Below are 143,532 nucleotides of genomic sequence, written 5' to 3'. Positions count from 1 at the left end.
GTGCCAGAGGCTCAGGAGCAGATGTGAATCTGTGAGTCTAGAAGCTGTGCGACTCCCTGGAGATGAAGACATGGAGGAGGCTTGGGGCTGATCTCAGTGTCCCTCTCACTCCCAGAGGTGGGGGGAGGAGGAATCACCACAGAGGAGGAGCCTGGGGGCAGGGAGTGGTGGGTAGGAGAGGAGGAGGAGAGCTCCAGGTCAGCCCAAGTGGAGGACTATTATTGGCTTTGCCACGTGGACTTCATGGGATGTTGAGCAGAGTGATTTTCCAGTGGTGGACAAGGGTTATGTGGATGCGGGGTGGGGTTAGGCAGAAAGGGTTGGGCAGATGGCTGGCAAATGACTCTCATCACAGTTAGGATTAGAATGAGTGAATGTAGCCTGACTTGTGTAAATTATATGTTCATGGTAGTAGCTCTCCATGAGCTTATATTTGTTGTACAAATTATTTTGTTATTCTATGTGTGTGTGTGTGTGTGTGTGTGCGCGCGCATGCACGCATGTGTATGCTGGTACTGGTGCTTGAACTCAGGCCTGAGTGCTGCTCCTAAGCTTTTTCACTTTACCACTTGAACTACAGCCCAACTTCTGGCTTTTTGCTGGTTAATTGGAGATAAGAGTCTCATGGGCTTTTTCTGCCCAGGCTGGCTTTGAACTGCGATCCTCAGGTCCCTGCTTCTTGAGCAGCTGGGATGACATATATGAGCCACCAGCGCTTGAGTTTGTAGGAATTATTCTTGATGTTTGTCCTGCCTTTTTATTTTTCTGATGTTGTTCTTGACTCCACGAAGTGAATGCTTTCTCCTGCACCTGTCTGTCAGAGTGTGCTCTGTCTCTCGAATTCAGTAGAACAGCAGAAGCCCCCTGGAACCAGAGATGGTTTCCAGGCACCTTGTCAATTTCCTTCTTGACTGGAGTTCAGGTCAGATGACAGGGGTCACGGGTCACGGTCAGTGCTGGATTTCAGGGTGAGGTGCCTAGACCTCCAGGTGTGGATGTTGTCAGGGCCTGGCTGAGGGTGCAGATCCTGTTCAGCAGGTCAGGGCTGTGCTCGGGACTCCTCGGGGACCCCAGGAGCTTCCTATGTTGCTGATTTTATAGCAGGCTGTGAAAGATTTTATATCTTACTCTGAATCCATTTGAGAAACCCTCTGAGGTTTTTGTGATGAAGAACATTCTGGTGCTGCCCTTCAACAGAGGGTTTGCAGGCATCCAACTGCGTACATGTCTCTAGGCTGGCTGCTTGGATTCTGGTATCCAGATGCTGAGATCCATCCCCAAATAGGATTTGTATTTATCAGAGAATCTCTCTCCTTTCTTCTTTTCCTTCCCTCCTCCTTCCTTTCCCTCCATCTTTCCCTTCCCTCTTTCCCTCCTTCTTTTCCTCCCTCCCACCCTCTTTTCCTCCATCCCTCCCTCTCTTCCTCTCTCCCTCACTGTTTTATTTCCCTTAGTCCTTCCTTCCTTCCTTCCTTCTTTCCTTCCTTCCTTCCTTCTTTCCTTCCTTCCTTCCTTCCTTCCTTCCTTCCTTCCTTCCTTCCTTCCTTCCTTCCTTCCTTCCTTCCTTCCTTCCTTCCTTCTTCCCTTCCTCCCCCTGCTCTGATTCTTTTTTTAAAATTAAAGACCAAATTGCAGGGTTACATGAAATTCTAGTTTTGTTTTTTCCTAACTGAGAATACATGTTATTTCAAAAAATAAATCAATGTAACTGAAATACAGCTATGAAGTTTTTAGTGACTCTTTGTGGATTTTTCTGGAAAGTGCTGTTTATTTGTATTAAACATTAACTCTACCCTGTCATTGTACTGCTGTTAGCAATATCCCAACATAAACAATGGCACCAGTTTATGTGGACCTTTAAAATTAGTCTCATAAAATTTTATGATAACGGTACTGTTGAGCTACGTTTGAAACCAACAAAACATGTAACTTTAACCAAGTGATTCTTACGTGGTTTGTTTACATCCCAAGTTGAAAATATATGTTATATTTTGTCACTAATTGAAAGTATATGTGTAAAGGAACAGTCAAAAACTAACCCATGTTTTTCATAATTTGTGTTGTTTGAAAAGCACCTGATTCAAATGGTGCCATTCCATTATTGCATGAAAGGGGGTGGTATGAATTCTGTTTTGTCATACATTTTGAAGCAGTTCTAGGGCCCCAGGTGGAACAAGGCTAGCAAGGGAAGATGATGTAGAAAATTACTTATAAAATAGACAGATGAGGGAGAGTAGACTTCATCCAAGATGCTCAGTTCCTGACGTATGAGAAACATTGTTCTTTATTTTGGAATACTTGCATGAACTAAATGAACTGTCTTGGGCCCAAGACCGGACATTAAACTCTAGATTTGTCATGTATCATAGGCATCTGGACACAGCCTGAGGACAAACCGATGTGGGATTCTTAGTGCGCATAAGTGTTCTCAGTGATCCGTTGCAAGAGGTCAGGGGAAGTAGCTGCCACTTGTGCAGTCATGCATCCAATCAAAATGTTTGTGATTTTGGAGCAGTATGGATTTCAGATTTTTGGATCAGGCAGTGCTCAACTCATACTAGCAATGAGCAAAGACACTGGGAAAGAAAGGGCAGCCAACGAGAGAAGAGCTTGCTCCGTGAATAATTCTTTTAAAGTGTGCTGCTGTCCTTTCTCTGTAGTCTTCTGTGGCAGTGATAATTTTACATATATCAAAAAAACCAGGACTTATTCCCCAAATATGACGTTAAAAGCAGACCAACAAACAGAAGCTCTTGTGCCACAGAAGACACGCCTTTGGAGAACAATGATCTGAACTCATTTTGGAGTGTTAAAAAGTATGTTCTGGAAAACTTGTTAACTTGCATTAATGCAGACCATCCGAAGGGTGGAGCATCCGAGATCAGTTTTGTCACTGATGTAAGGTCATCTCAAAGGTGCGTGCATTCCATTCATCAACGCTGATGGAGAGCGGCCGTGAGCATGGCAACGGCTCTGTCATCAGCTCCCTCCCCGAGAAGTAAAGTCAGAGGTGCTCACGGTGGAAATGTCCATGTGACTCGATGGGTATCTGGCGTGCTAAAATTTTATTTTCTGCGAAGTGGACCTCATGGTCCTTCCCTACTAGCAGACATTTCTGGAGCCCTGTACTCACAGGGGTCCCTGGTCCCTGAGGTCTTGGTATCTAGGGTCCCTTGTAATCTTATGCTGAGCACAGATAGAATTAGGAATTTGAGGCAGTTCGCACAGGGGAGGATGGTTATGAAGGGTACAGGGAGGATGGTGATATGGATTAGATGCTTCTGTCAGCCAATCATGAGGTCAGAAGCAGAGCTCACCTTTGGAGGAGCCACTACTGGGCAGATGTTACTGGGCTCCAGCACCCCTGCGGTGAGGGCTACAGGATGCAAAGGGAAGGAGAGGCTCACAGCAGTCCCCGATTCTGTTTGGGAGGGAGATCTGGTCCTCACTTAACCTTGCATTCTTCCTCCTTCCCTTCCCCTTCCTTCCTTTTCCTTCCCTTCCCTCCTCTCCCCCTCCTTCCCTTACCCTTCTCTTTCCTTCTGCTTTCATTCCCTTCCCTCTTCTCTCTTTTTTCCTTTCTCCTCCCCTCCTTTTCTTTCCCTTCTCTCCCCTTCCTTCCCCTGCCCTTCTTCCTTCCTTCCTTTTTCTTTCTCTTCCCTTCCCTCCCCTCTTCTCCTGTCCTCTTCTCTTTTCCTTTCTTCTCCCCCCTCCTCCTCCTCTCCCCTTTCCTCCCCTCTCTCCTCCCCTCCTGTCTCATTTCTTGCTAATGCACTCCATGTGTGCTAAGTGTATGTGGGATGTTTTTTCTCACTTAAAAATTAATTCTTGAAGTACACACTCTATACATTTGGCTTTGAAGCTTTCACATGCCCTTGGGGAAACAGAGGAGTCAATTGAAGTAAGGATTATGATTTACCCCCTCTTTTATGAAGCATAACACCATTATCAGTGTGGATTTTATTCTCAGTGGTATGCATCTCATTGTTTATGAGAGCATCAGGATGCATAATGTAACCCGTTTACTGCATCAGTCAGACTCAGAAAGGTTCACTGCCCACTGTGTCCCTTCCTACCTGCTTCCAGAAAATGTTCTCTTTTTTTTTTCTCAGGTGACACTTCAGGTCTATCCACAGAATGATTTTCCTGGTCACCTGTAACTCCAAAGGTGTGATTTGGTTTTCAGGTATTGCAGAGTGCAGTTCATTCTCCACCTGGATCTCTTAATCTTTGTCAAGTGTCTTGCTTCTCCTTGTTTTTGGCCTATTCTGCAAGAGAAGCCTTGGTGTGGAAGGAGGTGGTGGTTGTTTCTTTTCTCCTCTTTCTTATGCACTTCTACCCACACCTGCTTACTGGACCCCGGAGCAGTGCTGAGCTGCGTCTCCGAAGCTCAGGTGTGGGCATCCTCACACGTACTGTCTCCCTCTCTGCTGCTTTTCTTTAGAATTGGGACCTCCACTGAAACTGGGGCATGATGTCCTGCTGTGGATAAGGGAAAAAGAATGAAGACGGTACAATTAAACCCGAGATGCAGTTAGTTTATATTATACAGTGAAACAGTTCCAAATCCTGTGTAACTTTTCAGTCCCGTTCACTTGCTGATGCTACACCTCTCCAACCTCAGCTAATTCTGTATCCTGAGAAACAAAGACAAAAGATGAATACACAGGCAGAACTGGGTCAGGGACGTCTGTGAAATTAGCACCCCCACAGGGACAGCCAGAATGTCTAGGGCTCTTCTAAGGAATCCAGGGTATGGTGTAAAGAGCACATCTGCTCAGCATTTGAACTTTACCTGTAGGAGGTTTTTATTTTGTTTATTTATTTAGTTTGGGTCCGGTTGTGGGCCTAAACTCTGGGCCTGGGCGCTGTCCCTCAGCTCTTCAGCTCAAGGCTAGCGCTCTACCACTTGAGCCACAGCGCCACTTCCGGCTTTTTTCTTTTTGCTTATGTGGTGCTGAGGAATCGAACCCAGGGCCTCTTGCATGCAAGGCAAGTGCTCTACCACTGAGCCACCTTCCCAGCCCACCTGTAGGAGGTTTTTCGTGGGAATTGTCACTCTCCTGTTCTCATGAGAGACTAATGAAACAACTTCTAAATGACACATTTTTGTGTTTTTTTTTTAAAAGAAAACAAGTATGTTTTCTCCCAAATGAACATGTTTGATTATTGATCCTCACAGAACTCCCCAGGCCCTAGTTGACACCCCCAAGAATGTGCAGAATGTTTTCTGATGGCAGGTAAGATGGGCTGGAGAACCAGCCTGTAACCTGCATCTAGAAGAGTAGCCATTGTGTCAAGCCAGTGACTGATAACTAGATAGCTCACTACGTGACCGCACCACTCGATGACTTTCCAGCTCCTTTAGGTACCAGATCGCTTCATTTCATTATGAAACCGCCTGTTGCACTGTTGAAATTCAATATGGCAAGACTTCCTTTTGGCTTTAAGCCAAGTTTCCAGGTATGCCCATGTGAGTAGCTGAACATAGCGGCATCTCCGGCGTCTCACGTTTCCCTAGTGATGGGACGCTCCTGTCGGTCTAGATACCAGAAACCATGGCACCATGGCACCAGGGGTCCTAGGGTCAGAAACACTTTAGAACTTTCTCCTCGTGAATACAGATGTGCTCCGTGGGTGTGCAATGGAGTGCCCTGGAGAGTACCAGGCAGGGGCTCGGGTATCAGGAGCGAGAGGACTCAGTCATGGTGTTGTTTCTCTGGCAGCACTGAGTTCTCTGGTACTAGGGTAAGACGGGACAACACGAGGGTGGCCAGCCTCCTGATTGGTGACAGGGTTAGTGGTGAGAGCCCACGGCTTACCTTGGAGAGGTCAGTGCGCTGGTAAACGCCTGGGCAGAGGGGAACTTCCTGAGGCCCAGCAGACTTCAGAAGGAGGGGGAGAGGAGGGAAGCAGGGAAGGAGAGAAGGCTGTGGTTAGCCAGAGGAATGTTAGCTGGTGTTGTACCCTCCTGGATCCTCTTCCCGCCCGGCCTCTGCATCTTACTTATTTTCATCACGTTGGCTGGCTCTTCTTTAGGGCCTTGCTGTGTTTGTTAGAATTAGATACCCTGGGAAAGGAAATGTAAAATCATGTCTCTTGTCTGCCACAGTAAGGCTACAGGAGGAGGCGCGGGTTGGGTTGCAGGCATTTCTTGTAACTCTGAGCCCTTCACACATCCCACCAGCTTGCTTGGAGATGTAAAACCCAGGCAGTTCTTCTACCTCTGTGGCTGCCCTGGTCCTCATGTGGAGCCTGGGTCTACTCGGCCAGCCCTGCTCCCTTCTCTCTCATGTCTAGCCACGAGTCAGATCAGCTCAGGTCTTCGTGGTGGCCGTGAGCAGGTGACAGTGCTGCCGTCCAGCTGCCCGTGGGTCAGCCTTCCATTCTCCATTCAGTCTGCAGAGGTGTTCTGCACAGCTCTGCATTTGCTGGCCCCTCAGTGTGGACTGTTCTGCCCCATATTTCTGTGGCTTATTCCTTCCCTTCCCTGAGGTTTATCTCCCCTCCAAAACAAGACCTTCCCTCACTGTCCACGCCACTTAATAGTACTCTGCACGCATCAGCCCTCCCCTCCCTGGTTTTACATTGTCTTCTCCTGTGCCGTGCTCTTCACTCATTCACCAATTTCCTGCACGTCCTCTCCTCTCCAACAAGATAAATCCGGAAGGACAGGCCACTTCCTTGCATGTTTGTGGGTACCGAATGAATGAATACTGAAGTAAGGAGCTGTAAACATCACATGCATCCACTGTAGAAAATTGGGAAGGAAGAAATAGGAAGAAGGAACCAAAGCATCACCCACCTATGATTATATAGAGAAATACCCTTCACTAATAGTCCAGCGTCATCTGTAATGCTAGCATGTGCACGTCGAGTTGACACATCAAGAGGGCTGTTGGCCCTTGGAAGGTGACTCTTAGGACATGGCCAGAATGGGGGTGGCTATGGGAGATGGTGTCTGAGGGGCGTTTTGGGAGATATTTGACCTGGAGGAAGCATGGTATTTTAGATGTTTAGAAAATTGTGGCGTCTGAGGCAAATCAAGCATTCTACATACATGTGGAGTGGGTCAAACCCACAGAAGCTACAGAAGTTGATCTCAGCCTCCTAAGAAAATCATTTTTTGCTACTTGTCTACCTACCAGAGGGGCTAAATTTTGGAGCTCAGATCCCAGAGGTTCAAATAGAAACTCTGCGGCCCTGGGTGAGCTGCAGTCTTCTACTCGAGATCTTTCACGTCCTATTTCAAAGTAGCACCTCAAATCATTGGCAGGTTTAGTCAGAAGTTTTTCTAATGGTAATGGGAAATTTCTTCCACTCCTGTGCATTGTTTCCCCCTCTACTACAAAATAGCCTCCAGTTCGCCTAGAGTCGGACTTGCATGGAACACATTTCTTCATTTTTCCATTCATACTCACAATTGAAGTGTCATTCTCTTGGAGGAGTGTGAAAGTGTATTTCATTGGCCATACTCAAGAGCGATCAAACAATTCGCTTTCTGTTCACCACTCCGTGTCTCTATTTTTAGAACTGTGTTACCCCAGGAACATCAGGAAGGCATTACGCGGTGTAATAACTGAGATGTTAGAGCGATGTCTTCAAGACGCTCTCAATTCAGTCCATGTAAACACAGTGAGGCCTGTCATGGTCATGATGTCATTTGTCCCGTAAACAACTTTTAATCTTTGGAGAGATCGTAGCAGACGTAGCAGCAGAAATCATAAACAAGCCATTGGAGAATACACACAAGGAAAAGTCTGTAATTGGAGTAAATTACGTTGAGCGATCGCAGGGCATCTTGATGCTTTATAAAGTGAAGCCGTGGAATTAACCGCGTGTCGCGCCTTCACTTTGAAGCTACCCCTATTTTCAGAGTATCTGTTTTTAAGAAGAGTCACATGAACATATTTGAATTGCAGAAATTCTGTTAAGTGTGCTGAAGTTTCTGTAATTCCTGTCTATATTTCTGAGGCAGTTGGAAGTATAACTTTATTTTAGGAATCAATAGCATAGCATTTTAATTTCAATTATAAGTATATTTTAAATGTAAGTTCTATTTAAGTCTGACATAGATTGTCTTTAAAGCTCATCTGATGATCGCTTTTCTAGATAAATTTAGGGATATGTCAATCATATATAGGGCTTATTTCTTACTCCAGACAGTAGCAATATATACCACAAAACAGTTCTCCTTGTCCTGGATAAAAGGTAATGGGTGTTTATAATAAGGAACAGGAAGATGGGGGGGAAAAGTGATTTTTAGCCAGCACAACCCACGCACCCCACCTTCGTGCCCGGGATTGATTTGGATTACCAAGGTGATCAAGAGGATTTTTACTCAGGTAATTGTGGTGGGATAGTCTGGATTTTCCTTCAGATTTGATCTGAATGTGGCATCTTGAACAGAAACACATGGGCATGTAACAGTGTGCACCGGGGTGTTCAAAGGTCTGTAAAAGAGTAACAGGCATTTGTAATTGGCCGGCATCTTTCCTGCAGATGGGGTTGGCAGCTTTTGGAAGTCCTGTGAAGAAAGGCAGAACTCCAGCCAGGGGACTTGGTCCATGTCACATTCGTGGTCGTGTTCAGTGACATTGTATGTACCCTGATTCTCTCCATGTCCCCCTTCAGCGAGCTTGGAGGCACAGCTACAGAAAGGGTCTCTTGCCACAAAGTAAGGAGCTCAGATTTCCAGTGGGTTTCATTGCATTGTGAGGAGAGCTAGGCCATGTGGCATCCCCTCAACCTCCTCCAGCCCCTTCCTAAGCCAGGCTGGTGTGGACCACCGTCGTGGCCTTCCGGTTCTCTCTCTGTCCTAGCCCTGAAGCTCACCAGTAACAAACACTTTCTGAGGCTGGCTGCAAAGTTTTACAGACCAAAGCAGGGACCAATTCCTAGCAAAGAGCCAAGGGAGATGACCAGGGCCAGGAGAAAGCCCTGGCAGGCAGGGCCTCACCCTTGCATGTCGATCCGTGTCTGACGCGTGTCTGTTGGTGTCCAAGGGGCCACTGAGCCTGAGGGAGGGTGAGTGCTTTCCGCTCCGCCTCCTGGGGTGGGGTGGGGGCGGGGCTTCATTTCTCAAGAGCTCAGAGCTGGAGACCCGGCGCCTGTCACTCAGCAGCTCCTGCTCACTTCTAGGCGCATCACGTGGGTCATTATTTCTTTTCTGCTTTCTTCTTTCCGTTTTTTGTTTTTAAGAAGTACTCAGAGCCTCACGCTTTCTAGGCTGGTCCCATACCATTGACCCACACCTCCAGCCCTGTTTTTCATTGGTTAATTTTAGGATGGTGTCTCCCTTCCACTCCTTTTCTTTCTTGCACAGGAGCTGTGATCCGCCTACTCTAGCGGTTCCTTCCATCACGGTTGGGATCACGACTGTGATCACTGCCCCTTCTTTTTAATTTAATTTTTGTCTTTCTGTTGTTACCATAAAGACAACAGATAAAGAGATCAGACGGATTACTGTTTTGGGACAGTGAAGCCTGAGTTTCCCTCATCTCTCCCATGCCTCTTCCTTCAAGTTGTATGGTTCATCTTCCACAGAGTCTGGTGAGGACCACTGCTGCCTCTGTCCACCCTGGTCCCCCCATTTCTCTTAGCTCTGCTGGCGTGTGCCAGCTCTATCCGTGGAGATGGAATTGCATGGATCTTCTGTCCAGGCTGGCCTGCAACTCTGACCTTCCCAATCTCAGTCTCTCAGGGTTTTGAGAGCTATTAAATAATTGGCTAGAAATTTGCCTTGTTAGTAATTTTATTTAAATTTTAGCTGGGAGCTGCACGATTTGGTCAACTGTTTGCAAAATACAGGAATGGAAAGAGAGGGGTTTAGCTGTGTGCCAGGAGAGGCTCCTCTGAGCATGAAGGAAACGGGTCACGCCATACGGAGAATGGGCTTAATGCCACTGAATTGTGTTCACATAAAACAAACGATCCATCACAGGAAATGATGGGCAGCTGAGGTGATGGCTCCACCCAGAGCTAATTGTTACACGGGTGGAAATGCTTCCCTGCCACCTGCACATCTGTACAGTTACCACCATCGACAACATATATTCATAGAGACGCTGTACAGAGAAAGCAGTCAATGTCGTGTCATGTGAATTTCACCTCAGGAAAAACATGCCATGGAAAACCAAGATGGCACCATAGGAAACAAAGGTGGTCTTGTGAGGAGCTGTCATCCATCTGTCACAGAGGCAGCATTGCACCCGCAAACCTGGAGTCCCCCAGGAGCTGGAGCACGTGTGCCCTCCCAGACACCAGCGTGAGATCGGTGCACGCCCGGTGTGGGCGCTGGGCGCCGGGCTGGGAGTCCTGAGGAAGCTCGCTGCTGTGAGGCTCGGCAGGCGGCTCATGAGCAAGAGCAAAGGGAGAGGGGTGGGGCCTGTGTGGTTTACAGGGTGAGGACGGGGATGGGTCAGTACTCAGGAAAGGTCCTGCCAGAGAGTCACGGATGGTTTCTAAGAATCGTTCTTTTTGCTTTCTTCCTTTCCTTTCCTGTCCTTTCTGTTCCTCCCTTTCCCTCTCTCCTCCTCTCCCCTCCTCTCTCCCCTCCTCTCCTTTCTCCTGTCTTAGCATTTGGGTTTGAATTTGGGGCGTAGTGATTGCTGGGTAGGCATTCTATCACCTAAGCCACACCCCTGGAGCTGTTTGCTGTCACCATTTTTCCAGCAAGGCCTCCAGTTTTTGCCTGAGGTCAGCCTGAACCCAGATCCTCCTTCCTATGCTGCCTGCTTAGCTGGGATTGCACTTGGGGCAGGATTAAAAAATACAGGGTAGCCAGGTACCAGTGGCTCATACCTGAAATCCTGGCTACTCAGGGAGCTGAGATCTGAGATTCATGGTCTGAAGCCAGCCCAGGCAGGAAAAGTCTTGAGATACTTCTCTTTAACCACAAAAAGCCAGAAGTGGAGCTGTGGCTCAAGTGGTAGAGTGCTAGCCTTGATAAAAACTCAGGTACAGCTACCAGGCCCCAAGTTCAAGCCCCAGTACCACCCCCCCCTCCCCCAAAAGGGCTGAATATAGTGACTCAAACCTGCCTGTAATCCTACCTATGTGGGAAGCATCATCAGGAGGTCACAGCACAGGCTGGCTCCAGGAGAAAATATGAGATCCATTCTGCAAAATAACTAAAGCAAAAGCAAAAGAGAGTGTCTGTCTGTCTGTCTGTCTGCCTATCTCTTATCTCTATGGCTCCATTATAATACATATGCATTATGTATTATACATTACTATACGTTATATAGTATACATTGTATTATACTATATATAGTAGTATATTATAATAGATCACGTATAGCTATATACATACACATGAGGTAAAGTTTACAGACATAATCATTTTTTGCTCAGTAGTGTTAGTTACAGATACATCTAACATAAAGCTCATCATCTGACCTCCATGTGTCCCAGCAGTGTTGAGTATACCCCTGTCCACCCTGACACTCTGAACTCCCAGTCTTCCAGCTCCTGGAGTGCACCATTCTGAGACTCTGTCTCTTCTAGGGACCACTTGGTTGTGTAAATCTCTTTATAGGACCTGGTTTTAATTCCATGGAATTTCTTCCTCCAGTGGAATTGCTGGATCATTCTGGGTCATTTCATTTTTAATGTTTTGGGGAGCATGCACATTTTTAATGTGCTTGCGTGCGCATGCCCATACTGGACTTCGAATTCAGGGCCTTGCTCTCTTGCTTGGCTTTTTTGCTCAAGGATGGAACTTTACCACTTGAGCCACAACTCTGTTTCTGCCTTTTTGATTGTTAATTGGAGATTAGAGACTACTTTGATTTATATGCCCAGGCTGGCTTCAAAGTTAGATCCTCAGATCTCAGCCTTCTGTGCAGCTAGGATTATAGGTGTGAGTCACCAGCACCAAGTAGTTGTAATTGAAAAAAAAAATACTATTCATTCTTGTGGCCGTGAGGTGTGAAAACACTCTGGTAAGATCAGCAACAAGTGACACCCCTGAGTGCCATCTGCTCATCTTCAGCCCTTCGGGGCCAGTCAGGAAATCACTGTACAAAGGAGACTGGATTTTTTAGGTCAAAGGCTTGTTATTATGACTTCAGGAATTCTTTGAATTGAGTATTCTTCTGGCAAACTCTGAAGAAAACTTCTCCTAACTTAAAAGAATAATAGAAAAAAATGTAGCACAATTTATTCTTTTGTTTTCTGGGACTTTCTGGATTGTGGAGGGTTATTATGGACAGGTTATAACAGCAGGACCGGTGGCTGGTAGTGTCTAGCTGTGGAGGAAGCACATAGCCGAGAAGGAACTGTCCAGCAGGAAGGAGGAAGTACTGAGGGCTTGGTTTGCACAAAGGTGTTGTAGTCTCATGATGCTGAAGACATCTCCGAGCTCAGTGTGTGCCTCTATAGGTGCGTGTATGCGTGCACACACATGCATGTGTCATGGGGTGAGGAGCATTTCTCGGGTAGGGAGAAATAGCTCTCTTTACATGGCAACTGTCTGGTTTAATGCAGGGGAGAACGTACATAGTTTCCGAAGGCAGGCCGTTTTAAGAGCTTGGGCTCTATGACATCAGCAGAGTTAAATATCAGTCACGCAGCTGGTCTGAGAGCGCTTTGCAATGAGTTACGAGGCTCTGAGACTCTCTCGGTCGGTCTACGCCCTTTGTGGCATGATATGAAGACTTTCGTTGAGCCCGAGTGTTTGTTTTAATGAGGTATTGCTGCATAACCCGCTCAAATGGAAAACACATGCTATACCCCAGGCAAGAGAGAAGCAATAACGGCACAGATTTTTCTGAAGAAGACTAGTCATACCACAGGCTACCATTATAACAGGAAAAAAAAATAACAAGGATTTTAATACAGTTGTCTGGCCAAATATATTAATTTAAACTGAATGCCTTTAAAAATATTTTAGCCTCAAGGCACAACGTTCCATTGGCAAACATCTTCAAAACCCTCCTTCTTCGAGGATGCACAGGAAAACATTGAACGCAGCCACCATTGCTGGGGTGGGTGTTTGAACCACTAAAAAAAAAGTCTTTGATCATTTGCTGTCAGAATTCCTTAAAAGTGGCACAAAGAAGGTAAAATAACAAAAGATGCATTTCCTAGCCAGCTGCCCTCTGCATTCTTGCTGGGGAAGGGCAGATCTATGCACCGAAGTGACACACATTCTAGAGCTCTCAAGCGGGAAAACCTAGCTGCACCTAGGTGAATGTGTCTGTTGGCCTGAAGATTTGAGTTCAAATCCCAGAGACAGATTTCTGCACATCTTGCCTAGAAAAGTTTATAAAAAAAGAGGCTCTGAGTGCCCCCCACCCCGCACTGAGGCATTTACATCATTAGGTTCTAGCAAAACAGGTCTAATAAACATATTTTGTGTAATCTTTGATCTAAAAATCTGAAATCTCAAAATGTCTTACTTCATTTTGTTTTTTGGCTTGAACTCAGGGCCTCAACACTCTTACTTAGCTTTTTCACTCAAGGCTGGCACTCTACTGCTTGAGTTGCACTCGACTTCTGACTTTGTGGTGATTGATTGGAGATAAGAGCCTCGTGGACTTCCCTGCCCAGGCTGACTTTGAGACAGGATCCTCAGATCTCAGCCTCCTGAGTAGCTAGGATTACAGACATGAGCCACTGGTGCTCAGCATGCACTCCTTCATTTTAATGCAGCAAGGTCTTTGCTGATTTCCAGGTTCAGAGGACACAGAGAGAACAAGGCTGCCGTCCCTGGGTGTCCTGAAAGTCATTGATTTTTGCTCTACAGCCCACCGAGATCTGCAAGAGTCCTGTCAGCTTGTTGGGCCAATGGATGCAATGCTACTTTCCAGTTTCTTTATATTTCTTTTCATCTAGCTCACACGAAAGCTCTGGGAGAAATGGGAGTGGAGGTCACTGAAGGGCAGGCATGTGGGGTAGGAAGGAAGCCGCAAGAATGTGCTGAAGACCAAGGTCGTCATTTTCTTCAACTCTGTTCTCACGTGGAATGGCATGGGATTAGAGTCAGAAAGCTCTGCTGTCCCTTGTTTTCCTCACTGTGGTACCCCAGAGCCCCCCTCCAGCCCCCCATCCTGAGTCCCTCACCTGGGATCCCCTCGCTGGGACTGCCCCATGTGCAGTCCCCTTTTTAGGATCCTCTACAAAAACCACCTGTTTCCAAACCAGAATTATTTCCCACCATGCAAAATGACAAGGCACATTTGGTTTGATGACATAACGTTTCATTTCAACTTCAGAAATTATTTTCTGTAGGTAGAAATGGAAGCCAGGATATGCTTCCCCAGATTGTATTTCCCAAGTCTAGCTATTGTACACTATCACGGGGATGGGGGACTGGTGGATGTTTTTCTTGCAGCTCCAGTGAAACCACAAATTAGCAGCTGAGACTTTCCTCAAAACCTCCACGTGCTTGTCTGTCTGCCCCTAGGCCTGATGGGAAGCGGATCTCCCAACCTTTGTTGTGTGTCTCCTTAGAGACCTGAGCTCTCTTTGGCTCTTAGTCTCCCCTCTCTTTAGGACCTACAAGAAGATACTAACTGTGGGTTCCTCCACCCACACTTTGCCTGTGTTTGAGGAGGCAAGAACGAAATCACATCGTAACGATCGTTTTCCTTTCTCACAGAAGTTGCTCACTGCTTGACATGCACTGAGTTTTCCACAGGGTTGTTTCCACGACAGCTCTGTGCATGTTCTTCTGTGCATGCTCCTCTGGCTGGTGTTGGCCGCAGCACTGCACTGCTCTTTCTGGAAGTATCTCCTGGACTCCACCGCACCAAGGTGCAGATATTTGCCCCCTCCTTGTTCACTCTCGCTTTGTCCCTGTGCCATGGGTTTGAAAATTGAATTCAAATTTGCAGCTTTTCAAGGGAAACCACAAGAACATGGGTTTTAATCTCGTGTAATTTGTTTGCCCCTGTTCAACATAGGAAATAGCCATTCCCTTCATCAGCCAAGCCAGATTTGTAAAACAATTAAAAAAATCGCATCCCCAGAGTGATTGCACTCTTCTTTCCAAAGTCTTTTCTCCAGCTGTGGATGGGCGCATCCTGCCAAAAAAGGGAAGAGAGGACTTGCTTTGGGCAAGATTGGAAGTGGGGGAGCTGTTTACGCCGACCCTTCCACAGAGTGTCAGGGATGGGCCAGTCTCTGTTTTAAGTGGTAATATTAACCTTTCTCCGGGTTCCAGTCTTGGGAATAAAAACCAGCCCTGGCAAAAGCCGGTGTCCACATGTGAGCTAACGCAGTCCAGCCGGCAGCAGTGGAGCGGACCTCGAGAAGATGAAGAATCTTGCGGCTTATTTTATTCACGAACTGCTTCTGATTATCCCCGTCGAGGGGGCAGTTGCTTTGAATAACGACGCCTTGACATCCCTTCCGTGGGGGCCCATGCTGCTGGCCGCCAGATGTGTGAGCGCTAGAGCTCCAGGCTTGCGGAGGCCGAAGTCCTGGGTGCTACACGTGTGTGCCTTTCCTGGAGAGACCAGAATGGAAGCTCTGCATTCTTGATCTGCATCCTGAGGAAGGAAAGCACTGGGGGGGCCTGTGCTCCCAGCACCTGGGAGGCTGAGGCAGGCTGCAATAGTGAGTTCAAGACCAGCCAGAGCTATGTAGTGAGATCTTGTCTCCAGTTAGAATGTCCTGGGTTTTAAGACCTACAGTTCGTTCATTCATTCATTCATTCTTGTCCATGACCCCGTCTGTGGTAGGCAGTACTGACGGCAGCACAGGAAGCACTCTTGTTTGGTTAAGCCACCGGCCTATGGGTTTGATCTGCGTAGACGTCTACTCCGTGGGCCCATGACAGAGCTAAGTACTAAATGCTACGAGAATTTTCTGAGACGGAGACGTTCGTGTTTAGAAATAAAGTTGCTGCAGGGGTGGAAGTTCGGGCCTCACCTCCTCTCACTGGGGAAATTTGGAGACAGAAGCACACAGGACAGCGCTACCTGAACACAAGGGCACAGAGCCGGACAGTGCTTCCGGCAGCCTGAACCCCTCCTCCTCCCCCTCCCGCTCTCCCTCCCCCTCCCCCTCTTCCTCTCCCTCCCCCTCCTCCTCCTCCTCCTGAGGCAGTGTGGGTCTGCCGTTGAGCCATGCAGTGGATGGGGCTGTGCTATGGGGAAGACACACACAAGCCACCGAGTCCAGAGGCCTGGAGACCTGGGCAGGGCCTAGGTCACTGCGCCCGGCAGGCGGGCTGCCAAACGCCGACGCGGCCTGTGGATGCCACTCAAGCCCTGGCCAGGGCGGCGGTTCAGTCACTTCAGAGCTCTCCAGGAAGAGACCATTAGATGGTTTTGGAGTCACCCTTCCGTCTCTGACTGGCCCTACCCTTTGTGGGAAATTCCAGCTCTCCGTCTGCCCTGTCCTCTAGGAGAGGTGGGGACAGCTCCATGGAGCAGCTGGATTGGATTTCAGCCAACTGGGATCCAAATGAACGCCCTCCCCCATGGTGATCGCAGTGGTGGTGGCTGCCAGTGGCCTGGCGGGGAAGTGATACTGTAGCTCAGAAGCCACCCCTCCACCCTCACTACGTGTTAGCCACGTGTTAAGGCAGCCGGAGTCACCAGCATGGAGGCTCCATCAGACGTCACGGTGAACCCCTCATTCTGGGTCCAGCTCAGAAGCGCTGTTTCCACAGGGTGGGGGAGAGGCCACTACTGTCCGTCTAGCAGATCCCTGGGACTGCTGCCATCGCCGCTCAGAGGCCAGTGTGTCCTCCGTCCTCTGTGGCTATGTCTTAATGGCGTTGGTTTACTCTCTCATGCCCTTGAATTCACCAAAGACCTGTGGCCCTCCCATAGCGGAGGCCTGAAGACTTCGCTCTGGGAAGAGCTCCATCTCTCCTGGAAAGGTACTCTCAGATCCCGGATGGAGATGAGCTCTGCCTCCTAGAAGTAGTTGCTGGACTTCTAGCAAATGGGGAAAATTCTCTGAGCCACCTTCTCTTCCCCCTGACATCCAGAACTAGGGTCTTCCAAATGCCTAACGTACATTTTTTCCCCCCAATTCTTTCTTTGGAGACCACTTTTCTTTCCTTCAATAAACATGTTCATGTTGACCTGTTCCTACCTTTCGATAATAGTTTCGGTCATCCTGCTGTTGAAATCTCTTTGTATTGGCGCATGTTAAACGTCTATCGTGGGGGCTTTCAGTGTGCTGCTTTCACACAGATAGGGCGTGTCCTTTGGTCCTGTTACTTTCCTACTACCTTTCCCCCCATGCTATTCGATTTTATATTCTCCCATGTTTGAAGGAAATTTTACATCTGTGCTTTTCATTCTTTTTTTCTACTTCTAAAAGTAACATTTTATAGGCAGACTAGTACACAATCGATACATTAGCAAATACGTTTGTATTTAACTATATCATGTGCATCATATAAATGTTTAAAATGACTAGAAAAGTTGGAATGAAGGTTACAGATGACCAGAAATGTTACGTGTTTTGCTTTCTGTTTTGTTCAATATCTTATTCTTTATCGATGTAATCCTGGGTTTACACTGATGGCAGTCAGACTCTCCTCTGACACAGTAAAGACTCATATGTTCCCATAGGCCTCTTCCGCCTCTTCTGATTGTTTATAGATATAGCTGATTGACGTAGAGAAAATTCTAGAGATAGACTTTCTGAGGATCACACGGGGAGAAAAACACAGAGTTGTGCAGAACAGAATTTTTTTTGCTAATGACCTCTAGCTCTGAATTCCTGTTTCCATGGGATTTAGTTCATTAGGGAGTGTTTGCTCCTTCGTATGGGATTCCTCTCTTTCATCCATTTGCCAGGGGACAGGGCAGCCTGCTCCTGTGAGTGGCCCCCACACTGCCATCACACAGACCACAATGGGACACCCCAAATCCCCTCTTCTGCAAACCTCGGCAGTTTATACCTTCAAATCTTATGCCTGCCCCCACAACTGCCCTTTGAACCATGCCTCCAACTCTGCTTTTTGTTGGCTAGTTTGGAAATGGAATCTAGAAAACTTGTTTGCCCAAAACAGGCTTTGGAACACAGTCCTCTCTGTCTCGACCTCCTGAGTAGCTGGGATTACAGGCATGAGCCACCAGTGCTTTGCTGATCCTGTGGTGGTTCCTGGATCCTTGGGGGCTTGCCGGAGCCCTTTCAGTCCCTGGTGCTCAAGTTAAGTTGGGAACTCTTCTTCTAGAGCTTTAAATGTTTCTAAAATGAAGGGCAATGTTTCTGCCTCTGAAAATGGGTGCTATTCTTTATGGAACAGCCAGCGGTTCCTGTCTTTTCTATCTGTGTGAAGAAATCCTAAGCTTTGATTGCTTGTCCCGCCGTGGGAGCTTTACTCAGAGCCTGGTGACTGAAGGCCCTTTGGCTTAGCAGACTTCATGTCACCCCTGGGAGGATGGCGGATGGGTGCCGGAGGAGATCACCACGCCTTTCCTAGCCACAGTCGTTGTCTTACTACTGCCAGCCTAGGAGTCCAGGGCTTTCCGTCACTTGGTGTCATGGTTGAATTTATTCTCTGTTTAGAGACATCGGAGCCCGAGAGACTCCTGGTGTTGGCAGCTGATTTAAGCATCGTAAGTTTGATTTTTGACACTCTGATTACCTACGAGTGGAGGTCAAACATCGCATTCCATCTTCCTTCCAGACTGGGGCGTGGCGAGGGGCTGGCAGTGGCACTGTCTCGCTCGGCTTCGCTCTCTAGACTCCAGAGAAAGCTTTGATGGGTAAATGATAGGGTTGGATGCTGCCTTCCAAAATATGGCTCCTAGAGGTATGAACTAACAAAATAAATGAAAGAAAATTGGATTAATTTTCTAATTCTGCTGCTTTGATTTCAAGTCCTGGAACACCTACACAAACAAAATGTCCTTTAAAGCCCAGCCTAGACTTTGGACACCAGAGCCGTGTGTGTGGGAGAGCAGGAGGGGCAGACTTGTGTTTTGAGATGGGGTAGAGGCTCCTCAGAGGCCCTCCAGGTCCTGGCGGGCTATCCCTGCACTCCTCCGGCTTGCCCACTGAATTCCTGGCAGATGGCGCTTTTGGAACCCTATGGATGGACTTCTGTCCTTTCCTCTGTTGATCGTTTGCACATGAAATAACCTTGGAACCCAGGGGCAAATGGGTTGGAAGAGGGGGTAAGCAGCTGAATGGAAGACTAGGAATGGAGCAGAAATTACAATGGGGAAAGGGATGGGCATCTGATCCAGAACGTTCTTCCCAGGATGGCAGCTCAGAGAGGTGGTTCAAGTCCAGATCAGAGGGGCCGGGTGCCCCCTAGGCTCCACGTCTCCCTCTCTGGCACTGAGCGTAGGCTGGGGCCTGTGTAAGCTGTGCTGGCCTCGTCTGGGAAATGGAACAGAAGGCGGTGAACAGAAGGAACCCTGAATGGCTGATGGACAGGAAGCCTTCCTAGCGGTTCTGACTCATGGGTGACGTGCGCATCATCATTACAATAACCAATGGCTCTCGCTGCTACGTGGAACAGAAAACAGCAGATCTCAGGTTTTCTTTCCTGAGTATTTCCCGAGAGAGGCTAGTGAGGGATGTTCATGAGGGTGTCATTGGCAGTGGAGACTTGGGGTCCTGTGAAACCCATCACCCCAGCTGCTCCCTTCTGTGTGCTGTGGCAAGCCGTGGCGATGTCACACGGAATCGTTGATTTGCCACAGACAATCAATTATGGGGGGTAATGTAAAATACCCGATGCCCAGGCAGGGCTTGCTTAGAAAACATTGTCTCGTTTTTGTTTGTTTGTTTGTTTTTAGCATGCCCTCCTGGCCACCTCTCTGTGGTTTTTAAGAACTATAGGTCAGGGCAGACAATGGGTCTCAGTAATAGAGGACCAGCCTAGCACCAGTGAGGACCTGAGTTCCATCCTCAGGACAAAAAAAAAAAAGAAAGAAAAAGAAAGAGGCACAATTTAGTCTTTGGGGAGGGATCTGGGGGTGGGTCATGCAATGTCACTTCATAAAATGAATTTTTTTTGAGTGGAAAAGTGGCCTTTCCCAGACATAGAGCCTCCTTTGATAAATCACCTTTTCAGAGCCAGATTTCTCCCTCCCACACAAGGCCTGACTGCCCTGCTCTGTGTGGAGCAACTGAAAGCAACCAAGTGGACGCCCAGAGGCTGCGTTTCATAGAGCAAATGCTTGTTCCTCTGTGTTGAGTTTCCACTACGAGTGTCCGAACGGCTTGTCAGAGCCAGATAGCTCTGGTTCCCCCCCTCCAAGAGTCACATAGAGGCAGCAGCCTGCTCTGGGAAATCTGGGAAAGGAGCAGAAACTCGCTCTCCCCCCTGGGCCACGTCTGGAATTAAGTCATGAGACCCTTTTACTGGACCTTGGGAAATACATTGGCCAAATTTGGAATCAAACTTTCGTATTGTAATAGGAAGCTACATGGTAGGTAATTGCTCAATTAAAATGAAATATTTTCATATGCCTGATTCATGCTGTAAACTGATCATTTAAAATAATTGGAGTATTTTAACTTGGCCAGTACAGCAGTTATGGAAAAAAAATCCATTTTATAGCTTTCAAGTAGCTTTAATTGATTGTAATTTTATACAATCATTTGTCATATTGCAAAACAGGAGAATCTGATCATGTGTGGATATTTAATTTATGATAGCCTCATCTTACAATACCAATGTAATTCATCTTTCCAATTGTTTATGAATTATGACAAAACCTTTTATTAGTAAATGTATAGGTATGGTAAGAAAACAGAACCCAAAATGCATATTTTGTGAAGACACTTACCTCAGAAATCAATCCTCACATATGTTTTGAAAAAAAGTACAAATCTTAATTTATATCTTTTAATTAACTAGATTTTACCAAAATGTATGTATGTGCCAGTCCTGGGGCTTGAACTCAGAGTGACTTGCATTTTCCCTTAGCTTTTTCTGCTTCAGGCTGGTGTTTTACCACTTGAGCCACACCTCCACTACTGGCTTTATGTTGATTTGAGATAAGAGTTTTTGGGATTTGTCTGCGCAGGCTGGCTTTGAATGCTGACCCTCAGATCTTAGCCCATTGAGTAGTGAGGATGACAGGCCTGGACCATCAGTGCCTGTCTTGTGACTGTTTTGAAAAGATGAATTTCTAGAATAAGAATGTTCCAGGATGGGAATGTGGCTTAGTGGTAGAGTGCTTGCCTAGCATGCATGAAGCCTTGGGTTTGATGTTTCAGTACCACCTACACTGAAAAAGCCAGATGTGGCGCTGTGGCTCAAGTGGTAGAATGCTAGCCTTGAGCAAAAAAAGCTCAGGGACAGTGTCCAGGTCCTGAGTTCAAACCACAGGACTGGCAAAAAAAAGAATGTTCCTGTTCATGCTGCAAAATATTGAACTTCTTCATTTTTGCTATCTGGATAGGCCCAATGTGTCAGGTATAATACCCCGATTTTCATGCCCATGCTTTAAATGTGCATTTAATAGGGGATTTGTAGATAGCAAAATCTGGTGAAGTGTACTCATTCTGATTTTTCTCTTCCCCCCTGTTGGTCAGGAAGCTTAGTTTGCAAGCCCTGTTTGTTTATGTAGTGGTTTGGCATACCTCACCCAGAAATACATTATGCAGTAATACACCATGTAGCAAAACACTATGCAGCAAAACACCAAGCAGCAATACCACTATACAGCAAAGCACTATGCAGCAAAACATGGTATGACAACACACTATGAGATGGCAGATAGTCTTTCATTATGTGTGTGATAAATATGATAATATCTATTTTACTACATATGATATTTAGAGACTATGCAACATATGTGCAATATGTATATTATATTACTTACATAATACCTATATATATACACTTCACACATATGTAGTGTGAGACTGTGTATGTATATATATATATATATATATATATATATATGACACTGTTATATTCATTAGTTTTCAACTGGAGCAATTTGTCCTCCCCTCAGGCAATGCATACACACGGTGTTGGTTGTTGGTATTGGTCCATAGGAGATGGAGATAGGATACAGCAAACTGCCTGTGATGTTTCACCTCAGCCTACACAACAAAGAAAGTTTCAGGCAATAGTGCCCAGGGATAGGTCTTACACCTGGTTGGTAACTTTGATGGTCTTTCTAAGCAGTCTGTTAATGGTGTTCTACCCTACATGTACACACCATCCGCAGGCTGACAGTGAAACAGAACAACTGGCCAGTCTCATTTGTTCCCAGATAGAGACATGAGTGCATGTAAATCTGTCAGCCTAGAATCAGCAAGTCCCAAGGGCGGCCTGGATGTGCCAATGCTGTGTTTGTGGATATTAAAAGCCAGCTGGTGGGGCTGGGAATGTAGCTCAGTGGTAGAGTGCTTGCCTTGTAGGCATGAGGCCCTGGGTTCAATTCCTCAGCATCGTATACAAAGAAAAAGCTGGACGTGGCCCTGTGGCTCAAGTGGTAGAGCGCTAGCCTTGAGCTGAAGAACTGAGGGACAGCGCCCAGGCCCAGAGTTCAGGCCCCACGACGACCACCACCACCACCACCACCACCACCACCACCACCACCACCACCACCACCACCACCACCACCACACACACACACACACACACACGAACCAGCTAGTGTTCATCTCTGTACCTTCATGCATCTACCTGTATCTTAAGGAAAAATATGTATCTAGTGTATGAAACAACCTTATGTTTGATTTTATATTAAAGTGGTTCTCTTGGATTTTGTAAAAATATAACTTTGAATTTAGTGTTGAAGGATTAATATTTTTTGTTTTGGAATTCTAGAATAATTTCTATATCAAGGGTTTTCCTCTTTTATTTATATTCATTCTACTTAAAATTGAGAAAATATTCATAAATGAAAATGGTTTCACCCAGGCACTGGTGGCTCACATCTATAATCGTAGCCACTTAGGATGCTGAGATCTAGAGGATCATGATTTTTCTTTCTGTGAGACTCCACCACTAATTAATCAGCAAAAAGCAAAAAGTCATGGCTAGAAGTGTGGCTCAAGTGGTAGAGGGTCAGCCAGGAAAGCAAGTTAAGTACAAGGTTCTGAGTTTAAACCCTAGTACAGGAGAGGTAGAGAGAGAAAGAGAGGCAGAGAGAGAGGCAAAGAGAGAGAGAGAGAAGGAGGAGAGGGAGAGAAGGAGGAGAAGGAGAGGAAGGGAAGAAGGAAAGGGAGGGGAGACAGGCAGGCAGGCAGACAGACAGACAGACAAAGGCAGAGATATAGCATAGGGGAATATTTTTGGGTTGCTAGGGGCAAGCATTCTGGTACAGCAAGGAATGCTGCTCTTGCTTAGTTGGAAGAAGAGCTTGTGATAAGGAATATCTCATTTTCAGTATAACTTCTTCCCTTCCAAGTTTTGGTTGGTTGAAGCAACGATGGTGCAGTGCGGGCAGAGCTCCGCCTCCTGGCTCTTCTCTCAGAGAGTCGGTTTGCAGTCAGAGGCAAATGGACCCATGGTGCTGTCAATTCTTTTTCTTTTCCTTCATAATTGAGAAGATGAGCCTGGGCCCAGTGGTGCCCCTGTCTTCCCACGCAAGACCCTGGCTCCAAAAAGCTCAGCTCCAGCCAGGGGCGGGAGGCTCAGACAGGGAGCCACGGGCTTCCGGGAGAAAGGGGAGGAGGTGGCAGAGAAGCTGCTCTCCCTCCCTCTCTCATCTGTTTTTTAAAAAAGTCGATTGTGTGTGTGTGTGTGTGTGTGTGTGTGTGTGTGTACAGAGATTGAAAGAGAGATTTGATGCACAAGTGACACATGACTTTAGATGTCCTCTTGTGTTCCAGACTTGGTGGCAGTCTGTGGCGAAAGAGCCAGGCCGTCTGCTCCAGGCTCCTGAGTCCACAGCTGGGAAGCAAATGGCCCAGACGCCAGGCACATTCTGTCTATAATGGAGCTAGGGAACGGGGGCGTGGCTTCAGCTGGCTCTGGCCCCCACGTCAGCTGACCACAGCTGCCCAGATGGGACATGGCTGGCCTGTCACAAGCCTTCTGGCTGTCTAGAGCACCTCACCCCTTCAGGGGAGCCCCCAGTTCACATCAGACTCTGGGACACTGAAGGGCTCTGGGACTAGCCACCGATGCAGCCTTCCCTGGCATCCTGGGCTGTGCCTGTGCTCATTCCCTCATTCATTCATTCACCCATTCCTTCACTCATTCATTCACTCCCTCATTCCCCTACTCATTCATCTGTTCCTGGATTCTCTCATTCATTCACCCCCTCATTCATTCATCCATTCTTTCATTCTCTCATTTATTCATTCACTCATTCATGTGACTCTGAGCCATCCGGGTGGGGTGAGCTGTCCATGGACACATACCAGTGACACTGCACTTGAAGAGATGCAGCCCGCCCATGGACACTGCCCGACTTAGCTTGCTGTGGAGATGGGTGAGGAGACTGTCCTGCTGGCACATGTGCTGGAGACGCAGGGTGACTGACTCCCAGCTCACCCTGCCTGAGTGCCCGCTCCCGCGCTCTGCGCACGGCCCTGATCTGGTGGTGTGGACGCAAACAAACCCTCACCCACTGACCCGGCAGCCAGAGCTGGGGGAAACAGGAAACAGGGCCAAGCGAGGGGGAGGAGCAGGAGAGGGCGCAGGAATTGTCTGGGTTCTTGCCAAGGACTGCGTCTAGCTATGTGTTTGGCATTTTGATGCCGTAAAGGTGAGTGCAACTGTATAATAGAGCTACTCTCAAAGCTTTAAAGCTCTTAGGTCACAGAGCTCATACATAGGTATACAGACATTCATATAATATGTAAATACATACACATACATACACAAATGCATATACAGGTACATGAACTAAATATATGTATATATGTATGTGTGTATATAGGCACACTTTGTAAGTTGCTGACTATAAGCATAATCCGATACACTCTACCCCTTTTTACAAAAACAGTGAAGGTAGCTGGGTGCTGATGGCTGGAGCCTGGACTAAACTCTGAGGATCACAGCCCTAACAGAACAATCCACGAGACTCCTCTCACAGATGGAGAGGCAGGGAGGGGGCGGAGAGTAATTATACAATGTCCACGGCCCAGGGTCACCCTGGCTGTGGTCTTGTGGGCAGACGTGTATGACTTGTCCTTGCTCCCCATTTCCTTTCTTGTCCATTTCCTTTCTTTTTGTGAGGATGCGCAATTTGGACTTTCTAAAAATGACGTCCCTGTTAGGAGGGTTGGGTTTTGTGGGTAGTAGCATCCCTTGGCCCTGGGAGTCCCGCTCTTTGTGGCCTCGAAGAGGGACTTCCAGCGCCCTCTTGTGGCAAGGCTCCCTGCATCACAGTGGTTAGTCCCGCCAAAGGTCTGGCTTCTGGCTGGCGAATAAATGGATTTGGGCCACAGGTAGTTGATGCCTAAAATTCTCCAGGCAGGGATATTTTTGTCATTGTAAATAGAGGACGAGAATAGCATCAACCAGGCACAACAGGAAAACCATGATCTGTCCCCTAGACCATCGCTGGCAGGACACTGGGGAAGAAGCAAGCCTCTGTAAGAGAGGCTGACCCCTCAGCCCCCCTCTCCAGCCCCCCTCTCCATGGCCCAGCCCACACCCACGGAGTGCAGAAGACAACTCAGGAGCCCAGCACTCAGCCTCCATCCAGCTCCGGCCTTTATCCAAACAGGATGGAGCAGCGCTGATGTGGGTGAACTGGAGAAGGACAGCTCTCCCTGGACGTCGGCCCAGGGACCCCTGGGTCCTGCCTGTGGGCGGGGGGGCTGGAGAGCAGGGGGGGGGGTTCACTGGGCACCTGCCGGGGCCTCGAGGGCCTAGCATGGGGATAATCCTGACAGCGACACATGAATTTAGGGGTAATGTTTTTTTTCTGACTTGGCTTCATCCTTCCTTCCTTGGTGGTACTGAGGTTCGTACTCAAGCCTCTGCTTGGAGTACTCTGCACCTTGACCCGCACCTCCAGCTTTACTGATATGTCAGATGAGGTCTTGTCTACAGGTGGCCTGGATCCTGATGCTCCTATTTATAGCTTCTCAAGTGGTTGGGACCTCAGGTGCATGCTAGCATTTATTTGTTGAGCTGACAGAGGGAGGGTGTCTTGTGAGCGTTCTATGCATGGTGACCTCAAATTGCCATCCTGACTTCTGACTCCCAAGTAGCTGGGATGCTGGGCATCTCGTGAGGAAGATGTGCTGTTTTCTTATTTTAGCCTCCCCATTAGCATGCAGTCATGCAAATAATGGATTTCCTTGGGACATTTTTCATCTGTGGATAGAAAGTGCTTTGGCATGCCCCTCTCTTGTTCCCTCCCCCACACTGGATGCCATCTTCCTCCCAAAAAAGTACCGATTCTCCTGTCATGCCTGTTTTAAAATCTAGTTTCAAGATAAGAGAAAAAAAATGCATATTTGACTTTCTAAGTCTGACTTATTTTTCTTAAGATGATGATTTGATCTACAGTTGGCATCCTTTTTCCTGCACCTGACGTTATTTCCTCCCTTTTGATGGCTGAATAATACTCCATTTTCTTATTAATTTCTCTTATGCTTGGCACCTAGGTTGATTCCATTACTTGCCTATTGGCGCCTGTCGCCGCCACAAACGTGGGTGTATGCTGGCTGCTGTATGCTGGCTGTTAAAAAACATAGTAGCATCTATTAATTGTACTTGGGGGATTTATTGCAATATTTCCACACATGTGTACACTGGACCCTCTTTCCTTCTAAAAGCGAATTCAAGAGGTTTCATTTTGTTCTCAGGCGTGGATATAAAGTGCTCAGACCACAGTCTGCCTCACTCACCCTCCTCTTCCTGCTATAGCTGGTACCCACCGCGCTCTACGCACCTGCCATTCATTTCGTTTTAAATGTACATGTGCAAATTTTAATTAGGTTACTTTATTATTATTTTTTCTCTCTCTTTCTCTTCTCTTCCCCCTGCCCCTTTCTTCTTGTGCTGGTCCTGGGGCTTGAACTCGGGATCTGAGTGCTGTCCCTGAGCTTTTTCATTCAAGGTTAACGCTGTACTCCTCCAGCCTCGGCCTTCTGGGTAGCTGGGATTATGGGCGTGAGCAGCAGGCACTCTGCTCTCTTTTTCCCCATCTCCCCACACCCTGCTGCTCAGTGGCTCTCAGTGAAATTCCTCACCCACAGACGCCATGCATCTCCATGTGCTCCCCCATTCTTCTCTTTCCCGCTTCGTCCCTCCAAACAGTCCCCCAGTTACAATCATGCTCCATATTAATACACTTTCAAAATGCTATTAAACTTCTGATGACTGGTAAAGACTGAAGTTAATTCCATCAGCCCCAGATAACGTCTTCAAGGTGCCTGTAGGTACGGGCCCTCAAATTTGGTGCCTTTCGGGCAGACCAGGTCTTGAGCAAGCCAGCAATGGAAGGACGACTCTAGATCGCGCCTGCGCTCTCACGCCCTGTGACACCGTTAATGACCTGGAGATGCGCGTTGTGTCCACAGATCGCAACCACGGGCGTGATCACTGAATCAGGAAATTTACAAGTTGTTTTAATGTTTTAAGGTAAACTTGTGTCAGAGTAATTCCTCTCCTCTCTGCTGGGGGACCCCGATGTTGGCTTAGTCTCCCCCATGCTGAGGGGTTTTGCTGGTCAGGGAGGAGCCAGGTTGGCCTGTGCTGGAGCGTGTGTGGGCTGTTTGTGCAATTGGGCTTCTTGAAACCGTTGCTTCACTGCAGTCCACATAGAACTGAACCGGAATGAAGGAAGTTGCAACGGGGGTGTTGAGAAGTTGAGGATTTAGTAATGTGATAACAATTTCCTTGGGTTAGATTAGTTCAAATCAACCCCAAAGCTGAAGAACAAATGAACCACTCAGAGAAAGTGTTGAAGCAATAGCTATTTAAGTTGTAATTGGACTGTTTCTTAATAAGCAGCTGGAGATTGTCACACACACACACACACACACACACACACACACACACACACACACACACACACACACACACACACACACACACACACACACACACACACACACTCTCTCTCTCTCTTACCCAGTGGCATGAAACCAGTCCTTAGCCAGAGTGGAGCCGGAGACCTTGAGCCCTGAGCATGCTGGGAGCCACACGTGCTCTCCAGCAAGTTCTCCATTGACAGAGGCGGAATGAAGTTCCTCTGCCAGCAAGCTGTAGTTTTCCATTGTGGGGCAGCTGCAGATGCGTGATTCTTATCTCCAGGCCCAGGCACGTCCCTGGCAGAAATCCCTGGGCCATCCTTCTTGTGACGCTCTCGTGAACACCCTGAACACCCTGCATTTTTAACATCCGTGTGTCATCTTAGGGACAATGTACAGCATTTTTCTCCTATTGTTTTGCCCTCAAGAAGCCTGGATTATGTCACGGGTCGGCTCCGGGCTCTGAGTTTCTCGAGTGTGGAATTTGGGTGGACTGACGTGGCATCTCTGTGGCTGGGATGAGGGCGGTGGGTGAGGGGAGGTCTGCCCCCTCCTCAGTGAACGTTGTGTCGCTGGCACGGGCAGGGCAGGCTGTGGTGTCCAGAGCATGGATTGATGTCAGTTGGGCTGATGGCCGCCTCAAAACCCAGGAGTGCCTTCTAGCCCGTGTGTGCTTTGATGAGCAATTCTGTCTCACTGCTGACAGATGTGTGCACGTTTTCAAGTGTGCAAATGAAGGCCATGGGGACTGAGGGGTGCACGTGCCATGTGTTCCGTAGAACATGCCTACGTTTTTCAGATTTTCACAAAAAACAAGCCAGGCCACTTGAACTCTATATCGATTACATTAAAATAGAGTTTATGCTTCTTACAAGTTGTTTTGAAAGTACAAGTGAAAGAATGGAGGAGGGAAAAGCAAGGGAGAAAACTTTACCTGGTGTAGAACCGGCTAGTGTTTTTATTTCACTTTTCCTTTGTAACTAAATAGGTCTGTGAGAATTTCTCCTTTGGAAGGGGATATGTGTGTGTGTGTATGTGTGTGTACATGTGCACATGCACTTGTGTACAAGTGTACATGTACCAGTGCTAGGGCCTGATCTCAGGGCCTGGGCATTATTTATGAGCTTTTGTGCTCAAAGTTGGCACTTTCCCATTTGAGCCACAGCTCCAATTTCAACTTTTTGGAAATTTATTGGAGATAAGCATCTCACGATCTTTCTTAGTGGGCTGGCTTTGAACTGTGATCTTCAGGTCTCAGCCTCTTGAGTAGTTAGGATTACAGGTATGAGCCACCAGCGCCAGCCTTTTCTTTGATTTTAAATTCACCAGGCAGAGCAGTTTTCCGTGTCCCTGAGCAATCCATCTTCTGCGGTGCTGTCCGTGGCAGCACGTGCCTGTAACGGCGGTGGGGGGAGGAGTTAGGTCACGGTTCTCCCGTTGAGACGTCCCATCTTTTCGCCGTGACCATGTACATCATTTCCTAAAGCCGCATCACCAGTGAGCCCCAGTCCATCCCTTCCCCCCATTCTCCACAGGCAAGGGCAGGAGGAGGCAGCCAGGAACTCCGGCTGAGTCTTCAGGAAACACAAACGCATGGCTCTCCAACAAATTCCTGGTTGGGCTACTTTCATTGTTCAGTCTGCCGATGGTCTTTGTGTTGACCCTTCTTTCCCTTTCTGTGTGGAGTACACTACGAACAGACTTGGGAAAGGTTTTGGTGAATTCCTGGTGATCTTGTGATACATGTCGGCCAGCGAGAATCTATTCACCATGCCATCCACAGGCCACCCCCCCACCATGTGGGCCACTTCGGTCCAGCTCGCTGCCCTGTATGTCAAAGGCAGCAAACAGGACCCTGTCCTCTAGGATCCGGTTGGAACGGTCCCAGAGTGGAGGCCATCTGCTCCATTGTCCCCATATCAGTCCTGCTGGGCTGAGGGGCAGCTCCGGTGGACAGACACTCCACCCTGGTCGCCGGGGCGCAGACTCTGGGTGACAGTCTAGGAAGGATGGAGTGACTGGCCTTCAGCTAGGTCTCCCTAGGGACTAATTATCAGCGGTACCTCAGGCTACCAGGGGCCAATTGTGTTGTTTTTCTTTTATTAAAAAAAACCTTTATCATTAAATATTCAGCGATTACCCAACTCGAGCCCTGATATGATAGTGTCGACATTAGAAATTATTCTTTGAAGATGAAAGAAGTCCTGGAAGTGTTTGTCCTTAGAAATCAGGGAGATTAAAACAGACAAACCAAAAAACCAAAATAAGGAAGGCTTCTGTTCTTAAAGTTTTTTTAGCTGGGTACCAGTGGCTCACGCCTGTCATCTTAGCTACTCAGGAGGCTGAGATCTGAGGATCACGGTTCAAAGCCAGCAGGCAGGAAAGTTTGTGAGAGACTTATCTCCAATAAACCACTAGACAACTGGAAGTGGCGCTGTGGCTCAAGTGGTAGAGCTCCCGTCTTGTGCTGAAGAGCTGAGGGACAGCACCCAGGCCCAGAGTTCAAGCCCCAGGACCGACCAAAAAAAAAAGTTAAAAAATTTAATATGGTTTATATCATGATCCCAACATTACCATTCCATCTGATCATGCTGTATATTTTCAAAGATATTGTGTATAGATAAAATCATTAGGGAAGAGACCAAAGGATAGCATAGTTTCTTTTTATGAGCACCCAAGCCTGGAAGTTAGCGTCTAATAAAACAGTATTTTATTAGCTGAAGGATAAAGATGCACATATGATACGTAAATATGGGAGTAAGAAAACACCTAGATTTGAGAGATATAAAGCAAAAAATTATATATATGTAACAGGGTAACCAGCAAAAGGGCTGCAAGGCTATGTTGCCTTGTCACTACTAAGTTTGTGAGCTTGTCACTGTGAGTTTGGAATTATTTTGAGAATGAAACTGCTGTCAGTGTGTCTCTATCAACTGTTGGATTTGGGTTGGGCAAGAACCAGGAAGTCAAGGGCAGATTGTCAACCATGCTGAAGCCCTTGTACTGGGCACAGGTCGGGGCTGGGTCAAGGAGCACAGGTCAGGCTAGGTCAGAACCAGGACATAGCAGAGAGGCTGCACCGTGCACAGCTTCTGCCTGGCTGTTTGCTTACTAGGGGGCTCATCTTGTTTAAAGCCAGGCTCTGGCCACAGTGCGCAAGAGGCCTTTTTTTTTTTTTTTTTTTTTTTTGGTTGTGGGTCTTGAACTCGGCCTGGGCGCTGTCCCTCAGCTCTTCAGCTCAAGGCTAGCACCCTACCACTTGAACCAAAACATCACTTCCGTTTTTGTGTTTTTTGTTTTGCTTATGTGGAGCTGAAGAATCGAACCCAGAGCCTCATGCATGCGAGGCAAGCACTCTACCACTAAGCCAACCTCCCAGCCCCTCAAGAGGTCTTTTAAGTTTTTTTTTTTTTTAATTCTTCTTAGCACTCCTGAATTCTGGTGGAAACTGCCCAGATAAAACAACTCAAGACTTTGAAATTCTAGGGAAAGCACAGTTTTAATCAGCTGGCCATCTTATTCATTGTTCAGAGATGAAAAGAGCGGAAATCAACACATGTAGGTGCTGAGAACTTACCAGGTTCAGATCTTTAGACAGAGTGAGAGTTCTTACAGTATAGTTTTTCTTTCTTCTTCTTTTTTAACTAAAAGTAAAAGTTGCAGTTAATGAGTTAATTAATTGTTATTTCTTGTTTCGGTGGTACTGGGGTTTGAACTCAGATCACTGCTTTTGCTTGGCACGAGACTGACCACTGGGCCACACAGCCTGCTCTTTTCTTCTTTGGTGCCCTTTTGCTTTCTTCCTTTTTTACCTTCTCCTTCTTTCTCTTCTTGCTGCTACCACCTCTTCCTCCTCTCTCTCTTCCTTTTCCTAAACCATCTGTCCCAACACAAAGGAATGTGACAGGGGGCGATAAAGACAGAGAAAGAGCCCTGACACAGGCCCAAAGTCTGAACAAACACTAACCCGTCACTAACACCCACCTCTGTCACCCTTCCCCGCTGAGACCGCACCTCTGTACAGGTCCAGTGCTCTTGTGGCTGCATTCACATGGTATTTCTTCCAGAGAACGAGTAATTTCCTGCCAATGAGTAATAAAAGGCCTACAGTCCTCTGAGGATGGCTGGGCCTGCACTGGCTCCACTTCCTTGAAGAAGGCACAGCCCCCTGGCCTTGACCTTGCAGCTGGTGCACTTACTGAGTGTGGCTCGAACTTCCACTCTGGCTGGCCAGACGGCTCTGGGATCCGTCCCATCTCTATTTTGTCCGAGTGGGATCCGCTCGCTCACTGGCATTCTAAAATAGTTGTATTTTTTGGTCCTACAGAGAAATACTCAAAAGCAAGATGTTGACAGGTTTGTTAATTTAAAAAAAAATGTTTTTTAGGTTACTTTGATTCTAGATTCTGAGTTCTCAACTCATTAAAAAAAAAATTCATGGAGCAAGCATGCCTTTGGAAGGACAAGATGGAGTGCTTCTAGAATGTTCAGTTAAGAGGTCCAATGATGAAGACTCCTCAGAAGTAGCCAGCAAATGGCCTTATTGCTCATGACCGCAATGTGGTCACCTGAAAGGAGGGCTGAGTGTCCCTCGAGGGGAAGGTAACTGGGGGCTTCTGTCCTGGCCCGGCGGCATTTCTGGGGAGAAGTGGGTTGAAAGGGCTGGCGCCCAGGCTGCGGTGGTGCTGAGCAGAGTCCTTCCCATCTGTGTCCTCTGTGTCTGCTGTAGCGTGTCAACCCCCCCCCCCCCCACCTGCTGTGACAGCCCACTTCCAGGCAATTGGTACCTTTTAAAAAAAAAATGAAAAAAAATCTCTTGGCCACATATCATCAAGAAAAACAACATTGTTTTCAGAGGCTCTTATCTCTCCACTCCCAAATATCCTGTTTCTTCGGGCTGGGCAGCCAGGACCAATAGAAACCTCTTCCTGCCATTGGCTGACTTCATTTCCCAGACTTAGCACAATCTCATCCGCTCTAAACAACCTCATCAAAACTACTTTCTGGTCAGAGAGAAGCAATAATTATTATTAACATTTATTAACGATCAATAAACTTGATTGCATTATGGCCAGCACTATTAAGGTAAGAGGAGGGTTTCTTTACATTTGACCAAATCTTGTTCTTCTTGCGCTTTCTTTGGCTTCCTTTATCAAGGCAGATAAGTTAGGGTTGGGCAACACCCCCTACCACAATAGAGGACAACAAGATTTCCTTTGCACTGCCTAGTAAATTTCCTTTTTCCTACTCCAACCATCCGCAAGGCTTAAAAACTTCAAACTCAGAAAAAAATGGGGGTTTCTAAATTCACTGTTGAGGGTTGTGGATTATTTCTCAAAGGCTTGATGGAGCGCTTCTGAGTTTTCAGATTCTTTTCTTCTCCTTACTGGTACCAAGACACGGTTCTGATCCAAAGCCACAGCGTTCAGAGGCTGGAGGGCAGGGGCCTGGGAACAGACGGGCCGGCCAGTGTTGAACGTTCCGATGCTCTTCAGAGAATCCCTAGGCCAGGAAGCCCAGCCGGTCCCCATGGATGGGAAGAGACACTCCGCATATAGCCATTGCCGCTGGGACATGGCAAACGCTGGCTTGATTTGTGGGACCGCCATGCTGAGAACGGAGCTTTCTCATAACTCAAAACGGTGGTAACTTGGTGTGTTGGCGTGCTGTTGATCTGTTAATAAAAATACCTACTCCTCTTCGAGCTGTAAGATCTTTTTCCTGGAGATGTCGGGTTTGGGAAGCAGGAGCCAGTGGGTTCTCTGTGCTCTGGTGAGTTTGCTTGTGGATGGTTGTAGTGCATGTTACAGGGAGTTTAGCACAGAGGTAAATCCTTCTAGGGCTAATTGTTGGAAATGAAGCCACAGTAAAAATAAAAAACCTAGGCAACAGCTCAGACGGTGAGGGGGTGGCTCTGTCACTGTAACACCTTCCAGGCCACCAGGCCTCGGCAATATTGACAGAAATGAGAAAAATGAAGCAGATCTTCAGAGGAGGAAAAGGAAGGTGGTATTTGTTGTGTGTCTTTAGTTTTTGTGTTGTTTTGTTTTACTTGGTCAAAGTAAGAGGCATGTCAAGGATTCCGTTAATTTGAAAAGCTCAGGAAAATTCAACTTTACCCAGACGTGGGCCCTTGTGTTTTAAAAGCTCTTCTTTGAGTGGGTATTTTTGTTATTTGAAATGTTTGTAATGGAGACTAGAAGAGACCCGCCGTGTTTTAGAAGTTCTGCTGAGTTTCTATCCCGCTGTGTGTGTTTGGACATCTATTACAAAATTCATGTGGGGATTTACCTTTCATTGGCTTCAAGGCTTGGAGTCTATTAAAATATAGTTATTGTACAACTACAATGATTAATTATAACTACAACTACTAATAAAATACAATTATGATAGTAGGAGACTTTAAAATTGCAAATTTGTAAGATGCTGCTTTCAGCTAAAAGAGTAGACATTATTTGAGTTTATGACCCCAAATGCAGTCCCCTTTGTTCTTAGTTTTGGTCTTAATTATACACGTATTTCATGACAATTAGATCCAATATTCTTTGTCAATCTGGAAAGCTCATTTGGGTACCCCAAACGAATCAGTGCATGGCAGGACACCGGCATTATAGAGTGTTCCTTTAGCAGGGTGGGGGGCAGTGTGTGAAACTCTGTTTAATTTGAAACATATATCCATGAAGACATGTTTGTGTTTTTTTTTTTTTTTTTGAAGTTTGAGTGTGGTATGGTTCTCCCAATCCGTTTTGGAGAAAGAGTTGAAACTTGTGAAGTTGAAACTTGTGAAGTCTGCTGGCCTTGATTTCATGGTTTATGACAGTGCGTTGCATGTGGATGGCACGTCTCCCGAGTGAACATTTAAGTGACTTCAAGTGAATTCTTTAAGAACTTTCTGTAAAAATAGCCTCTCTTTATACGCGACTTCCTTGAAGACATGTTTCGGTGCGGTTTCCTGAGCAAAGTAATGAGGTGATTTTACAGCCTTGTTGAGAGAGTGGAAAAAGGAGACCCTGGATCAGTTGACTACAGTTTTAATTATGTTCATGAGAAGCTCAAATTAGCATGAGGAAAATTACAGCTGTCTGGGGGAATTAGGGAGCATCCCTCCCTCCCCACCTCCCCCAAGTTCACATCTGAAATGCACTCTGTGTTTTGGACTTTTCCAGTAAATAAAGCCATTAGTCCATTAGGCATCAGATCCTCTAGATTTGTGAGGTGGGTGCTCTGTGTCTGTGTGGGATAGGTTTTTTTTTTTCCCTTTCTTGTATTAGTGTTTGTAAGACCCTGTGAAGCACTTGACAAGTGAGCTGTTCCTATTCAGGCTTTGTGACGCTTCCCGCCAGTTACCCTCGCTCAGGTTGGAATGAGGAACACCGTGTTTTCACTTTGAACACGTAAAAGCAATTTGAGGAGTTTTAGGTTTATCGGTAAACATGGACGAATTTTAGGATCTGATGAAGGATTCTAGTAACGGCTTGGAAAGACGCAGGCCCAGGTCCCTGGCAGAGGGCACTCACAGAGTGTTTGCTCCTTGCTGTGTGCCCCGTGCTCTGTTGACCCTGCGACCTTGACCTTGCTGGGCTTCCCCGCAGAACAGCAGGGGGCTAGCCTGCAGACCCTGCCTCTGCTTCCAGGCCTGTGTGAGCCCTCTCTCCCCCGGCTTCAGTTAGGAAGCCGCTCTCAGGCATTCCTGACCCGGCTTGTAATGCTCACCATTTGGAAATGTAATGAAGCCAGGGATCATCTGCAGACTATGACCTTTAAATGCATCAAAGGACGTGTAGTGGAAATGCTGCTCTATCCTCGGACCCTGTGATGGAAGCACCATGGCTTAGGCCTGACGCCTGGGGCCTAGAGCTTAGAACGTCGTTAAGTTGGAGTGCAGCAGTGATTTTTCCCTGGCCACAGACACCCTGATAGGAAGGACAGGAGGGAAGGCTTCTCAGACAGCAGGCTGGGTGGAAGGGACAGGGGAGGCTCTCCATGTTACTGCTTCAACACCTCGCTTAACACAGTTACTTTCCTAGAGTGCACAGGTTGGGGAGTTTGATAATTGAAGCATTGGAGTGACACGGGAGTTGGGTTTGATGAATTTAAAAACACAAAGCTTGTTTTTTCCACGTCCTGCTGAGCACACAGTGGACCCAAGGAATAGTAACGATCCTTCTAAGGGTGATGGGGGAAAAGCGAACCTCCTCCTCAGAGGATGTGATTTGGGAAATTACTACGTTGTGTTATATATATATAATGCAGATTATATAATATATATATAGCTATGTAAAATATATATAAAAATCTACCACATCAGCCTTCTGGATGTTGGGCAGTGTGAGTGGTTTCCTTCTCGTTGCTTTGGGCAATCTGGAGACAGGGGAAGGAATGACTCCAGTGTTGCTGTCCTGCTGTGTAAACCAGCAGACTCAGAGCTTTGCCTTTGTCTCAGACGGCTTGCTGCCTGCACCATTCCTTAGGAACCTAGAGGCTAAGCCTCAGGCTCACTCTGCACGCACGCACACCTGTATATCCCTGCACTGCACGCATGCACACCTGTATACCCCTGCACCACCCCTGCACCCTGGAGAGCACTGGGGGTGAAGGAATCTGTGCCTTCCCACCGCCCCTCCCCCCAGGCACTGCAGGACCCCCACGCTCTGAGAATGTTTAGAAACAGAACCTTCTCTCCATGATCAATGGTGAAATCAAGACCTGGAAGGTGATTGTGCCACTCTGTGTTTTTTGTTCTTTTTTTTAAAAAAGCTCTCTCTTTCTCGCTCTCTTGCTCTCTCATCCTCTCTCTCTAAGCTTACAAATTAGACCCTCAAACCTAACCATGCGTGGTAGATTCAGGAGCCCCCCTGCTGGAGTGGAGTCGCAGGGCGACGGTGACACCCAGTGACTCGGCAGACAGTGACCGAGGGGCTTGCGCATGGGAGGCCCCAGGGCAGCGTGGCCGGTGGAGGCGTCGTGGCAGGTTCAGTGGCGGGATTGCTGGCACGCTCTCCGTCCACAGCCATGCGGCGGCACACGCCAGGCCCACCTTGTCCGTAGAGCTAGGGAACATCCCCCAACTCAGGGGCAGGATGGAGGAGGCCGTGTGCACCGCCGCCCCGGGAAGCTGTGGTCACCCCCTCCTCCTCTGGCTTTGTGTGACCTCACAGGCACCTGCAGCCCAGGGCTTGTGACCTGAGGCAAAGGACTGACGGCCCACACGCGGGCAGGGCTCACCTGGCAGGTCAGGAGGCGGGGCGGGCACAGTCCTGGCACAGGGGTGCCGCAGGGGATGGGTTGGCCGGGGGAATCTCATCTAGCTCCCAGGCCTGGCATGGGTTGCAGCGTGGCTGCGGGAGGCCCTGTCATTGCATTGTGCTCCTGCTTCAGGCAGCAAGAGGGCTTCTGGAATTCCTCCACCGCCCTGCTTTCCTGTGACTTCTGAAAAATGCGTCTTGTTGCTTTGCATACATTATAAATTGCAAAACTTTCTCATTGTAGAGAAAATGAAGGCAAATTATGATGTCCACATACATTGTCCCAAATTCCTGTGAGCCACAGGAAGTGGCTACTGGTGTTTGGTGTGGGTCTTTCTGGTTCTATGCACCTGTTTGTTCCTCGGTATACCCAGCTGTTTTGTTTTTTCCTGTTTTTAATTTCTCTGTGTTTTGCATGGAGAATAATAAGCAGAATTTTCTTTGCATCCCATGATTTTTATTATTACTCAGGTATAACATCAATGCTAAGCAGGACTTTATGTTTCACTGCCCATCTTTCTAAAATAAATGCCAACAATTTTATAACTTGGTATTTTCTTACAGAAAAAAAATCCTCTTCTATTTTTCTCTTGTTACATTGCAATGAACGCTCTGCTTGATTTTTTTTTTAAATTTTACTTTGTTGGTATGGCTTCTTGGCAAGCGGACTATTGGGCCAATAAGTATATATACTCATTTTTGAAGTCTTTGCCAAATTTAATTATTTCCCATGTCACATTTTGTCATTTGTCTTCAAGGATTGACCCTGTGGCTGGAGGATCGGGAGCTCACATTGAATAGGAAAGAACACAAACTCATTTTGATTTGTATTTGCATTCATGTTTAGCACTTCATTACTTTTGAATGCGAAACTCTGTAATTTTTACTTCATTTTTATATTTTACTTTATTTTACATATATTACATCATCTTAGTTTACTTTCAGTCTCTGTTGGTTTCAACTTGTTTTCTGCATATTTTCCCTCTCGAACTTTGCTGAGATGCTATTCCAGAAACTGCAGGTTCGTCTCAAGTCTCTCAGTCTTCAGTGTCTTTCTTGTCTCTCCTTTGCCCCGTGTGTGTCTATGTGTGAGAGTGAGCACTTGGGTGTACACCAAAGTCAGAGACAGCCTGCCTTTCTCTGGACTCTCAGCAGAACTGGCTCATCATAGGGATACAGAATATATTGGTTGGAAAAATAAATTTTAATGAAAAAAAATTCAGCAGTCATAAAGAGAAAGTCATAGAATCAGAATAATACAAACATCATCAATTCCAAATTGATATTTCTCCTGGTAAAAGGAAATGAATACTTTGGAGATGATAGGAGAACACTTTTGAACGGTAGCTCCTGGGCTGGTGCCTAGCAATTGCAACGTCCTGGGTTCAATCCCCAGTACCAAAATATAAAAGACAAAAAATAAAATAAAAGTTAGCACCACTGTCATGGCTACAAGCTACTTAGCTATGCTGTGTAAACTCTGCTCTCAATACTGCTTCAGATTCACAGAAAAGGTCAGAGGATGGCAGCGATCAAGAAACCGTTCAAGTCATACCAACCTATTAATCTCCACCCTTTAACATCACCTGACCGCTTTTCTTCCTGCCATTTCTGTTGGCCCCAAATATTGTTACTCCCCAGACAAACATGATTTATTGAATGATGCTGAAAACATTGCATTCCTGGATAGTTACACTTAGTTCTACGTGGCTATTTGACATGGTCTAGTTTCGGGTGAAAAATCCAACAAGCCACATCAGTTTTCCTCTACAACTAATCAAGATGAAGTACTGAAAAAGTCCCAAGTGAAAAGTCTTTTGTTTAAGTGATAATTGTGTCATCTGTAAGTAGCTGTACAAAGGAGTTTCCATTCCACAGGTCAGTTTATCCGCCCAGTACGTTTTGATCGGTGATCATTCCCCCCATCTCTCCCAACTCCACCTGTCCCCTCCATTTTCCTAGTTCCATTTTGACGTATGTACATTGAATATTGGTGACTGCATTTTCCTCCTCCCATTCCTCTCTCCATTTGTCTCCCCCCCCAACTTGGCCTCCCCCCAAATGAAAAGTTTTAGTGCCAACTCAGCCTTTCCTCAGGGACAAGGATTCTTCCCATATATGGTGTTTGTCAAGGGCACTGGTTTTGGTTCTCAGGTCAGCTGGCCATCTTGGTGTCCCCTCCCTCCCCAGTGTGTACCAACTTTCTCGCTCTGCCGTGGTGTCTCTGATGAACATTCAGGTCAGAGTTTTCCACAGGCTCCGAAGGTCCTCACAGAGTTCAGCCTGGGAGGACCTGGGCGGTCAGCTGGTATGGGCAGATAAGTGCTCAGACGTTTCAAGAAGAAATGTAAAGAAGGCCAAGCAAAATTATTTATTTGTTAGAGTGCCAGGTGAAAATCCAAGCATAACATTAACCTTAGGGCTGTTCCTTCAAACCCTTACTGAAAACAATGCATGGAAAGTTCTGGAAAGTATGATAAAGACCATCATGCAACTATCCCACACGCTTGGATTTAACAATGCATTTGTCACTCATTCCACATCGGTGACACAAATGGCTCTCACTCACTCTCCAGCCTGAGTGACAGGACAGCCTAGCCAACTGTGCGTGGAGCTGTGGCCTGTCTGTTCCTTTGTGGATCTGTTTAACAAAGATTGAGCTCAGGATTCTCTCTAAAGAGAGGCCCTGCCCGCTGACATTAACATTCTCCCTCCTCAGGGCTGGTACTTCAGCTCACCTGCAAACAGCAACTTGTGAACTTGCATATTCCTGCGTCCCAATGAGTGATTTTTTTTTCTGTTGTTGTTAAATGTTGGTATGCACACAAGGCTCACCTGTGATGAAGAAAAGTCTGTTGAAATTGTATATCACAGTTTGTCAACACAATTAGTTCATGTCTCAATTTGAGGTAGATTTCTCAAGACATTGCTCCAAGATTTTTATTTTTTTGAAGTCTGTGGTTTCTCATTGCGCAGTGCACTTTGGATCGGTGGTGGTGGTGGTGGTGTGTGTGTGTGTGTGTGTGTGTGTGTGTGTGTGTGTGTGTGTGTGTGTGTGTGTGTGACCTGAACTTCCAGGGAGTGCCACACCAGGCAGACTCCAGGCAGAAACGTTTATCTTTGCACAGAGAGGCACTTGATAAACCATTTCTTCCGTGGCATCCTTAAAAATAGCATGTGTGGGAAAGGACCATCTTATCATCATGGCAGGGCCCGGAGGCCCAGAAGGCAGCTGGCGAGAGCCAGGGGGAGAGGCAGGCCCAGGAGGTGGTGCTGTGGCTGCAGGACCTCAGTGGGAAAGGACCACCTCTGCTGGTCCTTGCTCCTGGAGCACAGGGATTGGGGAATCTGGGTTGAACAAATGCTTCTGTGTGTGTGTGTGTGTGTGTGTGTGTGTGTGTGTGTGTGTGTGTGTGTGTGTGCATGCCAGTACTGGGACTTGAACTCAGGGCTTCATGTTCTTGCTTAGTTTTTTGACTCAAGGCTAGAGCTCTACCACTTGAGTCACAATTCTACTTCTGGTTTGTATGTTGGTTAGTTGGAAAGAAGAGTTTCTCAGATTTTTCTTGCTGGTTTCAACTTTGATCCTCAGATCTCAGCCTCCTGAGTAGCTAGGATTACCAGTGTGAGCAGCTCTTTGTACTTCTTCCTCTCCTCTTTTCTCCTTCTTTGCAATTGCTAGCATCCCACAGTAAGCCGTAAGAACCATCGACAGCGGAATAAGAGGACTCTTCTCTTCCCCAGCATCTGAACACCCACACATCTGGGGGGGGGTCTGGTTTTTCACTCCCCACAGTGCAGCCCTTGGGCATGTCTGTCATCCCAGGACACCTGGGGTGCAGTTCACAGTGTTTTAATCTAGGAAAGAGGAATAAAGGGGGACAGGCCAGTGCCAAGTAAGCCATCAGCACACTCACCTTGGGCCTGGCCATCGCCCTTCATTCTGTGCAAGCTTCCCCAGCTGGAAGCCTGTCTATCACCTAAAAACTAAAAAAATAAAAATAAATACAAAAGACGATCCTGGGTTAAACAGAAGTCATGTTCTGATTTATTCATTCCACCTGTTTGAGTTCATCTGAATTGTTCTCTTGGCTTTCCCACTTTGTTAGAGCCAAAGAATGGAGCTGAAAAGAATACTCGGCTAAGCCTGGGTTAAACATAGAAAAAGGGGAAAAAATGCCCTTAGCTTGATGGCTCTCCCTGAAGGTAACCTCCTTCCCAGCTTTGTTCCTTGACCATCCCAGAGAGGGCACCCAGGCCCGCCCTAGGGACCATTCTGCTGGGATGAGGCTCTGCCAGGCCTCAGCCACAGTGCCTACTTTTGACAAGAAGCTCATCATGAAGTAAGCAAACGCTCAAGTGTTTGAAGTCTTGATCTCTGGAGATGGAAAACCTCCCTTCCCCCCTCTCATGTTTACTGATTTGGTAAACAGTTAAATGCTGCTCCAGCAGTTACCTTGAGTGTAAAGCGTTTGTAGACAGATACTTCCTGCCTGTACTTCCTACACAGATAGCATAGCAGCCCAGCCAGAGGGGCAGAGGGGCCAGGAAGGGCAGAAAGGACTCTGCATGGCCCTTCCTCTGCCAGTGGGCGGGGGGAGGAGGGTGTGGGGGGGATGGGTATGGGGTCGCTGTGTTTATTAGCCCTGTCCTGTCCAGCAGGATTAGCTCCAGATTCCCCAGGGACAGTTCCTTGTCTTGAAGCAGGTGAAGAAGTGAAGTTGCGAAGCAATGATTTTAGCCCCTGGTTCTGGGCTGGGGTGGGGGGTGTCTCTTGCATATGGAGCAGCCCTAAGCCCTATCTGTGAGTAATGCTGTCATTTAAAGACTGTGCTATTATTGGGCTCTTGAGAGTCAGGAAAAAGTGATGCACGATCTATAATGTTTTTCTCTGTGATTTGGGTTGTTGTAGATGGGGCTTTTTTTTTTTTGTCAAGCCAAGATCACCAGATTTGAATAAAACAATTTCAGCTCACAGTTTGTTCTCTTTGCCGAGTTTACAGCAGTTATTAAATTCCAAGGAATGCATTGTTTAGACCCTTTGAACCCAAGCAAAGCAAAGCACAAGGCACAACGCCCAGAACAATGGAGAGCCATCAATACCCATCCACCATCCACCGGATGAGTCCCTGACCAGAGGCCCCTTTGTGTGGGGGAAGAAAAAACACTATCAACTCAGCAAACAATAACAGGGAACGATAAAGTAAACCAAATAAATAGCACCTGAGAGCCCCTCACCCAGCCCTGGCAAAGGCCCAGGAAATGCTGTTTGTTAGCCTGCTCTGGACATGGAAATCTGAGCTCCGCCCAGCCTTACCTCGGGGAGGCCTGGATTGCTTGCAGCCACTTACTGCCGCACCAGGACTGGACATGCAGGTCCTTGCTTTGCAGAAAATGCCCCATGCACCCAGGCACCCATGCTCCAATGCAGCACATGGGAGAGGAGGGTAGGGGGAGGGAATCTCTGCCCAGCAAGCATGCCCGAGACATGGTGCTTGCCCAGGGGAAGCAGAGACTAGAGTTGGTCCTAAGAAACTGTCATGACTGGGGAAGGTTTGGTGGAGGGTCTCACAAGGATGCCAGGATATAAAATACTCTCCTCTGATCATATCCATGTCCTTTAGATACTTATTTGGCACTTGAGGTAAAAGAGAATTGAAATAAAATTGCGCAGAGAGGTTTCTTTTAGAGATTCATCCCTGCTCCCAACTTTTTGTTGTTGTTGTTCTGCTTTTGTGCCTGCACCGAGGCTTGAACTCAGGGCCCGGGCACTGCCGCTGAGCATCTTCATTCAACTTCCGTCACAGTTTCACTTCTGACTTTTTGGTAGTTATTTAGAGATAAGAGTCTCTTGAACTTTCCTTGGAGCTGTGATCCTCCGATCTCAGACTCCAGAATAGCCAGGATTACAGGCAGGAGCCGCTAGTACCCACCTGACAGATTCACTTCCTTTCTCAAGTGTGCTTACCTGAAGGAAGGTGCCATGTTTGGAATGTGAGCACATCCTGGTGTCAGTACCTCCTGGCTTCATGAGTGAGAGTCCAGTCCCTGCGTGTCCACGATGTCCACCTGCTGCCTCCTCCCCGTCCACTCCTTCCCTTGTCCCCGGTCCTGCCTCAGTTAAGGCTGTGTAAGCTGAACTGTGTGATGTCATCAAGGCCAGACCACAGACAGGCTCCTATCTGATGGCCCAAGGTGTGGTAGTCCCGTGGCCTTCTCTCTGAAACCTCAGTCCTGTGATCTCCTCTCGGAAGCCCAATCCCATGGCCTCCTCCCTGAAACTCTCTCTCTTTTTTGGTATTTATTTACTTATAAATTTTATTTTTATCATTAAGCAGTTGTACAAAGGAGTTGTCATTTAACAAACCTATTTATGAATACAATGTATCATGTTTGTTTGTTTTTCTTTGACCTTAGATCCATCAAATAATATACTGTTGAAACAACAGTATCTCAATCCCATCTCAGAAACAATTAGTCTAGGAGACAACAAAATAATGATGTAGAAAAAGAAATTAAAATAGTTGATATTAACGCCATCAAGGATCTGTTAGTACTTCTTTCCTTATTTATTTATTTATTTTTCTTTCCCCTTGTATGCAGATATATTCTTTGGAAACAATAATAAAATTTGAGAAATGAAACTCATTTTTAGCACTGATTTCTTACTCACTTCCTTTTTTATAAGCTATTAAATAAGAGAATTCATTTCCTTTAGCGATTAAGGCTTTGTGTCCTATCTCGTCTTCTTGTTCTTTTCTTCTTCTTGTTCTTGGCTTTAACGAGACTTGACCTCAGGGCCTTGTGTTTGTTAAGCAGGGGCTCTATCACATGAGCTATATTCCCAGCACTTACTGTAATCTTTTTTTTTTTTTTTTGTACTGATTGTGCCTAGGTGTGAGTCAGGTTCTCACTAAATATCTATACAAAGAAAGAATAAATGTTTATCCTGTGTGATAAAAATGTGAGTGAGTCCAGTAATTGCGGAGGTTGCTACCAATGTCTCTGTGAGAGGTCACAGAGAATTTGTTTCTTATATTAAAAAAGCTGGAGTATTTTTTTTTCCAGATGGAGACACAACTGTATTGCACATTTTTACAAAGCATACCTTTCCCCAAGGTAGCTTGAACTGTGACTTTTGCCATTTATTTTAAATTTAAGGTCCGTGACCTGTTTTGGTAAACGTATAGATATGATAGAGTGATTATACTCAAGCAAGTTAACATGCCCATCATGTGGGGGGATGGGGCAAGAGCACCCCAAATCTACGCTTGGAACAAATTCCCCAGGTACAGAGCAGAGTGCAGCTCCATCTTGCACACTAGAGCTCTAGACTTGTCTATCCTGCCTGCCTGAGCCTTTGTCTCTTTGACCTGTATCTTACCACTTCCTTCTCCATCTGTGACCACCGTCTTAGTTTCTATTTCTATCTATTCAACATTTTTTAACTGAGATCATCCAGTATTTTTCCTTCTGTGGCCAATCTCTTTCTCCCAGGATAACTGTTTCTCCCAGGACAGTATCCTCAAGAAGTATCCACTTTTTTGGCAAGTAGAAACTCCTTTCTCTTTTGAATGAAGTGATCCTCCATCATGGACACACCTACACGTCATGTACACAGCAGGTACACGGTCCTGTGTGTACTAATGCCTTTGTCTCTGTCCCTGGGCACTGCCATCTCTTTATCCACCCATCCACGGAGGTTGATTCCATACCTTGGCTAAGGTAACTAGTGTCGCAGTGGAAGGGACACACGGAGCTCTTCCCGCTGTGCTGGTTGCCCTTTCTTGTGTTTTTGCCCAGGACAGAGTGATGTTGGTAGATGGATTCTAATTTCCCTAGGAATCTCCACCCTGCTTCCTCTACAGTGCCCGCCTCCTGCAACCCCCTCCTGCACCTACTCGCTGTGGGAAGGGGCTCCCTTTGTGTGCACTGACCTCTGTCTTTTGGGTGCTAGCAGATAGAAGGTGATTTTTGATGTGCAGTTTCCTGAAGGCTCCTGAGTTGAATGCCTTTTTGTGTACCTGATGTGTGGGCCATTTTTATATCTTCTTTAGAAAAGGAAAAAAAAAAAAAATCTTTCTTCATATCTTTTGCCCAGGTGTGGGACGGTGGCATGAATATGGAGCTGCTCAGACTTGGATTGGGTTTTGGACATTGGGGGACACAAGCCAATTCGAAGCAGAAGTGCAGTTTGCAGACACTTGGGGTCTGTGTTTTGTTCCCCAAGTCCCGTCTTGCTGAGTCACCCCCGGGCAGCGTATCGCTGCTCACTCACAGCGTTTCCCCAGGGTTTGCGCTGGTCACTTAGTGTGACGATCCAATCTACGAAGCCTTTCCGGGTGTGGACTAGCAAAGAGTCATAGTTGGTGGGTGATGATGGAGGCTATTTTTCTTCTTTTGTTGCTGCAGTCACTCCTTTAAAATTTTAATGGAACTGTCATCTAATCCCCTAAACACATCTGCTAATCTCCATGGACTGGTTCACACTAAGCATTTCCATATGCACAGGAACCTGGCAGGTTACAGTTTTTACTTGTTATAAAAATGACAGCTAAGCCAGGCTCCGGTGGCTCACTCCTGTCATCCTAGCTACTCAGGAGGCTGAGATCTGAGGATCGTGGTTCAAAGCCAGCCCGGGCAGGAAAGTCCATGAGACTCTTATCTCCAATAAACCACTAGGAAACCGGAAGTGGCACTGTGGCTCAAGCAGTAGAGCGCTCGCCTTGAGCTGAAGAGCGCAGGGACAGCGCCCAAGCCCAGAGTTCAAGCCCCATGACCGACAAAAAAAAAAAAAAAAAAGACAGCTACTAGGTGCTGGTGGCTCACGCCTGTAATCTATGCTACTCAGGAGGCTGAGATATGAGGATCACGGTTCGAAACCAGCTGGAGTAGGAAAGTGTGCAAGACTCTTATTTCTAATTAAATGTCAGAAAGCTGGAAGTGGTGGTGTAACTCAAGTAGTAAAGCGTGAGCCCTGAGCAAAAAAAAAAATAAATAAATAAATCAAGGACAGCACCCAGACCCTGAGTTTAAGCCTCAGGACTGACACAAAGAAAAAAAGAGGGGGGGGGGAAGAAAATGACATATTCAGCTTACCAGTATTGGGTTGCAAAATGTTTTGCTTTGTACTAAAGGTTAATTTCAATAGCAATTAATCTAATTTATCCAGGATAGGTTTTATAATTGGATTCCCTTCGGTAATTTTTAAATTTGCAAACACATTGTTTAGTCAGTTTAACTGATTAAAATATTATAGAAAATAGTGAAATAGAAATATTATAAAAATAATGAAAATAATGTTGCAGGAAAGAATGGTCATCTTTCACTAATCCCAAAATATGCTTTTATCCTGCTAAGTTGAACATATTTTAGTTGAATCCTTTAAAGAATCATGTCATCCTTGCCCTGTCAGTAGCTCTCCATAAATATTTATTGAATACATGAATTACTGAGTGCACGAATAGACAATCAAATGCATATTAAATCTTTCTTGGAGTGGAACAAGTGCTTTTTAGTGTATGTGAGTAAAAGAAATCTGCAGAGATGGTCTCTCTCTGAGCACAAACTCTCAGCTTTTAAGGCACCAAAGAAAAGGAAATGTTTATTTGGGAATCAAAATGTTGGGAGAAACTTGATTGGTTGTCTGAGATTCCATTGTGTTTGGACCTAATTGTGCTTTGGACCAGTGAACTCTTAATTGTTGTAGGATAATTCCAGGAGAATTAGGATTTTGTTGGAGTTAGTGAGTACACACGAAACAATCACCATTGACCAGTTTGTTCACAGTTGTTGGTTGGAAAACAAACTAAGGAAATCAGGTTTTAATTTCCTCCAGCTGATTATTTTTAACTTCTAACACTGTTTTCAAACCAATAAAACGTTAAGACATCTAGAGAAGTTTGTTCCAACAAAGCCTCACAGAGTCACAATTCCGTTAGGATGCACACTGGACCCTTTCCCCTAGTGGTATAGGAGCCAGAGTTTCCTAACCAGAAAAATCAGGCCAATGGGCAGGTATAGAGATCACATGGAAGTTTGCAAAACTAATAATGTCTTTGCAAAATTCAGGGAATCTGATTGCAATAACAAGGGATTAACTTAATTTTTGAAAGCTGTCTTCATTCTATAAAGCACTATGGGAGTTATACAATGGCCTAAATGGAAAAAAAAAAAAAACCCAAAACCAGAACCTACAGGAAGTGTAGACTAGACTCCCTAGGCCACAGTAACAAATTGCCACAACCAGATCATTCCAATGCAAGAATTGGCTCCTGACAGTCATGGAGGCCAGAACTCCAGAACCAAGGCATAGGCCGGGCTGGTTCTTCCCAGGGGTTTGCGGGGGAGAGGCCACCCCACACTGCTCACCTCTGAAGGTGCTCATGGTCCCGGGATCCATCTCCTAAGGATGCTCTTGCGGAATCCAGGACCTCTTTCTTCCACCCCACTATGATCTCACTGCAGTTATTCATTACGACAGGCAAATGCTTCACTTCTAACTTTGGGGGTTTCAGGTAGACATGAATTTAGGGGAAAGCCATTCCCCTACTGCAGGCAGGAAGAGGTCAAAAGTCTCAAGGGCATGGCTTTTCCTCTGCTTCCATCACAAAAACAAGAACCCAGCCCCCAAAGTCCCTGGCGGATGAGGGGGCTGATCGAAGGCGTCCCCCATTAAGGATTCCATGTAAATTAGGGGCTAACAGAAATAGGGTCTTTTTTTTTTTACTGAAGCTTCATGGCCCTGGCTCATAATACATTGTGAATGTCTGTGTGATCATCAGAATGGAATCACTGCAGGCTAGAGCGTGCACCCCATGACCCCCTCAGCTTCATGAGATACTGAGGGTGATGCTGTGGTTTCCCTCATCCCGTCTCTGTCCCGGGCTTAGGGCGGCTCCTCATAGCCACGTGAGGAACTTCTGTTTTCCCACCCACACAGGTGGATGAGTGTGTTTCTGTTGACATCTCACTATGATCAGACTCATAACATGGTACCATGTACTGCTATTATGGACAAGCTTTTGACTCCTGTCCTTTTTCTTTGATATCTGATGGTTTACAATCCACAGAGGACTGAAATATAAAGGCTCTGAAATATGAAAGGGATTGGATTCCAAATGAAAAAAAAATCATACTTGATCTTGAATTCTTCAAGGTCACCTTGAGAAAGGAGCACAACTTTAAATTAAGAAGCAGGTCGGGGATGCTCTGGTCATGTGTACGCTTGCCTACTTCAACTACAGACAATGGGTCACTTGAGGATGACATATTGACCAGATCAAATGTGCATTGCTTGTCTTGCTAAAATCATATCATGGAACCCTTGGTGAGTATCTAGCTCGGGTGCCCATATGGAGATGCTGCAAATTGTGTTGTGGGTGTGAATGTCACTTGCTCAGCCTTCAGTGATCCTTGATGGTCAGGATTTCTCATCCTTCCTCTACAAGGCCGGAGGGCATTGGTAGAAATGCAACCACAAAAGCTAGGCTCTGTTGCCAGGCTCTCCAGTTAAAGCTTACTTCTCTGTGTGATCCATACCCTCGCTCTGTTGTTGGCCTGGCCTGGAGACCAGCATGCATGAAATAACATGTAAACACCTGTCTGTGCACGAACACATTCGCCAGGCCTTGGTCCAGGCCTTACTCCCCGGTTCAAGAGGGAGAGATAAGAGCTAATGTTCACAAGGGCTATTTTGAGCGCTGTTTTTGGCTCTTGTGATGACTAGATTACAACCTTGGGTGGAGAGAGATAAATTTGCTAAGGACACCCTGAATGAATGCTTTCATTTTTCTTTCTTTTTTCAATGTGAGATGAAATCGCATGTCACAAGCTAGTTGTCTGGAGCACCTGTCCTGTGCGGATTTGCATGCATACCTTGCTGTTTTGCTGGCTTCATGTATTGTGCACTCTGTATGAGCTCATAGCCACCGCTAAGCTGTTGGCGCTATGTATATACATATATGAATCTATGTTATATATAATAGAAGTGACGGTAAAAATTGCTGTCACCTAGGTGATAAGGCAAATGACCTCTAATATGGCTCTTCAGGGTTGGATTATTTTCACTATAGATTTCCTAACTTCTAGGTATCTCACTAGTCACTTGGGTAAGCTTAAACATTCCAGCACATACTGATACAGGCAAAAGTTCAGAGGTTTGAACTTTGTGAAGCCAATAACGTCTCAGAGATAGATAAAAGAAAAAACAACCACTCCTCTGTGTCCATAAATAATATCCCCTCTCCCATGTAAATAGCTGCATGGTAGAAGAGCAATTGGAGCACCAGTGAATCCCAAGAAATACTTTGAAAGATGGAAGGAAAAGAAAACTCTTCTAGTACACATGGGATTCTACAGCAAAGTAACTGTTCCTAACTCCCCCAAAGCTAGTGGTTTTATTTAAGAAAGAGAAACAGAGTTGGGTTTTTTTTTGTTTTGTTTTGTTTTGTTTTGTTTTTCTATCCCTGAGAGTTACCTCAGCTCATTCACATCAGGGCTGGAATTTACCTGCACGATGGACAGCCGCATTGCCCACCTCTCCCCCGAGCCGGGTGGTTGGTGCACATCTGCAGAACAAGGCCGTTTATGTGGAATTCAAATCTGGTTGTTTAGTCTACAAGGAAGGAGGAAAGATTCTGTCTCTTTAATGTTTATAACGGTTGGACAGAGCTGGTCGGGGAAAGGTTAATTGCTCTCTCCCGTTTAAGCAGTTCTGTGCCCAGATGGGTTATCAGGGCTGAACACTCGTTACAAGATTAATCTCATTTCCGACAAGACTTCCCCTTCCTTCAACTGATTTCTGCCCAGCCAATGGAGCTGTCATCAGCCGTTAATGGAGGGTGGATTGCGCTGGGATAGGAGCGCTGGTATGTGGAGAAACAATGCAAAGCGGTGTCCTATCTCAGGGAACATCTTTAGGAGAACGCATTTCAGTGATGTTATGAAGGCCAAGGCTCATAAACAGCTGGGACAATTGCAGTGTTTGAGCCACACACTTGCTGAGGAGGCTCAGAGGTGATGGTGGCCGCCTTCCTCCCTCTGGTGGGAGAGCCATGCTTGGATCTTGATGACTTTTGTGGTTATTCCAGCACTAGACCTTGAACTCAGGGCCTTTTGCTTTTATGCTTGAGGCTGGCGCTGGACCACTTGAGCCACAACTCTACTTCCAGGTATTTGCTGATTACTTGGAGATAAGAGTCTCTCAGATTTGTTTGACTGGGCTGGCTTCGATCCACGATCCTCAGATCTCAGCCTCCTGAGTAGCTAGGATTACAGACCCAAGCCAAGGGCGCCCAGCAGCTCTTGATGATTTTTGTTAGCAGCCATTATGTAACCAGTTTCACTCCTGAGGACCCCACTGGGCCGAGGGTCTGCGTGGGGCTTTGTGCTGTGTGGACACCGGCATGCATGGTGTGTGTCACGGCTCAGAGGCAACATGTCCAGGGGATGGGAGCTGGCGGTGCCTAGCAGTGATCGGAGTCTGTGTCTGGAACCGAGCTCTGGATTCTTATATAACCAGCCCTTCACCGATTTCCTGTGAATACTTCCGGCTTCGGTTTAATCTTTAGCCATAGCATCCAGACATATTTGCCTACGAAATAGCAGGTTTGAGAGGCCTCTCTAGTTGAGAATAAGCAGCCCCATTTCTTTAATCTGTCTGTAGAAATTCTTCTGAGAACATGGCAAAGAAGCCATCATTAATTCAAGTTGTATAGATCGACTCATCCATCCATCTGTCCATCCGTCCATCCATCCATTCGTCCATCCGTCCACCCATTCACTGATGCTGTATTGAACTCCCCAGAGCCATGTAACAGGACAGGACAGCCAGGATTATTGGGTGCTTCAGTGGGAACAGAGTTAAGGGAAAACTGGCAAAGAGAACACAGGCAAACCAGGAAGGACTGTATGCAGGGTGTGGTGGAAGGTGCAGGTCCCAAGGGCTGATTAGGGGGGATCAAAGATGGCTCCCAAGCAGAGACCAGAAGGAAATGTGAGAACCAAATTTGCCTATCAAGGGAGGAGTGTTGGTGGCCAGTGGAACAGCCACGGCCGAAACCCTGAGGCCGGACCAGTCAGGGGTGTCTGAGAATAGCACGTCCTCTTGTCACTTGCAGGTCACTCCGCTGAGGGAGGGGTTTGGGTGTGATCTTAGACACTAGGTCCCCCCTCCAACAGGTGTAAAAGGGTCTGGAAAGGAGTCTGTGTGTGAAGTCTACCTTTCCCAAGAGAATAAAGGGACAGAGGGAAATTACAACTTAGGTTGCCTTCTTTGGTCTTTTTGTGTAATCTCTGACACTTGACCTCTCCTAGCGGCTGCACTAGCTCCCACGTTCGTCCACTGTCCCTGGTTGTAGTGTGGGTTCAGGGCCCTGTAGTCCAGTGTTCTGTGGGTCCCATGGCCTCACAAGCCTTTAGTCCTGTCTTCTGGGGGCTCGTGACCCTTTGGTTCTGGAACTGGCTCTGCGGCCAGTGATTCGGCACATGCGTTTTGGCACTAACTGGGCAGACAGTAATAGCTGCATTGGGTAACCTACCTAATCTGCAGACCCTCAGTCTCTTGGCCAGACAAGTAGATTCTACTCTAAAAGACTGGTGTGCAGGTGCAGGTGTGCATTCATTCACCCAGACACTTCTCAGAGAGCCCGCTGTGTTGTGACGTGCTCACTGAGCGGGGCCGTCTGTAGTGCTTCCTTTCCTTAGATCCCTTCTCTGAGAGAAACGAGACGGGTTGTTGCTAAACCCAGGGACACTTGGGTTGGTTAGGAACTTCTTAGCCCAGTGTGATTCTCTTTTTTCTAAACACCAGCACAGGGAAATCTGACACTTCCCCATGTTTCTTTATGCTGAAAACAAAGGAGGCATACAAGCTGCCTTCCCACAGGTGGGAATCCCATTATTTTCCAGTGACCTTGTTAGAGAAGGGCTTTTGTCTGTTCCCTAGCTGTCACATGGCTTAAAGAGAAGTAAGCCCAGAGCAGAGAGGGAGGTGGGAGTCTGAGTCTGAGTCCTGGGCACTGGGCCAGGATTGGAGGACAGAGCCCCTTCCAGAACCCCCCTGAGACCCTGCTACCCAAATGGCGGTGAGAAGGCCTTAGATCACAGTGCTGCTCCATCAGTGTGCGGAGCGCATTCCGGTCTCCAACCTGGTTCTCATGTCTTCTCCATTGAGAAATCTGCCATTTCCCATGGAGCGTTCCCCTAGAGACGCACAGCCGGAAGTGCTTTGGTTCAGGTGGGGGCCTGCCAGGCAGCAAGGTCTTGGACATGACCATTTTTGTCAGTGGAGTCAAGGATCAACAATGGGCCTTACACCTCACAGTCATTCTGTGGGTGACTCATAAACTGGTAAGAATTGCCCCTCCTGGATTTTATTGCTGTTTCTGAGAAGCATATGCTCCTTAAGTTTAATAGTGAATAAAGTTTTAGACCATCTTAAGTCTCTTCCATGCTCTCTGAGGAAAAAATAACTCTTGTCTCATTCTTTCCATCTCTGTCTTTTGATTGGATAGGTAGATAGACACAGATAATAGATAAATAATTGATGTTAAGAAGATAGTTGGTAGACTGATGATTGACAGAGATAGGTGATAGAGATAAATGATAAATAAACAGTAAATAGGCAATAGATGATTAGTAGATGATAGATGATGGGTAGGTGATAGATAGTACAGATCAAATATGTATATACTTCTCTTTAGTTCCAAACTTGCCTATTTGAGGTAGGTAGCACTTCAGTGAACTTAAAGAGGTACCTAAGCTGTACATTTAAATAAAATCTTACTTCACAAAATTAGTGTCCCTCAACTATGTCTTCCAAAACCATTTTTCCTTCTCATGATTCATTTTCTGTGACCACTAAGGCCATCTCCCCCTCCCCCGCCCCATCCCGTGTGTGAGTGTTTCATAGGGCTTGGTTGCTCCTAAGCCAATTTCCTGTCCATCAAGGTGGGATGAAGGTTGAATCATCGCCATCCCAGCACTGATGTCAGAAAACAGCTTTATAAAGGGAATCGAATGGGATCGTGGCAATAGAGGGAAACGTGTAAGAGTACTGTGGCTCCTGTCTGTAATCCTAGCTACTCAGGAGGCTAAAACCTGGAAGCTCACAGTGCAAAGCCAGCCCAGGAAGAAAAACCAGAGAGACTCCTATCCCAAAATAACCAGCCCCCCCCCCCCCAAACACCCAGATCTGGAGGTGTGGCTCAAATGGTAGAGAGTACCAACAGTGAGCTAGCAAACTAATCAAGGCCCCAAGTTCTAACGCTTGTACCAGAAAACAGAGCAACACAGAGAGGGGGACCTAGGCTCGGTGGAAGGTGGAAGATAACAGCACTGGACGGCATGCGCAACAGCCAGGAGGCCGAGTTCTTCATGTCTCTTAGCACAGCTTGGTCAACCGGTTCTTGTCCTGGAAAACATGAGAGTGGCAATCGTCCCCTTCTTGCCTAGCTAGACAGCTGAGGGACCCAAGAGGAGGATGTGGTACCAGGGTCAGGCCTCATCCAAAGACATGCATTATCCTGCGTGGTTTGTGGAGGTGGCTGTGGCTGTGGGGCATCTGCCACGACCTTGGCCTTTGCCACCAGGAAGGTTCAAGTCCTTCTGGCTCTGCTCTACCCGCTCCTCAGCGTGTGGCTGAGATTGGTCTATAGGGAAGAAGAGAATGGCTTTGCCCTGGCGGGGAGCCTCAGGCTCTGTGAGCACACAGGACCTGCCTGCTCTTCCTCTTCCTCTTCCCTCCCTCCCCCTTCCCTCCCCCCTCCCCCCTTCCCCCCGTCTTCCCCCCCCTCCCCGTTTCCACTTCGCTTCAGGTGGCTGGCCTTCCAGTGTTGTCATCCGCTGCTCCTGGCCTTTCCTGGCCTTCTGTGTGTGGCCGTCACTAAGAGCACACTGCCTGGAGCTGCAGACAGGTTCCATGTGTCTCAGTCTAGGGGCGCTCTGCATCCTGTACCCCAAGCCTTCTGCCAACCTTGAAGGGAATTCCAGCATCTGCTTCACTGGTGCTAGCAAACTCCTACTCAGCCCGGAGATGCAGCCCCTTCCCCTATATCCCCGCACCGTCAGGCGACTTGCTTTATATACTCAACTCCTGCACGGAAATGCACGTGGAGGTAGAGTTCTCTGCTTTAGAATGGCTGCAGTCCCATTGCCGTTGAAGGATGAGTTTCCAAGACAGTTATTCCAGGCTTGGTTCATTCTACACATTGGCCATGACAAGCGGCTCTCCTGCTGAAATAGAAGGTGAGGAGCATGCTGGGTCATGCTTTTCCTGGGGTTCCTGGAAGTGGGGGTTCGAGACCAAGGTTCTCGTGGGATCTCTCCAGCCATGTTTATGAACCAAGGCCCACAAGGAAATGCTGTCCAAAACGTGCTTGTCTCTGTCTGTTCCCATGGGAGAGCCACTGGGGAGCTGTAGCCTGACGTTTCTGTGATATCCTGAGAAGCTGTTCTGTGCGCGTGGAGCTGACTGATGGGTTTGGTCTGAGTCTGTAGATCTAGTCACCTGGAGGAAGAGGGAATGCTGCAGGTGCTAGCCTCACACAGACACCAGCTTATTCCTCCTTCATTCTCCACTCATGGTTTAGAAATCATTTCAAATGTATAGACGTGTTGTGAAGATTAGACCGAGTTCCTGTAACCCCTCATCCAGCTCCATCTTAGGTTGACATCTTCTTAGCCATGGGCCCTATGATCCAAACCAAGAAATGGCGCTGGTACAACCTTATGAACCAGGAGTCAGGAAACTTGGCTTCCCCACTCCCACCCCTCAATCCAGCCCACGTCTGTAAAAACAGAAGGCCTTACTGAATAGGGCCACGCCCCCTGACTGCGTCTGTACTTCCAGCTACCGCCTTCAGCCAAATTTCCCCCACTTTCTACTGCCGTCCTTTTTCTGATCCAGGGGACCACCTTACAAATGAGTTGTTCTGCCATCCTGCAACAGCTCTCCATTCTCTCCCTCTCTATGACCCTGACGTTGGAGAGTAGTCACAGACATTCTGTGGACTGTCACTCGTTTGGTCTCGCCATTCTTGGACAGTGGTGAGAAGGACTTGAGATTGGTCTGTATGATCGCCAGCTGTGTAGGCCTGGATTTCTTGGTGTAGGGGACGTCTGCAGGTTTTATCCACTAGGAAATCGTGTCTGTCCCCCCTACGGTGTTTGCTTCTTTAGAAGCAAGAGCTCCATCTCCTGGAGGTGTGAACTACATAGTCTCTGGACCTATATTAACATACCAGTAGTAATTAATATTAGAAGGAAGTTTGAAGGCTTGTAAATATCCTGTGTTTTCTCTGCTACAAGTGTCAGGGTGTGTCTGTAGGACTGGGGTGTTCTAGCAAGTTCTGTTTCTCTCCGGTCATCTTGTTGATAGTGTGGCTTTCTTCTCTAAAGAAAGAGTTGCCTCTTCTTCTCTTCTCCACTTATGTGTTTCATTCCTTCATTAATTTATATCAGAATAAGCATTTGGACATTTGTTTCAGTCTTGGGTTAATTATCCTATACTCTCTCAAGTTATTTTGTTTATCTCTAGCCTTTGGGGGACTCCTATCTTGTTTTGATAAATCTCTTAGCCCTTTTTTCCCCCTTTCATTTATAAGCATTTGTTTGATTCATTTTGAAGGCTGGGATCCTTTGATTTATGGTCTGGCAGTGTCCCAATAAATCCCTCATAATTTGAACATACCAATGGGGAAAGCACCGCCTCCTCTCAGCCTTTCTCCTCCCGGCTCAGCAGCTCAGCGCAGCGCAGCTTGCTGGGTGTTTTCCCTGGTGATCTGGTGTGTGGCTGACTTAGGGGTGCGTGTTGCTAGTCCAAGAAAAGATCAGAATTCCAAGTTCCAAGGGTGGCTTCTACTGAGTCTGCGCCGATTTCACACCAGGGTAAAGTAACCACTGTATTTGGGACCACCTGAACATTTGTGTTGGCTGTTTTATGTCCTGGAAACAACATAGGTGTACAGGTTCCCGGCTGGTGCTGTCCCTCTGTGCCCACACGGGGCTGGCTGCACAGAGCCGAGATCGGCCGAGGAACCAAGAGCAGGTGTGCAGGAGCCCAGGGCAAGCTGAACATGGGCTGCCAGATTCATTTCCTTCAGGCCACACTGGGAAAAACAGCACAGGTGGACAAGGGGCCGCCAGCACAGGCCAGCCGTCCTGAGCATGTGGATCGGTCGGAGCTCAGACCAGAGATGGCCCCAGTGCAACCATTTCTTCCTGTCGAGATCATGGAAAAAGAAAAGCTAGCTTCGTGGCAGTGACACCTTTCTCTCCCCTCTCACTGTGATCTGGGATGCTGTCTTCAAAACACTGCTTCTCTTTCCTTTCCCTCCTGAGCCTTCGGGCTCTGGCTCCCCCTCCCAGAACTGGGGCTGTCCTTGGCAGCCCTGCACGATATTGAAGAGTCCCTAGTGCAGGTAGCCTCTGCAAGTCCCACCGACTCCCTGCTGTGGAAGAAGGCTGGAATATTATGGTTACCGATGGGGTAGGGGTGGGGCAGAGCTTGGGGACATTGCCCATGGCTTTGTCTCTGAAGCGGTGACTGTATAATATGTTGGTTGGCAAAATGAGCTAATGATTCCAAGGTGTTTATTGACCTGTAAGGGGCTGACATGCAGTGAGTGAGTTTGCACAGTGGTTCCCCTAACGCCCATCTCACAGAGTGCTGAAAGGTACTGCTTTTACAAGCATCGTAAGGTGGCATAGGATAGCACACCGTTTATTGGTTCATTCATACCTTCTGTGTATCTTCCGGTCTGGCATGTGTCTGGTTGTTTTATATGCTCTGTCGTGGTAGGGTTTCCATTCTGATTCTGGTAGATAGGAGCCAAATAAGGAAATGCCCATATATGACCATCATGAAACACTCAAACCATATGTATGAGTGGTGCAGTCAAATCATTCAGGGCTGGAGGGTAGAGAGAGCTGGGAGAGGTGGGTTTTGGAGAGAGAATGGAGTGATCTGTTTTGTGTCTGTGAAGACTGGAGTGTGTTTTCGATCTTGAAAGATCTGAAGGCGCTCCCCTTTCCAGCCAGTCCTTCTTCCCATCCACTGCTGGTATGCAGGCCACTCTTGTTTCCATATGCAATTAGAAAAGGAAAAGCCTTCCATCATTAACAAATAGATAAGAGGCTTGAATCTTGTTCACCCCTTTAGCCTCTAAATTCTTATACTTTGGATCTTAATGGCCAAATTTATAGAAGAAACTAAACCTGCTGGACACTGGTGGCTTAGGCCACCAGCTACCCAGGAGGCTGAGGTCTAAGGGTTCAAAGCCAGCAGGAAACTCCAAGAGACTCTTATTTCCAATAAGATATTCAGAAAAGCCAGAAGTGGCACTGTGGTTCAAGTGATAGAGCACTAGCCTTGAGCACAGAGCAGCCCAGGGATGGTGCCCAGGCCCTGAGTTCAAGCCCCACTGGAACTGGCAAAAAAAAAGGATGAAACCAAACCAATAAAATGAAGTGGGGATGTCTAACTTAGTCTGCCATTTGTAGAAAGCTAAAGATAGTGTGATCATTGAGTAATTTTGTTATCTGCTTGAGATCTTTGATTAGGTTTTATGCTCATTATGAATATTTGACAAAGTTGCTTTAGAGGGTGGAAATGAGGTAGGATTAAATATTTGCCTAACTGGAGCTGAAGAACGAGACTTTGGTATCCATAATGTCTACCACTTTGTTTTCCCCCCATGAGTTCTGGAGCACTGCTGTTCCCTAAGGAAGTACTGGGGGACAGTCCTGTCCACAGTCTCCATGCAGACCCTCTAAACGTACCCTGACAGTCAGCACCCTGCCCACCCTCCAGGCACCCCAAGCCCACCACCTGATCCCATACTCTCTCCTTCTGGGCAGGAAAGAGACATTTAAATGCAATTGAGACCACAAGGTCCTCATTTTAATATTTAAAACCGGCAACCACATTTTAAACATTTAAATCCGCTTTTGTTAGTGTTCCCATACACAAACACCCCTCTGCTCTTGGTGTGCCATCCATTCACATTGCAGCCTATCTGGTGGACTAAGCTATAAGATAGGAACAAACCTAAAAGGAATGGTCAGAGCTGAGATGGAGGAGGAGAAACCCAGCATGGCCCGTATCTGCAGGTTTTCCCGAGACACAGAGGCACTGACCTCCCAGCCTTATCACGGCTCTTATGAGAGCACACATGGGACACTTGTATGCTAGCTCCATGTTAGCATCCGGTTTACAGGAAGATCTTCTTTCCTATTCTTTCCTATTCTTATTCTTTTCCTATTATCTTCTTAGGAAAGAATATTTCCTATTTTTGTATAGTGAATTTTATAAGTTTGTGGAAAAAAGCAACTAAAGAGAATCGTCAAACATGTGTCAAAGTTGATTGTACTTTTAGTCCTCATTTTTATACTCTAAAAGTTGAGTTCCTTGTGTTTTGTTCCTGCTGGAAGTTCTAATGATGAAGTAGACGGATGGGGTAAGTATAACATGTAAGTATGGCTGAGAGGTGAGCCAGGCTTCTCCTCCCACTCCTGTCCCCACCCTTAGCATGTACAGAACCAACATAACTTTATTTCCCACCCCCCCTGCTTATGTGGTGCTGAGGAATCGAACACAGGGCCTTTTGCCTGTAAGGCAAGCACTCTACCACTGACCACCTTCCCAGCCCTCCACGTAGCTTTGCTTAGGTACATGCCATGCTGTTGCTTTGAACAGAGCATCCTTACAAACAGCTGGCTTTGTAGCATATTAATAGAGGTTGCTTTCTAAAGAATGAATACTCTTACAATGTAGTTGGAGCCAAAGAAGCTAGGACCTGGAGTGGGATCCCCGGTATTCTTTTCTTTCTACCAGTGACCCATCATGCGCCCCTGCACATGGCCTTACCTCTGTGAACTTTCATTCAATCAACTGTAAATAACAATGACAACAAAGCAATCACAAGGGGCCCATGGCAGATGCCGTGTGACATGTTTTGTCAGAGGAGATACAGAAAGTTGGTGGAATTATTATCCCTCTTATGGATTAGGAAACTGAAGATCAGAGAGGAGGGGTAACGGCGGAGGCACACGAGGGACTTCGGTACCTTCCTGCCCTCCGGGGCTCACAGCTTAATGGCTTGAGATAGATGTGATATCATACATAAATTTTCGATGTCTGTGTGAGTATAAACCATAACATTTAAAAGGTAACTGGGGCAAGGGATATAAAAAAAGTCTCGTGAGTGTTAATGCTCATAACGAATGAAGATTGAAGAATTAAATGAGGCAGAATGTGCACATATACTCTAGGAGTGATAATGAGGAGAGAATGCAAGATGTTATAATCCTTCCTCTGCCATCATCCCATTGCTATATTCAATTGTTCTATATTACTATATTGTATTACTAAATTATTAGCTACATTAGAATATTATTGCTCTATTCCTCAAGTGATAGCAAGATTTGCTTAACCGCTGCCTTTAAGTTCTTTTACCTGTCACTTTATTTGAAAATAAAAATAGAAACTAATTTATTATGTCAGAAAATGTGCTTCTTACAAATTAATATTACCCGAAAGGAAAGAAGGCAAATAGATTGAAGCAATTAGCAAAAAAATCCCAGAGTGGGGAAAAAAAGATGCAGTTAGTTACATCCATGAGATCTCATTCATTCTCCCAAGAAAATGAGAGATTCCAGGGCACGAGAGTGGCTCATGTACATCCATAATGTGTACGAACATTTGCATCTGGCTTTGCCTGAAACTCCCATTGGATGAAATGGGAAATCTCCTTCAGATGATGCTGTATAAAGAGTAGGTGGCTCCACCCCTAATCAGTATTTAAATTTGGTCACAGGAGAGAGTACGGAGTCATCAGACCCCACACGTTTGCTTTGTGGATTGACGACTTCACAGGGGACAGACTGAGAGGGACTGGACATAGGATGTCCAGAGTTCTGAGGATGAACTTAATAAAGGCACAAACTGCTTTGATTTGTGGGCAAGGCATTCTCCTGAGAACTGCTTGAGCAGCAGGATCTGCTGCACAATGGAGCCACACCCAGACTTTGTCGGGGCATCTTGGTAGTGGCACTTTGGTAGGACACAGGCTGGAAATCTGGCCTTGTTGTCCTGTTTTCACAGTGAGTACATGGACTTCATAGGTGGTGAAGGTGAACTGGTGCTGGGGTACCAGTTGCCAATTAGGAGTTGAGACTCTGCCTTCTTGCTTGCTATGGTGACCAGGACAGGAAAACATTCAAAGTCATCTCATGACTTACTTCAGGAAACCTCTCTTTAGGCACTGATGGGAATTTAAAAAATCTCTGTTCGTCTCAAGTTTATCTCCTGCCTTCAGAAAAGAATACATTGACAGTGTCCGTGGCACAGGAAGCCGAACTTCCTCTTCGATGTCCACAGCAGTACACATCTGTGCTTTGTTGCAAAGAGACTCAGAAGAGCTTATCAGAGCCTCAGAACAGCCCAAGGGGAGAGAAGAAGCAGCCAGCAGGCCACCTGCTGGCAGATATACACTCGTGCTTCCTTGCTTTTGCCTTGATAGGAGGCAAGACAGCACAGGTCCACAGGGACCCTGTGGGTCACTCCATCCAGGTCCCCCAGCTCTCCACCCTAAACCCAGCACCCGAGGAACTAATGGGGCTTTCCACTCCTCAGTCTTGTCACTTCCAGCTTCTGTCATTGGCTAACAGCCAGTGCAGTGTCATAAGAAGGCAAGGGCTGTGGATGTGACTCAATGGTCAGAGCTGAGCAAGAGCTGAGGTCCTGAGTTTAAATCTGAGTACCTCAAAAAAGGCGAGAGATGGAAAGCTAGGGGGAGAAAGACAAAGGCCCACCTAATCCACAGCATGGATGGCCCACAAAACATGAAAGGCCATTGAGTTCGATGTGCACAAAACCTGTACATGTGTAAACCCCACACACAGCAAGCTGCTTACACATGCTGCTGTTTAGGTGAATTGCTACACCATTTACCAGAATAGTAGACTTCCTCAAGGATTAAGATTTCCCTTGGGATTGAATGACTGATTGTGGAACTTGACTATGTACTGTTTTCCTGCATTTGGGGTATTGAAATACAAATGCCTCATGGCCAAAGTACAAAGCAATAGATTTCCATTGGCCTCTGCTCTAAGTCTTTGCAGTTGGTGATTGGGTGAGAGAATATTCATCATTCCACCATGTTTCTTTCTTTTTTTTGGGGGGGGGGGTCTGGTTGTGGAGTCTGAACTCTGGGCCTGGGTTCTGTCCCTCAGCTCTTCAGCTCAAGGCTAGTGCTCTACCACTTGAGCCACAGCGCCACTTCCAGCTTTTTTCTTTTTGCTTATGTGGTGCTGAGGAATCGAACCCAGGGCCTCAGGCATGGAAGGCAAGCGCTCTACCACTGAGCCACCTTCCCAGCCCCACCACCATGTTTCTATAGTTCCGCCTCCAAATTTCTATTTCCCAGAGGATTCCCAGAGGAATCCTTCAGTCTCTTCCTTTGCCCTCCTCCTCCATGTCCCCAACACACATGTCCCTGGTCCTACTACTGAATGCATTTTTATTGTTGTTGTTATTGTTTGTTTCTTTGGTAGTACTGGGGTTTGAATTGCCTGCTAGACTGGTCAGTACCTCTGCGCTGTGTCTCCAGCCCTGTTTTCCCTGGTTATTTTTGAGATGGGGGGTCTTGCTTCCTGCCTGGGCCGCACCTGAGCTGCAATATGACTGCTTTGGGCTTCCTGTCATCGCTAGGATGGCGGATCTGCACCACCATACCCAGCTCCCCTCCATTGAGATGGGACCGGGGATGGCCTGGAATGGCAGTCCTCCCTGTCTCAGCCTCAACCGTTGCATGGGATGACAGGTGTGCACCACCACACCTGGTCATGAGCTAATGAGGGGGCTTGAGGACTTCTCTGCCCTGAGCTCTTTTGCTCAAGGCCGGCACTTTACCACTGGAGCCACAGCTCCATTTCAGGCCTTTTGTGATTAATTGGAGACAAGAGTTTCATGGGCTTTCCTGCCTGGGTTGGCTTTGAACCATGATCCTCATATCTCAGCCTCCTGAGTAGCTACGATTACAGGAATGAGTCACAGGTGCTGGCTTGTTTTGATGCTTTAATTCCATACATCTTTTGGAAAGTTGTCTGATGTATCAAAGCTCTGGGGCCACTCAGAGGAAAGAGATTTGTTTGGGGCAGCAGTGTGAGAAGACCAGCTCATTCCCTCAGGGTACCATTTTGAATGTATGAATTACCTTGTAATATGTACAATACCACAGCCCTACATGGTGTCCCTCTTGCTTCTGAACGTGAGCTGGGGCATATTGTGTCTGCTTGAATGATCGGGTGGGACCTTATTCAGATGAACAAAGTCTTTAACTCACTGGCTTGAATGCCAGGGTTGGGTGCTGAGTCTCAGCAGATAGTTCTTAAATGTGTAGATCAGGAGAACTTCTCATAAGGTCAAAATGATATAGGCCATCCTTTCCCCAATTCGCCTTCCCTTTTGGTTGTTGGAAACTCTTCATGACTCAGCCACTAACAAATGACCATAGAATAAACAAGGATGTCAGGCTCGATCCTCTCTCTGAAGGACATGGGACTTCTAGGACACAAAATTTGTTGGGTGTCCAGGGCCAGCCTCAGGGACTCAGATGTTATTTGGGTGCAGTGGGGTGAGTTGGTGACTGTCCCGGAAGAGAATTTCACGTTCCCCATTTTACACGTGACCCTGTTGGTCTGGGGCTCCATCCTGTTGTAAGGGAGGCCACAGTCACAGGCAAGTCGATCCATTACATGTCAGCTTGGGGTATGGACATCTGTGGCTTCCACACTGCTGGCTCTCCCCTGACTCTGCCTGGTTGGTCATCAGTGCCATTGAATGGAGGAATGACCAGCCATGGAAGGAATTCCTGAAGCCTGATGTTCTTTAAATTCTCGACTTTTAGTTTTGCTGTGCATCCTTGTCTGTTTGCCTTGGGACAGCATCTTGTAGGGTTGAGAACCCACAGAGGGCCATCTTCGTATATGGTGTCAAGATTATACCACGCCCACCAGTGTCAACCAAACCACTTGTACTTTGTAAGTAACTAAAGTCAGATTCAAGTGTGCCTTCCAGACAGACGTGAGCACGGTGTCATCTTCCTGAAGATAAGATGAACATAGGTCACTCCCAAGAGTGTAGCCAGTTATGACCGTCAGGATGAATTCTCCTTCAAGTCCCGGTTCCACTGACAGCAGAGTGTAGCTGCATATGCACACAGCACCAGGACGGGGGCTAAATAATTTATGTTGGATTATACATAATTTCAGCATAGTATTCATGTCTCTCACATTAAGGACACATTTGAACAGTAGCATTAAAAATATATGAGCAATCATGAATGCTTGTCATCTGTCCCTAGAGGCAGAGAGTCTGGGATAGCTCGTCTTTTAAATCTAAGCTAGCTGTCCCCAAGATGTACAGGGACCTCACCTGCCATCCAGTCTGAGAGGCACAGGGGGCTCAGGCTGGGCCGTCTCCCTCCTTCCTTCACTTCCTTCTATTGTGAGGGGGATGTGATTCAAGGTGGGGGGGGTCATACTTATGACTTACTCAGTAATGGTCTTCCAAATTAAAATGGCAACTGGATTACCAAACTACAGTAATGTGTCACCTAGTCAACACTTTGCTTTGTAAAGAATTTCTTTTTAAGTTTGCAACAAAATTGAGCAGAGGATACAAAGCTTCCTCATATACCCCTTGCCCTGACACTTGCTTAGACCCTCCAACTCTCAGCGTCCTCACCAAGACTCCATTTGTTAGGATAGATAAGCCCCATTGACACTTTCTGTCACCCATGACCCTTTGTAGGTGCATAACTGTCATATATGGGTTCTGTGGGTTTATAGAAATGTCTGCTGGTGTGTACCATCACGATAGCACTGTGCAGAGTAATCAGAGCAATTCCCCTCTTAAAAAATCCCCTCTGCTCCTCCTCCTCCCTTCTCCTGACCCTGGTGCAGCCGAGATGTTTTCAGTGTCTCTAGAGCTCTAGAGCTTTTCCAGAACTTCATATCCTAGAATTGTGGCCATAGTATGTGGGTTTGGGGTTTTTTTTTCTCTTAGATTAGTTTTTTCCGCTTGAAGTTCTTTATTTCTCAGAATGTCTTTCTGTCCATCTCTTTGTGCAGCGGAGTTGACTGGAGTTGACTCACGAGATGTGAGTCACCTAGTACAACCTACTTACACAGAACCCAATTGTTTGGGGTCTGTGCACATTGTCTAGTTCACTCTCTTAACCACTTCCTGCAGTTGACAATCCAAGCTTTCCAGGAAACAGTGAAGGATATAGAGTGTTTTAAGACTAGCAAGAAAATTGGTATTTGTTAAAATGCTACCTCTCCTCCACAAAATTCCTTCCCAGAAGTCTTGTCCTGGTATTCAGATTTCTTATCATTTGAGTCACTGCTGCTGTGGATTAAATGGGGAGACGTCTATGTAGATCCACGCTGACTTGTTAGGAGAGAAGAGGATGAACCCAAGATTCATTAGCATCATGGTTAGGAAGGAAGTGGAGAAATAGAGACTGGAAGAGGGAAGGCATGGAGAAAGGTCATATTGAGCCTGCTCTGTGCAGGGTTCAAGTCAGACTCTGGGTGGGTACCTCAGGCCTTTGGAGACCAGGATCAGCTCAGGGAGACAACTGAGCTCCCACAGCCATCCCATCCCAGGTCTGGAGTCCCCCCGCTCCCAGCAATCCCATTTCTGTGCTTTTCCTCAGGGGCTCCCCATCTGGAAATCCCCAGTTCCTCCAAGTTTTCAAGGGTCAGTTCAGCACACGGAGTCCTCCCTTCCTTCCTACATCCATATCCGGTCAACAAATAAAGACTCCAGTTTATCACTGGCATATTAGGAATCCATGCAACGAATATTTTGCTGTGTGGGAAATTTGTGCACTAAAATAAAAAAATAGAGACATCCTTTCCTTCATGGAGTTGGTAGCACCCATTCTGGTGGACTAGAGTAGTTACTGTCAGTGTAGAGGCATAGATTTAAGGATAAAGCCTTCCTGTGTCTCTGCCGCCCATGTCCACATATAGCTCTGCACATCATCTGGACAGGTGCTTATCAATTCTATTTGTATTTAATATCTTAGAGAATCATTTTATGCACCTAAGTGCAATATCCAGTAAGCATCTAAACACAGAGAGACTCTTCCAAGAATGGGGTTCAGGATTAAACATTGAAACAATGTGGTTGTTGGTCTGTAACGTTAAATGGGGCCTTGCCCTTGCTAGTGTAGACATGTTCCAGTGTGTGGGTAAGCCTGATGGGAGAGTCAGTTACACAGCGTGTCACCCTGGAACCAGTTTCTTAAATGGTCTTTGACCCCACTTAAGGAGATGGCCAACAAGCTTCCCACTTAGTAGCATTTAGCTACAAAGAATAGGCTGTTCATTAAAAAAGTTTTATTACTCTAAGGCTGTGGGTTACTTCAGCTGGCGTAGGACAGCCAGCTGTGTGGAAATCCCCTGAGCAGTCGCTTAACACTTTTGGTCTTAGGATTTCTTTACATTTCTAAAACTCAAGATGGACTCCAAAACCCACTGTTTACATGGATTAGGCTATTGGTAATTGCGGAATTTAGATATTGAACTAGAAATTCTGAAACATTTGCTTTTAGTCATTCACCTAAAAGTAACAGCAATAGACACATTATGTGTTAACATAGATAACAAACTTCTTTTTTAAAAAAAATTACAATTGTTTTAGAAGAACGGCATTACTATTATTATTATTATTATTATTATTTTGTTGTGGATCTAATAGTCAGCAGGCTGGTTGCCATATGTGCTTCTGTATGCATCTGGTCTCCTGTGATGGTGTGTAATGCAGCTTGTGGCCCTGGGAATCCCCTGTACACGTGTGGGAAGGGGCATGTGACCATGTATCATGGCAACAGACTCCCCGGGGGAAAGACCTGGGACCTAGTGGACCCCAGTGGTTCCTGAGCCCACACTGAGCTATGGTGTTTAATGCCATTCCTGGCACTGGTCAGGGCAGGAGTTGACCGTGCAATGGGGCACAGTTCATATCTCATTCAGTAGGCCTCTGGCCTGGCAGTGATTGGAGGCGGGTGGCTTCAAGCATCGACATCTCCATTCATTTGGGTTGCAGCTTTTCTCTGGGGTGCAGGTGGGGGCGGCCAGGGGCAGCCTTGGTGAGGTAATTTGCATATGCCAAAGCCCTCAAAAATGCTCATTGAGTCTGAATGAAAAGTTCGGGGTGCTCTCGTGTGTGAGGATGGAGGACATCCCCACAAATGTGGCACAGAGGTGGCTGGAACATTTTCTTAGGTGCAGTTTTTGGTACGCACTTGTACAACACGTGCACCGAGCACACGTGCCAGACATACTAGACTCATTCTGATCACATGTCGGTTAAACTCGTAATACTTTAAAAAGGCAGAACTTTCTTCATAGAGGCCTTAGGAAATGGGAAGTCTTCATCCATCCCAGGGAAGGAGACAGTCCCTCAGCATTTGGCAAAGATGTCAGAGAAGACAGCCAGCAAAGAGAGGCTGGCGTTCCATTCCCAGTCATTCCAGGTCTGCACGATGACTTTGGGATGACCTTCAGGACTCCGTGTGGAGCCTTACTTGTCTCCCCTCTTGACCTGTGTGACCTGTGTTTGTGCTTCCTCTCCCTTGCTGCCTGTTTCTGGTCCCCCACCCCCATTCTGCCCTGTGTCCCCACGTGCCCACCTCTGACTTGCTCAGCCATTGCCAAGGCTTGGATGGGGATTCCCCCGGAATCTGTGGGTCGTCCTCTTACCTCCGCAGGATGGCTCAGGTCTCACCTCCCTGAGGGCCAGAGGCCCACTGTGGGTGGCACATCACCTGCACTGCCCCTCCAGAGCCCTGCCCTCCCTACCTCTGACTTCCTTCCCCACCTTGCCCATCTTGACTTCAGACACCAGTTCCGGAGGTCGGTGCAGGCCTGGCATCTCAGAAGTTCCCAGGTGTTGTTGTGGCTGCTGTTCAGAGACCAGACTTCCGGCATCAAGTTCTAATATTCTCTGCAAATTCTTGACTTATTAAGCGACCTTTGCTTTGTGTTTTTGTTTTGTGTTATTTTGTGTTATTTTGATCATCGCTGTCATCTCGATGCACCAGGAGTTTCTAGAGTGTAAGTGTTTCCAGTACATTTTCAGTACATTCTGTGAATTTCTAAGGAAGCCAGTGTACTCACAGGTAAGAGACCAGACCAGCCTTCCCACATGGTAAACTTAACCGCTCTGAATCCCTGACTCAGTGTCACTCCCTGTCACATGGAGGGAGTAGTTTCTGAGATGATCATCTTGATCATAGTTGGTACCGAAGTCAGCATTTCAGGTGATCGGAGTAGCAGAAGCAAAGACATTTGCATTCTTGGTCGAGAAGATATGCTATGGATTGTCCCTCAAAGGACACTATAGCGATGAGTATGCCCTCAGATTGTTCTGGAATGTATGAGCAGGGATTAGGCAACATCTTAAAAAGTGGTCATATAATGAAGCCAATATTTGAAAACTGCTCCTCTTCTGCCCTGGAATTTTCTCTCTTGTTCTCTGTTACTTGCACCTATGAGGCTCTGGGTTACTGGAGAAAAGAAGTGGATCCAATACAGCAGGTTATGAAACACCCTGTAACACGAAACAGACCATACAAGGTGGTAGAGCTCAGGCCCCTGGAGGAGTCAGACGGGTGAAGTGGTCTCCACTGAGGAAATCGGCCCAAGAGGGTTCTTGGGAGAAAAGTGGCACAAAGAAAAGGAAGAGATAAAGAAGAGGGCTGAGAAGCCAGGCGCCGGTAGCTCACACCTATAATCCTAGCTACTCAGGAGGCTGAGACGTCCGGATCGCAGTTCCCAGCCAGCCCAGGCAGCCAAGATCAGAGTCTCATGGACTCTGATCTCCAATGAACTACTCACAAAAAGGCAGAAGTGGCGCTGTGACACAAAGAGGCTCAGGGACAGTACCCAGACCCTGAGTTCAAGCCCCAGGACTGGAAAAAATTAAAATAAAAATAAGCGGCCCGAGGCAGAGCGAGGGCAGAGTGTGGACGTTCCAGAAAATTGTGTAACAGGGGACTGGCTATGCGTAGCTCTGACGGGCTGGGAAGAGCTCACTGCTCATTGAAGCAGAGTCAGAACCAAGGTTTAAGGAGTGAGGGAAAATGGAAACTTATGGAAGAGTCTGAAGTCTTCAAGTAACTGCAGTCATGCCTTGTTATCTGAGGGAGGTGGGACTAGCGTCCACTTTGGATACCCAAACCTGTAGAAGCACCCCATCCTTCTATATTGAAGTGACCTCTAGATTGCGTGTTATAGTTCATATAAGAAAATAAACCTAGGCATGTTTGTATGAGGGCAGTATTTTTTCCAAGTATTTTCAACTAGCTGTTACATCTAGGGATGAGGATAGAGAAGGAGAAGTTCAGGGTTGATGGTTGTCAATACTTTGGTCCCATGTACCACCAGCTACTGTCCCATTCCTAATACCCAGACCCTCACCCTCACACCCTTCTATTTGCAAGCAGAAGATCAAGGTTTAAGGCACAGACACAAGTTGTAATTGAAGTGGGAGATCTTGGATCAATATTGGCTATTTTTACTGGACGGAAGCTGCAGATGTGCATTACTGCAGGAATGCTAAGTCAGCACTGCCTCCACTGACTCCAACGCGGCCTGTGTGAGCAGGGTAGCTCCATTGTCACAGGGCCGGGGCACGGGCCAGGGCTTTTGGTGGTCCAGGCTGCTTGCTTCCCAGGTCAGAAGCTGGAGGGTTTAAAGTTGACAGCGACATAAGTGGTTTCCTGATTCCAGGGGCAGAGCACTTTGCATGTTTTTTCTTTCTTTTTTTTTTTTTCTTTTTGGTACTAGCGCTTGAATTCAGGGCCTGCGTGCAATCCCTGAGATTTATTTATTTATATTTTTTTTTGCTGAAGGCTGGTGCTCTACCACATGAGCCACAGGGCCACTCCAGTTTTTTTAGGTAGTTAATTGGAGACAAGAGTCTCACATATTTTTTTTTCCTGCCTGCTTTAGCTTTGAACCGCAATCTTCAGATCTCAGTGTCACTGGATAGCTAGGATTACAGGCAGGAGCCACTGATACCTGGCCCTTTGCACCTTTTTTTTTTTTTTTTTGGGTCCGGTCGTGGGGCCTGAACTCTGGGCCTGGGCACTGTCCCTCAGCTCTTCAGCTCAAGGCTAGCACTTTACCACTTGAGCCACAGCGCCACTTCGGCTTTTTTAATTTTTTTTTTGCTTATGTGGTGCTGAGGAATCGAACCCAGGGCCTCAGGCATGCAAGGCAACCGCTCTACCACTGAGCCATCTGTGTCCACAAATAAACAGAGACATCTATACATTTGCTAGACTGGAAGACAAGGAATACAGATGAATCATTCTAGGTAAGTTTCTCTTTTATGTAGAGATAGCCCCAGCCTGCTTCTCATCTGTACACCTCTGTCTATGAAGCAGTATACAGCAGCTCCGAGCTTTAGAACCTTGCTCTTACCATCTGTACAAGATGGCTAGATGTGGATGTGGGTGACTGTTTCCCCCGGCAAGGCAGGAAGAAATAAGTGAAGGGAAATAAGGGAAGTAAATGAAAGTGCCATCTGGGCACCTCTGAGGCATCCTGAAGGCTCCCCGCCACCATCTTGTTCTGCAGAATGGTCTGGATGTGAATGAATGAATCTATAGATCTTGAAGGAGCAGTTGGAACTTTCAAAGGAGATAAATGTACAGAGGCACTCAAGCCAGGCCCCCAGAGAGCCCCTGTTGGGTGTAATACATGTATGAGTAGTCTGGAATCATTGGGCAAGCTGACAGCCTAGAATTCAAATGCACTGGGCATTGAACTTGGCGCTCCCAGAGTCATAAAAGTCATGCCTCACTAGCAATTCATTTGCTGGGGCATAAAATCTGTTATACCCGATGGGGTCCAGCCTGGTGCTGCTCCCACTGCATCATGGGAAAAGGCATGAGCTCAGCCCGAAGCGTTCACAGTGGACGTTGGGCTTGACACCCTGAACGCATGGGCTCTTCCTGTGTAGCAGCCAGGGAAGATTTATGTGTTGGAAAATCTCCACAAAGTACAGGCTCAGCCACACACCCTGCGGAGGGAGGCGTCATCACTCACCACGCTGAAAGAAGCCTTAGCCTGGGGGGGGAATTAGATCCTCACAGTGGGTGATCGCTGGCCCTTTCCACCCTGAGTCTCAGTGTCTAAGAAGGAGAAAATGTCCACATTCATGTCTGCTTTTTACAGTGTGTGACTTGGACCAATAAGTATTTGGGGGGGGGTGGAGAAGAAGAAAAAGGAGGAGGAGAAGGAGGGAGGTAGGAGGAAGGAAGAGAAGAAAGAAGATGCCTGAAACACCACTAAGCAAACAGAGGGAACTTCACAAAGTCCTCTTGTGCTAGAGGTCTAGTTTCTGTAGGACTTCTTACGGGAAGAACCGTGTTTTATCATTGCTGGTGACCTTATGAACAGAGCATCTGCAGTGCGGCATGTGGATTGTCTCCTAACCGTACGTGAAGTCACAAAGCCAGTGTGGGGTGCCCACGGACTTCCTGCCCTTAGCCCAAATGTTGTCCAAGAGGACACAGGAGATTAAAACCTTCCAAGAGCCTGTGGTCACCCAGGGTTTAACCTACACATGCAGAAACATGTCTATGGGTCCATACCTGGCGAGTTTCCTTCTTATCCACATATCTGAAGAAGGGTGAGTTTGTAGGCCAGCTGAGGCAGGGAAAGACTTTCGCTAGTTAAATAAACTAGATTTTACGTTGGTGTGAGAAAGGACTTAGGTGAGACACCAGTGGCTCACGCCTGTGATTCTAGCTACTCGGGAAGCTGAGATCTAAGGATTGAAGTTCGAAGCCAGCCTGGGCTGCAAAGACTGTGAGACTCTTGCCTTCAATTATCCAGCAAAAAGATAGAAGCAGAGGTGTGGCTCAAGTGGTTGAGCACCAGCCTTGACCAGAAAAGCCAACCAAGAACACAGGCCCCAAGTTTAAGTCCTAGTACTAGCACACACACACAAAAGAAGGGATGTTAGAGAGCACCAAGATACCAGACCTGCAGTTAATAGGTCAGGGACAGAAGCCTCCAGAGTAGAGGAGCACTGAGTGGCAGAGGGTGCCGGTGTTGCTGAGTGTCTTGCTGGTGCTGTGCTGCTGTTCTGAAGCGGCCCTTCACACCTGGGTATCGAGTCCGGAGTGACCTCGGTGGGGAAGGCCTACCTCTATATCTTTAAAATATCAAGGCTGCTCTGATGCCTTCCTCTCATGGGAAAGGTGGGGCTGGACGTTTGAAGGCACGAGCTCAATACCTGATGAGCCCAAGCTGAGCTGGGAACAGAACCGCGCCGCAGGCCGGCACATCTGCTGCTTCCCTCTTATGCCTGCCAAGGTTTTCCATTGTGCCAGAACTTTCTCATGAATAAAATTCTTGGAATTTTATTGCAAACAATGAATCCATGTGTCAGAGGTTCATGGTGGAGACCCGATCCAGATGTGTAGTCTGCTGTGATTTTAGTGCATGAGTTTTTCCAGGCGGCCAGGCGTGGGGCTGTCCCCAAGCTCCCTCTGCAGAGCGAGAGGCCCTGCCAGCCCTCCCTTGGGTTTAGACGACCGTCCTACCATAGGGAAGATGGAAATGCTTTTGTCACCCCCAGAATCTGGGGGTGCTGTCCTGAGCAGCCCCTCCCCCTGAAAACTAGGACCTTTGGACTCTCCACCTGGCTCTGTAAGCTTCAAAGACAGGAAGGCTAGGGAGGCTGCCATAGATCTTCCTTGTGCAAGGGTATTGCACATGCACACATATACACACACACACACTTGGCAGTACGAGGGTGAGAACTCAAGGCCTTGAACTTCCCAGTCACCCATTGTATCCCTTGAGCCACATCTCCAACCCCTGTCTGGGTTGGTTATTCTTGAGATGAGGTCTCACTTTAGACTCAGGCCAGCCTGGACTGCAACCCTCCTCTTTGTGTTCTCCTGTGCTGGTGGGATAGCAAGCATGTATCATCCCAGTCAGTCATTGATTGAGATAGAGTCCCACAAACTGTCACCTGGGATGGCTTCGAAACACAATCTCCCTATCTCCGCCTTCCAAGTAGCCAAGATTACAGGCTTGAGCTGCTGCACCTGGTGAAAATATTGAGGAGGAGTTAAAAAGCAGCATGCATGATACATCCTAGAATACTTTTCTCAGGAGTGTGGAGAGTGTCTGCTAGGTGCTGGTTTAGACCAAATGGAGGCTTTTGTTTATGCACACTGTGCTTCCCCGAGTAATTAATTTTCAGCAGTGTCTACTGAGTTTCACTGCTGGATTCGTTCACCCAGAGGAGACGCTCAAGTTAAGGTCATTCTGAAGATACCGAAGGGAGGAAAAGTTCCTTCTAGAATGAGAAAGGAACAAGCAGACATCAAAAGGGAAGAATGTAGATTCTATGTATTATTTCACCAACATCTTCCCTGGTGAAGGTAAAGAACAGTAAAGAAAAAGTGAAATCCCTCTACAGTGCTCTTTTATATAAAAACGAAGATAAATGTGTGTGTACATGCATGTGTGTGTGTATGTGTGTGTACATGCATGTGTGTGTAAGCCTGCATAAATGTATGTACATGCATGTGTCTGAATACCATCCTAGGGCTCATTCTCTTAGCTCTGCATAGGACTGCACATTGTAAAACAGTTTGATACTGAAATGATAGCATATTGGAGAAATATGCCCTTTCGATGGACCTCATTTGCCTATATACATTTTTCCTTTGAGGTCAATCCAAGATGAGTTTTTTTGAAAGACTAAAATAGCAATGTGTTAAATGAGAAAAACGTGAGTGCAAAGCTAGACACTGCATTTAACACATGACACCAGTGTCTCCTCCTGAAGAATGAAGAAGAAAGGAAATAATGTTCAGAAAGGACAAGAAGGAGCTCACCCAGCCCGAGGAGGCATCCTTCACAATGGGAAGGCAAAAAGCCGCCGAACACCCAGCGTTGCACAGAGTAGTCATTCTGCAGCCCCAGCCCCTGTCTTGGCATTGGGTGGCAGGCTGAGGCTTTCTTCAGGTATGTTGTCTGCTTGTTTAGTTTATGCCGATTTTTTTCCTCCTCCAAATGTGGTTAGAAATTAGCCTTTCTAGAAGCATCTAGTATATCGACTTTGCCTTAGCAAGAAACTAGAAACAATGGGGCTTAGGACAGCCTCATCTATAGGTTTCTGACGTCATTGAGAGGCAGATATTCATTAAGGGTCCCTACAGTGGCACCGGCGCTGACATATTTATAAATGGGGTTTCTATCTGCTCCATTTTTCTGTGTATGATTTATTAGGAGAAGACAGGTATCTACCTACAATGAATACACCCTAATGCATGTCCCAGTTCTTTGGGCCTGAATAATTGGATTAACTGAAGGAAAGAGTGGGTCTGTTGGCATAAGCCATTACAGAAGAGGAAACTGAATGTATCTGAGACCGATTGCTGTGTAGCCCTTGGACTTGTGGAAGAGCGTGTGCCTTCCTTACTGGTTTCAAGAGACTCTGCTTGCTCTCCGCATCCTTCCTCCAGCCTGGATCCCAGGATGCTAAGGGTTATTACTCCCCCACCCCTTCTGCTAACTCTTCTCTCTACCTGCCTCTTCCTTCTAGATGGTTCCATTTCTGATCTAATGAAAGACAGAGTGCCAAAGAGCTCTTCCCAGTGAGCTCCTCTGTCTGCCTTCCTGTTTCTCATGAGCCCCACATGGTGGCTGTGGCTAGTCCCAGGGAGCACAGTTCCATTCAGACATAAGCCCTGCTTCTGTCTCCCCCTCCCCAGACACGACTTCCCCGTTCTCAGCCTGTTTTCTTTTTTTTTTTTATTGTGAAAATACTGTATAGAGGGGTTACAATACATGGGCAAGATAATGAGTACATTTCTTATCAAGCATTGTAGCTTCCTCCTTTGTTTCCCCTTCCCATCCCTTCCCCCCCCCCCACTCTCCCCACCCAACACTCCCCCCCCAAAGTTGTAAAGTTCATTTTCTACATAACGATTTGAACATCTCATTGTTGCAATGGGTCCACCTGTATCCCTATTTAAATGATTTGTTTTTTCCCTTCCCCTCCACAAATTACACCGACATCAAATACAGTGAAAGCAGGGGTTATACCTTGGGGGATCAGCCTGCTTTCTATCTATGACAAATGACCTTATGGGACAATTGAGAGAATTACACAAACCTGAGATGCGCAGGTGCCAGGCCATACCATCATTTTGTCAGCCACCAGGAAGAAAGGACAATGTCCAGTCTCCTAGGGTGTGCGCCCTCGAGGGGGCACACATGACAGGGCCTTCCAGCCACTCAAGTAGGGCTCAGGGCTGAACTCCACGCAAAGCAACTTGGCTTCCTGAAAGGGGCTAAAAGATGGAAGTCTTTGATACCAGTGTAAGGAGTTAGTGCGCCAAAGTCAGCTTGGTGATGCAGGAGGGAAATGTAAGGGAGAATTTCAAGCTGGTTGAAACAGGATGACAACTCACACAAGACAGGCAGGCCACCGGTGCAGGATGGCTCTGGCTTCTGGAGGTAGAGCTCTCCAACTGTTAGGACAGGCTTCTGGGCCAGGGCGGAGTAGGAAGGGAGGGTCCTACCTCTGGTCATCTTCCTAGCTTTGGGAAAGTGGGCGGGGCGGGGGGAACCATTTCTCTGAGAATGGCTCACTTGCTATAGTGAGAAGGAGAGCAGCAGATCCTGTGGGATTTTTCAACACTCACCCTCCCAGAGATCCAAGAAATCCAGTGATGGATTCTCTGTGTTAACAATTCAGTATTCATCTGGACCTTAGGACTCACAAATTAGAAACAAATTTGGGCAGAGGTCCTGATTTTCTAGCTTCGTTTGAAATCCAAGAAAGAGCCTAACAAAACATTCCAATTAATCTGTCACAGGAAGGCCTGGGTTTGCTGCATCTCTCACTGAAAATGTCAGTGTGCATACGAAGTGTGTTGGACTCTTCTTATTCTTCTGTTTGGGTGTTTTTTTTTTAATCGAGTTATTTTTGGATGCTTTGTTACAGCCAGGATGAGTATGTTGAAAGCAGATGAGGTTGGTTTTGATCCCCTTGGGCGAACTGTCATCTTGGAGTCTTTGGCCTTTCAGGGGCTATTGGTCAATGGTTGTCCTGTCACCAGGAATGGATGGAGGAACGGTCAGTCCCGACTGACGTTCTCAGATGAAGTCATAAACGGCAGTATTAATTCAGCAGTGCCTTTTGTTTGGGGCAGTGTGCTCAGAATGGATGTGTTTCTCACAAGATCATAAACACAGAGTTGGGGACCTCCCCCATCATTACACTACCCAACTTTGCTGGAGCTACAGAAAAAGGAAAAAAAAAAAAAGAAACGCCCCCATACTGGCACACACTAATATAAACTTCAAGTCTTTTTATAGTAATAGAGACATGGGCATATTAAATTATTATGCCACTTTTTTGCCAGGTTTTGACTGTTTTTGAATTCCATGTTTATAAAGCAAGCAAAGAGTTCCTAAGCTTGGCAGTTGCCTGGAAAGTTCAGAAAGAAGAATCTGTCTATGTTAACTAAAGGCAATTGCAGACACCTGGGCAGGTAGGCAGACAGGTCAAGAGGGAGGAAGGTAAAATGACCAGGGAGTGGAACAAGGGTACTGAGTCAAGGCTGAGAAGCCCTCCAAGGCCAAAGGTACAGCATCTGCCCTTTACTTGTTTGTCTCTGGAGTTCTCTGCTTTCCTTTTATCTCTCCCATAGATAACACTGTGTGTGTGTGTGTGTGTGTGTGTGTGTGTGTGTGTGTGTGTGTGTGAGAGAGAGAGAGAGAGAGAGAGAGAGGAACAGACAGAAAGAGACAGAGACACAGAGAAGAAGAGAGAGACAGAGAGAAACAGAGAGCTGGAGAGCTGTGTTGGGTGCCATTGTTGAGTATTTGGGCCTGGTTTTCCACTCCACTGTTCACAGTACAGACTGTATTCCTCCCATTTTGAAGTGTTTGCCCTGAAGCCTCTCCACTTTTCTTTCTCCTCTTAGGAATCAAAGCCAGAGAATAGTTGCTTTTGATATTCTGAGTTCTATCACCTTTCTCATTTTTATGCTATAATATATTTGAGAAGAATGGTTAGAGAAAGGAAAAGACATGTGCCCTTCTTATCTATAGCATTTGTAACATTTTTTTCCCCTTTCCCTACATCAATCTCAATTAACTTTGGTTTCTTTCTTTCAAAAACCATGTGTTGAAATAATGCTTTGCCAGATGTGAGATCTCATTCCAACCAATTCTTCCTCAGCAAACACATACTTCGGCCTCATTTTAGTTGAATATTTTAGTTCTGTAAAAAAAATTCTTGCAATCATCTTCTACTTTTATTTATTCAGCCAGTGGCTTTGTTTGCAAGAATATCCTACTTTATCTTGGGCATATATGAATCGTTTCAAGGTATTGCTTTTCTGTGGCTGTTGGAGCTCTTTTCTTTTTAATTTGTAATTTAAAAATTTGCCTGACTCTTATACATCACTTGTTTGTGCCAATTTCTGACACAAATCACACATTTATTCCTATTTCTTGTCACCGGGAAGCCAAAGACAACATTACATAGTGTGTGATTTCCTGCCAGGCCCCACTTGAGTTCAGATCTAACGGAGGGTGGGGGCGGGGTGGGGCAGTGGCTGGCCTGAGTGTAACTCGATGTCTCCTTGGCTGTGGGAAGGGGATCTGCTCAGCACAGATTCTTCATTTTTATCTGCTTTTGTGCTGGTGCTGAGGCTTGAATTCGGGGCCTAGGTATTATCCCTTAGGCGTTTTTTACTGCTCTACCACTCGAGCCACAGCTCCACTTCTGACTTTTTGATGGCTAATTGGAGAGGAGAAGGAGGGAAGGAAGGAAGGAGGCTTCCATCTCAGACACTGCTGCTGCCGGCCTGCTCTACTGACCCGGCTCTCGCCTGCTTATTCACAGAAGAAGGAGGTGCTCATCAAAACGTATTTCCCCAGGCCAGAGAATGTGAGAGGGCCTTGGCGGGTAGAGGAGGAGAAGGGGCTAATGGCAATGCTCTGCCTTGGCTTTCACCCTTCTTCTCACTCCCTGGTTGGGCATGGCCACTTCATGCAAAGTTAGATTGAGTGCAGTGTTTCTGGGTTCTGAGAGATGAGACTCTCAATGATTAAATCCCAGGGACTTTCCCTCCCATCCTCCACTGCCCCCAAACTTCCATTTTCCAAAAGAGATTATCTGCCGTCCAACCACAATTTGCTTCTCATGAGTTGATGGTGACACCCAGGGGCCAGAGGATCAAAACAAACACAAGCTCCCACAGGTTGCTTTTTTATTCTTGTGTTTTCTGCTCTTGAAACCCCAAAGTAGGTTGTGCCCTTGCTCCATGGAATGTCGCACCATACATCATCTGAGTCGCTGAAATTTCCAAATCAGATTTGCCTTTGTTGCTCTAGTTGTAAAATATAAACATAGCCATAGGCTAACCACTCGTTTGATTTCAAACCACAGAACAACGATCCAACCATGACAAATTTCTATTTCTTCTCACAAAATCATGTCTAAGAGTGAAACTATTAATAGAAAGTCAAGAGAAAAAAAAGGAGAGAAGGGAAAAAAAGAGCTCTTCACTGATGGGGATGTTTTAAACATCTTGGTATTTGGGGACATCTGGAAAATTCACGGCTTTTTTTGGGCAGTGGGTTCATGTATCAATTTATCATCCAGATGTTCAGCATCATGGAAGTACCATTTCAAACTTAGTTTCAGCTTATAACGAAGAGTGGGAAAATCTATGTCATTGTATTTGTCCTTCAGCATTCTGTGTTCCCTCACTCCTCTTCCTCAGTATGTCCTGGGGTATGGCAGGGTTTTCATATGAATGTGCTAACCTTAACGTGTGTGTGTGTGTGTGTGTGTGTGTGTGTGTGTGTGTGTGTGTGTGTGTGTGTGTGTGTATGTGTGTGTTGGCTGGTCCTGAGGCTTAAATTCAGGGATGGGGCACTGTCTCTGAACTTTTTTCCTTGAAGCTAGTGCTGTACCACTTGAGCCACAGCTTCACTTCCAGCATTTTTGGTGCTTAGCAGGAGATTCAACAGTCTCATGAAATTGGCTGCCTGGTCTGGCTTCGAACAGTGATCCTCAGATCTCAGCCTCCTGAGTATCTAAGATTACAGGTGTGAGCTATCAGCAACTGGTTCCTTTGCCTTTTTTTTTTTTTTTTAATCTTCAAGACCATACTTTACCCTGTCTGCCTGAATTACAGATTACATTAGTCAAGCAATGACACTTGTAACAGGCTGTCTTCTGAGGCCTTTGAAATCCGGCTTCCTTGAGTAGAGATTAAAGTAGGTATTATGTGCCCAGCCAGAGTCAAGCCTAGGAAGCGTGAAACCTGTGTCCAAGGGTTGTAGGCTGGGCTGTTCCAGCGTGACAGGGTGGAGGGAAAAAAATAGGGCATTGCTTTCTTCTGGAAAGTTGTAGATAGTTATACAAAGTAGTTAAATTGTGTTCCCATCGGGAAGGACTCTGAGATCAGCATCTTTGGGACACATGAGTCTCTGTGGACGCATCCTGAATCTCTGTGTATCTTTTGGCATCCAGGAAGCATTATCCGTTGTGAGTGAGGACCAGTCATTATTTGAGTGTGCCTACGGAACGCCGCACCTGGCTAAGGCCGAGATGACAGCATCCTCCTGCAGCGATTATGGCCAGACCGCCAAGATGAGCCCACGTGTCCCCCAGCAGGACTGGCTGCCACAGCCCCCAGCCAGGGTCACCATTAAGATGGAATGCAACCCCAGTCAGGTGAATGGCTCCAGGTAAGGAGAACCGGCCTTCTTCTCCCTGACCTCTGCTTTGTCATCCTTGGAGAAGACAAAATGGCTGTTAGTTACCCCTCCACCCCTCTCCCACCCAAAGAAAAGGTTGTCTCAGCAAATGTGCGGGAACGTTGAGCAGAGCTGAGAAATGTGTTCTCCAGGGCTTTGTGCTGAGGGAGAAGTTGTAAAAACCACAGTATATGTACCGAGAACTCTCTTTGAAGATGGAGGGAGCAATTCTGTTTCCCAGTCGCGAGAGCCGGGTGGGAGGGGAGCTCTGCCCACATATGTCAGGCGTCATCTCTGAGGTTTTATTGTCTGGGACACAATGCTGTCTTGTGTTTGTACCGGAGGGAGGGTGTCAGCTTATGGCCCGCCAGTGAAGCAGATGTCCACCCCCGTTTGACTTTGTGAAGAGATGCATTTGTATGCCTGTAGTCCACTCTACTGCCGCCGGGGTCCTCTTCCTCTCCGTGCAGGTGACTTTCATAACTTAGGCTCTGATATCTCTCACAATCATGCTATCCTGGCTTTTTTGTATGTGGGGGGGAGGATGCTCCAGAAAATAGAGCCACCAGGTAGAATGTGTCAGTGCGTCCTCAAATGCATAACGGTCACCAGCAGCCAGAAACATTTCATGACAGGTCCATCAGAAATGTGTATTAATGTACGTTATAGTACATTGTCCTAATAGACTGGAGGGGTGAAGAACGTGACACCTCAACACAAGGAGGGGGTATCTTCCTCTAAGCACTGTGTGATGTACTTTTCTACCAAAAGCCATACGAACAGTCCCCGGCCCACAGCCTGTGGAGCAGCGTGTGAGGTCAGCAAGGCCCCAGGCGAGGCCAGGGGATGTGAGAAGAGCTAGCCAAGGAGGCATTCTCTGGCTAAGTCGGAATCACCACTGCAGGGAGCTCTGAGCTTAGGATTCAGACGGGGGCCCTGGAGTCCACACCCTGGGACTGTTAATAGCGTGCCTTCGTTACATGAATGTGGAACCATCATATTTTATAAGTACTGGAAACCATGACATCACTGCTGGTGAGATATGGTGTGAACAGAGAAACTAAGTCACAGAGACTCAGAACTGCCAGCAGCAAGGCTGAGCGCCCACAAAGAAGAGGCCACCCTCTGTGTGTGTGTGTGTGTGTGTGTGTGTGTGTGTGTGTGTGTGTGTGTGTGTGTGTGTGTGTGTGTGTGTGTGTGTGTGTGTGTGTGTGTGCTATTGGCAGTATTGGGTTTGAATCAGAGCCTTGTACTTCTCAGGCAAGCGTCTTACCACAAAGGCCACAGCTTCCATTATTTTCCGCATAGAGCATTGTGGGTTTTTTCCCCCTGGCCACTCTCGGACTGTGATCCTTCCACACAGATAGGTGAGACCACAGGTGTCAACTGCCATGCCCAGATTAATGATTGAGATGGGTCTCACTAACTTTTGTCATAGACTGGCCTCAAACCATGGTCCTTCTGAGTAACTGGTTTTGTAGGCGTGAAGCACCACACACAGCCACATCTCACTTTGTCTTGGAAGCAGGAATCACTGGTGCTCAATGGTGCTATGGTAAGTCGAGGTCATCTGGTAAGAATTCAAGGCAGGTTGGTTTGAGTCTTAGAAAGTAACGAATTCCTGGCATTTGAAAGGACCTTGGTAGGACAGGCAAACTTAGGCCTAGGCATAAGATTTTTTTGTTTTGGTGTCGGCCAGTACCTAGTTTTGAACTCGGGACTCCACTCTTGCTCTTTTTACCATACCTCCAGTCTGACTTTTTGCTTGTTATTTTGGGGCTGGGGCTCAGTGAACTTTTCTGTTCAGTGATCTTCTGGATCTCAGCCATCTGAGTAGCCAAGATTGCAGGTGTGAGTTACCAATACCTGGCTAAGAAATGAATCTTTCTGGGCTTTTGCACTAATGCCTATCCATTTGATAAAATGTTTCTGTCCATCATTAATGGTATATGTTCTGAGACTTATAAGAATTGAGTATAGTATTCTGCTCAATGCAACTATTTTTTATGTTTTCTATAAAAAAATATTGAACAGCTGAGCCTGGGACTTTGAACTGCACAGATTCCTCTCCTAGCATAGTCATGGTACAAGCACACAGAGCAAGACATATTTCTAAAGCATTTGCTTTTGTGGAGGCTTATTTTTACCTACATGAAAAGCAAGGTGTGTGTGTGTGTGTGTGTGTGTGTGTGTGTGTGTGTGTGTGTGTCTGTGTGTATGAGAGAGAGAGAGAGAACTGAGAGAGGAGATAGGGGCCTTGTGGTGATTTCCACTGGCACCAAGCACAGAGCCCTGGGCCCTGGGCCCTGTTTAAGCCTCCAGCAGGGCCCAGCTGCAAGAAAGCTAGTGCACACGTAGCTGGGCTCAGCGTGGAGACAGAGTGAGGAGAGGGCTGCGGAATTGAAGTCCCTGCTCTCATTGCTGCTCCTGAATAGGAAAAACAAAGACAACCAGCGTCCTGCTTGCTCCAGCGCCCCCCTGGGAGCCCCAGACTGGCGGGCACTCAGTGGGCTGGCTGGCCCAAGGTGGCCTTTCCTGCCAGCAGAGGTTCTCAGGGTATCAGGCTGGGTATCGGGTGACCTGGAACCCTGGCTTCAGGCAGGTTCCTCACCCCATGAATGGGAGACACTGTAGCTGACTCTGGTCTCTGATGGGGAAGAGGCTGGTGTTGGGCTGCGGGCCTCTTCCTGGGAAAGGACTTCCTTTTGGGGGGCTCTGGACAGTTCCCTGCAGAGGAACAATGGCACCCGCAAGCCTTTCCTGTCTCCACACTGCCAGCATCTTCATATCATAAACATTTTTTCTTCTTCCTTTTCTTTTTTGTTTCCCTTAGAGCTTAAGCTGAGGGCCTGGGTGTTGTACTTGAGCATATTTGCTCGAGGCTGATGCTCTACCACTTCACGAATACTCCTACTTCTGGCTTATTTTTGTGGTTAGTTGGAGATAAGAGCGCCACAGACTTCCCGGTGCGGGCTGCGTGCTTTTCCAGGCTGAGCCTTGGAGATGTAATGACGTTACTGGGCTTTACCTGTCCGGGTCATGTGACTGGTCCCGCTCCAGCCTCATATCAGGAAATGAGAAGCCAAGACAGCCCCTTGGAAAGCATGCTTGTTCAGGGTGAGGGGGTGATAGAAAAGAGGGCTTCACACAGGGGCTGTGCATACAGCCATTCATAAATCCGTAGGGTGGCCGTGTGTGGAGTGGGCCGGTCATTGACCCGTTCGGCGACGTGGCCCCAGACACAGTGGCCTCAGTCAGTGCTCATGCGTGGGACCGTCCGTCCTTTTGCTGACATTTACTCACGGGGAGACCTGCAGTCCTTCACACCCATCAGTAAATACTCAAGCTAGAAGAAAAACCCAGATGTTCTTAGCACTGGGAGCTCACGGTCTACGCCCCATCTTCCCCAGTGGCCGAGGAGCCTTGCCCAGGGACTAAGCTCTTAGGGGTCATCAGGGTCCACATCAGGTTGTGCATAGCTCACTATTTATTTATTTTCTTAATTAATTAATTAATTTATTTTATTGTAAAGAGACTATACAGAGGGTTACAGTTACATGAGTGAAGTAATGAGTACACTTCCTCTTGAACATTGTTACCCCCTCCATTGTTTTCCCCCTACCATCCCTTCCCTCCCTACCTTCCCCGAGGTTCTTTTTTTTTTTTTTTTGATTGTGATTAAGTGATTACATAATTTCCTGAATTTCACAGTATTGTGGAATAATGATTCTCATTTAAAGTCACAAGTTCATTCTAACTTTCCTGGAGCAAATTGTCTATCACAGTCTATAACATATAATGGTGTTCACATGTTATACACCATACATGTGATCGGCACACAGCTCACTATTTAATATCTGCAAGTGTGCCCAGGCCCTGGCCTCTCCATGCCCGTTTATTTTGACTCACTGGTATTTGATGTCACACACATCTCACCTTTCCTGTGGCTATTGATGCAATCTCTTGGGCTGGTGACACAGCACGAATTGTCTTTGCTCCATTATGCCTCAGGGCTCTTGCTTGGCTACCTTCCAGGCTGTGGGTGGCGCAGCACTGGAGACTTTCAAATGGTGGATTTTTTTCAGGCTGCTTCAGCACACATCCTCGGGAATGAGAGGCTCTGGATCAGAGCGTCGTGTTTCCTGGTTCTAGAGGCTGAGAAGGGCAGCTTCCTGGTTCACAGATGGTGATTTCCTGCTGTCCTCACCTGGTGGGAGGGACCCCAAGTGTTTACCCCGCGGTGAAGCCTGCACCCTCAGCCTCACTCCCCCAACGGCCCATCATTAGCTGCCATCCTGGTAGAGCTGGGGCTTCACTCTGAATTCTGGAAGGGAGATAGCTGCCCAAATGAAGTCAGTTACTAATGGCTCAAATGACTTGTAGGCTGTGGGTCTTTGTGGGGGACAGTTCATTGTGCTGCACAACGATGACACGGGTGGAGAGAAGGGAAGGGTGGGAAGGGACAAAAAGGCTCAGCTTCTGTCTCCCTTTCTCAAAGAGGCTTTTTCCTAATCCCTTCTCTGCACTCTACTGTCTTTACTCACTGAAGTCAATGCATGGCTTCCATTTTGTAGAAGAGGGGAGCAGGGCGCCATTTTGTAGAAGAGGAGAATGGTTGCACTCCCTGTTTTGACACAAATGACTCCTGTGGGGTGGCCCTGGGTGCTGTTAGTGGGGACGAGGGGCTGCTTTGCCATTTTCCACCTTGAAAGTGAAATGATTTCACTTAGTCAGGATTTAGAGCACCCATTATGTCTCCCTACCCGTAGTTTTCAAGATGTAAATACCGCATGAACTTGCTGATACCCATTTTTGGCTGTACAGAGAACTATATACTTAAACAATGAAACATTCTCTGCTCAACGTGAAAGCCTCTTTCAGGGACAGAGAATTAACTGTTGGGGGTGTCAGTGGTACCTTTTTAATTAATCTTGTTGTTTTCAACTGCTTCAGAGAAGGGGGAAGGAAGGGACAGGGCAGTTGGGAAGAGGCAGAAATTCCAGGTGTAAAGGAGAATATTTAGTCAGGGTAAAAATAACACACAGCTGTGAAGATAAACACCCACTGTGTCGGTTTGAGCTCAGAGTTCTACATGAATCACTGCCCAGCCCCGCCCGCCCCCAGCCCTCCCACCAGAGGGGTCTGAAGCAGCTTTTCCACTGCCTCTGATTCAGAAATAAAACAGACCCACAAATTACCCTGGAGCTCTCCAACAATCTCCTACTTGTCTAGGGTCCTAAAAATACCTTTTGTGGTGACTTACTGCCATTCACGCTGTGAAGCTTGATTAGAAGTTCGTTTAGTCGATTAGGGCTAAGTACAGGCTTTTTGGATCCCGTGAAGAAAAAGCCCTGAGGAGGGATGGCTGCCGGTGAGTCTAGAGCTAAGCCTGGAGCACAGGTCCCCAGCCAGGCCCAGTTTTCTAGCCTACCTGACCTTGCCTCTTAGGGCAGAGCTGCCGAAAGGAACCTCTCTGCACTTTCCATGTAAACTCATTACCGAGGAGTTCTTCTGCCTTGATAGCCTAGTCAGCCTCAAAGAACATTCAAGAAGACAAGGGTATTCTAATAAACAAATAAACTGAATGCCGGATAGTGTAATCATTCAAGTCCTTCTATCTAAATATTTACTGTGGAACAATTGCAAACATACATACACACAGGGATATCATCACACACAATCTCATGAGCTCACACACATGCTCCTGAACACCCACACACATGCTCACATACATGCTCACACACATGTGAGTCCATGTGTTCCTGTCACTCACGTGCACATGAGCAGCAACATGCTGCTCTGTTCATTTGTATACTGTGGTTTGTAAAGAAGGGGAGCTTTGAGAGGGGCCGAGGTCAACCAAGGTCAGCCATGGCACCTTCGTTCCTGGAGGAGGGGTTCCCTGCTGCATCACGGAAGCAGGCATGGAGGGAATTCACTCACAGCCTCGTTCACTCACTCACCCATTTGAAAGACACTTAACACTCTTCTAGAGCTGGTGACACAGCAGGTGCCTGGCTTCGAGGGCAGACACACCGACCCTGTAGACAGAGGAAACAGCTAAAGCCCAGGCCCCAGGTGGAGAACAGCAGGGAGGATTTGGAAGCTGGCTTCTCAGGGGAGAGCATGTGAAGACAATGACACCAGACGAGTCTCCAGCCCCAGAGAGATGCCACATGCCTGCTTGTAAACAAAGGGATGAGAAATGGGTAGAGGAGTTGGGTTTATGCAAAGGCACTGGGAGCCAACGTTGGACATGGCCAGTTCAGGCCCGATCCGAGAAGAGACCTGTGGTAGATGCCCAAGGGCGGTTTGCAGACACGGTGAGAATGTCCAGCAGAAGCGGGGTGTGTCTCCAGGCACAGAGGCTCAGGGAGGAGGCTGGATGGACAGGCAGGTAGGTATTTGTTAGGATCCCTCAGCTGGCCGTCAGTCCCTCACAGTAGCCACATTAATTTCCCAAGTTCTTTTTCGACTCACCTGGAACTTTCTCTAGGGCCTGAGCTCACTAGTGGTTCTGAAGGGAGGGTGAACACAGGTTGAATGTAGCCAGGGAGCTCGGGACTGTATTTGGTGGCATTTGTGAATAAATGAGAGCCATTGTCACCCACAGGGGTAGGGATAAAGGTGAGACTCAACGCAAGCCTGAGGTCGGGCTATGGCTCTGCATTTCTCTGGTGGCTCTTTCTGTGAGAGTTCACCTCACAGACTCCCACGTGAGAAAACAGGTGGTAGATGCCAACTTTATTTTATTCTCCAAAGACCTAAGATCTCACTTTATCTTTCTTAGTATATTTTCAAAGGCTCATTACAGAGTTTTGTTTTGTTTTGTTTTTTGAGATAAACAAGGAAACAACTAAATAAGCCTTTCTGTCTTGAGCTGTGTTCTGTCTTTTGTCCGGGTTCTAGATCCTCTCCTTCGGAGCCCAAGGGCCAGAGCTTCCAGGCTGATCTCCTGCCAGGCCTTGGCTGGCTAGCCATCTAGAACAGGAACCGGGCTCGGCCCCTCGGGGAGTTGGGAGAAGTACATGACATTTAACTGAAAATTCAGGTGGCTGACAATTTTGTTTGTTTGTTTTTGTGCCATTCCCGGGTGCTGTCCCTTGAGCTTTTTTCGCTCAGGGTTACTGGCTCTACCACTTGAGCTATACTTCCACTTCTGGCTTTTTGGTGTTTAATTAGAGATAAGAATCTCACCAACTTTTCTGCCTGGGCTAGTTGTGAGCCATGATCCTCAGATCGCAGACTCCTCAGGACCTAGGATTTCAGGCATGAGCTACTGGCACCTGGCCAGATAACCGATTAAAAACCAACCAACAAACAAACATCACAACTCATTTCTATGTTCAAACAAACACTGCCATCTTCAGAGTTCCCCGGGAGCTCTGTCTTGTGGGGATGTGGTCACCCAACTCTGCTCACAATGGGAGCAGTCCCCAGACTGTCCCCAGAGCCTGTGAGCCTATCACTTGGAAAATCCCGCTTTGTAATTGAAGGATCAACCAACCATGTTTCAGATCCTGTGAAAGATGGAAGGCCTCAGCTGTCTGTTTCGTCTGGTGTTCCTGAAGCTGCTCCTGCTGGGCAATCCAGCTAACCTTGCTCAGCTTCCTCTGAAAGCATTGTGCTGCTTCATATAGCTGGACTTCATTTGATGGCAGGATGCACACTGAGCAATGTGTGAACATGGTGCAGTTCTTCCAAGTCCAGTCTTATCATGTGACATGGAAGACTCCAGGACCACCGGTAGATAGGCTCCACCTTGTTGGAGTGGGTGACTCTGTTTTCTTCCTGGAGCTGTGTGAACTGATTGAATTGATAACAGCAGTTCAAATTTAGCATATTGCTTGGTACCTGTACCTGCTTTGTATTTTTATTATAATTAAATACTTGAAGAGAGTTTGGAGCCCACCTTACACTGTGAAAACAAGCTCTCATTCTAACACAAATCAATGCCTGAGATACTGAGGGACACAAGTGTGAGACTATTAAATTGGGCAGATTTCAGTGTAAAAATCTAGTAATCAGGAAACTATGGAAGCTAGAGAAATATTTAACTGCGTCTCTCTAGGTTTTTTTTCATGTTTTAAATCCTTCATTAAATATACATTTTGTCCCTGACTTGTGCGACTGGTCAGTCTTTTCCAGAAGCAGTCATGACAAATAGCTGTGTAGAAAGCCAGCTACGGCGCACACAGAGAGCCCTGGTGTGTCAGGATACCCAGCTTTGTTACCCAGCAGAACTTCTAGATCTGCTAGGAGGCGCTGTGGAGGATTTTACTCATTGTGTCTCCTGGTTGTCCCCATGAGATGCTTTACAGACATTTCTCTCAAGTCTCAGCCTGGGAGACGTTGTATCGGACCCAGAGCTCCTTTGTGTTTATTTTGTTGACACAACTGGACTTGAACCTTGCGACATTGTGACAAAATCACTACCTGCATTACATCAGCCTGCAGGGCTCACAGAGAAATTGGTGCGTTTGGACTAGAAATATCCAATTAGTGGGGCTACTTTTTCATCCCTTGATTGCTTTTGCTTTTTTTCATGTATTAATAGTCTACTAATTATTCATGTTATCATGTTTACATGTGCATTTTATAATCCACTTCAGGCATCCGTGCCATCATTTGAGGATGAGCGGAAAATGGAAAATATCCAAAGTCACCCACCACACATGCGCACACATCTACCTCTAGCGAGCTAACCACCTGTTTGTGCAACTTTATTTCTAGGACTTGGAAATTGGGGTTTCCCCAGACCTGATATCGTGGCTGTTTTAGGCTTGGCAACACATCTTCCTTCTTGCCTTAATTTAAACTCAGTGCAGTTTCCAGTCCGTCCGGTATTCCCTGCCACGTTCCTTTACTGTTCATTCTACGCGGCAATGTGTTCAAAACTCAGCACTCGGGAACTCAAGTCATTGGGACTTAGTGCCCCAGTTGCTGCAGTGATTAATTCACCACTTGACAAAGCCAATTGAACTGTGCCCAACACTCCCTCTTTCTCATCCTGAGGGCAGAAGCCTCTTGTTCCATGCTTTCCACATTGTCTGGACTGAGTACAGCTATGCTCCAATGCCACAGAAGAGTAAGATTTCTGAAGAACCCGAACTCCTCATGTTGTGGGTTCCCAGGAATTGTCAGGCTGACGGGGAGTGGGGTATGGCATTGAGATGCCCAGTTATTGCACAGTTCCATCTCAGACATCTTCATTGTGGGCCAGCCTTCTTCGTCTGGGCTAGCCGCACCGTCTGTGGAGTTTATGGCAAGTGGGGCAGAGAGAAGCTTCTGTCTGCTGCGCCTTTTGCTTCTTGCTGGGGCCACGCAGTGTATGGGATGGCTCAGAGCAACTGCTCACATTTAGCCACGTGGCCGTGAGAAAGTGGTTACGATGTCAGGCTTTTGTATATCTGTCCTTGAGGGACAGCGGCTCTGTGAGCCAGAGATTGTACTGTGCTCATTTGCAATAAAGGAAATTGTGCTCCAAATAACAACACAAGCATGTTTTGTGTGGGTCAAGTGATTATCCACTTGGCAAGTGTGCCAGGAGCAGCCATAGAGGTTACCTGCTGCCTGGTGCGCACACAAGCACCAAGAATGCATAAACAGATTCCCTGCAGGGCACTGGTGGCTCACACCTGTCACCCTAGTTACTCAAGAGGCTGAGATCTGAGGATCATGATTTGAAGCCAGCCTGGGCAGGAAAGCCCATGAAAGTCTTATTTCCAATTGACCACCAGAAAACGAGAAGTGGAAATGTGGCTCAAAGTGGTAGAGCTCTAGTCTTGAGCAAAAGAAGCTCAGGGACAGCACTCAGGCCTGGAGTCCCAACTCCACGACCCACAAAATAAATAAATGAGCAGACACCCTTTACTATGATGTGTGAAAAGCTCTGCGATGGAGATGCAGATCTGATCTGGATCGCCAAGTGGAACCCGTGGCTCTGTGCGCCAGGCAGTGCTTGGTATTGGTACCATGGCTGCCGCCAGCAGGCAGTTCCTCTCTGGGCACCTGTCGTGATGACTGATGACTCCAGCCCTTGCTGTAAGGGGCAGTGTGCCCGTGTGCCGCAGCGAAGCAGGGCCTGCATAGGTTCATGCTACTATTTGTCATGAAAGTCCCCAAGGAAATTAACAAGGGAAAATACACATGAAAATGGAACAGCTTTAGGGTCACTACTCTTGGTCCAATACCTGCTTTGGGTCCTGCATCGCACTGATTCGCTGGGGGTCGCCCTTTCCATTTTGAGGGCTGGAGATTCCTTAGCATTATTTAAAACTGTTTGGGTCCATTCTATCTTCTCCACAAACTCAAACTAAACACTGTGGGAATCACTGTTTCTTTCAACTGCCTTAAAGCAAGTCTGATGATCTCACATTGCTCTTTTCAATATAAACTATGGATCATCTTTAATATAGGAACAAAGGTTTACTTCAAGCTTACGCCTCTATTTTCTATATTTGCACATAATTTTGGTAAGCTCTGGAAAAATTCATTTTAACAGATGATCATATCCAGATTTAATGAGGAATCTCTTTCAATGCCAAAGGAGAACTCCTGTGATCCATGCCTAGAATTCTTAGATAAAGAAAACTATGCTGTTTAAGAAGTTAAAGAAAATATCTAGGCACAGTTGCTCATATCTGTAATCCCAGCTATTTAGGATGGAGAATAGGAAGGTCGCTATTAGAGGCCAGCCTGGGCAAAAGTTTTTAAGACCCCAGCTCAACCAACAAAAAGCATGTAGCACATACCACATACCAGCTATGTGCCAAGTTAAATAGGAAGGTCTCAGTCCAGGACAGCCTGGACATAATGGGAGACTGTATTTAAAAAATAATGTAAGTATGAAGGCCGTAGATATAGCTGAAGTGGTAGAGTGCCTGCCGTAGAAGAAGCACAAAGCCCTGAGTTCAAGATCCAGTACTATGAGGGGAAAAAAGGAAATGAAAGGAAGAGTTGTTCTGAAGTTTCTGGAACCCCCAGTACCTGTTGCTTCCTTCGGGCTAGATTTTCTCTGACCTTTAACATTCAGACGATGAATTTTGTCTTGTTGGAGAAGAGAAGAGATAGTGCCTGTCTGGTATACAGCAGGCCCTTCGCGGCTGAGTGAATGATTAAACGTAGAGCTGATCAGTTATTCCCAGTACTTGGGTACCCTTAATCCATCTAAGATCCCTTCCTAAAGAACCAAACCCCAGTCTCTCTCCCACAGAAGACACAGAAACACCAGAACAGTTCGTACTTCATTCACTGGTGGAATTTTCCAGAGGAACTGGAAACAAAGTCTCAAGTGAAGATATTCTGTATTTTGATATTAGGATGGGCCTATTAGAGATAAATGTTTTCAGCCAGGAAAAAAAGCATCAGGAGGAAACCATGCATGTGTAGGAAGGCAGCAGTGGAAATGGACAGGGTCTACTCCATGGGAACTCAGTTATTATTTTTAAAAGTCCTTCATCCTGGCAGCACATGGAGGACCCTGTTTGGGCATGCATCAGACAGGGCTGTGTATCCCCAGGCCCAGAGCAGGGCCTTGGTCCTGTGCAGCCCTGGGTAGAACCTCTATCCACACCTGGCCACTGCCCTCTTCTGTTTCAATACTGAGCTTCCTCCATGGATCTCAAACCACTGGCAAATGATCCTGGAGAAGGAGCTGGCGTTCCAGATGCTAAAGCAAAACAAAACCAAACTTCCCAGGCCCATCCCACTTCAGCTCTGTCTCGCTCGGAGAGTGTCCTCTCGCTTCACAAGGCTTTAACCTCCTCAGACTCGAAGGTCAAGTCTATAGCTCTGTGGTTCCATGGATCGACCACAGAACGTTGATTCACCCTTGGAGTACAATTCAAACTTTAACCTTGGGATAGAAATCTGCAGACATAGTGAAATCCAGACATATGAATGGCCACAGATCCCCAAGAGAATGAAAATGATTAATGTGAGATAGATCTCCAGAGGCGTTTTCAGAGATCCATTGTAGAAGTGGACCCGCTCTGCCATGGTGGTCCAGGGGCGCCGTCTGAGGGCTACAGGGCCGGGTGTGCACTAAGGATCTGTGTGTTAACCACTTCACAAGGCCTCTACATATGTCTTTGCTTTCTTGTTATAGTTGGTTTCTTAGGAGGTCTGATCTCATCTTGCCCTATAGCTTTCAAATACTACTTTTTTTTTTTGGTCGATTCTGGGGCTTGAACCGTGGGCCTGGGCACTGTGCCTCAGCTCTATAGCTCAAGGACAGTGCTCTACCACTTCAGCCACAGTGCCGCTTCCAGTTTTCTGCCCGGGTTGGCTTTGAACTGCAATCCTCAGATCTCAGCCTCCTCAGTAGCTAGGATGACAGAGGTGAGCTACAGGCACCCAGCTCCAATATTACTTAAGGTTTTCTTTACTTTTTGTCTCTTTCTATCAAGATTTACTTGTCTTGCTCTAAACCGCAATGGCTGCTTCACTAATAATAACACTGGTGGTTGCCCCGGTCAGGAGCTAGACCCTCCCTGCATCTGTCCAGCTGTTCTCCTGTTACCTTCTGGGGTCCTCACTCTGCTGGGTGCTGCTCTGATGCTGCCTCCTTCAGCTTGGACCCCACCCCTCCCTCCTGCCTACATCTCAACTTGAACTACCCTGAGCCTTTGGAGCTCCAGATGTGTGATTGGCCACAGATAGGTGAAATCCAGCCCCCGGATTTCGCTCTGCATTTTTAAGGGGAGCGTCATTTGAGACAGAACCTTGTTAAGGTAGTGAGTGGCCCCAGGGCCAGCACTCAGCATCTGTCCACCAGACCTGTCACTGTCACACAATGAGAGCCCACAGCTTCTCCTTGAAGGGGTTCCGTCAGCTGACACTGAGGGAGTTCACCCCTGGCAGCATTAGAAGGTGCTGGCTGAGGACACAGAATCCAGACGAAGACATCTGTGCCCCTCAGCATCTCATCCCCAACTTGCATGTGCTCAGTGCTTCTTCTGAGGGTGCCAGGCTGTACCACTTAGTCTGCACAGGCAGACAGGGCACGAGCAGCAGGGGTTCATTTCTCGGGGTTCTGAAGGCTGGAAATCTAAGGTCAAGGGACTAGCAAGATCTGTGGCTGAGGAGAGGCTCTTACAAGTGACTGAGAGATGAGATGAGATGAGATAGAAAGGAGCAGAGAGAGAGAGAGAGAGCAGGGACTCTGTTCTCTTCTCATAAGGGTTCTAACCCCACATGGAACACCCCCCCCCCGCCTCCACATCTAACCCTGTCTCCCTCCCCAAGCTGTGTCTTCCAATACCACCCATCACACTTAGGAGTTCATCCCTATGCATTCATATGGACAGATCATGCACTGTACTCACGCCCTGGTGCACCTCTCTCTCTTCTTCCTTCCCCTCTCTCTTCTTCCATGTTCTCGTGAGACCACTGGGCTGTGCTCATTGGCTGCCATAGTTAACGGAAGAATCTGTGTTGTCCCCCTCAGGAGCTCCCCCGATGAATGCAGCGTGGCCAAAGGTGGGAAGATGGTGGGCAGTCCGGACGCAGTGGGGATGAGCTACGGCAGCTACATGGAGGAAAAGCACATGGCACCCCCTAACATGACCACGAATGAGCGCCGGGTGATCGTACCAGCAGGTCAGTTGCACACGGGCTCCTCTCCTGTTCCCAGAGAGCATCCCCGAAGGGTGGCCTGGGTGTCACAGTCCTGAGCTCTGCCCCACCCACCTGAGATCCTGGTCACCCCTCTGGGGCCAGCCCGGCGGTCACAGAGTTCATCCGCGTGGGGTGAGCATTCACTCATCTCCCTGAATGAGAAAAATAAGGACAAATGCACATACACCCGTGTGCATTCGATTTTCAGAACATCTGGGAGAGCAGTGCACGGCTGTCAACTCTGTTTTGACTGAGAAGAATAAATACACATTAAATAAATATTAAATGGAGAGAGGGAAGAGAGAAAATGTTCAGGTAAACACATACACAGTCATGCATGCACACACAAATACACATATATACACGCTATACACATGCACACACACATATACAATGGTCTATGAGCAGTGTCTACAATGGTCTATGAGCAGTGTCTTTTTCATGGGGGAAATTCTCTTCCTCTGAGATTATTTCTGTCATGCCGTCCATACACTTTGATGTCACCAGAGTCCTTTGGATAAATTGCACAAGCTATGTAACACTTGACTTTTGAACCAGGGTGTTGGGATGTAGCCCATAGAAAGTTGGGGAATACGCACACCTGTGTGCAAGGTACATCTCCCTCCCATCTCATTTGCCATTCGAGTCTTTCTGTAGTCCATGTGTATTATTCATCTAGCCTAAAGTGGATTCTGCTTATGTACAGCCTCACAGAGTGCACCTTGCCTCATAAAGTACGTAGAACAAAAGATCTGAAATTTACAGGAATGAGGCAAAGAACCAATTGAGTCAAGCCAGAGGCCGCTCACTCTTGCGCATGTGGGCTGCAGTCAGTGCGGATTGGAGATGGCTGAGTGCATGGGTGTGAGCCAGGCCCATGCAGGCAGCCAGACCTCTCTCTCCTGTGTCCTCCTTCTGTTGCTTCACGCCATGCAGGCAGTTATTCAGTTAGTCATGTTGCCAAGAGAGCTGGTTGTGGCTGATTGTGCAAGTTGTTCATCTTTCAGTTATTGGCCAAGCTTCAGGTGTGTGTTCACACACACACACACATTACACAATCAGGTGGTGCCATCAGCTGCCATGTGTGTGTCTCTTCAGCTCTAGCATGAAGACCCCTGCTCCCCAGCTATGCGTGCTTGGCACATGCACACGTGCACACACACACTGCACAAATACAGGATTCTCTGAGTGTTCCCAGAGCTCCTGTTCATTAGACACAGATTATAAAACAGCTGAATGAAATTAAATCAAACCATGAAGTTTTCCATAGCAGTTGCTCTGTCTGTGTATCCGTGAACCATGCCCTGGGCATCTGAATGGCCCAGATACAGTAAAGACGAACATACAGATGGAGAGGAGAAGAAACAGAGCAGTGGGGCAGTGTCTGGGTCAGAATACTTGGAAGTCCGTTAGTTTCAAAGCACGGTTGCATCAGCCTTGGTTTTGAGACTGTCATCTTGGATTCAGGATGCCTTGCTTTCATAAATACTGCCTTGTTGGTTGGCAACTCCTTTGTACAGCTACTTAAAGATAATTTTTTAAAAACCATAAGAGACCCGTAAACTGTACCTAATGAATGAATGAATGTGTCAGTGTCCACATGTATGTATGCAAGCATGTCTGGGCCAACATGCATGTGTGCACACACACATGCATGTGTATGTGTGTATGCATGTATGTATGCATACTTGCCTGTAGCACTTTGGTTTATTTACTGCCTCTGATTTCAGAATGAATTTAAAGGAAGTCCACACAAATATACATGAATGAGAAAGGAAGGATCGTGAGAAAGGCAGAGTCTACTTTAGAATAGATGAGTAGTTGCATGGATGACAGTAAGACTTGAATGGCACTGAGACTGGAGGGAGATACCCTTGCACACAGGTGTGTGTATTCCCCAACTTGCTGTGGGCTACACCCCAATACACTGGTCCAAAATTCACTGTATTGTAAGGGGACATTTCACTTATTACCCCCAACCTGGTGACCATTTCAGTGCTGTGCAGGCCACGTTAACATGTCAGAGCGCTGACATGAGCTGACAGCAGAGCCCTGTCCTGTAACACTATTTTATAATGGAGTATTAGGCAGCTCATGCAGTTTATCCAATGCTGCCTTGCACTGACAGTAGACATGATGCTTGTTCCGTGTCACCTGTCCCAGAACACAGCAGCCCCTCACTTCCAACTGGAGTCCGTTCTGAACTCCATTGTGACCATTGATGTGAAGAATACCAGGCCTATGTCTGGTTTGGTCGATTCTTGCCCAGAGCCACCTTTGCCTTGGTAGTGCTCAGGACTCCATCTTTCACATTTCCCGCTCTGCCTAGAATGCAGCCATGTTTAGAAACCATGGGAGCCCATCTCACGATGGCGGTAGAACATTCTACACAACCTAAGTGTCTTGGAGTGTCACAAATGCCTGCCCTCAGGGCAGTGTTCTTGTGATGGGCGTGCCTCTGTGCTTGCTGGAAGCTTCTGGAATCTCTTGTGGCTTTTGAGCTCTTGCCAGTGTGCTGGTGGCCATGCTCACTAAGCAGGCTCACAAAGAGGAAGGCATAATTCATCTACCTTTCTTAAAAGTTGCATCATGCCGATCAAATGCAACCAGATCTCGGGGTGAGCAGCTAGTACCATTTAGTGTCTCATTCCTCAAAATGAACACTGAAGTGTCAAGCTTTCCAGACAGCTCTTTCTTTCTGCACGCGTACTTTTTATTTTCAAGACAGCCCACTCTGAACACAGCTCCCTGTGCGCACCCTCCTGTGAGGGGCCCCCATTCATCTCTCCACATGCTTCTTCCCCAGCCACTCACTGAATTCTTTTACTATATCCCGGTTGCCAGGAATAAAACCTCCTCTGACCTGCGGTCTTGCTTTCTCTGCCTCCCAGTGCTCATGGCTGAACCTTTTTGAATTGGATCTTATGCAACTCCTCTGAGCTGGGTCCCTTCTACTCAGTCCATGAAGTGTCCATGGAGCATTGGTTACCAGATGTCTCTCGCCTAGGAGATGACCAGGCCTGGCAGAGGTAGATCAGATCCTCTGCAGGAACTATGGAATTAGTGACAACTGGACAGTGCATGATTAAGAGCTCAAAACTGAGCAACTCAAACCCATATTCCAGAATATCTGAGGGAGGTGGTCATAGAGACAGGATGGCTCACGAAGAGCTTCATTTATGTCCGCCATGCTCTGGTGTCTCAGTCCCTTGGCACCCTCCCATTTTCCTCTGTTGTGTCCTGTCCTGTGGGTCCATCAAATCACATGGCTGTGCTCCTGTCCTTCACGTCCACAGCCCAGGGTCTTCATCATGCTGTCCCTGCAGCCAGACAGCCTGCTTCCTTCCTTGCCCACAGGTTCTGCTCATTCTTCAAGATATCTTTGAGATTCACCTGATCTACAATGACACTTAATTAATCCTCTGGCAGATTAATCTCTTCTCTTGAGACAAGTTACGATTTCTTTCTTTATACTTTATTTTCTTTCATGTTCTATTTTCTGAAGCATCCGCCTGTTTCATTAGGGAGAGATACTCCATTTCACTTCCCAGAGGAATCGAGATGCCTTATGAATTCAGCTACTAACATCCATGTGACCCAAACTACAGATCAGATACAGATCAGCACGCAAAAGCTGTTGAAAATACATATGGACACCCAAGGGCGTGTGAAGAAAGAATTAGGTCATTTTGACCACAGGTGTACCCACAAGGCTGGATTAAGTTTCTGTGATAGCATAGAGCTTCCTGGCATCCAAGATAAAAAGAAGGTTCAGGGAAAATAATTTGAAAACAAGTTTTTATAGGGAAGGCAATATTGCTCTCAGAATTGTAACAGCAAGACCCCTGGGCTTTCTAGACCCCTGGGCTTCTTATGACATCCAATAAGAGCACAGACTGAGTTACATTAGAGAACCACTCAGACAGACAGACAGAGCACTGGTGCATTACTTTGGTGCTGTGGTTTCGCATAAAGAGGGGAATCTGAATTCTCAGAATAAAGGGGACTGTAGCTCTCCATGATCCCGCGGTGCTTGAATCCGGTGACCCGTCATTTACTCTTGCTTTTCTCATCACCCTCTATTATTCACCAGCTTTTAGTGATTCTTAACTTTTTTTTAAACTCTTATAACCCACTTGGAAGTCAGCAGGTCCTTTAGAGCAATACTTATAAATGAAGAAGAGAGGATCGTCAGAATACAAAGAAACAGCGAGAATTCCAATGAATTGCGTGACTTGAGCATAAAAAATGGTATGTTCAACAAAGGCAGAAGTTGGTTGTTTAACTGACCCTCACTTTGGAAATGACACAAGACTTAATAAACAAGGGGAAAAAATGTGTCCTAGAAGGAAGTGAGTTGTAAGTAGGAAACCAGAGCAATGAAGTTGGTTACGGTGAGGATCGCACAAAAGAAAAATGGCTGCAAAATGACAGCACAGCTGCCTAATGGGGAATCAAAAATAATGTAGAATGGAAGCTTTAGACATTGTATCATGTAAGAGTCAAGGGGGACAACTAGAAGCGAAGCTTCATACACTCATAGTGTTTCTTGGAAAAAGGATACATTTACCGATTAAGCTAGATTTCATTTAAAGATTAATGAGTGAAGAGTGAGAATAGAAACAAGAAGGAAGAAATAAGAGGATGGAAAAGATGCAGATAGTAAACGTTGTAACTAACTGGGAAAAAGAGGGACTGAATAAAAAATGAAATCAATTCAGATGGAAAGAAATGCCAAAGAAAAGCAGGCAGAGAAAAGTGGCCACAGGAAATACACAACAAGGAGGTTGGCATCAGACCAGGAACAATAATATGAATGGAACAAATCTGCTGCATAAGTGACAGACTAAAATAATCAACCCAAATCAGTTGTATACTGTTGACAAAAAACATCTCACAAAAAAGATAAACAACTAACTGTGGAATGAACCATCTTAAAAAATCTAACTGAATAAAGCTGACAGAAATAAAAATAAGTATGCAAAACAGAGTTTTCATGCAGGAAACATTACAAGAGTAAACAAGGATATCACAAAAGGACAAAGGCTAAATTCATGAAAAATGGATAACGATGAAAGACTTAAATACACCTAATGATACAGTCTTGGAACAACACAGACAACTTCAAAAGGACACAAACAGGTCAGTTTTAGTGGGAATTTTTGATTTTCCTTTCTCAGTAATAAGTACATCAACAGCATTAACAGGTTTTGGTGGTATGGTTATTTTCTAGAACTCCGAATCTAACAATTAGGAAATACTCCCATTGTTTTAAGCACACAAGGGACATTTACAAACATTGATCATGGACTATACCCCTCTCCAAAGTAACAAATCCAGCATTTAAAATATCAATGCCTATAGATCTCATTCCTTCTTCTAAGTGCCAAAAAAATTAGAAGACAAAAACAAAACAGTACTTATAATGGTAGCTACTTATGATGCTGAGATCTGAAGATTGCAGTTCAAAGCCAGCCAGGGCAGGAAAGTTTATGAGACTTATTCCAGCTAGCCACCAGAAAGTTGGAAGTGGACCTGCAGCTCAAGTGGTAGAAAGTCAGCCTTGAGTGAAAAAAAATGAAGGGACAACACTCAGGCTCTGAGTTCCAGCCCCAATACCAATACCCATTTACACACAAAAACAAAAAACAAGACAAAACAAAACAAAAACACAATAAAACAGAACCAAGACAGCCAATGAGCACCACCTATCCATTAAAACTTCGAAAGGTTTTGGAACAGCTTTGAAGTCAGCTTTTTCTTTGGAGTTACATTTCAATTTGTGGGGTGAAGATTTGGCAAAGTCCTAGCCAGCCCTTCCTGTGGGGCCTGCTTTGAAACCCTGAGTTCTGTCATTAGGGGACTGAAATTACGTCTTATTTTTGTAGGCTTAGAGAATGCTGGGTGTAGAGCAGCCAGTGTGTTTGATAAAGCCTCTGTGGGTCGGTGATAGGAATGAGGAGGGCCTTTGTCTTTATGTTGTTTTACTGTATTTTTTAATGCTCGTCTTATAACTTAGGGTGACTTTTCTCTCGGGAAGGCGCAATGCACATTACTATCACTCAAGAACAGTGACACTCAGGACTCACCTTCTCACCCCTCTGACTCTTGTTTTATCTTGTTCCCGTTCCTCTCTCTGGCGGGGCTTCTGCAGTTGGAGGGGGCCCTGTGTGAGGGCCTGTGGTTCGAGAAGGCGCAGGCTGCTTGGCACAGCCGTGCCCCTCTGCCGGATTTCAATATCTACTTAATATTTTCCTGGCAGCAGTGGGAGCCAACCATGTCACAGTCCTGACTCATGGAAATATAAAATATCTTTTAACCCCCTTCCCACTTGCTGCTTGAACCCTCTCTCCCACCCCACCCATAGAGTGTAAAAATGTGTACCTTTGGGGCTGGGTGTGGTGGTTGATGCTGGTAATTCCAGCCTGGAAAGGTATAGGAAGGAGGATCAAAGTCCACTGCTAGCCTGAGCAAAAGTGAGAGACTCTGTCTGAAAAACAAGTAAAGAATAAAAAGAGGCTGAGATCATGGCTGAAGTGGGTAGGGAGCACAAGGCCCTCATTCTAAACCCCTGTGTGGCTAAATCAGTTTACAAGTGCAACTCTAGAGCTCTGTTCGATGATGTGCTTTGATTTCTTTTTAAAAATTCCAGTCAACCAAAGAGAATTCATAAAGCTCCTGGATATCCACCATGCCTTGGACCTTAACCCAAAATACTAATAAGAGGGTCTCCTCTCCTTCTGGACCACTGGGCGTTACCATTTTGTTGTCCACAAAACATAGAGGCAAAGACACAAATGTTTCCACAACGGGATGAGAGGGTTGAACACACAGCTCACCCTTGGTGAGTCTGTGAATCCTTTGAGGCACATGAAAGACTCTGTAAAGCAGTGATGCATCTTCTGCCCTTTGTGCTTACAGGGAGGTGATCTTGGTGACTAAATTCATTTCAGCAGAGATTGTAACACAACGTGCATAGCACTGACACCTTAGTTTTCTTCAGCGTTACTGCTGGCAATGCTCCCGCATACGTTATCCCAGGGCTCTGTGACTCCCTGCAGTCCCTTTAATTACCCACAAAAAATAAACAAAGCTAATCTGAGAAATGAGCCTGTATGGCCAATAAATGGTAGAATCGGAAGCCAAATATGTGCATTCTGACCTCCCAGAAGGCTTTCTGTTTTGTTTTTTTTTATTGAGTTTTCTGTGCTTGGTGTTATTTAAGACATATTTATGTGTGTATTGGTGGGTAGGGGAGGTACTGGGGCTTGAACCCATGGCTTGCACTCTCCCTTAGCATTTTAACTGAAGGTGGATGCTCCATCACTTGAGCCATACCTCCACTTCCGACTTCTTCTGGGTTAAATGAAAATAAGAATCTCTTAGATTTATTTGCCCAGGCAAGCCTGGAATCTTAATCTTCTTCAGATCTCAGCCTCCTGAGTAGCTAGGATTATAGATGTGAGCCATTGGCACCTGGCAAGATGGTTTTTGATTCCTTGGTCATGTCTAGTGACTCTGAAGTTCCTATATTATAAAATGTAAACTTTTAAGCAAGGTGCTCAAGACCGTCCCGGACCTGATGCTAGCTTTCATCTCCATCCTCCTCCTCACCTCTCACCCCTCCTCCCTCCTCCCTCCTTCCTTCTCTCTCCTCCCTTCTCCCTTGTGGCTGGGCTTCCTCCGAACCCTCCACTACCACTGCTTCAAATTCCTCCCTGGCAAACAACCACCACCACCACCACTACCACCAACTCCCTGGCAGCAGCAGCTCTGAGCGTCTCCGCTGTGGTCTTCATCCTTGCTTCGGGTCCTGCTGGCTGGTGAGCTTGCCCTCCTGCATTCGGCCAGGAGGGCACACAGCAAGAAGGTTCTTAACCAGACCCAAGGCTGGCGCCTTCACTTTGGATGTCCCAGCCTGCAGACCTGGGACAAATGAAATGTTCTCCTTTAGAAACTAAAGATAAAGAGGAAAACTCCTCTCTCTAGTCCCCGAGACAGCAGACGGAATTTTCCTTTTCATACTAATAAATATATTGTAGCAATGTAACAGTTTCTGAAAAATTACAAGAATATTACTAAACGTACCACGACTTCACTGGTTCTCTTTTTGCTGGAGATTTAGGGTATTTCCAGTGTTTTGCTTTTATAAACAACCCTGCAGAGAACATTCCTGAAGATGCATCATGAAGGTGCACATCCTGTATTATTTTCCTAGGAAATGTGTATTATTTATTTATTTTTGGTGGTCTGGTCCTGGGGTTTGTACTCAGGGCCTTGTGCTCAGTGGGCAGGGGCTGGCCTGCCTGAGCTCTGCCTTCAGTTCCTTTATGTTGCTGGTTATTTTCAAGGTAGGATCTGCCTTGGTTGGGTCTGGGTTGTGATCCTCCTATTTGCATTTCTCCATATTGCCAGAAAGGACAGGTGTGTACTACTGTATCCAACCATTGGTTGACAGGGAGCCTTATAATTTTTTTTTCCTTTTTGCCCAGGTTGACTATAAACTATGATCTTCTGGTCTCAGTCTTCCAAGTAGCCAGGATTACAGGCTTGAGCCCCTACAGCCAGCTAGTTTAGATGTGGAAATTCTTGTTGCTGCTGTTATTACTTGAGCCTAGGTCTGATGATGTTATCCAGGCTGGCTTCTAACAACAGATCTCCTGCCTCAGCCTTCCTAGTAGCTGCAACCATCTCTCCCATCTAACCATGCACACTTTTAAAAAATGTATATAATAGATATTTATTTACATATATAAAAATTCATGTCACTTTGCATAATATTTTTAGACTTTAAAAAGTATTTGAGATATTTGGTTCATCAGGAAGGTTGTCGTGATTAATACTGGTACCAGCAGTAATTAAGAATAGACTTTGACTAGCCACAGGTGAGACCTGGCTGGGGACAGGCCCCAGGGCCCTGGCACGTGACTTACTTAAAGGAAACATGAGTGAGTTGAGTGAGTTGTGATAGCCTTTGGCTTCACAAAGGAAATTAGGGAGTGTTCTAGAGACCACACTTCTCTCTCTCAGGCAGTCTTCCCAAGTGTCGCTTCTCCATTTATCCTGGAGCTGGTGACCTTCAGGCAGGATGTTTATTCCTAACTTTGAGATTATCTGGTTCCACCCTTAAGAGAAGAAAATTCCTGTTACCCCTGCTATGCAGGAAGTAGAGGTGGGAGGTGGTGATTCAAAGCTACACTGAGAAAAAGGGAGAGACTCAATCTAAGAGAAGGGAGAGAGAGAGAGAGAAAGAGAATGGGAAGGAGAAACAGTAAAAGCAGAGCAGAGAAAGAACATTGACTCTCAGAAAGAAAACAACTATTCCTATGAAGTACTTCTACAGAAGTAAAATCCCACACAGAAGCAAACTGAGACAACCGTAGAAAGAATCCCACATAGCCTTCCCATGTTGTCAAAAGCAAGACCAGACACCAGCAAGGGTGGCGGACCCTTCCACAGACGACCTGGGTGGGTGGTGCAGGCAGGGTCTTGTCACCCTGAGGATAAAGTGGCGTTGAATTCGGGGGGGTCTAAAGACACCCTGGTGTGCCATTGCAGAAGAGGAGGGGAAGAACGGGCGATGTTGGCTCAGGGTTTTCCTCCATTTCAGATCCTACCCTGTGGAGCACAGACCACGTGCGGCAGTGGCTGGAGTGGGCGGTGAAAGAGTATGGCCTTCCAGACGTAGACGTCTTGCTGTTCCAGAATATTGACGGCAAGGAGCTGTGCAAGATGACCAAGGATGACTTCCAGAGGCTCACCCCGAGCTACAACGCCGACATCCTTCTCTCCCATCTCCACTACCTCAGAGAGAGTAAGCCGCCCCTCTCCCCCGCCCCAGTCATGCCGGTTGCCATGGTTCCTGTTGCCATGGCTTCAGACCAGGTGGTCCACGGCATCCTCCTGACCTTGCCCAGTGTCTGCGAGGATGCCACACTGAGATGCCACAGGGCGCCATGCAAACCTGGCCGGGTTACACAGGCAGCACCGACAAGAAGAGCACAAGTCACCCTAGCGCTCAGCTGCTCCTGCAGGGCATGTGGGACCCACTGGGGGGTGGGGGAAGGGGTAGAGAAAGCAAGCTTCACCTGGTCCCACACTCCCTAGTCTCTGTGATGCCCCTCATTAAAACAAAAAGGAACAAGAGACTCGTAGCCACACAATGAGAAACACAGGCTTTACTGGTGCCGAAAGCTAAACCAGCCCCTGCATCCCCTTTTCCTGTCTACCTAAGCTTGAACAGAGGGAGGATTTTCACTCTGTCTTCAAAGGGCTGGGCTAACCTGGCAGGATGGGAAAGCGACACTGGCGATCGGAGACCTGAACCAGGGATTCTGCTGAAGGCTCCAGTTCTCACAAGGGTCCAGCATGGCCATGGGGAACAGGAAACGTGCCGGCTGGGGTGCGATGAATTTCCTTCATCGCTTTGCCAGGCACCCCAACCGACGCTCCCTGAGAAAGATGATCTATCTGTTCAGGGTTTAACACACTAACACGCAGGGCGGTGATGTAGGTTTGTCAGAAGCCTGTGATGTTAGGTCGGGTCAGGGTGTTTTCCTTTCTCCCTTTCTTTCCTTTCTTCTTCTTTTTTTTTCTTTCTTCTTTATCATTTGGATGTTGCCTTTTGTTTTGTTTTGTAGCTCCTCTTCCACATTTGACTTCTGATGATGTTGACAAAGCCTTACAAAACTCTCCACGGTTAATGCATGCTAGAAACACAGGTAATGCTGGCCCCACCCTGCCCTGGGATGAGTGTAGAGTCCTGTCTGCAGGTGCATGCTTTAAGGTAAAACTCGGGACAGGTGAGAGCATCGGAAGGCAGAAGGCAGAAGTGGAAAGAAGGCAGATGGGTCGTTTAGGCTAAAGGAAGTGAAGCCTTTTAGCATCTGAGCTTTTCCTGTCACCCCTCCTCCACCCTCCTCCGTCCATCAAAGGATTTCCTTTAACTAGAAGACGTGCAGAATTAGCTACCACTTTTGCTCACCTTGGCTGGATTTCAATCTCTTGCTATTACTGTTAATCCCAATACAATGGCTTTAGAGACTTAAAACAACTCTAGTCTAAAGAAAGGGGCCCTGAGCAACCTCCATTTTTTTTGGTTTGTTTTTATTTCCATTTTTATTCCCAAAGGAATGTCAACCAGGACAAGCTAGATTGAATTTTTTCCCCTTTCTGATGCTATTTTTAGGCCATGGGATTTCATTTAAACAGGCACACTCTTAAAGTACCTGCCATGGGTGCTGGGAGGGGGTGGCTGTTCTTGTCAGTTTTTTCCTAGAGGAACTCTTCTGCAGTTTTGGAGAATATGAAATTAGTCTCTAACCCAGTGCCTCCCTTCTGATCTGTGATCATGGGTCTTCCATTTTGGTCTGTTTCATGCCTGAGCCTGGCTGAGTGTAACAATACTGCTTGGTCCTCACTAACCCCTCCTCCCATTTCTCTGGGGTTTCTAGGTGGTGATGGGTTGGTGGATACTCTGTGGAATGGCTGTGTTCTTGGTTTGTATCCATATTTACTTCCCCTTGACTTCTGATGGAGTGGGGGAGATAGAGAGCCACAGACTTCTCTGCATGAGCCTGCAGGGCCCTCCACAAGCAACCAAGGCGAGGGGTGCAAAGGCTAGGGGGATGCAATCTTTTGCAAGCGAGCGAGCCAAACCATGGGGCGGCCTCAGGGAGAGAGAGCTACAATAGGACCAACTCTGGAGGTGAAGATTACAACTAACTGGCTGGTTTACCTTGGTCTCTTGTATTCAACATTGTTTCTGCGTAATATCAAAAACCGCTTTGAGCCAGGAGCACCCCCTTTCAACTCTCCTTCACGCATCACCCTATGAATAATATTGTACCCAGAAATAACAAAATAATCTAAGGTGATTTCTCCCTCTGCAGAAACACCTTTGAGATACACATATTTTCTGATAATTTCCCTTAGTGAGAAATTCTTTAACGTGCCCGGATATTTCAAGAAAGGTCTAAGGGCATTAATTTTATTATCATCGAGACATAGACTCAATCAAAGAGCAGGACAACAAAGTCCAAAGGGACAGCAGGAAGCGGATCCTGTCAGTTGACAACACAAGCATTGGGAGAGAGAAAGCAACCAGGCATTTGAATAGAGATGTGGATTCATTTTTAATAAAATCCATATAGTCCTCGGCGAAATATTTGTCATTCTTTGGTACTGTTTTCCAAGAGTTCTTTAAAACTTTTTATGGATTTTATATGTTTGCAAATAAAAAAAAAAGCACCATAGAAAAATTTTAATAAAGTAAGATCCCTTGGATGAAAACGGAGCGTCAACAAGAAGCTGTAAAACCAAAAATGCAAAGTATTCTGTAACAAACACCCAGGGGAACCTCCTGTCCCTGTGTGTGAGCAGTATATTTGTGCGTTTCCCGAGAGGTCCAAGATGCTTCGTGAAGGTCAGCCAGGGTAGGGTAGCTTTGGCACAGATAACTGAGATTGACAGCCACAGAAAAAACAAAAACAAAAGTCCCTCACGTGTTTTGTCTTTCCTTTTGTCTGCAGGGGGTGCAGCCTTTATTTTCCCAAATACTTCAGTATATCCTGAAGCTACGCAAAGAGTTACAACTAGGCCAGGTATGCCACCACCCCCGCGTGACCGCTTCACCTGGGGACATCCCACAAGGCTGCTGATCCAGGACCCAAGTCCTGTGATATGAAAGAGCGGATCCCAGATCTGAAATGGGTCCCAGTGTTCTTGCTGTCTCTGTTGGCTCAGAAAGCAAATTCAGCCCAGGTGCTCCATTCAGAGACGGCACCAAAGGTGACGGAGCTTCTGAATTAGGAGCACATTAGCCGTCCCCAGTCGCTCTTGGAGGACAGGTGGGGAAAGGAGAGCTTCTCAGTTCGTGGCAGGGCTGATGTTCAACCAGTCCTTTCTCCCAACAATGGCGCAAAGCAAGGGAACCAGTAACGACCCGTTCCCAGCTTGCCACAAGAAAGCCAGGTCGCAGGGCACAAACCTCTAATAGTATTTATGTTGAGTCATACTTCAGGCCTTTCTGGGTAATACAATCAAGTAATTAACATGGGTGTCATTCATGCGCAAATAAATGTTTATGCCGTGCCCCGAAGTGCCAAACACCGCCCATGTTAGACTCGGTAAATATAAAGATGAACGAACCAAACTCCAAGAAGCTACCTTCTGAAACCTGGGGTGCCCAGGTGGCACCCCACCTGGCTCGTTTGCTGCGTGGCTCCTCTGGTCTCACGGTGGAGGGGCTCAGTGGGGAGCAAGCTGTGGTATTTAGCCTGGGGTTCTAGATGATGCAGTGGAGCTGCCCAGAGCCAGCGATGGGCATGGAGTTGTGTTGGTGCTGAATGGCTGGAGCTGATGGCTGCTTCTAGGGCAAGGATGGGACCAGGGAGCCTCCCAAGCGAAGGCTGCATCTCAGAGGGGAGGTGGACATCGGCCAGGGGTACGATGTCTCGGAGAGGACATTTCAGACCCAGGCAGTGCACCTACACCTCCCTGATGGCCACCGCAGGCCAGGTTTCTTCCTGGCAGCCTCTCAGCTGGGCAGGAGGATGGCCTCTCTGGCCCCTGCTGGGTCTTCCTCCACCTGGCTGCCCCTCCTTGAATCCTGTCACCTGTCTAAGTCACACGAGTCTCAGGTGAATTGGTCCAGAACTCCAGGCTTAGCTGCTCCTTCTTAACAAGGAGGAAGCTGGGAGCCAGAAGCTGGAAAGTGGGGATCTGAAGATTTCTCGGGGTGCTTCTTCCCTCCAGCCCTGTCACTGCTACCACAACTTCCAGCTGCCATTTTTCTTTTCTCTAACCCAAGGGGCGGAAACTGGCTTCTCTGTCCCTGAGAGGCCTGTGAACGGGCCGAGCTGATGTCCCCGCTTCTGTCTGTCACGTGAGAGGTCGTTGAACTGTAGAAGGTTCCAGCCCTGCTTCCCAGTACCTCTCCTCAGTTCATCCTGTCTTGGTCACCTGTTGCTGAGTTGACACCGCAGTCAATCTTTCATTTTTCTCTGCTGAGCTTCCCAAATGCTTCACTTATTCCAGCGCTGCTGGCCGATGTCTGTCCAGCACTGTGCCAGCGCAGCCCCGGCTCCAGGTCGGCCAGAGCTGTTGGGATCGGCGCATATCCCCACCCCTGCCTTTCCCTCCTCTGCCCACACCCAGTCCTCTTCACTTGCTTGCTCCCAGGAGGTTTCCACATTTTCCCGATTTAAAACACACCTGCTTCTACTACCAGCCCTGCGTGGAAGTAGCATGTGGATGGGTCCCTCATATAACAGCATTAGCACCCAGACACCTCAGTGACCGTCTATGGTTACACGGTCCCTATTTTACATGTCTCCCTCTGTTTCTCGAGTTGTGACAGTTATGACTGGCAGAAACCCTTTCTCATCTTCCCTGTAAGCATCTTCCGCCCTCAGTGAATCCACTCCTTTTGAAGCCGGTAGACCCCCTTGAGGTCTCAGGGTAAAGTGGAGAGGGACAGTCTTGGGAGCCAGCGTACGGCCTCCAGCTGCACCAGCTGCGCATCCTCTGAGGAGCAGGCCATGAGGCAGAGCTCGGTCCCAATCCCACACAAGGATGCTGGTCCCTAGACAGACCCTCGCTTCCTCCATCCCTATGACCACCTGCATGGTGTGACACGATCCAGGGACCTTAAGGAGAGAGAAGAGACTGCAGCTTTGACTGCTGCGTTGAAGCCATGTTCTTTGGGTGTTAGTCATCTATTGGGACCCATTATCTGGGACAGCTTGGCCTGGCCAGGTGCAATGAGACAATTTAGCACCACCAGCTACTGCACAGCTGCGTGCTCTGTGACTCCTGGACATGCCACACATTGGGGCTTCCTCCTAGCTCTAGCAGAACCACAGGGCTTGTGCACATAAGCCAGAGGGAAAACAAATGGCCTCTGTCTCCACATCTTTGACATGGGATCTTAGAAGCTTTAGGAAGATCTCCGTTCAGTAGACAGACAAGAGAGATCAGTTTAAGTGCTGACGCTCACTGCCTCACATTTCATAGGGGTTTATCGATTGGTTCTGGTCAGCAGCTCTTGGCCTACTAATTAAGTCTTCCTCACTAGCATCCAAGAACAGAAAGAAAGCAAGTTTTTACTCATTTCCTCTGCCCCTGGGGGGGGGGGGAGTGCCCAGGGAGGGAGACACCACAGCTGTAATAAACAGAGACCCAAATCCTTTCACAGGGGAGGGCGGAGGGCTGGAGGCATATCAGGCTTGGTGGAGCTTAACCCTCCTGGGCCAGACAGGCAGGATATGATTCTAATTCTCTGATTCGCTGAAGTGTCAGGGAAGGTGTGGTGGGAGGAGCTTGGCCCAGAATCCATAACCAACCCAATCCTAGCTCTTCAGGAGTCCACAGAGGTGCTGGGGTGGGGCAGTCACCACCAGCCAGGCTCCCGGATCTGCCTCTAAACCAGACTCTGGTCTGCCTCAGTCTGCCTCACACACCGCTGCCACCCAACTGCTGCCGGGGAAATCGGCTTTACAAAGTTCAGTTTTACAATAGTTTTCTACCGATGAAACAATCCGCGTGCGCGCCAAAAAGCAGCCCTTGCAGGCACAGGAACTTCTGCCAAGTGGATGAGTGCATAACCTTGAAGAGTGTGTTGAAGTGAAGTGTAAAAATGCCTTCGTATTTGAAGCGCTATGCTCAGCTCTCATTAAAGAGGCAGGGGAGTGACTGGGGGGGGACAAACTTTTCCAACAGCCACGAGTGTAATTGCTCAAAAGTGGCTTGCTTAGAAGATCACACAGCTGCTGCCAAGGCTGACTGGATGTCCGTCCTCCCTTCAACTCCAAGGTCAGCGGCACTTCCCAAGGTCACATCCTGCGGGAGGGGCTGGGTGCCCCTTGCACGGGACCAGTAGCTGATAAGGAAGCATTGGCAGAGAATGTCATAAAGGAAAACAAAAGCCTGCTTATCTACCACGGCCGTGTGTTTATGAACACCATCATCAGTGTCCACGCAAACACCTCCAACTCTTGGCTGCCAGTTAGACTCCCATTTGGTATGGTTTAGGTCCTGACGTTTCCAAAGGCGAGTGGGACCTGGCTACTCATCCGTGGACAGAGTTTCTGAAAGAGTTTCAAAATATTTTGGTAGTCTGAGTTGGGTGTTGAATTTTTTTCCCAGTGCTATTTTACCCATGATATGTTCTATTCAAGACAGATCCTGGCAAATCTTCCATTTGTGTACTCAGACTTAGGTCTAAGTTCTCTAGGATGCTTAGGCATGTAGAACACCTGTATGGGCATGGTCTAGATGGCACATCTGAAATCATTATCTGTAAGAACATAGATTGTTAGAGGGAGATTGCTAGAGCCAGATTTCTCAAGCTTCAGAGAGGACCCAGCACCTCAAATTTGTTATTTTAACTGACTCTGACTGTCTGGGTGCGGGATGAAAATTTGCATTTCTAACAAACTCCTAAATATTGCTGAGGATGCTGGCTCACAGACTGCCCTTTGAGAAATGGGGACCTAGGACATCCTTCTGGAGCACGCTGCTTTCCCTGGTGAGAAGCGGAACCTTTGTGTGTCTGTCTGCTCCTGAGTTAGGGTAGATGATGTTAGAAAAGCCTGGCTCGTAGATTCTTACTTCTCTTCAGACAATGCTCACATTGAAATTCTGCTTAACAAAAATTTTTCCCCTTAGCAGGGGGGAAAAAGCAACTGGCGGAGAATCCACATGCAGAATATGCTCCCAGAGACTTGCTGAAACGTAGATGTAAATGGATAGCAGCGGCAGATCTAATTCCCACGTGTAATCCCAACTGCAGAAAAGCAGAACTCCTAGAAGCCGGGTGTGGGGGGCAGCCGAGAGGGAGCTCTGGCAGAGCTGGAATTCTCTAGAATTCTCTTAACCTATCGAGGCCAGGGAGGGTAGGATTTCAAAGACCACCCAAGTTGCTGTGCTCACAGCCAAACAGACCAAATAAATTAAGGCCATCTTGTGTTGAATTTCACATTGCATATCATTTCTATTCTCATTGGGATATGAAAATAGGAAGAGACACATATTCTAGAACATAGTCAGGATCTTTGAAGACTGTCCCACCGAGTTGCTACATCTTAAATAAGGTCAGATGACTTCCCCCAAAGCGTCTTTAAAGTAATTGCTTTGCCTGGCTCTCCATGTGAGATTTTCATGGGTATCTCTTGCTATCTGGCATCTGGCACCTGCAGAGTACCTGAGTCTGGCTTTCAGTTGGCTCTGAATGACATTTACTTTGAACTAGACCGATCGATCCAAGAAGTTGTGGTTCTGAAACGTATTTGGCTTGCATGTAAACAGAGATTTCCCTGTGCATGATAATAAGAACAGGCATATATTCCTGGCACATAATTTTGAAAGAGTCTGGAACTCACGCAGAGCTGTGATCACCATGAATGGGACTGAGACTTCCATGTAGAAGCACATTACTGAAGTTTCCCTATGCAAAGTGTGAGGGAGGCTCACGGAGAAGCGTACCATGTAATTAATAGATCAGAAGATGACCCCGAAGGTCATTGTTCCAGAGCTGCGTGGGATTTATTTCATGTGATTCATTTCAGAAAAAGTTCTAAATGTTTGCCTAGAAAAATAAGTGGGGCAGTTAAGACCGACAATATAAATGGATGAGCTTATAAAGGGAAAATGAGGGGAAACCAAGGGTGGGAACCCACAAATAAGAGGAGAAGAAAGCAGCATTCATTTCCCAGGGAGAGAGAGGACAGGAGCCTGGATGACAGCGGGTGGGTTTGGAACGGACCTTATTCAGAACCTGGCTGGCAAGTCCGAGTTGCAGAGTCTGTTTTGGATGGTTTGTTTTCTGATTCATGAAGATGATAAAGGGGTAGGTTCAGACTAGTCCCTGGCTAAGTTCATTCTAAAATATATTTTTAATATGGTTTTAACTTGTAGCTGTAGGGTTATGTTTACAAGAGCAAACTCTGGAACATTCTGGTCATGGAGTTTTTAGATTAACAGAAGAGAGAGTTGTTTATGTATTGGTTTTTGTAGCTTGAACTCAGGTCCTTGTGCTTGCTAGATCAATCTCCTACCACTTGAGACACTGCCCTAAGTCAGAAAGAGAGACATCTATAACAACTAAACATACCAAATCAGACCTTATAAAATAAAACCTAGAAAAATGGGAGAATTTTACATCAACCAAATATGCCAGATTGTAATCTATAACTGGAATTCAAAGGGAGTGAGTTGATGGTCTGAATATTTCTTCCCTCATATCAAATATTCATCTCCTAAACAACAATTTAAAAAAAAAATACAAACATCTATTAGAAAAACTACATCATTGTTTTTTTTGTTTTTAGTCAATTCATTTGTCTTTTCAGATTTACCTTATGAGCCTCCCAGGAGATCGGCCTGGACCACCCAAGGTCACCCCACCCCTCAGTCCAAAGGTACTGAATCAGAGCCACGGATCTGGGTGCCCCACAGAGGAGGGGATGGAGGAAAAAAAAACGTGAAAAGTTTGTCCCACTGTCAGCGAAACACCACTGATTGTACCCACTTTCATAACAGAGAGGACTTGTTGAGAGGCAGGGACCAGGGGATTGTGCTTAGAGGCTAGCCCGGGCAAAAGAGAAGTTTTGAGACTCCATCTCAAAACAACCAAGTGACTGGGCAAGGTGGTGTGCGCCCATCATCCCTGCTATACATGCAGTGTAACAGTCAGGTGCAGTAGCAAGAGCCACCTTCCTCCCCATGACACTGGGAATGGTGAGCAGGAGGAGCCCCACCCAGTCCAGATATAAAGTGAGACCCTACCTTGAAAATAACTAGGAGATGTGGCTCAAGTGGCGGAGTGTCCACAAGCAGGTGCAGGGCCCTGAGTTCAAATCCCCCTGAGGAATGAATATGTGAGGTTCCCCACAGATGAACACATTTCCTGGGATGCTTGTGTATAGAATAAATGATTAATGAGTCCCTTAATTTGGGCTTTGCTTTATTTGGTTATGTCTTATTTTCCTTTATTTATTTTATACCGTGGTTCATTTTACTCTGTTTCATAAGCCATCTCAAATTCTTAAAAAATTATTTTTAGAAGTTGTGGAGTATATTTTCTTTAAAAATAATGGGATACATACTCCTTTTTGCTATAGTATTTAGATTTGAATTCATTAGAAGGGGACAATTTCCCTTCCTCTCAGGTGCTTCTGTTGTAAGTGTGAGACTCTTACATGAACAATCAAAATCCTGTGTGGAATGATCAGTGTGTCCTCAGCAGCAGCGAAGGCCGGTGGTCAGATGGAAGTTACAGCTAACTGTCTTATTGCTTTTGGATTTTCAGCTGCTCAGCCATCTCCTTCCGCAGTGCCCAAAACGGAAGACCAGCGTCCCCAGCTAGGTAGGTCTCAGTGACCAGCATGGACAGTCGTAAGAGAAGACGAGGCCGTGGGGGAATTTCCAAGATGAACTGAGCGCGTTACGTTTTTCTTCTTTATAACAATCTCTGTGTTAAAGATGGACCAACCTATTAGTCTGCACTAAAACGCTTCTGGACCGTGTGTCCGGTGTGGTCCCAGGCTGCCCTGTTGATATCCTCGGTTGAGCTGGAGGCTTTGAGCAGAACTCTCCACCTTGTGGTTCTATGCCACCAGGAAGGCAGAGCGGTGGTTCTGGGCTGGGGGGTGGGGGGGGATGTTTCCAGCTAAGGAATCTGAAGTCACCTCATGCTGAGCCCAAACGCTGTCCTCGGAGTTTGACTTCTCTCCTTTCTGCTTGCAGATCCTTACCAGATTCTGGGACCGACCAGTAGCCGCCTTGCGAACCCAGGTAAGGCCGTGCTAGCGAGCCTGTGTTCACACTGCAGCCATTTGTGTTTGGAAAGACCATTTTGTCCTGGTACACACATCCTTCAAGGGAACAATTTTATTTACTTGTAGGTCTCACTGGGTTGTCCTAGTCAAAAGATACTAATAGTAACAACAAACAAAAAAGGAGAGGATCCGATTATCCTTTAAGATTTTAGCTTCAACAAAGAGCATGTGTAGCCTCCTTGTGGAGTGAAAACTTTCCAGGGCTGCCGACAGGAAGCCCTGGGGACTGGGTGCCATGAGACAGATCATGCTCACAGCTGGAAGTCTGAGTCAGGGCGTCATGGCAGTGGTCCTGATGGGGGAGGGATGGGTCCCTTCTCAGCCCCCCCCTTCCACTTGCAGATGACTGGCGTCTCCTTAGGTCCCCTTCCATCACTTCTCTGTGTATGTATATCCTCTGTCTGTAAGGACACCAATCACATCAGAATAGGGCCCAGCCCACTTCCTCCTCCTCTTCCTCCTCCTCCTCCTCCTCCTCCTTCTCCTCCTCCTCCTCCTTGTCCTGAGGTTTGAACTCAGGGTCTGGGCACTTTCCCTAAGCTCAAGACTAGTGCTCTATCACTTGAACCACAGCTCTACTTCCAGCTTTTCCAGTGGTAAATTAGAGATAAGTGTCTCATGGATTTTCCTTCCCCAGGGCTGGCTTTGAACTATGATCCTCAGCATCTCAGTGTCCTGAGTAACTAGGATGCCAGGCATGAGCCACCAGCACCAGGCTTCAGCCTGTGACTTCTGTAAAGACCCTGATCAGGTCAGACCTTCAACACAGGAGTCCCAGGGGGACACATTCTTTTGGAAAGGAGAATCATAGCAATCTTAAGACTTCACATTAGGCCCATCTTTGACAGTCTGTGTTTGAATTGAGATGCTGGGAGAAAGCACAGGGTCTTCATTGGTCTGTTCGTAGCCCATTCCTGACCAGGGGCCAGCCCTCACCTGTCCTTACGTGGCTGTGCCAACCGAACTGTCCTATTTGTATTCAAATCAGAAGCAGGCGTGCTGGGCCTCCTGCAGACATGCTGAGCATATGCTGCAGGTACCGGACCAAGATGCCACAGTCACATTGCCAGTACAAGCTGGAATGTGTGCGTTCTTCACATCAGGCCAAACCAGGGAGCCCAACCCCCCCCCCCCCCCCCCCCCGTCAGATTCAGTCTGCAGACATCCCCACAAAAGGAACCATACTTCGAGAACACGAAAAATCCTTGCTGAGTGACTTTGTCTTTGACACAAGAAGTTGGTATGATAATTAATTCAAGAAATAGGTTTTCAGCTGCAGAACAAGGAGAGAGAATTGTTTTCTCTTTCACTCCATTAATCCAGGCAGAGAATAGGTACACAGCATTTATTCGTTGGGGATGTGCATGGCTGAGGGGTCTCAGCCTTGGCCCTGAGGAGTAGCCACCTCCTTGGGTAGTTGTAATGCTCTGTAGTCCACAGAGCCCCAGCTCTTCTCCTTTATATGGCATCTGACTGGTGGCCAAGTCTCCCAGAGCTGCCATTTGCAAACTGTCTCATAGCCATTCTTTTTGTTGTTGTTCATCATGAGGCTTGAAGTCAGGGCCTGGGTGCTGTCCCTGAACTTTTTCATTCAAGACTAGTGCTCTATCACTGTAAGCTACAGCTCCACTTCCAATTTCCAGCTGGTTCATTGGAGATAAGAGTCTCCTGGGCTTTCCCGCCTGGGCTGGCTTTGAACTATGACCCTCAGACTCAGCCTCCTGAGTAGGCAAAATTGCAGGTGTAAGCCACCGGTGCCCAGCTATCTCATCACCGTTCTAATAAATAGAATGACCATGTTTTGTGATTATGATGAGTCCTCCCTCAGGAAGACTAGTCTGTTGGATGAGGATAGTTTAGAAAGAAGAGAAGCTGGGAGCCTCAGTGGAGTAATAATCTGATATCTCTCTCCCATGTGATGTTCCCTGTAGAACGTGTTCATGCCTGTGGTCCCCTCTATACCTCATATCTCCATTCCCTAGAAGAGGAATCAGAGGCGCCAAGAAGTTAAATAACTTTCCCTTGAGTCACATGGCCAAAAATCGGAGTGTTTCCAGAGTGTGCCAGCTAAGTTTGAAGGGACGATTTGGGAAATGGGGAGCATCAGAAAGAAAGGGAGGTTCCACTCAAATGAGCAACTGTGAGGGCTCAGGAGAGAAGCTGTACTGAACAAGACCACGTGGGCCTTTTAACTCACACACACACACACACACACACACACACACACACACACACACACACACACACACACACACGCTGTCTGCCACGTGGCGGGTGTTTGAGTGCAGGGCTCCTGCGTGGCTTGTTTGGAGATGTGGGACCAGAGGAAAGCTACTGGCCGTCAGCAAGGCGGGCACAGCGGGCCCTCCTGGTGCCCTGTGAAGGCCCCCAACAGTGTCTGGGCATGGCAGGCCACAACCCTGGCATCCCGAGCAGAGTACGCATGTCGTACCATTGGTGCCATTCACCGGGTCCTGGGCAGCCGGCAGCAGGAACCTTTGGTTTGCGGCCCAGTGGTTGCAAGGGGGAGATGACAAGGAAGGAGACCCCTGTCCCTGCACCTCCTTTTCCTGACGGTCCTCCGCTTGCACCAGGGCAGGTGCTCCTTTTCCATCAAACTTCTTTCTTGTATTCTCTGACCTGTTCGTTCTGCCTCAATTACACATTTCTGTTTGCTCTTCCTACGAAGAAATCTCCTTCATCATCTTAAATGGACAGCTCTTGTCACATCCTAGGAGCGCCCTGGGTTTACCAACAGTAAGCACTTCAGCATCCCCACCCCAAACACTCCCGTGACGTGCCTTTGGGGTACCTTTTCTCCTGCTGAGAAAAATCATCCCTTAATTCTGACGTCATCGGTCTGTTCCAAAGCATCAGCCACACCCTTGCGCTCGGTGAGAGGGCAGTGCCGGCTACCTTTGCTTACCGAGTTTCTCTGGGTGGGTCAGAAGTTAGCCAAGCCCCCTTTAAGATTTCTTAAATCCTCTAGAATCCCTTAGAATCCTGTTCTATATTAGAATCCTATTCTGTATTCTAACATGAATCTCACCACATATTGAATGTGACTGTTTGGGAAGTAAAGTAAGAGCTCAATAAATCACTTGAATTTTGTGGCCAAGAATAACTGGCTTCATTTGCTATGGATGATGATTTCTCATCATGACTGTGTGAGAAGGTGGCCGTATGTACTGCCTACACAGGAGACTCGGTCGTGAACACCGAATTCCGCAGCGAACATTACTTTTTAGAACAGGTTAGCCAAGCAGTCGCTGAATGACTGCATTTGTAGCCTCAGCGTTGGCCGCAGTTTGGGGAGCTGGTGAATTTGTTTACAAACTTGTCACTTCCTGGGATGGAATCAGCTCCTCTCTCCTGTGAGCTGTGAGTTTGGGGTTGTGACTTTAAGTCTTTCACATCGAAGCAAGAGAGTAGGAGACGGCTTTCTCCTCTGCTGGTCCCCCTCCCCGCATTTACAGGGGAGCTGGGTGAGGAGCAGGTCCCTAGGAAGCCAGCCCCAGTGTGGGTGCAGACTTCCAGGCTTGATCCTGGCTGCTTGGGCGGGTCTGTGCATCCACACAGGAACTGTGGAATTGCTCTCTGCATGAGAGGAAGTTGACACTGAATATTTATTTTCAAACAACTGTATATGTTTACAGCGAAGCAGATGTTAGACTGTGAAGTTAAAAAAAAAAAAAGCCCACGTTTCTCCGTATTCCCGGGTCATCTATGGAATCTTTTTCTCCAGTTTTAATTCTTTAGTTACAACATATATACAAAAACCATATGGTGCCGTTGTGTCACTCTTTGTATTCCTAAGTGTATATTAGCACGGTGTTGGGGGCAGCGGAACTTGATTGAGAACAGTTCCTATACAGGGTTCCACCAAAGCTAAGGCTTCCATCACGATAAGCTACAAGCTGTTAATCTATTTCAAATGTGTTGCTAGACTGAAAACGATCCTTTTCCAGAACATACTGGGACCCGGCTGACCTTTCTCATGAGGCTGGTGTATGGGTGAATTCACAAACATCCCCTTCCATCCTGGAAACAAGGGTTTATGACTCGGACAATTTACAGGGATCTAGTGGGACTGACCAACAGAGAGCAGACTTATAATTGAATTTTACATTACATCACTTCCCCTAGAAGTGACTCTAATCATCTTATTCACATTGATTGATATGCTTAAAAGGTCATCTATTTTGCTATCAAGCTCAAGGCAGTACTCTAGTGGAGTTTAGGATAGACAGACTTGCCATTTAGCCCTTGTAAACTTTCCAAAACTAGGACCACATGGCTTAACTTCTAGTCTTCCATATTACCAGTATTCTCTCCACACTGTGTTCTTCAGGGAGCTGTAAGTCAACCAAAAGCAAGGTGGCATGGTGGCTGAAGGAAATGCATAGGCTTTTCTTGAACAAATAGAGAATGGAGGAAGGAAGGAAGGAAGGAAGGAAGGAAGGAAGGAAGGAAGGAAGGAAGGAAGGGAGGGAGGGAGGGAGGGAGGGAGGGAGGGAGGGAGAGAGGAAAGGAGGAGGGAATTGGGAGGCAGGGTGGGAGGGAAAGGAGAGAGAGAGAGAAAGCTCTCTCTATGGTCTGGTGGGACTGAGGAACATTCTAGCTCAGACATGGCTTCTTGTTGGGGTCTCCTTTGGAAACAGGCCTTGGGGCGCAGGGGTGACACAGGGACCCCATGGAGTCCTTTGCCTCAAGACCAGAAATGGTGATCTGATTCGCAATGGAGCCTGTTTCTTTCTGAGCTTCCTCATTTTGAATGGGTTGCTTCTGTTAGGAAAAGTTTGGGCCAAATTATTCTCTGAGCGCCAACAAAAGGTTATGTCGGAAAGAACAGCCCTGACTTCCACCCTCTGTTATTTTCCACACACTTTCAGATACTCATTTCCTACATCAGACGTTTCATGGCTTTGCTCACCCTCGCCAATCTAAATGGTATTAAGTCACTCTTGCCATGCCCACCCCGGGTGTTCCTGCCTCATTCTGTAGGAAACACGAGCACTTTGTCCCCCCAAAAACACCATCCTGGCCTGGCTGTTGTTTGAAGTCATAAACAGAAGCAGCAGACCATGGCCCCTTCGCCATGGAGAACGTGGCTCTGTTAGCTGACCATTGCCTCCGGTCGCATCTCCTAGATGCTGAACCAGAGGACTTGCGTGAGTGCTTCCTTCAAGTGATCTTTCTGGGAAGGCAGGCATGAGGAAGTAGTTCAGGGCAGGGGGAAAACTAGGGAAGCTTCCAGACTTCCAAACGCTACCTTCGAGTAGCTCCCACAGGGAGCCCCAGGCAGCGTCCACGTAACACCTGTCCAGCCAAGGGCAGTAGTACCCGGGCAGCTGGGTGACGAGGGGCAGCCTGGCCCCTGGAATCTGGCAGTGAACCGGGAGCGGCCACTGCTGCCTTGAGAAAGGGCGTCACTCAGCCTGTGCCCGCGGTGCTCACGCCGCTCACGCTGCTGCTCCCTGTGCTTCTGTTCTGTGCTCACGGTGCTCACAGTGCTCTCTGTCCCCCGCCTTCTCTCCAGGGAGCGGCCAGATCCAGCTGTGGCAGTTTCTCCTGGAGCTCCTGTCTGACAGCTCCAACTCCAACTGCATCACCTGGGAAGGCACCAACGGGGAGTTCAAGATGACCGACCCCGACGAGGTGGCCCGGCGCTGGGGCGAGCGCAAGAGCAAGCCCAACATGAACTACGATAAACTCAGCCGCGCCCTGCGCTACTACTACGACAAGAACATCATGACCAAGGTGCACGGGAAGCGCTACGCCTACAAGTTTGACTTCCACGGCATCGCCCAGGCGCTCCAGCCGCACCCCCCGGAATCGTCTCTGTACAAGTACCCCTCCGACCTCCCGTACATGGGCTCCTACCACGCCCACCCGCAGAAGATGAACTTCGTGGCTCCCCACCCCCCCGCACTCCCCGTCACCTCCTCCAGCTTCTTTGCTGCCCCGAACCCATACTGGAATTCACCCACGGGTGGCATCTACCCAAACACTAGGCTCCCAGCCAGCCATATGCCCTCTCATCTGGGCTCTTACTACTAACGGCCCTCCGGAGGCCTAGCCCAACAACCTGCAGTCACCCATACATTGCCACGAACTCGACCAGAGACCACGAATCTAAAGTGCCTCAAGAGAAATGAACAAAAGCTTGTCTGGGGCTGGGGAAGGAAGCCAGGGAGAGACCCAAAGACTTACAGAGGGGGACAGTGACTTACGAATTACTACAGGAAAGAAAAAGGCTTCTCAAGATGCCATCTATCTGGACAGACGATCTGCGGCCCAATCTTGTCAAAGACATTGTATGTAGAAGCATGAAGTCATAAGGACAAGTGCCAAAAAGAAAAGTAGCCTTAAGTAGTGTATAAACAGTAGAGTTCGGGACCCTGCTCCTACAAATTGGGCTTCAACAAAAGCAATAGATGTGACACAGTCTTGGCCTAATATACCCAAGGAAAACTACCTGTACTTTATGATAGAAACATATCAAAACCAAAGTCGAACAACAGGATGGAAGAAAGGGAGGGAATGAAAGAGGGAGAGAGAGAGAGAGAGACAGAAAGATAGACCGAGCAACTAGGGCACCTTAACAGATGTTCGCCACGGAACATCTTGGGTTGATGTTTTGGTTCAGTCAGACACCTCGCAGTTGATGGAAGGCGCCTCGCTGTCTCACACTGTGAAGACAGCCCAAAGTTTCCATCTCCTAGACAGTATTACAGGAGGACAAGCCAAACGGTGGGCTGGGGATGTGGACAGAGTGAGTGTGAGTGTGGATGAAGGGATGGAGGAAGAAGGAGAGGGCACCGAGGAAGAGGAGGAGGCAAGGGCTGGGGAAGAAACTTCCTGAGCAGTGAAGTCTGGATTTCGGACATGTTGTAAGGGCAGAGTTAGGAGGGTGGACGCTGCACGCCTCATGGACAGAGGGAGGGAGTAGAATTCAGAACCCCAAATACACATCTCTTTCTTTGATTGTCAAAGAAAACTTTAACTGGAATTGTCTGATATTTAAAAGAAACGTTCAGGACCTCAGCACTGGCGGGGGGAGGGGGGTGTTCCCTCCACCAGGTCAGGTAAAAGGGGGCCCAGTGGCCACCATCATCACAGATCTACACAGGCATTGTGGGTAGGCAGGCTCCAGTTTTCCTCTTCGAGTCGCAAACGCTGTGCGTTTGTCAGAATGAAGTGTTCAAGTCAATGGTTTGTTCTTGTTTATTTTTTCCTTTTTTATATAATTATTATATAACTTATGCATTTATACACTACGAGTTGATCTCGGCCAGCCAAAGACACACCACACAAAAAGAGACAATCCATGATCTAATGTGGCCTTGAATTTTAACTCTGTAATGCTTAATGTTTACAATATGAAGTTACTAGTTCTTTAGAATGCAGAATGTATGTAATAAAAATAAGCTTGGCCTAGCATGGCGTTATCAGATTGACACGAGTCTGCATTTGCACTTTCTTCAGAACAAATTTGCCTTGTAGAAACTTGTGCTTCGTGGTGTGGATTTTTGGTGTTATAATCTTACTTTATCCAAGAACATATATAAGGAGAACCATAAAAAACAGAATGCCGGACACACAATGTTGGCATCTCCCAGCCCCTTAGCCCTTTCTGTCTTCTAGTTCCTTCTACAACTGGAAGACTAATAGAATCACCTTGGAGCCTCTAGATTTATTCCTAGAAGGGAAAGAGACCCGTAAAGCTGGGCTTTTAACTGAGAAATTCCATGTCTGCGCCGGTCACAAATCACCTTTATTCTTTCCAAGATCATAAAACATGTGATGAGTAGGGAGCCTGCCCTGGCTCTTAATACAAGCTATGTTATTATTATTGGTGGATAAATCACCTGGACAGCTGTCATTTCTCACCAGAGAGCATCATGGGTCAGCAAAGCGTGCCATCTCTCTTTTTTCTGAAACCTGGCCAGCCAGCCACTGTTGTTCCGACTTTTAGACCAGAATGATCAGGGAAGTCTGGTGCGGGAGTCCACAGCCCTGAGCTGAGTCCCTAGCTCTCCTTGAACACATGGTGGGGTCTGAGACCCAGAGCCCATCACCCTGGTTGTCTTTTCTCTCCCATGGGTCCTAAGCACTGCCACCCTGGCTGCAGTGACGTGATTGAAGAGCTGTGACTCCAGTCCCCTGCGAGAAGGGGCAAACGTGAGCTGCTTCTGAGCCTGCAAAGGTGTCTACACTGCCCATTTCACAGCTGCTTCACAACTCATTCCGCACTTGGTAATCCTCTTGCCGTGATTAAATGCACTTGCCAAACCTCAGTACCTTGGGTGTTTTGGCAACGTTCCATAAACTCAGTAGGATACGATTACCCAAGCTTCAGCTGCCCCTCATTACTGAGATTGAAAGGGGCCTGGTCATCTATCACCCGGCAGAGCCTGGGAATGACACAGAGTGCCTGGATCTCCTTAGGAGGAAAGAGAGCAAGCTGAGCTGGCAGGCAGGGCCGGGCAGGGTGTGGCCTGTCCACCCCTGTGGGTTTGAAGGGAAAAGAACAGTCGTTTTGATTTTGACCTCGAAAGTAAGGCATAGCGCCATTCTGCATAGACGCCACGTACACTGACTGGGAGAGCAACTCAGGGGTCTCTTTGGGGACTGTATTATAAGCAACATAACAAAAACACGCTGGGATGATTATATTCCATACTAACAGATGTTTTCAGTTAGATTTCTCATGCCAGGTTATTAGCAAGTATAAGGAGAGGCTTGGGCCACTGAGGTAATGTTCAATCACAAGATCACTCTGAGTTCCCTGCAATAAATAATTCTAAAGTTGAGTGGAAATAGTATCCGTGTCGGTGTCTGCTCCCGTTCTCATCTAATTCCAGAGTGCTCACAGGCCATCATTTTCCCAGCGATCTGGCTCTTCACCCCTCATCTCCTGACTCATCCTCCTCTCCCCACCCAACCCCGCACAGAGCACCTCAGTTGGACGGAGAGGAGTTTTCTCTTCTGAAACTGTCCTTGGGGCTCTGGGCTTGAATTCCTCCCAAATCTCAGCCAAGGCTTCTATTTATGTCATCCAACCTGGCGCCTTCATTCCATGTGGGGGCAGACAACGTTCATAATCTTTTCCATGTAACTTGCAGGACAACAGAGAAATACTTCCATCTCTACAGAGAGAAAGGCAAGTGTTGAGAGAAACCACCTCCAGTGCCCAGGGTTTAAACCGATTCACTTCCAGAGCCTGGACTTCTCACGTCTCGGCTGGTCTTCGAGGATGACCAATCAAGTGTCCTCCCTCTAACTCAGCTCTGCAGGCTGAGGCTGCAGAAGCCCAGTTCTTCCAGATGACCAGGAGGGAAGCAGAGCCACCTCTCATTTCCCCTGCCCCTCGCACAGCAGCTGGCTGGGAAGCCCGGCCACTGGAAACTCATGTGTGCCCAGAGCACTCCCCGTGGACAAGGCCAGCAGCAGGGTTGTGGCCTGTGACAGGGGAGCGACCCTGCACCCTGCCCCGTGGCCTGATGCTGCTCTGAGAGAAGCAGAGGTCTTCTCAGCTCCCGCAGGTCCTGGCTCCAGGAATTCCTCCCTTGCTGTGTTCAGGAAGCAGGCTGATAAACACATAAACAGCTCCTTAGTGGGAGAATAAAGCTTAAGGCTGCAGTCCTGGGGTGCCAAGGCCTACAGCCTTTCACTAACGTGATTGGGCAGGCACAGGGCAAGGAGCTACTCTCAGGCACAGAGACTGGAACCAATGGCTGTCAGTCAAGGGAGGTCCCGCCTCTTCCTATAGAAGCACAGAAGAGGGGTAGAGAGATCCAAGGTGAGTGCCTTAAAAACCCCCTTCCTGCCTCACCCATGGCTCATGCCTGTAACCCTTGTTACTCAAGAGGCTGATCTGAGGATCACAGTTTGAAGTCAGCCTAAGCAGGAAAGTCTGTGAGATTCTTATCCCCAATGGACTACCAAAAAAGCTGGTAGAGTACTAGCCTGGAGATAAAAGCTCACAGACAGTGTCCAGGCCCTGAGTTCAAGCCCATGATTGCACACACACACACACCACACATGCATACACACTCACTGTCATCATCTAGTCTGTGTCTCTACCCCGTCATGTTCATCTGGCTCTGGCACTGTTGCATTCACGAGTGGCCTGTTCAAGGGTCCCTGGGCTTCAACCCTGCCACGGCCATGTTCTTGTCAATCCAACTTCAATTAAGAAGAAATGCCAACAGGAAAACCTCTTTGACTTTCCAGTAGCTTCATGTGCATCTCAACTGTTAGCTGGTGTGTGCCTGTCATCCCAGCCACGTGGGGGGCCAACCAGGACAAAAAACATTCCTTGATATGACATCTCAATATTAAAAGCTGAGCTCGGTGACTCATGTGTTTCATCCCAGCCATTACAAGAAATGGAGAGAAGAGGAAGGGTCAAAGGTCAGGAGGGGAGAGCATCAGAAGGGAGGGGAGAGAAAGAGAGAGGAAAGGAGGGGAGAGGAGAAGGAAGGGGAGGGGAAGAGGAGAGGAGAGAGCAGAAGGGGGAAGGGTGAGGGGAGAAGAGGGGAAGAAGGGGGGAGAAGAGGTGGAAAGGGGAAGAGAAGGAGGGAAAGGGAGGGGAGGGTTAGAGATGGAAGGAGAGAAAAGGGACATTTGGATCTTTTAAGGATCCCTAGTGTTTCTCCCTCCCTTTGGGTGATTTTTTTTTTTTACTTACCCAAGATGTGTGTGCATGTGTGTGTGCAGTTTGTAGGTGAGTTATCTTCCAGTTCCCTCTTCTAAACAATACAGAGACAGACCCAGGCAGGTTTGGCTGCTGCTGCAAGCCTGCAACGTCACCCTGCTCCTGGCAGGTGGGCACAATTCCTGCCCCTTCCAGGGGCTGCCAGGGGTTCCTTGTGCCCGGAAGCACGGCCTGTCTGCCAGGCCCTGGTGGTTCGCTGGTGCTTACTGTGGGCACATCCGATCATCTTCCCTCGGAGGCCAGGAGCACAGCACACCACACCTCACACGGTCAGCGTGGCCCGGGCCCTGCCACACCAGCCCTCAGCTCCGCCTGGCCTGGCCTGACCCGTGCCCTGTGGCGCCAGGAACGCCTTCCTCAGACCTCTACAGAGACCTCAGTCCCGCTTCTGACCCCTGACCCCCAGAGATCCCCAGACAATTAAGGGCCCTGTGTGGTTTCTACCCATGCCACATCGTTTTGGGGGAAATGGATCAAACAGGTTCATAGGGAAAAACACCCATTGCTGTCTCTGGACTGGGCCTGTGCCTTACCTCCTCCCTCCCTTGCTTTACACTGTACTGGGCACTCCACATGTCAGGGGCTCCCTCCCCTGCTCCAGAAATGTCTGCCGCCCTTCCATGGCTTTGACTCAAGGATGGTCAGATTCTTCGGAAGTCCAAGAATCCCGAAGTGACATTTTCCGTCGCTGTCAAGTAAGTGACCCAGCAAGGCTGTGGCTTGGGTGAGGACTGGCCCTGTGGGAGGAGCCCGAGTCTCTCATAGGAAGCCCGGATGTGGGTGGAGCCTGGGTCTCTCCTGAGAAGCCTGGAAGTGGGAGTCCGGAGCTGGCCTTGCACCTGTATTGGGGAAGCCGGGCAGGGGAGGGGGTGCGGGAGAGGAGGGTGTCTTCCGGTCACGTGGCCCTGCCCGCTGTGATCCCGGCAGATATTCTGAACAGCAAGAGCTGGACTCAGACGGGGATTCTCCCAGAAGCCCAGCACCAGGACACAGTGAATGAGTCCCAGGGACAGGGCCTGTCCCGCATCCGCACACCGGGCTCCGCGGCCTCCCCTCCCCTCCCTCTCCTCCTCCCCACACCCCGCTTGTTCGGTCGCATGGGGGTCTCAGTTGCTTTTTGGCCCCGACTGGCCGCCAGCCGTCCATAGCCGTCTTGTTTTCTACCCCTAGACAGCCGGGACCCTGGCGTGAGCCGCTGCGCCGGACCTGGCTCAGGTGTTGGATGGCGACTCAGGTCCAGACCCGGAAGCGCCATCCGGGCGTGCTGGGCAGTACTCGGCACAAGCACCCGAGTCTGCCGGGGTGGGTGCATTTACCGATCTCGCTGTCGACGGCCAGTCTCCCTTCCGGAAGATGGGAGTTCACACGGCGAAGGCCGGCTGGGCCCGGGCAGAGCTCCTCGGCCTTCCGCTTCTCTCCCGAAGGCCAGCAGCGGGCAGGGCAGGGGCAGCAACCGAGTACCCTCCTTCCAGGACCCGTCCCCGGGCAGCTTGGGTGAGACCCAGGGCCAGGGCCGCCCAGCTCGCAGGCCGGGGAGACACGTGCCCCTCGGCCCCACTCGCGGTGCTCGGGCGCCGCACACGGGTGCTCTGGGCCTGGCAGGACCCAGGGAAGTCGTCCTGAGTGCCAGGCGCAGACAGCGTCTGCCCTTCCCCGCTGGGCTCCGTCCTTCCCCGCGGCCCCGCCAGGCCCCGCCCTCCCCGGGCCACGCCCTTCCTCAGGCCACGCCCCCGCGGCCCCGCCCTTCCCCGCCGGGCTCCTCCCTCCCCCGCGGCCCCGCCCCCAGGCCCCGCCCCCCGGGCCCCGCCCTCCTCCGCGCCCCCGCCCTTCCCCGCTGGGCTCCGTCCTTCCCCGCGGCCCCGCCCCAGGCCCCGCCCTTCCCGCCGGGCCCCGCCCTCCCCGGGCCCCGCCCCCGCGGCCCCGCCCCCGGGCTCCGCCCTCCCCCGGGTCCCGCCCTTCCCGCCGGGCCCCGCCCTCCCCCGGGCCCCGCCCTCCCCCGGGCCCCGCCCTCCCCCGGGCCCCGCCCTCCCCCGGGCCCCGCCCTCCCCCGGGCCCCGCCCTCCCCCGGGCTCCGCCCTCCCCCGCGGCCCCGCCCCTGCGGCCCCCCCTTCTCCGGGCCCCGCCCTTCCCGCCGGGCCCCGCCCTCCCCCGGGCCCCGCCCTCCCCCGGGCTCCGCCCTCCCCCGCGGCCCCGCCCCTGCGGCCCCCCCTTCTCCGGGCCCCGCCCTCCCCCGCCGTGATTGGCAGGTCAGTCCGCGTCTCCCTCACAAAGCCCTGGGTCTTCTCTCCACTAGGATGCCTCGCCCCGCTGGGTCATAGCTTAGCCCCTGTGAGTGTCTGAGGACTTGAACTCAAGAGCCACCAGCACGCCTTCCCCAGACCGCAGTGACGCCGGCAGGTGAGCTGCAGACCCCGCCGCCGAGCACGAGGTGTCGCCCTCCCGAAGTGCGCTGTCTTCTCTCCTTCCTCAGTTTACCCGGCAGTCCTTTCCTGGGCCCTCACTCCCCCCTGCAGCCCAGCAGAAGTGTGGAGGGCAGTGTCAGGATGGTCACCACGGCCCTCTGAGGAAGCTGGGACACAGTTGCACCCAACCGCACTTGATCTTTTCCTTGGGATGGGGTCTTGGAAACCGTTCCTAGGCCGACCTGGAACCGCGATTCTCCTGATCTCGGCCTCCTGAGAAGCTAGGATTATAGCTGTGAGCCAGGGTGCCCAGCTGGCACAAGAGGTTCTAGTGTCTGCCCACGCTGAAGTATGTGCACCTGTGTGCATCAGTGCATGTCCCGAGTCGGATGTGTGTGTGCGCGCGTCTCTGTCTCTGCTCACGTGTGTGCACTTGTGAAGTGCGTGTGTCACAATCTCAAAGCTCCGACTCCCTTGAGCCCCGCTTTCACTCACTGAGGATGGCCAGGATTCGGGAGCGATCCTGGTTCTGGCCAGCGCCAGGTCCTGAGGAAGTCCCCAGGTCACCCTGTGGTCCCCGCCAGGAGGCAGGCAGGCCTCCTGCGAGCCGGGAGAGCCCAGAGTGTCCACCAGGTGGCGCTGGCGCCTCGCGCACCTGCCCGGAGCCCGGAGCCGCCCAAGCCGCTCCCCGCCTGCTGGCGTAACCCGGAGGCCAGGTGTTACCGCCCTCAGGGAATTCCCTCAGGGCCACAGCTGTGTCGTATGGGCATTTAAATGTACAGGCTGGGGTCGGCTGCCTCTTAGGGCCCAGTTTGCAGACTCAGATGTTTAAACATATGCAGACTTGTGATGGCCCTGATACACACACACACACATACACACACACACACATCACATATATGTCGTGTGTGTATAATATATGTATGTGTGTATATATATATGTATGTATGTATATATATATATATATGTATGTATGTATATATATATATATATATGTATGTATGTATATATATATATATATATATATATATATATAATTTCTGCTTCCCCAGGACGGGTATTGTACAATTTGAGATCAGGTCTCAGGCAACAGGCCAGGGCAGGGTCGGGAGTGGTGGAACATTTTCCCTGCAGATTGGGACCTGGGAGCAGGGCGGGGAGGGGTGGGGTACAGGGCCCAAGGCCCCTGCTGCTCACTACAGCCATTCTCTCCACTCCAGGCATATGACTGAAGATCTCCCCTAAGGGCCTGTCCTGCCTCTACCTGCCCCGCCCTGGCCACGCCCCTGCCCCGCCCTGGCCACGCCCCTGTCTTGCCTCTGACCTGCCCCTGGCCATGCCCCTGTCCTGCCTCTACCTGCCCCGCCCTGGCCACGCCCCCTGCCCTGCCTCTACCTGCCCCGCCCTGGCCACGCCCCTGTCCTGCCTCTACCTGCCCCGCCCTGGCCATGCCCCTGTCCTGCCTCTACCTGCCCCGCCCTGGCCACGCCCCTGCCCCGCCCTGGCCACGCCCCTGTCTTGCCTCTGACCTGCCCCTGGCCACGCCCCTGCCCTGCCTCTACCTGCCCCGCCCTGGCCACACCCCTGTCCTGCCTCTGACCTGCCCCGCCCTGGCCACGCCCCTGGTCCAGGCCCCAGGTTCTAACCCCTGCCCCAGTTCCCTAGGGCTCAGCAGATGGGCTGGGAAAATGGGTTCCTCAGCATTTCCACACTGCTGTTCCTGGAGCTGAAAGTGCAGGCAGCTCTGCACTCGGCTGCGGGTGACTGAGGAAACAAACCCAGGGGAGAGGTCAGGTCGCCTGCTTAAGGTCACACGGCTGGCCCAAAGGCTGAGAAAAGCTGGACTCTTCTTCAGAGTCCAAGACCTGGACTTGACTTGCTCCCCTGCCTGGCATCATAGGAAAACAAACTGGTCGCAGGTTGGGCTGCACCACACATCCAGAGGGACTGTCCAAAGAGACTAGCCAGAGAGCCGGTGAAGCTACCCAGGAGGAGTGGTTTGGATGGACGACAGGGAGGTTTTGCAAGACCCATATAAAGAATTAGTTCTAGCCAGGTGGCTCTCACCTGGAATCCTAGTGACTCTGAGATCTGACGATCATAGTTTAGAGCCAGCCCAGGCAGAAGAGTCCATAAGACTCTTATCTCCAATGAACCAGCCAAAAAACGATGGAAGTGGAGGTGTGACTCAAGTGGTATAGCCCCAGACTTTAGCAAAAGAAAGTCCAGTGAGAGGTCGAGGCCTTGAGTTCAAGCCCTAGCACCGGTGCGCACACGTGTAACACTCACACAAATAGGCTTGGGATGTGGCCCCGCGGTACATGGCTCGGTCTGATCCCCAACACTGCAAATAATAAATAACCGAATGCTGGAGCTCCTGGGTTCTTGCATGACAGCAGAGGACCGGCTGCACACTCCAGACCAGCTGGAGGCAATACCTCTGTCATCCAAAAGGTGGCGCCAGTGCTTCCTAAACCTGACCGGGCTCTAGCTTCCCAGGCTGCCTTGGAGTTTCTTTGGATGGTGTGTAGCTTTGAGCTTTATTCCCAAAGAGAACCCTTTACCTCCACTCCTGCTGCTGGCTTTGGTTGGATGCTGAGGCCCAGGCGGCGGGAGGTGAGAGGCCTTGGGCCTGCAAAGCACCAACTGGTAGGTGAGCATGGTGCAATCCCCAGACTCAGGGAAGACCCAGCTGAAAGGGTCCTTGTGTTTCAAGCCCCAGTGCACAGGCCACCGGTGTGAATCTGACGGCCCCAGCCCTGCTGGAGCTGGGTGAGCAGCCTGTCCCTTGACCGGGCAGACGCCTTGGCAATAGCTACTTGTCCTCCTGCACCGGCAGCCAAGGCTGCCAGCACGCTCACGCTGATGTCACCAAAGGAAGGAGGGAGAGGCCCGCCCCTGATCATCTGCTTTCCTGGTATTTGCTTTTCTCCTGAAAACGGAAGCTGATCCGATTAATTGAGGGTTTCAGTGAGTGCGGGCAGGCTCACTGGGTTCGTGGGCTTTCTCCTCCTCGGGTTGCCGGATGATGAATCTCAGTAATCCCGGGACCCACACGGCTCTGTCCTTACAGGAACAGTGAACACAGCCTTCCTTTGTAGCCTGTCCAGGAAAACAGAACAGGCCTTTGATTTCAGGTCTTTAAATCCCTACCCTCCGGTCCTGCTTTGCAAGCCCAAACTCAGGTGTGATAATAAAGGAAAAGCAACAAAGGCGTGGCACAGCCGGCCGAAGTTAAGCTCAGCCGCCTAATCCTCTCCCTCCCCCAGCTTTCTCCCTCCTCCTCTCCCTCTTCCCTTTCTCCCTCCCTCCCTCTCCTCTACCCTCCCTCTTTCTTTCTCCTTCCACTTCCTCCCTCCCCCTCCCTCTCCTCTACCCTTCTTCCCCCACTTTGTCTGCCATCTCTCCTTCCTAACGTCATTCTATTGCTCTTTTTCTTTCCCTTCCCTTTCCCTCCCCTCTGTTTCCTCCACTCCCTTCCCCTTCTCTTCCTCTCTCCTTTCTTCCTGTCCCTTCCTCCTTGCCTTCCTCCTTCCCTATATTTTTCCTTCTTGCCATGCCCTGGTTATAGGTAGGGAGGACCGGTTATAGAGGCTCTGTCTATGAAGGCCAGAGCAGCTCAGGTTTTCCTGTGCATGCAGAAATCATTTCAGGCTCTTCCTAAAAGATGCCAGGGCACAGGCCCGGGCTGAGCCTGAGACTTCGCACTTCCAGAAGGGAGAGTGTGTAGTGAGGGAGGGAGGCGGCGGCCGGGGCATGTGCAGTGCTCTGACACGGCTCTGGTGGAGGCGCCACGGATCTGCTGACAGGCTGTGATGAGGTCCAGCGTTTGAGGACACCCCCGGCTACCTCAGAGCAGCGGCTCTGAAGCCTGCAGCTTGAACCACGGCTCTTCTGGATCCTTTGATGTCACAGGCCTCCCAACAAAGCACAGAGTGATGCACACCAGATCTACCCCACACAGGACACTGCTTGTATCCATCAGTTTTCTGTTACTGGAAGACAATGCCAGGGGTCGGGGATTTTATAAAGAAGAGAGGTTCATTGAGCTGTTTCGGAGACTGCAAGTTCAAACAACATGACACTGGCTCTGCTAAGACCCTCTTGGCGCATTCCCCACCCGGTGTGGAGGAACAATGAGTGGAGAGAACCGCATGGTGAGGTGGAAAGCCCAGCCCAGCCCAGACCAGCTCAGACCAGCCAGAGCCAGACCGGGCTGCAGTGTCAGCACCGCTCTGCTGAGGACTAAGCATCCATCCTCCATCCGCACCCTCGGGCTTATTTTTTTCTGCTCCTCTCTGACATCTTCTCTGGGTCTCCATGATCACTTACAAAAAAATAAATCTAGAAAGTTCCTTCCGCAGAGCCTCTGCTTCCCACAGCCGCCTTGGCTCAGGCGCTCCTGCTGCGCCTGTGTTCCTGCAGCTGCCATGTTGGCTGTGGCCACCCTTGGACAGCCATCAGAAACCCCGTAGGCCTGAGTCCTCCCCCAGTCCCACTATCTCTGACCCGCACCGCAGCGTTCTGTTCTGGGGTGAGAACTCCTCCCTCTGTTGACTTCCGGTGGCCATGGGAGTGTCACCGTGTCTGGTGAGTTCTCTGCATTCCCAGCAGGGATGGACTATCCTCACCTCACCCAAGGCCAGCCCAGTGCCCAGGCCTTGCAGGTCACAGGATGCAGTTTGGCTGGCTGACTACGTGGGAGAATGAATGAATGACTGTGTCGCAATTGTTCATTCTGAGCTTGGGTTTCATCATCTCTGGGAATTGAAAGTCTGCCTCTGACTGGCAAAAGCAATTACATGGGCTTTTTAAGATTTTGTTGTTGTTGTTTTTATGTATGTCAGTACTGGGCTTGAACTCATGGCCTGGGCACTATCCCTTAGCTTTTTTTGTTCAAGGCTGAAACTCTACCATTTGAGCCACAGCTGCACTTCTGGCTTTTTGGTAGTTAAGCAGAAATAAGAAAGAGTCTCATGGGCTTTCCTGCCCAGACTGGCTTCCAACTGTGATACTCAGAATCTCAGCCTCCTCAGTGGCTGGGATTATACGAATGAGCTACCTGCTCTCAGCTGTATTTTTGAGTTTTTAAACTCCAAATATGTAAACATGTAGTACAGCATCATTTTCTCTTTCGCTGAAAGACATAGAGTGACCCACACAAAACATCATCTCACGGAGTTACCTCAGAGTTTAAAACCAGGTTCTGGGGCCGGCAGTCGAAGATGATCTGGGTATTGGAATTGCTACCATTGGTTATAGGATTTATCCAGATGGTTTCTGTGTATACTGTCCAGGCCTTTGTTCTATGAGCTATAATTCTCTAAAATGATCTCCAAGGTCAAGTCCAACAGTTCAGACACTGGCTGGCGTGTGATAGACTGACCTTATTAAGAGAGCATGAAGATAAATCCATTGAGGTTCATGTGGGTGGATGCCAGAGCCCCGAGATGCATTTTTCTGTAGTGTGTGTGGGCAATGAATCAGGTGAAGTACGTTCTTGGTTACATCTTGAAGTCTAGCCAGGCTCCAGAAACAAGACCCTCCCTCCTTCCACTTGTAACCGAATGCATGCCAGTCCTGGCATTGTTCTGATACCTGCTTCACAATGCGGTTTCCACGGCTCCAGCCTCTGGGATCCACCCTGGCTGCATTCCCCAGGTACTTGGCAAACCCCGGTCCACTTTGCTTCCTGGAACTGTAGCCAGAGACACGGGAACAGGCAAGAGAGTCATTATTTCCATAACTGTCCATGAGCAGTTTTCTTGTTAAACCGCATCTCTCCATCCAACCCTCCCCTCAAGAGAAAAAAACACCCAGATGGAGACGATGTTTTCTTTACAAACCTCAGTTGAATATCTTGGCTGCGTTGTCTTCTTCTTTTAACAGATTCCAGGAAGCAAAGATGCAGGGGTCTCTTCTGAAGCCCCGCCCCCTGGGTTTCCAGACAGGGCTTGCCACCCTGACAAAGGTGAGCGAGGGGTCAGGTGCACGCTTGCTTCGGTTTGCACTTCCCATTCCCCAGTACATAAAAGCATACGTGTAGCTTTGTGCTTTCCTCTTTTCTGTCAAGAAAACGATTTCTTTTCATATAATTCATTATTATGAGGGTGTCGTACAGCGAGGTTACTGTTTCGTAAGTCGGATAATGAGTACATTTCTTTTTAGACAATGTCACCCCTTCCCTTGCTCTCTCTGTGTTCCTTTCCCACCCCTGCCCACAAGTTGCATGGTTTACTTTAGAAGATGAGTTTTTAAACAACCCCTTCCATGAGGTTTTAGCTTCTCTTTTGTAGGTAGAGGGGGCAATGACTGGGAAATGGAACTGCCAAGGGGCATCACAGAGCCCTGCCTTCTAGTCAAGACTCCATGATGCCCCATAAACTAGCCTAAACAGAGGCTGCGATAGCCAGGAATTCCTCTTTCCTTCAAACCATCAGACTATGAAATCAAGATCTACAGGGCAATCCGTCCCCTCTGCTCCACACGAGGCAGAGGCCACAGTGCTCTGGGCAGAAGCAGCCTGTGTGACTCAGTGTCCTGTTTTGCAGTGGGAGTGGCAACATATGCACCCACCATTTCCTGAAACAAGTTGAGTTTCTAGAAGCCTCAGCAAAGAAAAAAAGCAATATACACATCAGCTGTATCATGATCAATCCAAGAAAGCCAGAGAATTCAGCAGTACTGAGCTGGGTGCTGGTGGCTCATGCCTATAATCCTAGTTGCTCAGGAAGCTGAAATCTGGGGATCTAGGTTTGAGACAAACCCAGTCAAAATGCCAGGGAGACTCTTATTTCCAATTGACCAACAAAACAAAACAAAACAAAAAACAGAAGTGAAGGTGAGACTCAAGTGGAAGAACACTAGTTTTGAGCAAAAGAGCCAAGGGAGAATGCTAACCCCTGAGTTCAAGCCCCAATACTGGGAAGAGGAGGAGGAGGAAGAGGAGGAGAAGGAGGAGGAGGAGGAGGAGGAGGAGGAGGAGGAGGAGGAGGAGGAGGAGAGGGTAGGAGAAAGGAAGAGGAAGAAGAAGATTCAGCACTGCTAAACACATCACCCAGGCACCTTGGAGCTCTGTAGCTCCCAGGGCACCCAGCCCACCATCACGTCTTTCCCAAGAAAAGCCTTTAGACATGACAGGAAGTTCCACCATTTTCCTTTGGGACCCAACTTTGAGGAAAGAGGAAGGCTCAATGTAAAGGGGGTTGTCCACGGTGGTCTGCATCAACAGTTACCTTTTTGTTTGGAAACTCTTCTCAAATACTTTTCTTATCCTGGAAACTCTTCTTCTCATGTAGCACACTTTGTAGGTGGGGCTTCTTTAACTTGGAAGGAAGGTGATGGACGATCTTGCCTGGGATCTTGGCTCAGAGCTATCCTCCTGTCTCTCCTTCAGGAGAGGCCCCAGTGTCAAAAGAGCAAGGATGGGTCCCAGCAGAAAGCTCTGATACAAGCAAGAATCCCAAACTTGTCGCTTACCAAGATCATCACTGGAGAGAGTAATGGCTACCATTTCTGGGTGATTGCATGAAGGCTCTGGGCTGTACCTCTTATATTTATCTCTTTATATTTTCTAAGCTGGTAAAACTTAGGCTTATTCAAGCCCCACAGCTGACCAAAAGAAAAAAGATGAATGAAAAAGTTAGGCTTAGAAAGATGATCAGCAGATTGTCCAAGGACACCAATCTCGCAGCTCCTAAGTGGCAGGGCTTGGTGTCGGACTCAGGAGTCTCCTCTTCTTAATCATTGCTCATTTCCATGTGAGGATTTGTCCCTGGTCCCCTGGGCTGACTGAGAGTCTGCAGTGGAGACAGAAGCTCCGTTCCTTATGTGTCCACGCACTGTTTCATAAGAAACACGGGAAGACACTAGTGGGGTCAAAGTCAAGAAGAATCTCATTGAAGGACAATGCCACGTGCTGAGAGCTCTGTCGGTCCCAGTGGACTCCTGGGACGTGGCCCCAGCTGGTGCTGCCACTCCTGCCATGCTGGATCTCCTCTCCTCCCCCCGCCCCGCCCCCCCCCCCCCCCCCCCCGCTCATGACCTCATCTCAGGGAGGTCACGCTGTTTCTCACTGCCATTGCCCTGTCCTGGGACCATCCTTCCACCACCCTGTGACAGATCGACCACCAAGCCCTGTATCTTCTTTTTACTCTCCAAAATACATGACGTCAAAATACTCCATGTCTTTCTGCTCTATTGTGGTCATCCAAACTCAATTTCTGGCATCAGCCATCCATTTCGGTTTGCCCTGAGCACCGTGTTGAGCACCGTGTTGTATCTTCATGAAGTGTGTGAGTTTGGAGTCCCAGGGGCTCGGCCACATCCCTGTTGTTTCTTTCTCTGCTGGTTCCTTCATCTTAAAGATAGAGACATCACAGCACCTATCCATCCAGTGCTGGGACATCATTATCTTCATTGAGGATGTAGAGAACAGTCTCTAACCTATCAGGAAGCGCCAGTGTGCATGACCGGCCTCTTCAGCCTCACTCCACCCCTCCCCTGACTTCCCAGCTTCTCACCTCTGTGTCCCAAGACTGCTAGCTGCCCCCTTCACCACCCGCTGGGCCTCTCAGCACCTGCATCGTTCCAGGAAAGAATCATTCCCCGGGACTGGGAAGGTGGCTCAGTGGTAGAGTGCTTGCCTTGCATGCATGAGGCCCTGGGTTTGATTCCTCAGCACCACATAAGCAAAAAGAAAAAAGCCGGAAGTGCTGCTGTGGCTCAAATGGTAGAGCGCTAGCCTTGAGCTGAAGAGCTGAGGGACAGCGCCCAGGCCCAGAGCTCAGGCCCCACGACCGGACCCCCCCCCCCCCAAAAAAAATGAATCATTCCCCTTCCTTCTCAGTTTGCAGAGCTCCTCAGAATTCAGATCTCAGTTCCTTGGGGAGGTACCTGTGGCTCCTGGTCCTGGGCTTGAACTCACAAACCTGGGTGCCATCCTTGAGCTTTTTTGCTCAAGCTTAACGCTCTGTCATTCTGAATCACAGCTCTACTTCTGGGTTTTGGCTTTGTTGTTATAGTTCATTGGAGATAAGAGTCTCACAGACTTTCCTGCCCAGGCTGGCTTCAAACCTCAATCCTCAGCTCTCAGCCTCCTGAGTAGCTAGGATTACAGTGTGAACCGCTGGCACCTAGCCCGCGGTGGAAGATTTTTATTTGTGGGATGGGAACTCCATGCAGACAGGGAGTGGCACTACACGTGACCCACAGCAGATCCTGGATACTACCTTTGGCGAGTGTATCTAAGATGCTGCCCTGCCCTCTCCCCTCCCAGCAGCCGACCTTCCCTGCTGTCCATCTCCTGGAGGGGTGGTCACTGCTGTAGCTTGTGCAGATTTTGCTGGTGTTGGAGCTTTGGCTAGAGAGGGAAAGACGAGGCCCTGGTCCTAGGGCTTTCCCACCCAGGCCTATTCATACAGGTGTGCTGAGATAATGCCACACAGCGACTCCTCTATCAGATAGAGCCATCACTCCCTCCACTTGTCAACTGGAAGACAGAGACCCCCAGGTTTGAAGGGTCCCACGTCCCTGTCCCCTGCTGGTGGGGGTCTGCCCCTTGTGTCTGTGTCCTGTGCTCCAGTGTCCCACAGCAGCAGTAGTCAGACAAGCGCAGGGCATCTGCTCCTGCTTGTGGAGAATGGCCGTCTGCACCATTTCCTACTCATCCGAGTTCCATTCTCCAGGAGACGGCGAGGTGGGAAGGGGAGGTTCATGAACTGCAGTGTTCTTGAGACGGGCAGGGTGGGTCTGAGCGCAGACACAAGGAGAGTGGGAGCTGGAATGGGGGGAGGGACGGCCTCGGCTTCCGGTGGGGACGCAGTGGCCTGCACAGGGAGGAAATGGCCACGCGCTGCACCGCATGCTCTCCTCACTCTGTCGCTGGGTTTAGGCTGCTCGGGTCAGTCTGCCCCTGAGGTGTCCAGCAGGCCCCCCCTTTACTGTCCTCCACTAAAGGAGAATTCGGGGCAGGGGCCATGACCCACCAAGCCAGCGCTGGGCTTTCCTTCCTCTGCTGAGGTTTGTTTCCATCTTTCCTCCTGCTCTGCCCCTGCTTATCAAGCCCATGGGAAGGCTGGGAGGTCCCCTGTGGGCCAGGCCACCCGCTGGTGCAGAATGGCTGTGCATCTGGGTGTGTAGGAACTGTGGTTTGGGACCTGTGACCCTGGGTGACTCTGGGGTCTGAACAACTAAGGAAAGCAAAGGGTAACGATTAAGGAAATGCGCTCTTCTATTAGAGTTTTTCTTCTCTGATCCCCTAGTTTTTGTAAGCAACGTTTCCACCCAGCTGAATGCTTACATAATACATATGCTCTATGAAGGCCTGAGGACCCAAGTTCCCTGCCCAGACCTTGCATTGTCCTCCTCCGTGGGTCTCTCTGTTTGCCTGGTTTCTCATAGGGAAGGCAGATCAGAGGGGACACGGGGACACTGTTGTCACCCGTGTCTGCAGTGCAGTGTCATGGCGTAGTGGAGGGGGAACGTGGGTTTCCTGACCTTAGGGTGTGCTCGCACTGATTTCTAGAGAGGAGGAGGTCTGTTGGGGGAACACCAATCAGGGTGATGGCTTAACTGTGCACATATCTGGAGTCTTCTGTCCAAGTGGATCATTCATGCAATAAGACCTGAGCTTGTTTGCTTTCATTTGGGGGCCAGAAGAGCAAGAGTCTGGGTTTACCACACTGCTCGATCACCTCCCCAGGGAGGCAGAAAGTCCGGGCACAGACGGGCACAGGTGAGCGGCAGTTCAGCAGTGTTTATTTATTTATTTATTTTTGTTTTTGGGTCTGGTCGTGGGGCCTGAACTCTGGGCCTGGGCGCTGTCCCTCAGCTCTTCAGCTCAAGGCTAGTGCTCTACCACTTGAGCCACAGCGCCACTTCCGGCTTTAGCAGTGTTTATTTAATGCAGCGGTGTCATCATCAACCTCATGACAGTCCTTATTAGTCCATTTATTTGCATCTCAGGGGTCCAGGCTGCAGCTTCAGTTGAGTGAGGTGTAAGTTGGCTCCTGTCTGAACCCCTCACTCCGCTCTCCTGCACTCCAGTCTGCTGGACAATGTGGAAATCTGTGCCATGAGCTGTGGTTTTCAGACAGTCTGACAGTCATTTCAAAGGGACCAGAGACGGAGGCTAGCTCTCTGCCAGTAGAAACAAGCTCTCATCAGGTGGTGGGCCAGGGCCAGGGGCAGGGTCTTTGAGCTCGCTCTTTTTTGTTGCTGTTGTTGTTCCTTCCTCTTCTTCCTGGTCAGCAGGCTCCTCCTCTGTCTTGGCACTGGACCTGTACCCGTGGATACCACTCAACCAAGTGAGCCTGAACCAGACGCAGCATAAACACGTCTCTCATGAGTTAAACATGTGGAATTGGTGAGCAAACATTGGGCTGAAACCCTAGAACTGGGTGTTATTTAAAAGCTATCACCCACCCCCAGCCCTTCACGGAGCCCAGGGCTGGCTGGGGTGTAAGATGCGTGTCCGGCTCATCCAGAACCACACGAGGGCCAACATCTTATCAACACTCGACAACCAAGTAAACACTCGAAAGCACTTACTTGTTCCTGGCTTTGCTCTGAGTGATAACAGAGGAAGTGCTCCGGGAGAGAGAGATGAACGCTTCAGGAGAAAGAACTGTGTGGGTCTGGGCAGTAGTGGGACTCTGGGTCCCCAGAATTGGCCCTCACTGCCAGCATGTCTTCCTGGATTGGAGAGACATTTGTCACCCAAGTTGGCTGTGGTCATTTCCATCATGGGCATCTATCACAGTTGACGTTGCTGAGACTGAAGAAGAGGCTTCTTGGTTACTATAAAGTAGGAAAGAAAAACAGAAAGATCATTTCCTAGCCTGGATGACAGATTCAAATGATCGGGCTGATCTCTGGGCCTCGCACACCTGTCTTCCTGGAGAATCACTTTTAGTCTTCACTGACACGTGGGGGATATGAATGAGACCAGGAAGGACAGGGCCGGTGCCCTTGTTATGTCAGGGACAGGGGATCAGAAAGAGTTCCAGGAGGCAGATTGACGGGTTCCATCCCAGAGTCTTCAGCCCCAAACTCTGCTTCTGTTTCATGATGGTCTCCAGCAAGTAGAGAGGTTGAGGGGGGAAAAATGTAAAAAGGAGATGGCTATGGAGAGAATGGTACCTCCCCGTGAGCTCAGCAACCGAGCTGTCCCATGTATTGAATCTGTCCAGAAGTATCTGCTTGGGTGGGAGGTAAAATAATAGAAAAGATCCAACCCCTGAGGTAAGACCGGGTAGGAGAGAAGGAAGCGAGGGGCCATGTCGTTAGAGACATTATCTGGTAACAAGAGAGCTAGGGCTTCCTCCTGGGACAAAAGGCCTGCCAATGCCTGCTACTGCAGGTCTCCCGAGGCTGGTCAGTGAGAACATGGAGGGCGTGCAGGGGGCAGAGAGGGGGCTGAGCACACCTCTGTCGATGGGTGACCCTGTAGGCCAGGCTCACCTACCAGCCTGTGGCAGTTTCCAGTCCTCTCGGTCTACATGGCTATCGTTAGAAAGAAGCTTCAAGTTAAGCCTGAGAGAGCATGGATATCCAGCATGAAGGGAAGAAGGGGAGTTAGTTGGCAGAAAGCACAGTTCTTGTCTTGCTCCAATGGTGATGAGACTTAGGAATGACAAGCTCATGGGTTCCCGTGTTTGGTGGAATAAAAGGCTCCACAATTGCCGGTGGAGATCTGGGCATGGTGAGTGAAGTAATGAATCAGAAAGGGGTCTTCCTGCTCGCACCAGGCTGCACTCTCGCTCAATATATGGCAATTAATGGAAGACGTTCCAATGGAGAAGGTTTTTTTTTCAATTTTCTGGAAACCCACCAGACTTTGAAGCTTTTGGTGAAGAATCCAGGAAGTTGGAGCGCAAGATCTGCCTTGATAATGCAAGAGGTGAGTGGCAAGGGAAGGTCCCCAGGGTGGGAGGAGAGGCCTGGCCTTCGGGACTCGGCAGGGCTGAGACTCTGTGTGTCAGGGAAGGAAGCCTGTTGCTCACCCCATGACCACCTCAGGGCGACCCTAGGGGTGCTCCAGGGGCACCCGTGACTGGCGGGGACTCCACACCCCTGCTCTCGCCCGGGGCTTGTTGCCTTTGGCCTTAGTCTAGGCCCGATCCCAACGTGTCCTCTGGCTGGCATTCTGATGGTCATAGGAGGTACTTTTCCTCAGGAGCAAAACAAGAGTTGCGTGGCCAGGTGGCAGAGTGGGCTGGTGGCCCGAGGGCTAGGATGCTGGCTGTGACTCAGGCGCCAGGATCGCGCTGGGAACCTATCTCTAGGGGAGAAACATCGGGGTCTTTAGAGAAAAAGAGTGGAGACTTGGGGCAGGGAATCGGCCATGCTGGGCGTGAGAGATAGAACTGGATGCTAAACGAAGCCATGTCTGCCAGGAACCAGGTCTTTTGGGAATGGGTGGGGCAGGAGCCAGGGCCCCTGCAGCCAGGGAGGGCGCCTTCGCTCGGTGAGAAGACATCAGAATCCTGGAACCTGGGCTCCATGGCTGTCACCCTGGGGTGGGGGACACTGCTCTTTCTGTCACCCTGTGGAGGGATCCAGTGTACACCATATGTCTTTCTTCTTTTCCTTTCCTCACTCACTTCTTGAGTAGGTAGGAGGGGTGCTCGTTTTCCCACTCCCTCGTCCACGTCCACTCCTGTGCCTCACGGGAGTGATGGACCAAGTCCGCCCAGCGCTGCGCACTGCTGTGACAAGGACCCCACCCAACCCTTCATAGGCCTGCGAGCCTTGTGACAGCTGCGTCAGGGGAATGAGACTTCTTGGCTTTGGGCCCGTGGAGAGGCAGAGCATTCTTGAGGTAGAGCATAAAGCAAAAGAACCATTTGCTCCATGGCAGCTGGAAAATGGGTGCATATATGTGGGGAGTTTCATGGCCCTAGAATTCCCTTTAAGGGCCGCCTCCAATGGCCTGACTTCCTCCCCTGAAGCAGCTCCTCCTCCTCCTCCTCCTCCTCCTCTTCCCCCTCTTCCTCCTCCTCCTCTTCCTCCACTTCCTGTCACTTCCCAGTAGCATCAAAGGGGGAAATGTCCCTCTCTATGGTCTTTTTGCATGCCCACCCTCCATCCCTCCCCTGAGTGAGTTGCAATAGAGTAGCAGAATTTTCTACGCTTGTATCCACAAAATGTCTGGCCTGCTCGTATCTCAAGCTTGGCCTTTCTTCCCTCCACAATCAGTCAATCGTGGAGGTTGTCACTGGTGTAGTTGAGAAAGAGATGCAGTGCGTTTGAAGTTCAGGACACTGGGCTCTGGGTACCTGACCAGTCACATCGCTGAGCCTTCTGGCTCTGTTTGTGTCTGATCCCAGATGACAGTACCCATCTCATGATAGATGATTGCTAAGCCTATGCAAGCTTTTCATCTGGGGGTCAGACAGAGAGTTGCTCCTTAGCCATAATGTGAACAGATGTCCCGTGGCTTCCACCATGATCCACCAGTGCTCAGGTTCTGGATTTTGAATGGTGCCTTGTTTTCTGTAGTGGGATACATGGCGTCCTCAGCCCTGGGTGTCTACACTGTGATTCTTCTAGTTTGGGTCCAGCTCAAAACCCCATGCATCCTTTTCCCATCACAGATGTGTCTTTTAGTCTGCAGATCCTATGAGCCAATGGGCAGTACTGTTTACACTATGGCGGGCATTTGAGATCTAATCCTTTCCTGTCTGGTGCCCTGGTGAGGGCTGGCAGCCTCGTGTGGAGGGCCTGGGGTGTAATTTCCTGGAATGTGAGCCTTCAGGACCAAAGAAGTCCCCCACAGGCCTGCTTGCTTCTCCGCCCCGGGAAGTGGGAGCCTCTCTTGCTCTCTGGCAAACTGCTCGGGTCCCCTGCATGTGTCCATTCCTGTTTAGAGTCCAGTTGCCCCAGTTTACTCCCAGCTTCAGTGCCAGTCTGTTCCCATGATTGTCACTGACCTTCTCCTTCAGGAAGGCCCTCCTCTGAATGCTCCCCCATGGTCGTAGACACAGTTCATGCATCACTCAGCTCTCCTGAGACCACATTCCCAGCTCCCGGCCCCTCCCCGCAATTCCTGCCCTTGTTACCCAGAGGCGGGCCCCTGGGCCTGGAGTGATGCACCCCCTGGAACCAGGAGTCCTCCTGGAAGAGGGATAATCAGCTCTCTCCCCAGACAGCAAGTGGTGCAAATGTTGGATTGGACTCCTTGGAGGGGACTCCAGAGTCACCCCTGCCTCACATCTCACCTGCAGCCATCAGCTTGTGATTACATGGACTTCCTCATATGTAGAGGAGACTCAGACCATCTTCCTTTCTCCCAATAGCCCGAGAGTGAAATGGTGTGGCAAATCTCCTGAAGTTCATCTGGTGCATTTCTCCCAGCCTGGGCTCTATGGTAAGAGGAGATACGGAGGGGAGGCACAGGCTGCGTCTGATGGCACCACCAGTGGGCAAACAGAAGAGAAAGACAATGCTGTGACGGGCCGTGTGGCAAACAGCTCATCACAGGCACTGCTGGTGCCAGCCCTGTTGGCAAAGGATGGCATTGCTCCAAGGAGCATGCTCAGCAGGCCATCTGCATAAGCCTGACACAGGACAGTGCTCGATCAATCAGAATTTGCCCAGGCAGTGAGGAAGGTCTCTATACACTGTGATGGAGAAGACGATGGCTGGATGACCATCGGCCAGCCCGAGCTGACACATCCTGGGATCATAAGCCCTCTGGGGAGACATGGAGGGGTTAAGGGGATGGAATGCTTAGGTATGGATCCATCTCTTCTTCTTATCAATTGGGTATACTTGTTTATATAAACTTGTCTATATTATTGTGCCCTGGAAGGCTTGCTCGGTCGCCAGCCTGTGGGCTATGGAGAATGACTGGATCGTGAAGGTGCTGGCTTCAATGGATCACGCCACTGAGGAGTTCATGGCTCAGTGGGCTACCAGGAAGTGGGACCTCTGTGGCAGGCATAGTCACCAGACTACACTGTGGGAGGAGGATATACATCGTCCTCTGCCCCTCCCTGCCTCCCTCGCTGCTTCCTGGCCTCTGTGAGGGGAGCCACTTTGCTCTCCCTCATGCTGTTCTAGCCTCCATGACGCCTGAGCATCTTCCGCACCACAGGCCAACAGTGCGGTCAGCTGACGGTGTGTGGATTAAAACTTATGAGATCTTGACTCCAAATAAACCTTTCTTCCCTGAAGTTCCTTTCTCAGCTATCTGTCCCAGCAACAAGAAAACTAAATGAGTGCAGGGACCTTGGACAAGTCCCTTCCACTTCGTAGTCTACGCTTTTGGCCTCTTGATGAGATGTCCTGTCTTAATACTGAGGATTAAGTACATTCAGACAGAACTGTGCCCAACACTCAATGCACACTTCAAAAATACCATCTGTCCCCTCAGGGGCAGTAACACTGAGTGGCTGTACTGATGCATGCCTCAGCTCTGAAAGAATGAGGGAGGTGCTGTGATCGGATCCATGGACCGAGTCCCAGGTCTTCATGTTTGGAGAGCAGAAGGCAGCCTGGGCACGTGTAGATGCTCAGGACCACCCAGGGCTAAGGAAGCCGCATTCCACTCTAACTAGCCTCCTAGCCATTCAGCATGTACATCAACTTTTAAATCCAACCTGCAAGGATAAAACCAAGATAGAGCAATTGCACCTGTGGAATTGTGAACATTGGTGTTCTGGGAGGTTGTGCTGTTTTATGGGTCCATTAGTGGTAGAAGAGAGCTCCACCTGCTCCACATACTAGCTTTTGGTTTGGTAGTTTGCTCACTGCTTCACACATGGTTGGTGCTCTACCACTTGAGACATACCTCAGGGTTTTTTTAATTGGAGATAGAATCTTGGACTTTTCTGCCAGGGCTGTTTTGGAGTTATGATCTTCTAGGTCTCAGGGATTAACTAGCCAGGATTCAGCAGCTGGGCTGAAAGATTTATTACTAGTATTATTGGTCTTACTAGAATTTTAATTTTTGGTTTACAGTAGTCTGATTGAAATGCTCCTGAGCATAGTTCCTGATGTGTGTGTCCTTCCTGAGGTCCTCTGTGCTTTTGTGATTCATGAATCCATGCTTTTCACCAAACACAGCTCATTTCTGACATCAATTTTCATTATTTTCTTGTGTTACTTTCTTTTTGGAACTGCTCTTGTCTGTACATAAGACATTTGATATTATCCCTGGCATTCATTAAATTCTTTTTTTTTTGGGGGGGGGGTCCGGTCATGGGGCCTGAACTCTGGACCTGGACGCTGTCCCTCAGCTCTTCAGCTCAAGGCTAGCGCTCTACCACTTGAGCCACAGCGCCACTTCTGGCTTTTTTCTTTTTGCTTATGTGGTCTGAGGAATCGAACCCAGGGCCTCATGCATGCAAGGCAAGCGCTCTACCACTGAGCCACCTTCCCAGCCCCTCATTAAATTCTTTTGCTTTTAGTCCTTTTTTAATTCTGTTTTATATTGCACTATTCTTTTTTTTTTTCTTTTTCTTTTTTTCAGTTGTGGGCTTGAACTCAGCACCTAGGTGCTATCCCTGAGCTTCTTTTGCTCAAGGCAAAAGCTAGTACCACTTGCAGTTTTCTGAGTAGTTTATTGGAGCTAAGTGTTTTACGAACTTTCTTGTCTGGTCTGGCTTCTAACCAGGATCCTCAGATCTCAGCCTCTTGAGTAGCTAGGAGTACAGGCGTGAGCCACCAGCACTATCCTTTCTTCTTTCACGTCCAATTTTCTATTAAATCTATTCAGTACATGTGTATATACACACAATTTTAGTTTTTAGTTCTGGGGATTGAACTCAGGGCCTTACACTTGCTAGGTGGGAGTTGAACTGCTTGAGCCACACTCCAAATCCTTTTGCTTTCATTAGTTTTACAGATACAGTCTTACATTTTTTGCCAAGGCTGCCTTTGGCCCACAATCCTCCTACCTCCACCTATCCAGCAGGGAGACCATAGGCATTGCCCACCAAGCCTGGTTTGTTTGTGAGATAAGTTCTCACTTTTCCCAGAGGTGGCCTTGGGTCACAGTCCTTCTCTCTCCCTCCATGGAGCTGATA

The 143,532-nt window shown here is 48.2% G+C and overlaps 1 protein-coding gene across 2 annotated transcripts; it reads left to right on the top strand.

Annotated features, from left to right (window-relative positions):
- Nucleotides 1-32,800: 32,800 nt before the first annotated feature.
- On the top strand, nt 32,801-118,732 carry Erg (ETS transcription factor ERG). Of its 2 annotated transcripts, XM_042687331.1 has the most exons (10): nt 32,801-32,919; nt 78,691-78,908; nt 92,368-92,519; nt 102,148-102,351; nt 103,178-103,258; nt 105,068-105,139; nt 110,888-110,956; nt 111,847-111,903; nt 112,284-112,331; nt 117,915-118,732. In XM_042687331.1, exons 1-10 carry the CDS (start codon nt 32,902-32,904, stop codon nt 118,433-118,435), a joined length of 1,440 nt encoding a protein of 479 aa, XP_042543265.1. In that variant the 5' UTR covers nt 32,801-32,901; the 3' UTR covers nt 118,436-118,732. The 2 variants fall into 2 exon arrangements, with proteins under 2 accessions (XP_042543265.1, XP_042543266.1); XM_042687332.1 differs by lacking the exon at nt 105,068-105,139.
- Nucleotides 118,733-143,532: the final 24,800 nt, after the last annotated feature.

This window comes from Dipodomys spectabilis, unplaced genomic scaffold (assembly GCF_019054845.1).
Source record: "Dipodomys spectabilis isolate Male_0828 unplaced genomic scaffold, ASM1905484v1 ptg000107l, whole genome shotgun sequence".
Taxonomy (NCBI): Eukaryota; Metazoa; Chordata; class Mammalia; order Rodentia; family Heteromyidae; genus Dipodomys; species Dipodomys spectabilis.
This window is presented reverse-complemented; position numbering and strand designations above follow the sequence as displayed.

Coding starts and splice junctions, on each gene's coding strand:
- Erg (XM_042687331.1), top strand. Junction 78,909..92,367: donor AGTCAGGTGAATGGCTCCAG/GTAAGGAGAACC, acceptor TGTCCCCCTCAG/GAGCTCCCCCGATGAATGCA. Junction 103,259..105,067: donor AATGCATGCTAGAAACACAG/GTAATGCTGGCC, acceptor TTTTGTCTGCAG/GGGGTGCAGCCTTTATTTTC.